Source organism: Pseudopodoces humilis, chromosome 18 (genome assembly GCF_049639895.1).
Source record: "Pseudopodoces humilis isolate 2021_Gansu_Grassland_sample_001 chromosome 18, ASM4963989v1, whole genome shotgun sequence".
Classification (NCBI taxonomy): domain Eukaryota; kingdom Metazoa; phylum Chordata; class Aves; order Passeriformes; family Paridae; genus Pseudopodoces; species Pseudopodoces humilis.
The window spans coordinates 9,364,040-9,506,430 of NC_142217.1; the positions used below are offsets into that span (position 1 = coordinate 9,364,040).

At 41.8% G+C, this 142,391-nt stretch overlaps 3 protein-coding genes across 8 annotated transcripts; 2 read left to right on the forward strand and 1 right to left on the reverse strand.

The window, feature by feature from the left end:
• Positions 1–792: 792 nt before the first annotated feature.
• ABCC1 (ATP binding cassette subfamily C member 1 (ABCC1 blood group)) lies at positions 793–46,607 on the forward strand. 2 transcript variants are annotated; one of them, XM_014252678.2, is made up of 32 exons: positions 793–928; positions 11,502–11,678; positions 12,428–12,553; positions 13,833–13,970; positions 15,084–15,209; positions 15,938–15,999; positions 16,830–16,961; positions 17,987–18,214; positions 18,878–19,055; positions 19,786–19,947; positions 20,588–20,680; positions 21,931–22,134; positions 24,561–24,707; positions 25,073–25,160; positions 25,631–25,700; positions 26,589–26,715; positions 27,810–27,986; positions 28,957–29,124; positions 29,474–29,651; positions 31,915–31,959; positions 33,793–33,877; positions 35,033–35,171; positions 36,076–36,283; positions 37,099–37,409; positions 38,271–38,470; positions 38,975–39,101; positions 39,481–39,582; positions 40,555–40,701; positions 41,622–41,780; positions 42,979–43,145; positions 43,741–43,935; positions 45,063–46,607. In XM_014252678.2, the coding sequence occupies exons 1-32, from the start codon at positions 881–883 to the stop codon at positions 45,169–45,171; spliced, it is 4,623 nt and encodes a 1,540-aa protein (XP_014108153.2). In that variant the 5' UTR covers positions 793–880; the 3' UTR covers positions 45,172–46,607. The 2 variants fall into 2 exon arrangements, with proteins under 2 accessions (XP_014108153.2, XP_014108154.2); XM_014252679.2 differs by lacking the exon at positions 31,915–31,959.
• A 1,942-nt stretch (positions 46,608–48,549) lies between these two features.
• ABCC6 (ATP binding cassette subfamily C member 6) lies at positions 48,550–70,627 on the reverse strand. Of its 5 annotated transcripts, none has more exons than XM_088063913.1 (31): positions 70,500–70,627; positions 69,911–70,087; positions 69,439–69,564; positions 68,693–68,830; positions 68,326–68,451; positions 67,702–67,763; positions 66,806–66,937; positions 66,287–66,499; positions 65,284–65,461; positions 64,695–64,856; positions 63,123–63,215; positions 62,523–62,726; positions 62,020–62,166; positions 61,225–61,312; positions 60,858–60,927; positions 60,082–60,208; positions 59,449–59,625; positions 58,845–59,012; positions 57,642–57,828; positions 57,200–57,263; positions 56,616–56,733; positions 55,757–55,964; positions 54,783–55,093; positions 53,901–54,100; positions 53,668–53,794; positions 53,007–53,108; positions 52,141–52,287; positions 51,518–51,676; positions 51,118–51,284; positions 50,460–50,654; positions 48,551–49,919 (listed from the first exon to the last, which is right to left on the reverse strand). In XM_088063913.1, the coding sequence occupies exons 1-31, from the start codon at positions 70,530–70,532 to the stop codon at positions 49,811–49,813; spliced, it is 4,515 nt and encodes a 1,504-aa protein (XP_087920039.1). In that variant the 5' UTR covers positions 70,533–70,627; the 3' UTR covers positions 48,551–49,810. The 5 variants fall into 5 exon arrangements, with proteins under 5 accessions (XP_087920040.1, XP_087920042.1, XP_087920039.1 ...); XM_014252612.2 differs by having other exon boundaries at positions 48,553–49,919; positions 57,642–57,825; XM_088063914.1 differs by lacking the exon at positions 53,007–53,108 and having other exon boundaries at positions 48,550–49,919.
• A 754-nt stretch (positions 70,628–71,381) lies between these two features.
• On the forward strand, positions 71,382–95,645 carry NOMO2 (NODAL modulator 2). The gene is made up of 31 exons (XM_005523164.3): positions 71,382–71,538; positions 71,798–71,887; positions 73,137–73,182; positions 73,609–73,709; positions 73,832–73,938; positions 74,131–74,203; positions 74,732–74,884; positions 75,560–75,697; positions 76,215–76,304; positions 76,916–77,021; positions 77,424–77,574; positions 78,676–78,853; positions 79,072–79,213; positions 80,072–80,203; positions 80,984–81,120; positions 81,403–81,490; positions 81,933–81,996; positions 82,785–82,880; positions 84,920–85,129; positions 85,401–85,483; positions 86,089–86,248; positions 86,369–86,495; positions 87,125–87,238; positions 87,887–88,014; positions 88,599–88,740; positions 89,557–89,640; positions 90,550–90,660; positions 91,985–92,086; positions 92,299–92,418; positions 92,980–93,072; positions 93,838–95,645. The coding sequence occupies exons 1-31, from the start codon at positions 71,407–71,409 to the stop codon at positions 93,967–93,969; spliced, it is 3,630 nt and encodes a 1,209-aa protein (XP_005523221.1). The 5' UTR covers positions 71,382–71,406; the 3' UTR covers positions 93,970–95,645.
• The last annotated feature ends 46,746 nt before the right edge of the window (positions 95,646–142,391 follow it).

The following is a 142,391-nucleotide window of genomic DNA, read 5'->3' on the forward strand; positions in this document are numbered from 1 at the left end:
CAGGCGAGCTGACTGTGGATTTAACTGGTGCATTTTAAATAGGATGTGAAGAGTGCATCGTGAGACACAACCCAGTGCAACCACAGGGCTGTGCAGTTAGCTCAACTACTACGTATTTTGATGCAAGCCTGATTGTGGATGAAGTTGTTTTGGTTCCGTTTGTGTTAGTGAACTTGAACTAGTTCAGGGCATTGAAACCAGTACAACTGGTTCACGCTGAGAAGTGAGCTATTTGAAGATGAGCTTAGGCTTTTCCTGAGGCCTTCCCCTAGGACCGTGCCTTGGCTCAGTCCCGCGGAGCCCGGCTGCCAGCAGGGCGCTGCGGTACCTGTCCTCGAGGGACACGCGGGGATCCTGTTCCCAGGCGGCAGTGCCACGGAGAGGGAGCTGCTGGCTCTGGTCCAGCCCGGCGGGCAGGTGCGGTGCGGGTGCGAGGCGCAGGATCCCGGAGGCTGCTGGGGCAGCTGACCCGGGCAGGCGGGCGCGCCTGCGGTGCTCCGGGGCAGCGATTCTGCCCGGGGTACGCTGCCGGGGCGCGGGGCATTTCTGCGTTGTACAAAGGCACGCGTCAGGCTCTGGCCGAGGCTCCTGGGCCCGTGGTGCTCCCCGATGCGGAGGCGTTGGTGGCCCCGCGGGACGCGCCCAGCCCGGCGTTGCGGGCGCTGCCCGGTGTCCGCACGCGGCGCTGAGCCCCCCTCCGCCGAGGCGGGGCTGCGCAGCGCGGGCGGCGGCGGCGCCGGGCTCCGATCCCCGTGACACGGAGCCAATCAGAGCTCCGAGCTGGCGCTGCCGGCCCGGCCCCGCTCGCAGCCGCTCGGGCAGGAGAGCTGTGGACGGGGAAACGCTGCCGCGGGAGCCCGGGGTCGCCTCGCCGCGCTTCATGGGGATCGAGAGCTTCTGCAGCGTGGACGCTTCCGCGCCCTTCTGGGTAAGCGGCGGGATGGGGCCTCGGCGGCTGCCGGTGCCGGCAGGGAGGGATGGCGGGGAGCCGGGCGGGGCTGGGGTGGTGGCGGAGCCCGAGGGGGCTGCGTCCGGCAGCGGGGGAGCTGGAGCCTGCGGTGCAGGCGCTGCCCCGGGCAGAGCGCGGGGGCTGCGGTGCGCCCCGGCCGTGCGGGGTGGGAACACCGGCGCGGAGCGGCCGCGGGCCGGCGGAGGGGCCGGGCCGTGCCGGCTGCTCGTGGTCTCCGCCTGGGCGCGATGTCCCCATGGCCGGGTCACGGAGCGGGGGCCGGCGCGCCTCGTGTGCGGGGCTTCCGGCAGGGGGATGCTTGCATGGGGGGAACTGGCGAGGGGATGCCCGCCCGGGAGACTGGGAACGAGCTCCCGAGCGGCCGGAGCAGGTCTCTGCCCACGCGTTCGGCCGCTCGCCCGCGTTACTCGGGGCCGTGCGGGTAACAACAATAACGGTGTCTGACGGCTGCCGAAACACGACAACCGTGCCCGCTCTGGAGGAGGCCACGGAAGCGCTTTCTGCAGCTTTATCGCATGTTTGTACGGCAGTATTTTCGCTCTTCCTTAACGAAGAGCAGTGAGCGCAGGTGCTGTGGGTGAACTGAAAGGCAGCTGTGCACAGGTGAGCGATTTGGGGGTGTCGCGGTGGGGTCTCGCTCAGCTGAGACACGGCGTCCTGGGCACTCGGGACAGAAGGGCCAGAGTGAAAATTCATCTCGGGAGCAAACTGGTCGTATGTAGGAGGAGGTTGTGTGGAGGAAGGGAAGAACTGGAAGTTAGGAAAATAAACGTGGAGTGAGAGCTATTGAAGTGAACATAGGGAAATAAACTACTGTACTGTATGTATCAGACGTTTGCCAGATAGTTTTGAAGTAATGAACTGCCTTACTAGTGAGAAAATAGAATCAGATGTCTCAATAAATACCATTGTACTATTTATTGCAAGAATCATTAGGATATTAGAGTAGATGTTTTTAAAATCATCAAGACTAAGACAATGAGTTTTTTTGCAGCTGATCAAAAGTGACACTGCTAACTTGCTTTTATATTGCTTATACTAATATCTCTTTTCTGCTATTTCTCAGGTTTTTCAGAACTGGCTAAATTATGAGTTGTCATTTTGCATATTTTTTTACTTTTCCCTATAATGAGACTTTTAATTTGAAGGGCTTAAGAGAATACATATTTCAGAAAATGTTTCAACACATATTTCAGAGTTTATGGAAAAACTGACTCCAGAGAGTAGTAGGATTGTGAAAAAGAGCTGCCAGCTCATTCTTTGAGCTGTGGAATTGTAACATAAGGTGGACACAAGAACTACATATAGGATGTTAGAAGCAACTGGTTTATATAGGGTTGCTGACAGCAGATTATTTTATTAGGAAAACTGTTCTCATGTGTATTCCAGCCATTTCTGGTGTTTTTGTAAAAACTATCCCATACATTTTTTCCACTAGTTGCATTGGTTCTCAGTGTTTTGGGATTTGTCATCCTTCTCTAGATCACATGGTCTCTGCCTTTCATTTCTTCCTAACTAAAGATCCTGTGGGTGTGGTTGTTTGATTTCTGGGTTCTTCTGATCCTGTGGAAGAATAATTGTGCATTTGAGTGAGGGTTAGATGTGCCTGGAAAAATCTTCCTTCATGCTGAACTTGTCTTCATAAGTAACGCTCTGTTTCCGCTTTGTTGTTGCATCATTCCCAGCAGGAAGAGTAGAAAGGCCAGTTTGGGTGCTTGTGGGTACTCTGGCTGCTGATTTTTCTGACATTTCCATTATTGCTGCTATTTAAAACTGAAGTTTTCATGAATTTTCAGAAATTATTTATGTATATGTAGTGTTTACTGGGGTTTTAGATATGTCCTGTGGTTGGGCTGCTGTTCTTCCTGGTTTCTGGACTGCACTCTTGTGCTTCTTAGGGCTGAGTGATAGCTGGATACACAGTGGCACGTGTCATTGCATTCTTGTGGTGGCTGCATCCGCTATTTTGGTTGGTACTGAAGCCTTGCCAGTGGAGCAGAGGGATTTCTGGCAATCTTGGCTTCAAGGAGATGATGTGTTTTCTGTCAAAAGTGATCCTGAGTTGTGGGCAACTCAGTTTTAAATTGTGGGGGGGAGACTGTGGCTCAAAGGACCTAATGGACCCTTAAAACTGTATGCTAATCTTCTTAGGCTTTGCTGGCCAGGATTTTTCTTGTTTGCACTCCCAAGGAATGTTGTTGTTGAAAGTTCTTGTCTGAGAATTAAACAGATTGGTTTTATTTAATACTTACTCTGAAAGGTCAGGAACCCAAGGAAGATTGCCATCTTCTTCACTCTGTTATTTTTTTTTTTCTTCCTCACTGTTTAACCTATCTCTGTGCCCCTACTCAGTGTGTTAACTTCACTGCAATCAGATTTTACTGCTTATAGTTATTTTATACAACTTTACTGCATTTTGCTTCCTCTAAACTCCCTTTTTAGACAAGTACTGTTAACCCTTGCTTGCTCTAGCATCACTGAATGTCTTAGAATGAATATTCCATCCATAATGTAAAAAAAGGTACAGCTGTGCAAGATGAAGTTACTATTTACTGATAGCTGTTGATGACAATAAAAGCTTGAAAAACCATAGTGGACTTGTGGTAATGTTTTGCACTACTTGCATTCCAATTTAGTGAATTTAAGGGCCAGTTCAAGCTGTAAAACTTTGTTGTTGACCTGACACACTGAGATAGCTTTGGCTAGAATATTACTGCTACCTTGTTTCAATAGCAGCACAGAAAAACACAGAGGTAAAGCAGGGTGAGGAGCACTGTGGCTCCAGGTAAGCAGGATAAGTGTCTCAGCAGATGTAGAACTCACTGTACACTTTGGCCTCCTGACCTTCCTGTCTGGAGATACTCCACATGTACAGTTAGTGTTCTCAGTGCATGTGCATTTTGAAGTAATCTGCTGGTTTTTCTTTGAATAAAATCTTGGTTTCAGTTTTTTTTCAGAGCTTGTAAGCTCTGCAGTATCGTGTTCAGAGAAGTCTTTTCATGTTTGGAATTGCTAAAGGAAGAGGTTAACAGTTTTTGTGACACTTTGATATTTCAAAGCTCTCAGTAGGGTTTTATGAAAAAGAAGTGGGAAATATGCATCTGAAGCTTAAGGGAATGTCAGATAAATGGTTTATATTTATATAAGTTCCTATCATGTCATTCACAGGCAGACACCGTGTTTTTTAAAGTTAATTTAAATAGAAGCTGTTTATTTCAGTGCAAATTTAGCAGAATTTTTTTCCACAGATTTCTAGTTGGACTTTTCGTTGTTGAGAAGTGATTGAAAGCAAGTAATTGCACTTACTTCTAGGAGAAAAGCAAGTTTTTGGCTTCTCTGTTTTATTTAGAAAACTAGAGTCCTGTAATGATTCAAGCTGCATCTCTGTGTAAATGCTGTCCTGTTTCTTCCCTGTTTGTTCAGAAAGCTTTTGTGGAGCCTCTTCACTGTTAGTAAAGAAGTGGTATCCACACACTGTGCTAGGTTTAGCACTTCTTTGTGTGGAAACAAACTACAGAATTAAAACAGACTGGGTGAGGGAAGGTGAGGGAGAGCCTTGTACACAAAATTTAGGGACCAACCTGGAGGGATTTGGCTTTCTTCGCCATTGTGTAGAGTTCAGTCTGAGGCTTTAGGACATGTTTGTCTGCCAAAATAAATGTATTAGTGTTTGTCCAGAGACGTTATGTTTTGTATTTAGTTGACATCGTTGTAGTGGGAGAGATTCATAATATAGCTTGATAGAATTTTATTAAGAAAAAAGATATATTAATATTCTTTAATGCATTGCAATTATTAACTGACATTTGTGAAGTGATACTGTGTGACATAAACAGCTGCTGTGCTTATGTTATTTATGAGGACACCGGTAGTTTTACCAAAATAGACTTCTGAAGAAAAACCAGTCTTATGTAAGAAGCAATTTTATGTTCTGAAGATGTGTAAGCTTATGCCGTCACACATCAGATAGGCAGTAAATTGCCACGTCTCTAGGAACCCTGCAGCTCTTTGCTGCATTTAAGACGTGTCTTCTGTGCTTTTTCAGTGTGTTTGTGGCAAGGCTAGTGAGGGACTTGGAGGTACTGTGGGAGGGTGCTGGGTGAGCTTGATAAAAGCTGAGTTTAGTCTCTGATAAAGAGTGTGCAGATCACGAAACTGCTTACATTCAGTGACACAGGAAGGTCACACGTGCACAGCATTTGGAACAGAAGAGCAGCAGAGTAAAAAACAAGGACACCTTTACACAAAATGGTGATTTATTGTAATTAACGGCAGTTTGCATGATTCTCATGCCTTGGCGGTTGTGTTTTTTAGTGATGAATGCCAGAGGTGTATTTGTCAGCTTTCTTCTGTTTATGAACAAGGGTCTAAATGTGCATAGAAAAATTAAACTTAGATTGGAAATGAAACTGATATATATCCCTTGATTTGGAATAAATCAATTAAGGGAAATATAGGGAAATTAAGCCGGATAATCTATTGTTTATGGGGATTTTTCTGAACAGATGACCTGTCATTCTACAGCTGGCAACTCAGAATTGCTCAGAAAAGTTAAATGAAGGGAAAGAATGTTGCAAAATGCCAGAATAACTTGTACTGTTTCATGCAATTACAATGCAGTTTACATTGAAACACTGTGCTATACTGGGACCGAGTGAAGGTCAGCCCAGGTTGGCTGGAGTCACTCTGGGTCATATCTCTAAAAAGCCTACTGCCGGGTACTGACCTTTTGCTTACTTTTAATAGAGTCAGAATTCCTTGCATTACTGTTTTCTCACTCTTTGCATCTGTGGTAGCTTCAGATACAGTTTATCCCAACTTAATCTGTTACCTTAGTCCTTTGGTGAGATTATTACCCAGGTGTATATGAATTTCTCAGTGATTTGAACTCCAGCTACAGGCTGTTGCATTGTTGAGCAGCACTGTGTTTGGTGCAAGAAGGAATGAGAGCAGGAATCTTTTTCTTGTATCCTTTTAGGTAACAGTGATTTCAGTGAAAAACTTTGCAGAAGGATAAAAACCACCCTTAAGTTCTGAAACTAGAAGTGGTAAATACTTTGTTGTCAAGTGGCCAAATGTTTTGTCATGGTAGTTGCAGATACAGCAGGGTATGAAAATGCAGCATCTGTAGAGAGAGGATAAACTTTAATTTTGCAAGTGCTAATATAATCTTCTATATGTTTCTCTGACACAAAAAAATTAGCCATAGTTTGGTGGGTTTTAACTTCATAGGTTACAAAGCTCAGCTCTTGTAAATGCCACAACTGCAAGTGCTCCTTTCTCTGGCAATTTGTTAGCACCTGCTTCTTATTTTAGGCTAAAGGGGGGAAAAAAGCAAAATATGCTTTTTTTCTTGGAATTTTACACACAGTTCCAGCTGATGCAGTGCTTTCTATAATAAAGGGTCTCAACTTTTTGAAAACATTGGAAAATATTCATGTGTGGGTTTGGGACAAGGAGGTACAGACACCTGATTTAAATTCAGGACCAGTTATTGGAAGGTAAAGGCTTTTCCTTGTCTGTGTTAACAAGTCAAATCTGCATTATGTAAGTAATTACTGTTGAGAACTTAAACCATTAAAACCATTTATAACTTGCTAAAACCATTTCTAATAGAAAACATTGAGAAATTAAGGGCATTTTCTTTTCACTAGAAACACTGGTGTTTTCCCCTCCTGAATCTTCTTTATATAAATGATAAAAAAAAGGTTAGGATCCTTGTTTATTTTGTGATTATTATTTTTTGTAACTTTTTCACCACTTGCTCTAACAATCATGTCTTTGACAACATTAAGATACTTTAAGAATAAAGCTTGCATTTTAGACTTTGAAATGAAAGAGAGGCATGGTGACTTCCCTTTTCTGAAGTCTCAATCTGCACATGGTATTTTAGGAAGCTGAAAACTTTTGTAGGGATTCTGGAGTACTTTTCTTGTACAAATATCAGTTGCTTGTCCTATCAACTTGTGATGTAGCCTGAACAGTAAGCACAGCAGAGCAAATCTGATGCTGGTGAAGACTGTGCTTGTTTAGACCCCATTTGAAATATGCTCTTAGACAAATGGTGAGCCTCAGCACAGGCTTCAATGATCTGACTTCAAAACGTGAATGGCAGAACAAAGACGGCATATCAGGTATCAGATACTTTTTAAAAGTAAGGTCAGGGTTCCTTCGAAGCAGCCTTAAAGAGAGAGGTCCTGTTCTGCACTTCCTTTACCCCCTCCCTCTTGTGCACTGATGCAGCTCCTCTGAAGATGTAGGCTCTGCCAGATCTGACAAATCTCCTGTCTGGGGAGGGGCAGGAAATTTGCTGTCCTAGATAGATGCCACAAGGCCATTGGCTTTTAGCCTACACTGAGACAGAGGGTGGTTCAGTCAGCTCATGGTTTTATAGGTGCTACACTGTGAAATTTTTAATCCTGTATCTAGAGCTGGCAGATAGTAAGACTTCCTATTTCAGTGGGAAAGTGATGATACTATTATAATGAAAGTTGTTAGCTGCAATTACAGTGTTAGTGCCTGAGAGAGCTAATTACTTTCACTCAACTAAATGTAAACATTGCATTAAACAGAAAGTCTTTTTAGTGTTGGAGATAAGATTGAAAAACTTTATCTTGGTATTACAAGGGAGGTGGTTCTTCTGTGGGTGATACTGAAGTAGTGGGTACACAGTGTCAAACTCCTTTTGAAGGGGTAAGTGTTGACCATGATGTTAAGATTCCAGTGTGGTTTTGTAACTTCATTTTTTACATAGTTGTATAGTAATATTTTAAGTCACTTTTCAGTCACAATTTGGTTCATGCAGGTGGATTTAACACTGTGCCTGGCAGTCTGCATCTCTAGCACACTCCACACAGCAGGCATGAAACCGAGCAATTTGGGTCTCTGTTTCTGCCAGTGAAAATTTTAAAATGTGGGTCAAGTGGGATTATTGATGTGAGAACAAGCAACCCCTGGCTGCTCACTTGACAGTCTTTCCTGGCTGCCAGGAGAGGCAGCCAGCATCAAACGCTGTTATTCCTCAGATTAGCCATGCTGGAGGCATGCAACTGTCCTTGGTCTGTCTTCCCTCTGCAAAGGCAGAATAACTGGCCTTTTGTATTGCAACTTTGTCTTACAGTTCCACTGTCAATGCTTTTATCTTGCCTGTTCCTGAAATTTTAGACAGGAATCAGTATTGTTCTTAATTTTCTGAGGTTTTATGCGCTGTTAAATAAGTGGTTTACCTGTGAATGGATCCACTTGATTCTGGGGAATGCCAAGCATTTTTTGTGTCCTTCTTGTAGACTGAGGGTTTCATTTCAGATATGATAGGAAGGTTTTTTGTGCCAAGAGAGAAAACATGTTACTAGGCACTAAAACTGTGGATGGGTATTTTTGAACCATAGCACTGATGATGGAAATGAAAACTGAGAAATAGGTCAGGTAAAGTTAAAAATACCCATCTGCTATTCTGGGAAACTTTAAAATTGTTAAGGAATTCTGAAAAGAAAAGAAAAACCAACCTGAAACTATTTAACATCTGAGATATGATTCTTCTGGACTATACTAAAAGTAAGCCAACATTGTATCTCTCCCAATATCTACCAAGAAAGGAACAAGGATCAGACTGATTCTTCTCCAGTGGGTTCCTGCAGTCACAGTTTAAAATAAAGGCTGCTTCCAAATTATACAGTCTAATAGCTATAGACTTTACCCCCTTTTTTTCCTCCTCTTCCTTTATGGCATGCTAGCCATATGCTAGTTTGTGTAGGCTTGCAGTAGTTTTATCTCTGTCATTTGATGTGACTTCGCAAAGTAGAAGGGTTAGCAGATAAGTCAGAGTGAAAATTGTTTAACTTTGAGCTGAGAAAAATGGAGTAACTTCATGTTTTAGTAGAACTTGCTAAAACAGTGTTTCTGACACTTGAGTCAGAAAAAAATGTCATTAATTTGCTAATTAACATCTGTTAAATGCAAAGGTCTGCTTCAGTGAGTGTTTCTGCATTTTGTTTGTGATGGAAAAAACCCAAAATTGAAACTGGGTTTATATAAAGCAAAGGAGAAGACGTATTTTCCGCCGGTAGAACTTGTCTAGACTTGTGTAACTGAACCTGTGATTCAAATGTGAATGCATGCTGGTTTCATGACGAGAGTGACACATTTTCCAGCTGCAGTGGAATCTCCTAAAGCTGCGGTGTCCTCCATGCAGGACTTAGGACATGCCTGCCTTTGTAAGGGATTGAGTTCCTCTTGGCTTTATCCACGGAGGGTGATCACAGCTCGCTCTGGACTGCGAGCCTGCTGCTGTGTCCCGCAGGCCGTGCTGCCTGCGTGCTGAGCCTCTCCAGTGGCCCCAGTGCCTTTTGGACTGGTGTCAGCTGGGAGCCTGCAGCAGCTGCTGCTCAGTGTGCAGGGCAGCTGTGACCTGACATGTGAGGACATGGGCTGGGGTCTGCAGCTCTGCTCCTGGCTTGTGTGGGCACAGCCTGAGGGAACTGCACCGGGGCAAACAGCAGGGAAATAACTGCTGGGTCTCTCTTCACGTGTTCCTTGCCTTTTGCCACCTGACGTGGATGTAAAATGGAAGTGGCTTCTGCATCTCGCCTGTGTGTTGCCATTTCTCTTGTACAGAGAAGTGTTTTTAAAGCTCAGCATGCTCCTACTTGACAGCAACACCCTCTGGATAAATCCTGGCAACATATGAAAGAACTGATGTTGCTGTTAAATTCTAGCAGTAGTCTTGCCCAAAATTGCCCATTTGTCCCATCTTTCTGTTCTGAACCCTGAAGTACCATTGCATTACACACTCTTGCCTTTTATGCAGAAACAAACACATCTGGATGACTTGAAAATATGAAAGTCAAATGGCACGTTGCACATTTTTAGAATATCCCTCAGCAGTCATGCATACAGCACTTCTTGCTTTTATTTTGCCATGTGGCAGTGACATGCATTGCATGCTCTGACCTTGCTGGTATTTGCCAGATTAATTTTATAGCAAGCATTTATAAACAGAGAAGAAGTTAACTTTCTAAAGTTTACTCAATAAAAAAGGTATCAGTGCTTTTATTTGTTTCTTGTAAAGTTGATTACATCCTGTTGATTACATCCTGTTGATTTACTTGTATAATCTTGTAACTATCTTAATTTGTGACTTCTAAACTGTCCTGCAGAGTCATGAGACTTTTTCTTGACTGTTGTGCTGGAGTAGAGCAGCTGGGACTTAGAAAGCCAAAAACATTTGTGTGGTGGCTAAATGTAAGGATGACTCAGCTGAAATTTCTGATGAGTTATGCAGCCAGGAAACTCAATAAGCTTGTGTGGCTTGCCCACAGCGTCTCACAGCCGCTGCCTTGCCACGAACAACTTGTGACCCCTATGCAGATACAGTCAAACATAACTGGGCATTCTTATGTTCTACCAGTGTTATTTCCCCTGAATTGGCTGTAGTAAGCTGAGAGATTTTCTAAAAATTAAAATTTAAAAATTACACAAAGTGAGAAGAATTTTTAGAATGCTATGGAATTAGAGGAGAAAAATAACAGCTGAGTGTCCTGTGTATGTCTGTTGTATCAAGTCCTAGATTCTGATAGAAATTGAGGGAAATGGAGAAGGAAAATGTATCTTCCATTCCTTTTTAGATCTATGTTCTCTTTGTAATTGTGTTTGAAGCTGTTTATTCAGTGGAACAAGGGGACAAACAAGGATCAAAGTGTGGTGATTCTAGACAGTGGGATCTGCTTTTGGCTTTGATGTTGGAATAGAGAGAACAGGCACTACAGCTCCTTTTGGTTCTGTTTCCTCATCTATAAAATGTGGATAATGGCACCTGTTTCAGTGACCAGATTAGGCTTTTATAAAGGAGTAGGATTACTGACATTATGTCTCAGTAGTGGCACTGGTGTTTTGTGTAGTGTAAGCTATGCAACTGCCTGAAAAAATGCTTTGCCACTGAAAATTAACACTATGGTCAACAAGCCTTTGGGCATGGGACTGCTGCTTTTGGCTCAGTCACTTTTAAACAGAAGCCTGGGAGCTTTGGCTGTTGAATAATTGCAATCCATCTACAGCTGCATTATTCTGTTGGAGAGTCAAAAATCTACAGCACTTGAGAGAAACTCTTGCATGTGGTAATTTTTCAGCAAGGTCGATGACTTAAAGGTAAAATTTGCTGCAAGAGATTTTCTTGACTCAGAGCAATCGTAAATATGGTCTGAAAACTAATGCTACTACTAAATAGTCATTGTGAATAGTCCTTGTGCCAGTGATTAAAATAGTCACGTATTACTGTGATCATCATTTTTGGTTTGATTGTTTGGTGATTTACCTTGGCTTTGAAAATTGTATTGAAAGAAGTAGGAAAACATTGAATTATGTCAGTTTACATTCTCTTCTTGTTGAGTAGGAAATGAGCTGTGAGGGTGAGCCTTTTACTTGGTTCTGTGCCTTGATGTTGTGGATTTTTTATTCTGAGTCCCTGTTTCTGATTTTCAAATACTGAAATTCAGCGTTGGCTTTTTCTTTAACTTAGCCTGTTTTCTTGCCCCAGGATTGGAATCTGACATGGCACACAGAAGATCCAGATTTCACCCCGTGCTTTCAGAACACAGTCCTGGTCTGGATTCCTTGCATTTACCTGTGGCTCTGCTTCCCAGTGTACTTCCTGTACCTTCGCCGTCATGACAGGGGGTACATCCAAGTGTCAAACCTTAACAAAGCCAAAACGGTATGTGACTCTGAAATCAGAACTTGCCAACCTTGTTTAGAATTTGGAATCTCTTTTTGTCTGTGTTTTAGCACAGTATTGTTTTGAGCATCAGTCTTGACCTGTGTGTACACTTCAGATATAACTTATTTGTTCTGCTTGTGTTTGATTTTGCAGCCTTTCCTGTTTCCATTGCCCTGTTATCAGGCTTTCTGAAATTCACCCTGGCATAGCAACAAACATGCAAATCCTTTTAAAGACCAGTTGGAGAAGACTATTTTAAGGCAACTCAATCTCAAGGCCCTTATTTCTATCATAAAAGTAACTTATTTTCCTGTCAGCTTCTTGAGTTAACACAGTATATATTTCTAGAGTGCTGCAGGTGTTCTATTACACTTCTATTGTGAAATAGGTACTTAATGTTTTTGGCTTTTTTCTTCCTTGTAGTATAAGTGCAAAGTTTTAAGAAGGGCTGTAATAACATTGTGTGTTGGAGAGGTATTTTTCTCTGCAATCTGTTATTCAGGAGACCAGCTTTCTGCTTCATAAAGACTGAATTACATGGTATTAAAAATCAGTAAACTTTTTTTCTTCTAGTAGGAATTCAATAATTAAAGCCAAAATGCTTTTCTTTTGTGCATGTGGTAGAATTGCCCAAATGATATTGTCTGATCATGACTCCTGCTAACAGATAACATCTAGTGTTCATCTATATATTGTGCTGCATTATCTTTATGAAGTGATGTACTAAAGACACTTTTTTATTGCAGGCTTTGGGCTTAATACTGTGGATAGTCTGCTGGGCAGACCTTTTCTACTCTTTCTGGAAAAGAAGTCAAAATATTTCTCTAGCTCCATTTTTTCTCGTTAGCCCTACAGTATTGGGTATAACAATGGTAAGTTCTTCTGCATGGCCAGTGACCATGCAAAGCTGTAAGCAACAGCACCACTTTGGTATTATTCACAGTGCTGTAATCCTTTAAGCCTTTATATACAGCCTTTATATACAGCCTTAGTCTGTAGTAGGGCTCTGAAATATTGACTCTGAAGTACCTCAGTTTTTTTTAATAAAAAAATTAAAAAAACGGGCTCCCACCTATCTATGCTCAGTGTGTGCACATCAGCACATAAGGCAGTTCCAGTTCTTGTCTCACTTTGGTAGGCCTGAGCTAGCATCCATTGAATGGTTTGGCTCAGGCATAGAGTAGAGGAATCAACTCAAGAGAGCTGATTCAACCTAGATAATACAAACCACTGAGCTTGGGGGGAGACTGTTGAAGTATCTCATTACAAACTCTGATATAACATTCTTGTGTGTATTATCTTTGTTACACTTGATGGCACAGTGGAAAGTCTTGAAAGCCACAAGTCACACAGGTGCCCCCAGCTGCCTCCTTTAACCTAGATGTGCTGGGGTTTTCTACTTTCACACCAATATCCCTGCAACTTGCATTTCAAGGAAGATGCCTTGTTCTTCATTTGCTGTCAGTTGCCTTAGGTTTAGCCCAGATTTGGAATGGTAGTGAATAAACATGATGCTCAAGGGGACACCACAACCCCAACAACAACCAAAAACCCCAAACAGCCCTCAAACATACTGACAAATGCAAGAGCTGTTAAGTAGTTTGTGGTTGTTTAATAATGCAACTGTCAAGCTTTTGTCAGGCTGATTGAAAATGCATGTTGTGTTGTAGTAGATAACTGAGATGTACCAGTTTCCTAAAGGACACTAAAAACACACAAAATACAGAAATAAACTAATACTTGGTCAGTGTTATTTGGTGTTGTGGCTTGTGTGGAAAGAATTATATTTATTTTAAAAAGAACTAGTCAGGAAATGCCATAATTCCATGCTGATTTGTGATCTAGAATCAGAAAAGTAAAGAAGTAAAGGTTGGCAGCCTTTGACAGTACTTTTGTGTATGAGATTCTTTATTTCTATGTAACACATGTTCCTTTTTCCTTTTCTGTCCACTCCTTATCTTTACTGATACAGAGAATTTCCTTATTTAAATGTCTTTTTCAATTACACTTAAAATTTCATGGGTTTAGAAGGCCTGGGAGATACTGGATTAGAAATGTTAAATAAGCAGACTTTAGTACAGTCCTTTTACATGTGCATAACATATTATAAAACTTAATTTGTGAATATGATTTAATCTTATTTATCTACAGTTGCTGGCCACATTTTTAATACAACATGAAAGAATAAAAGGAGTCCAGTCTTCAGGTGTAATGACGATTTTCTGGTTCATCTCATTTTTATGTGCCACACTGATTTTTATATCCAAAATAAAACATGCCTTAAATGTGGTAAGTGATTTTTAGCCTCATTCAGTTGAAAATCCCAAATGCTACAGTGATAGAGTAGTTCCTTGGTAGTTATGCCAGCCAAATCAGTTAATTATTCATTTAATGATTCATTCCTTGGGTTGTAACAGCAAAGGAAGCAAGAATGAATGTCTTCTGTTTCGAATGCTCATGAAATTTGTAGTGATTTTAACTGTAGAAACAGTTGCCAAGAAAATGGGGTTGGCTGTTGGAGAAAGCAGATATGTCTGCTCGAGTACAACTCAAATTCTGTGTAATCCTTGATATCAAACTGCTTTGGCAGGGAGTTTACGTCATCTTCCTGTTGACTATGCAGTGCATTTCCTGAAACACTTTGTTCAGTGCTGGTGTGGTCTCACCTGCTTGGACAAAATTGAAGTGTAAAGTGAAATATTTTTATGCCAGTTTGCCCTTTAGTAAGGCCACCTCAAATATCATAGTAATTGTGGAGCTGCCTGAAAATGGCGCTTTAATTTCTTGAAACTTTTAAGCTGTATTGGCAATTCTGAGAACTTTCAGGCAACTTTTGTCTTTGGCTGTGGGGAATGGGATTTTACTGGGGGTGTGTGTCCATCTGTCCCTGTGCTTTGATTTCTGTGGTTTATCTGTTATGCATCAGCCCCAGTCTAAAAAACTGTAAGAATCTCTGAATTTTGCACATAATGGAACAAAGTGTAATGTAAATTCTGCTCCTCTAAATCTTGTCTTCTGTGTGCATCGTAATAAAAAATTTGCTTTCAATACTCCTTGCTACCCAGTGCATAAATGTCTTGCTTCTGTAAGGAATGCACTGACTTCAAATCAGGGCTGTGTTGGCACAAGCCATGCATTAAAGAGAACTTTTTGCATAAGAAATTCATGCTTGTATTTTAATGGTAGTGACTGAATAAAAATGAATGTTGTCTTTCACATCATCTCCCCTCTCATTACCTTCCTTTTACCAAAATAGATATTGACTTAATCTGCATGGGGATGAGTAGTATAGCACTCAGTTTGCAGAATTTACAGTAAGGAGCTGTTTTCTGTTCAATCATAACACGTTATTTAAAATAAATTCCTCAAACTTTCTAATTGGAATATTACCTTCCTTTGCAGGGTGCTGATGAGGATGCATTTCATTATGTCACCTTCTGCATCTACTTTGTCCTGGTGTTAGTAGAGCTCATCCTGTGTTGCTTTCCAGAGCAACCACCTCTGTTTTCTGAAACAGTAAATGATCCTGTGAGTCTGTGCAGAGTGCCAAGTATCATATGTGCAATATTCTGTCTAATGAGCTACAGGGCCATAGTCTCCCAGATGACAAATTGTGCACGGAAATGAGAAATGTGCACAGAAATTCTGTCAGTAAATGAACTTTTCATACCTTTGAAATTCTCCCAGCCTTTCTTTGTGCTCTTTGAACCCAGCCAGATTAGGAGTGTATTGACACTTCAGTTTCCCATACATATTTAATGAATGAGATGCAGGGCTCTGAAGGGGTATCTGGGATGCTTTTATGGAGTTCCACATTTTTTTCATTTGTGTATCTGTGTCGATGGAGTCCCAGCACTTCACTGCTAGAACAGGAGAACTGAATTTTTCCTTCATTATTAACTACCCAATTAAGATATTTGTGCCCTCATATGGTAGCATACCTTGCATTGACATGGGCACTGAACATGGCATCTGGAGACACTGTCTGGCCTCCACTGGCCTCTAAAATTCCTTCAGCTGTTTGTTGTGTTGTTGATATGGAGCATTGCTATTCCTGTGTCCCAGTGGTGGAGCCTGCTGACAGCTGTGCTTGTGTTTTCTGAACAAGCTCTCAGCAGCACGAATGGCAAGTTTTAGTAATGTGAAAAAAATATTGTAAACAAAAGGAATCTCAAAAACCTCTTTTCTGCTTTGCTTGTTTCTTTTGGCCCTGCAATTATTTTGTATGTGGATTGATTTGCTTTTCTCTCCTTTAGAATCCATGTCCAGAGTTCAGTTCTTCTTTCCTATCCAGAATGACATTCTGGTGGATTACTGGGTAAGATCAAACTGTTGCATAAAGCACCAATTCAAGTCAGATAGCACTTTGGGATCCTGCTTTCAGAGTTAAATTAGCAATAATAGTGCAACAGTAATTTTGGTTGTTTTGTAGGTAGCTTACATTTTTAAAAAAACTTGATTAATTTTTTTTTTTACTTCCTCTGTGGGTCTTGGCAATTTTAAATTTTGCCAGTCTGTATTTAATATGTTTGATGAAGGAATATAATAAAAAAACATTATTTGGGAAATATAAGAAAGGAGAAATTGTCTGCTGTATTTAGAAACTAAGACATTGAAAACTATTACCTCTTTTTGTCCAATAGGCTCTTTTTTCCCCATTGACTTAATTTTACTTATGCTGTATGATTTGTGAGTTAAAACACACAAGCATGAAAAATAATATTGGTGTATGGTTGTGGCTGGTATTTGGCCAGAGTTCCAACAGAAACCTAGATGAAAGGAATTGCTTTGTGAAATTAAAGGCTAATAACAATTTTGAAACTTGCTAGGGATGGGAATATTAATTGCCTGGCTGATTTTCAAATGAGATCATTTCATCCTTTCTTTTATTTTCCCTGGAATTTGAATTCAGTGGCATATCCTGGATCCTTAGATGTTTTAGTGTCTAGTTCTCCCAGTAAAGACAGGAGGATGTATGTTTTGGCATCTGGACCTGTGTTGCTGCAGGCCCTAATGCTCTCTTGCATCTTTGTGGAGAGCTGGCTCTGTTCTGGGGCTGGATGCAGCTGTATCTGTATATCTATCTCTACATATACACAAACCTTTCCAGTGCTCTTAAATTTATACTGCTGATTCCTTCTAATACAGGTTGATGATTCAGGGTTATCGGAAACCTTTGGAAGCCAAGGATTTGTGGTCATTAAATAAAGAGGACAAATCAGAGGAAGTAGTGCCAGGTTTGGCTAGAAATTGGGCAAAAGAGTGGTCAAAGACCAAGAGGTGAGTTCAGTTATCCTGGCTTTCAGTTCTGCCAAGATACAGAGGTTTAAAAGCTCAAGTGACTCAGCCTCTACTTAGAGGTGTTTGTCATTTGTTACCAAACCTGCTTTTGTGAGGCCCATGTGGCTGCCTGTGTTTGTCCTTGAGTGCACAGAGAGCCAGAACCAAGTAGGGCATTGTGTTTCTTCTTTATGAAGAGCTGCACCAACTTTCCCTTAGTCTTTCATGATCCAAAACTTATTACTGTGACTTTTGATGTGGTTTTTTTTTTTCCCCTGGGGAGGGAATGTTTGGACACAAACTTCTGTCGTGTAATTTAGGAGCTTGGGCTCCCTCTGTAGTTGGTGAAGCCTCGGGAGGGTAGTTGAGGGTGTAAAAGTGAGCAGCTTATTCCTTTCTTTTGACTATATAGGGAGTTTGAGCATCTGAGCCAGATGACTAAAATTAGACTGCATGCCTGCAGTCTCCATCGTACTTTCATCATCCTTGGCTGCAGCAGATAGGAGCACCTTTTCATTGAAGGAAAACTGTGTGCTTGCTTACACAGGGTGTTTTACATACAGCTTGTCCTCAGAAGTTCAGAGCACGGAGTTTAGCATAAGCCAGATGTAAGAAAAGAATGTGTTCAGTCCATTGGGGCTGTCTTGGCATTAACCTGACTTCACTCTTTTAACTCTGGTGGTACAGTGAAGCCTTGATTTTGATGAAAGTTCAGCATACTGTATTCTAGAATAATAATGTCCTCTGCTCTTTAAGCTTATGAGTTACAGCCCTTTCCTCATTCCCTGGGGCAGACTTACAGGAGAGATTTACAGGAGTGTTACCTACCCAAGCAAAGAAAGCCATTTCTGAACAGCCAGTTCATTTAGTTATGCTGTATGATTAAAAATGCTTGATGGTAAAACTCAGTTGGACTCAAGAATCACAAAAAGCAGCTCATTTACATCTCATTTGTATACTGAACGTTTTTCCAGTTGGCTTTATGCTTGAATAGAGGCTACATTCTCTACGTAATCTTTTTTCAGGCAACCACTAAACATGTTGTATGCACCCAAAAAGCAGCAAAAATCAGGTGACTCAAATGGTGATGTGACAGAAGAGGTTGAAGCTTTGATTATAAAACCATCTCAGAAGAGCCATGAAGCATCTTTATTCAAGGTGTTATACAAAACCTTTGGACCATATTTTTTCATGAGCTTCCTTTTTAAAGCTGCACATGATTTCTTGATGTTTTCAGGCCCGGGAATTTTGGGGTAAGACTTATATACTTTATTATTGTATTAAAAGTATGTGAACAGGATTTAAAACATGCTGGTATTTCACTCCCCAAGCTGCTTTGCCTTCAAGTGATACAATGAGGAAAAGATGTCAGATACGGGAGAGACCACAGAGAAACATTATTTCAGTCCATTGGTTTTCAGATTACAACATCATGCAAAAATGTTTGACTTTTCCTTTTCAGCACTGGGAAGGCAGGGCAGGAACATAATCAGCAATAGCAGGAGAGTTTACTCAGTTCTAACCTGTAATTATTCTCTACCTACACATCACAGTATGTGATGCCACAGAGAGCTGAGGGGCTGGGAGGGGTTGTATTGCTTTGAGCTAAGAAGTAATGGAGCTGCAAGTGGTTGTATTTCAGCTGGAGGGGATATGAGACTCTTCAGTGTAGCTCCAGGAGAATGCAGGTCATGTGAGCTATGTGTTACTTCATGTTTCAAACTGGTACGTTGAGGAGAGAGTGATGTATGCTCATACAAAATGATCTCCAGTTTCGAAGAAGTTTGCTTCAGTGTTTTACCTAAGTTTGGTACTTCAGGTGCTTGCATGACCTGTACAATGTTTGAAATAACCTAAAGCTGCAACCATGACATTTGTTTTCCATCTATCAGGAGAACTCATTTCTCTCTCCACAGATCGCTGCTTAGCTTTGTATATAACAAAGCTGCCCCAAACTGGCAAGGCTACTTTTATACGGTGCTGATGTTTGTTTGTGCCTGTCTTCAGACACTGATTATTCACCAGTATTTTCATATTTGCTTTGTAACTGGAATGAGGCTCAAAACAGCCATTGTTGGTGTAATTTATCGAAAGGTAGGTGTTTCTTTAAATATGTAACAATACTGTGACTACAAATATGTAATATTTGTGACTGTGAGAATGCATCACTTAAGTCTGAATAATAAGCTAGGAGTCTCTGGTATGCTGATTCCTAACTCTTATTTCTATTAAGAGCATGTCTAATTTACAAATAAAAGCCTTTAAACCAGGGCAGTTTTCTAATTTGCTACTTAACGTGCTTCTCACTGTCAAGTAAGAAAGCTTTCCTCATTTAGACTTGGGGTATGCAGTGCTTCAGTTGGTGCAGAAATTACAGATGCATCTACATTTACAGCTTCATTTGGGATTTACCAGCAGTGCCATCTTAGAATAAGCTGGAGTGTTTTAGAAGGCTGTGGACTGATAGCTCTGTGTGAGAAAAATGTGTCACAAGAAATGAAGATTCCACTCCTTAACAGTAAAACAAAAACACATAACAAACCAAGTAAATGATACTCCCAAGCAATAAAACCACCAGCCCTAACCCCAAAGTCTGCTTATTGACTTTAATTCTTTATATTAGCTTAAACCCAGCTGATTGATTCCAAGTGTACAACTTGCATTTTGTAGGACTTACAGGGTAAGCAGAATACAAAGGAGGAAAATGATTGCATGAAATTTTAAAGAAGCAGTTCTGTAAAGGACTTGAATTCTGTGGAGAAAAAGCAGATGACTAAGTGTGTCCTCATGTTGTTTTGTTTTTTGTTTTTTTACCTACATGTAGGCACTCGTTATCTCAAACTCTGCTAGGAAGACTTCTACAGTGGGTGAGATTGTGAATCTGATGTCTGTGGATGCTCAGAGATTCATGGAGTTGACTACTTATATAAACATGATTTGGTCTGCCCCTCTCCAGGTGATACTGGCACTGTACTTCCTGTGGCGGGTGAGCATTGTGTTGTTTCCTGTTTTGGCTTTGGCAAGGTGCTGCTTCCATGATTCTGTGCCTACACACACTGGAGGGTTTGCAGCAGTGAGGGGAATGTGCTGGTTATTAAGAAGTCCTTCAGAGCTGCTTTTGTCACTGCTGTCAGGAAAGAAGGCAGGAGGTTCTGAGTTTGCACATCTGAGTTCATATGGGGAGGATGCAGAGGGGAACTATTATCTTTTGGGGAACTGCAGCACATAGAGTATCTCATTTGTCCCTTGATCTGAATTAAAGTGGTCTTGGCTTTGTGCTCAGAGTAACCATAGGAGATGTTTGCTGTTTCTTGTTCACACAGCACACTGGGCTGACTTCTTCAGAAGAACAGTCAAATCAGCAAAAAGTGGAAACAGTTAAAACGTGTGTGTGTGAATATTTAGAAAGAGATTGATCTACATGTACTTTTATATGGGGGGCATATGTATATATGTTTGCTTCAAGAGTCAAAGTATATAGACATTAACCTAAACCCTTATTTGATCCTTCTCTTCTCCCAAGCTGAAGACCTATTTCAGAATGATTTTCTGTAATGTATGGTGATTTGAGCCAAGATTTAAAAAAAAATTGTTTGAATAAATGCTTACAATTATGTACTTTTCAGAATTTAGGTCCTTCAGTGCTGGCAGGTGTAGCTGTCATGATCCTTCTGGTTCCAATAAATGCTGTGATAGCAATGAAGACAAAAACCTATCAGGTTAGCATCTCTATATAGTGTTTTTAAGAAATATCTATTCTTTGACTTGTTCCTGGAGGTTTTTCCTTTTATTTTTTCCCCATCCCTCTATCTATCCTTTAAAAAGGGGAAGGAAAAGAAAGGTCAGAGGTATTGTATGTTCAGAATAAACAAACTCATGTATTTTTCAACCTTACAGCTTATCTGTACGTAATGGTCTAAAAACCTGCAGTAGTGAAGATCAAGGTAGCACTTTAGGCAGCTTCATGAGATGTCCAGTGACTGAATTATTATGAATTAGTTCAGTTTTTTAACTTGCCTAAGAACTGAAGTGCAAAGGTAAATTACTATCTGCCTAATGAACCTAATGGCCTTGAATGAAAGTACTCATGTTTCCAGGATGTGTGGTTTTTGGGGTTTTTTTGTTTCCTGGTGAGATGAAGAAGTCTTAGTTGTTGGCTGTTTTTGATCCCTTGCCAATTTTGTTTAGTGTGGATCAGTTTGTTACAGACAGTGAGCATAAGTAAGCGTAGACTCAAATTCAAGTCTTCTACTGAGTTAAAACTACTTCCAACAGCCCCACCACGTGTGTTGTACAGACTTCATTACTAGCTGAATTTACTGAATGTCAGAGGAGACTGATATGTCAAAGTGAAACCTTTTAGTTCTAGAAGTTCATTAAAACATTAAAACATACCCCAGCATTGCCACAGCTGTCACTGGTCTGGGGTAGCTGTACCAGTGCCTTCTGCTGCCTGTGCTGACTCAACAGCAGTTCAGCTTTGCACTGCCCTCATCACAATATTTTAGGAAGATGGAAACTTAAGAATGGCTGAATAGAAAGCTTTTTGCCTTAGTACACCATCAGAAAGCCATTGATAGTGCTGAGAATGAAGCAAAATCAAATTTGGTCTAAGGTTAGATGCAAGCTGCACATCTTATATACACTGGCTTATTTTTTAACTGCATATTGTACCTGAGTCCCAGGTCTCCCTCTTGCAAGTTTAATCACACTTAAACCAGTGCCACACTTGCTTAGGTCTTGATTTGGATTTGTAGTTACGTGAAGCATTCTTTTAATTGGTTTAAGACGTCTTGGTAATTCTGCATATTTGTTTATTCAGATAGTATCTCAGATTTCCTGCTTGGGAAGCTAGTAAGCTTTTGATGATAATGAGGTAAATTTGCCATTGCAAAATACAAAGCTCAGAACTTTGAGGTTCTGCCAAGTATTGTGCTCTGTTAATTATTTTTTGCAATGTTGTTTTTAGGTGGCTCAAATGAAGAGCAAAGACAACAGAATTAAGCTGATGAATGAAATTCTCAATGGGATTAAAGTTCTGAAACTTTATGCTTGGGAATTAGCCTTTAGAGAGAAGGTATTAAAGATCAGACAGAAAGAACTCCAAGTCCTAAAAAAATCTGCTTACCTTGCTGCAATGGCAACCTTCACTTGGGTTTGTGCTCCGTTTTTGGTAAGTGAAACAAGTCTAGAAGTCTTCTCTCCTTTTTGGGATTGTGCTTTCCAAGGTAGTACTTGAGGGTTTCTTTTGGTTTTTTGTTTTAATGACTTGAGCCAAAATGCCCTCCAGAATGGTGGGTCCTTGAACACTTAGGGTCCACTTTTCTATGGAAAGGCACTACTGTTTTCTTTGAAACTCAGTAACAGCCAAGTTTGATGTATTCTAGAAGTGTCAAAGTATTGGAAAATAAAAACCTCCTCTGCATCTCCTCCTATTTTCAATAGAGTACTTGAGGAATCTAAGATGAAATGTATGGTCAGACTTAGGAGAATAAAAAAATAAAAAATCCCTTATTTCAAAGTGTTTCTGAGAGCAGCAGATCCTTACATAAGCACTCCTGACTGTATGGGATGTTGTGCTCCAGGAGTGTTTCTGGCTGGGATTCTCCCAGCATCTGTGTAAGAACAATATGGAAGAGGCAAAACCATTGCGTAGCCTGAGATGGCTTCAAATTCTTACTTAAAAAAAATAACAATCCATGATATGCAAAGCATCCCTCCTGTGTTTGTGGTTAGCTTACATTTCAGCTACTACAAGGGAGAGAAGAGTGACATCACATCAAAATTGCTTCAGACCCTGTTAGAACAAGGGGCCATTGCTCTTGTCTGCAGCAGCAATTAAAAGCCATGACTACATTAGGATAAAATATGTACTGTTCCAGTTGAAGGTGTTTAAGTGTACTTTCCAGTCTCAGATTCCTTCCCTGCAAACATTTTTAGTGTTTACATTATGCTCGGGGCATGATGAAAGGCAGAGAAGCAATGCCCTGGGTAGGAAGCATCGGCTGCATTCCTAAGTGAATGCTTTTCTAAAAGAAGTCTGAGATTATCTTAATATAAATACATTATTGAATGAAATTTCTAAATAAAACTCTGCAGGTGGACTCCCTGATGCTGTTCTGTGGAGGCTGAGAAGCCAGATTGGTGTAATGTGCAGCTCTGTTCCAGCACACACAGGGGATGTGTGGCGCTGGCTCTGCAGGGGCTTTGCCACTGGGGCACAACCCAAAGTGCAAGGCTGCTCTTCAGCACTTTGTTTCCTGGCTTTCTGGGTTTTTTTTTTTTGCATGTTTTGAAGAAAAAAATACTGCAAGTGCCTACTTGAAACCACTTTTGACATTGAAAACTTTTATTTCCTCTATTCCTGTTTCCAAGGCCAGGGTTTTTAAAGACATTATTTAGTAACAGTGTTGGGGAACCGCTGACTTTGCAGTACCTCCCCTGCTGCTTTGTGTGCTGATAAGGGTGTATTTCAGACTAGTTGCTGGTAACACAAGAGTGCAGACATGCTGCTTGTGAGGTTGTTCTTTGGACCCTGTCTTGTTTTTGATCTCCATGGGAGGGCTTTCTCCCTGGGATATGGTTGTCCAAACTAAGGGCTGTACAAACAAGCTACTGTGCAAGGCACAGCTGAGTCAGCTGCTGCACCAAGAACAATACATCTTCACAGCAGTCAGATTTTTTAACAGAAATACTGATGTCTTCAATGGCTGCTGTGCTTAGATGAGACTGTTCCTTAGGTGGAGAGCTCATTATTTCAAATCTGTTAGGAGGGGGGATGCCAGAGGATCATCTGCCTTGATTTCTTGTTTGAAGTGGCGGCCTGTTGGAAGAAGCTGCTGGATCTTGTGATATACTGAGGTGTGAGGGTATTATCATGGAAGAAAACACTATGAAGAGAATAGTTGTGAAAGCAAACACCTGCTTTTTCTTAGTTTTAATTTTACTATTATTCAACAATAAATTTCCTACTTATTCCACACATTATAACATGATAACATGATATACACATGATAACAATGGTTCAGTGTCATTTTCTTGTTCAGGATGAACCTGGAACAGTTCACAACAGAAAAGGCTTCGTCTGTGTAATGCAATAACATTTCAAGTTTCCTGTCCGTGATAAAACGGGCTGTATTTGGAAATCTAGGGTTGTGGTAGTTTCTACAAAATATAAAATAGGTTAGTATTGGGGTGCTTCTAACTCTTCTGTCAATATATGTTAGTGATCCAATATCTGATACTTTGAGGAGTGTTTTAAAACTGAAAGAGATAAGAAAAAAAGACCAGGAATAATTTCTCTACTTCCCTTCTCCTGCCATGTGACCACAAATAGCCCGGGACATTGTAGTTTCACCGTTGCTATGCGAGGCAAGTGAGCACTTCCCTCTATAAAAAGAGGAGCCATCAAATTCTTTTTACAACAGCAGATTTTAGTCATATGTTTGTTTTGCAAAAAGTGTTGTCAGGAGCAGAAAGTTATCAGAACATTCCTCTTTCTTTGATTTATAGTCTTCTGATTCCAGTTGTCACCTGTGTACTCGTGACTTGGTGGCTTTAAGACATGACCCTCACTATAGCCTTTACACTTGGTTTCAGGTTGCCCTGTCCACGTTTGCTGTGTATGTCATGACAGACAAGAGGAACGTTTTGGATGCTCAGAAGGCCTTTGTTTCTCTGGCATTATTCAACATCCTCAGGTTTCCACTGAACATGCTTCCTATGGTCATCAGCAGCATTGTAGAAGTAAGACTTCAGTCATTAACAAGTGTTTTTTGTGCAGAAGGAGGCCCTGGGTGGAAAGCTTACATTGCCCTGCTTAGAGAATGACCACTGGGGAAATGTGGCCACCTCTGGAAGGAACCTTGCAGTTCCTGTGTGTTAAGGGCTGTGCTAGTGAAATAGTCCCAGCTGTGGTAGGTTGGTGTTCCTTACATCACCCATATTTCCTGGGGGTTGGGAAGTGAAAGGTTGGCTACTCAAGGAACTATGCAATGGATTTAAAAGGGGTTAGGAGTGCATAATGATATAATGTGTATGTGGCACAAAACAGTGAGCACTTAAATGTAATGAGCAGAGTATAAATAGTTTTTTATCCTTTTTCCATGCAGGCCAGTGTCTCCTTGAAGCGCCTCAGGGTGTTCCTGTCTCACGAAGAGTTAGATCCAGACAGCATAGTCAGGGGTCCCATCAAGGAGGGTGAGTTTCTTTGCCTCTTGCAACTCAATGTCTGCAGGTTTTGGGTGGTTTCTTTTGTTTTTTAAAACAAAGTTGCTGCATTTTTGGTGGGTTTTGCTGATAAATTTGAGCCAGAAAACGGAGAAGGGAGTTAATAAAATTAAAATTATATAAAGGTTCTTCTTCCTTCTCAGTTTCTTTCCTCTCCATAACTGATTTTGCAGTGCTGGAGATATGCAGCTGACTTAGTTGGTATCTCTGTGTGGCTGACATTCATGTACCTCCTGGTTCCTGAGTAAGTGTAACCTTGGAACCTCCGCTTTTTTCAGTAAAAGCAGAACACAAGTTTTTGGCAAGCAGTGGGTTGTTGTTCTTCTGAAAAACTAGCTTTATACCTCTGCCCATGTGTGTTTGGATTGGCTTTGGATTGTGAGCACACAATTTAGCTGCTTGCATTGGTACTTTTATAAATACGAGCTTTCTCTTTGCAGCTGAAGGATGCATTGTTGTGAAGAATGCAACGTTTAGCTGGGCCAAAACTGATCCTCCTTTGCTGAGCAGGTAAAGATTCGTGCCCTTTATTCCACTCTGTAATCTTGCTGCATCATAAATGATCTATATTTGAATTATAAAGTACTTACAGAGAAGAGTTTATTTCCATGAAGGAAGAGAACAAATAACATCATTTCTGTATATTTTTTTTTTTAAATTGTGGTTTTATGAACTAGAGGGATTTACAGTTTATTGCATTTATGGAATGCTTAAAGGGAGGTAGCAAGTGATGTGGGGATCAAGGAGGAGAGAGCTGCAGGGATTTCAGGCTCTGGCTCTGTGCTGCAGATGGGCTGAGCTCCATCTAGAGGATGCAGCCAGGTCAGCCCCTCGCAGCCAGCTCTGCTCTGTTTTACAGCCTGGTTCTCACTGTACTCTGCTGTCCTTGACCCTGGGCTGCAGGAAGCAAACAGTGATGCAGCTACAAGCTGTGTCTTCCCTGTGCCCTGTTCCCTTCTTTAACTTTGGCTGCTTTTTCTTGGACCTTAAATGGCAAATTCTTTGGGACAAATAAACATTTATTTATTTATTTATTTATTTATATTTACATTATTTATTTACATTACATTACACTAATTTATTTATTTATTTTATTTACATTTGTGTTTATAGAATACTTCAGAGAAATCTTGGCAAGATTGGGTCACATTTTTTTTCTTTCTATTTTCTTCCCCTTTTGACTAATTACATATTAAGATTATGTTCTAAGCAGGAGGAGAACTAGGTGCTTTCTGAGTGAGAGGTTTGAGTTTTCAAACAGTTCCAGTTCCAGTGCTGAGTCAGTATTTGCAGTGGGTGTTCACATTGCACCTGGTTTTAGATGGGCAGCTCCATTGACTGTTTTAACTGTTGGGGTGTGCCAGCAAGCAAGGCTGAATTATGTGCACTTTATTTCAGCATTAATTTCACTGTTCCTGAAGGCTCCTTGGTGGCTGTTGTTGGTCAAGTTGGCTGTGGAAAGTCTTCACTGCTGTCTGCATTACTGGGGGAGATGGACAAAAAGGAAGGCTACGTGGCTGTCAAGGTGTGACATGTCTGGAGAGCTGTTCAGCTATTTGTGGGTATTGCCAGAGGGATTCTAGATTTCCAAGTGTGAAGAGGGAAGAGACAGCCTTTCAGATGAATGCACTTCTTAGCTTGCTTTCCTGGAAAACCATGTATATGCCTTAGCCTGCACTCTGTAATTGCCTGTCGAGCCTTGACCCAACAGCATCCAAATCTGTTGGTGTCAGATTTAGCCAAATAAAACAATGGAGCACTGAAAGAGGAGTGTTCTGATGAGTCTTGTTAGCAGCTGGGTATGAGATGGGGAGACCCTGTTACATATTCTCTGTGGAAGAGCAGTGTGGGGTTCTACCTCCTCAGACATCAGAGAATTACAAGGAGAGAAGGGTGCACCCAGACACCTGAACATGGGAAAAGCTGCTGTTGCAGTTTGTTCTTTCTTAGACATCAGAGCTGCACAGAGCTAACAGAGAAAAAATAACCTGGAAAGAAAATTACTTTAAGAGCAAAACAAATCTGTTGCATTTAAAAGTCTGTAGGTCTGGCCACCTTCAAAACTGTTGGGGAAAAACAAACGAGTTGAGATCTGTATCACTAATTATTAGTGTAGAAAGAGAAGGCAGAACTGATACTCAAAGCAAAATACTCTGCATTATCTCAGTCTCCTCCTTTGAAGTGACTTTTATATGAAAACCACTTCCTCTGCTTTCTGCAGAAAGCTCTTGGCAGGGGTGCATTTGTTAAACACTTGCATTCCAGATTAGACTCTTTTGTGCAGAACATAATTTATAATTATATGAAAGAAGTAATGACTTTTGACATGCAGTAATTGTGCAAACATTCTCAAAACAAATGTTTCCTCCAGGTTTATGTTAATCGTATTTTGTTTGAAGTCCTTTATTTTCCATCAATGCAGTTTGTTACATTCACTTGTAGAGAGGATTATAAAAATAACATTTTGGAGGAGGCAGGAGCCCAAGAACTACTTTGTTTGGAAATGACCGTAGGTAATTTGTGAGGTGATTAACACTGCCTGCCTCACAAAGCCCTGCTGTGCCTTGACTCTCTCTGCAGACTCTTAGCCTAAAGTACTGAACTTTATTTTTCTTGCAGGGCTCTGTAGCCTACATTCCTCAGCAAGCCTGGGTCCAGAATGCAACTCTGGAAGATAACATTATCTTTGGAAGGGAGATGAATGAGAACCGGTACAAGCGTGTGATTGAGGCTTGTGCCCTGATGCCTGATGTAGAGATTCTTCCTTCAGGAGACAAAACAGAAATAGGAGAAAAGGTATTTCACTGCCCATTCCACCATAACAGTGCTATTGCTTGTAGTTGAGGCTGTGTGACTCTTGTTTTACGTTATCTTGAAGTTGTATTGAATTTAAAACATTCAGAGCAGAAATCCTCTGGAACAAGAGGCAGATTTGAACAGTGTGTTTTCCTTCTCTTTAAGCCTCAAAGGGGAGGAAACCTGTCCTCAATTACAAATATAAAACCATCTTGTTGACAGTTTTCAATTGTCTCTAAGTTGCCACACTTATAGCATAGAAGAATATATAGAAACAGGAAGAGAAAAATCTGAACACAGCAGTTTCATTAAAAACAAGCAAAGGCCCCTCCAACCCCGCCAAAAAACCTGAATCACAGTCCACAAAAACAACCATCACCCCAAATCTGGCCCTTGGTTACCAGAGGGAGGTGTGGGATTTGGAAGGGCTGTGCAGGAGGCGGTGTCCCTGCAGCAGGAGCTCCAGGGTGTGTGTGTGAGGCTGCTGGGGGCTCTCTGAGCCACTGCTATGGCTGGGTGCAGGGCCTGCAGCTCCCAGCTGGCCACAGAACTGACAGCCCCACATGCACTAAAGCTGCAGCTTTATCTTCCTGGTTGCTCAGCAGGAGCAATTGTACACTGTGAACAGCTTGTCTCTTAGATCAGAGGCAGCACTGCAGAAATACAGCTGAGAAGAAAAGTAGCCTCTGAATGTACAGAGTTAGGTAGGACAGTCAGGGTTAATTGCTTTACAAGACTAGCAAACATAATTTCTTTTTGGCTAGCCCTTCACTGACAGAACAGAAGAGATGTGCTTCCTTGCACGAGGATTGTGACTGCTTATGTTATTGTGGTAGTGAAATTATTTGTGGAGATCTGTTTCATGCAATGTTGAAATTCCTGGAATTTAACCACTTATGACTTTCATAAACTGTAGCAAGACATCTTCTTTCAGCTGTAAATAAAGGATCATGTTTTCTTGTTTCCCCAGGGTGTGAATTTGTCTGGAGGACAGAAACAGCGAGTCAGTCTTGCTCGGGCAGTTTACTGCAATGCAGATGTCTATTTACTTGATGATCCTTTATCAGCTGTTGATGCTCATGTTGGGAAACATATTTTTGAAAAAGTTATTGGACCAAAAGGAATCCTGAAAAATAAAGTATGCTATAGGAATTCTTTTTCTTGGCTGAGTTCAAATGATTCCAAGTTTGTCAAGTTGCATATTTAGACTTCTGTTTCTAGCATCTGAAAAATTAAAAGATACTTCTGCAATTTTTAGAGGACTTTTATAAAGCACTGACATTTTTGTAGTGAAAGGTGCTTTGGTTTCTGTAATTCAAAGTTATTGGATGCAAAAATCAAGACAATGTTCTCTTAAAGTGCTGCATGCCTGTCCCTCATTACTATTCTCTTATACACAGAATTCAAGCAGTAAAGAGCAGTAGTCCAACCATGGTATTCATTAATCTGAGATGACAGAAGCCCTTTCTTTTTCTTTTGCCTTTTAGACTCGGGTTTTGGTTACCCATGCAATCAACTATCTGCCTCAGATGGATACAATTCTGGTAATGACTGATGGAGAAATCTCTGAGATGGGCTCTTACCAAGAGCTGCTGGAGCAAGATGGGGCTTTTGCTGAGTTTCTTCGTACATATGCTAATGCTGAACAAACCATGGAGAACAGTGGTAAGCTCACAAATGAACCCTTGATGTCTCTCATGTTAATAAGGGAGTTCTGTTACAGGAAAAACAGTAGTACTGGTAGGAAAGTTAAAAGAAATTACTATTTTTGTGATTGCCTATATAGGTAGAGGTGCTTATTTCTTGAGAGTGTTGAAGGTTGTGAGGTTAAACATATATTCTTAAAATTAGATAAACCTGTAACAGATCTGTAGTAAAATTTCCTCTCAGTGCAAAATTCAGATGGTAGTGAGACTGCAGAAAGGCCAGCTGGGGTTTATACACCTTTCTTGTCTCTTTTAAGATGTATCTTATTCCGAATTCCTTTGGGGATGGGGAGAAGGAGGAAGCAGCTCAGTGTTCAGCAGTTGTCCTTGACTCCTGCTCTGCTTTACAAAACAGCTATAGAGCTGCACTTGTACAGGAGTACACTTCAGATTTGTTTTTCTTTTGTCTACAGACAGTTGCAGTATTGGATTCCAACAGGGGAACTTAGTCTTTGCCTGTTTTCTTCACTGGTTTGCCTGTGGTGATTTCCTGCACTCCTGCTGAGAAGTGCAAGGGGTGCCTGCACTGGTGGCTGGGGTTAAGTTGGTGACACGAGTTTGGGAGCAGATGCTGAGTGCTGCAGGGAAGGCTTTGGGAACAAGAAGGGGCCTGAGCCTGCTTTTTCCTTTGTCTTCCATTTGGAAAACCCTTGGTTCTTTCCCATTCCCTAGAGGGAACAGAGAGGTGTTTTTTGGTATGCTGCTCATGCTGGCAAAGTGGAAATGGTGCCACATTTACCTGCACTGATGCAGCTGGGAAGTGTTAAAGATGTGTTGAAGAGCTTCCCTTGGCAAGGATCTGCTCCTGGTGCTCCTGTCAGAGTTGCCTTTGGGAGGTCTGTGATGGTCTGCCTTGCTCTCTGAAGCTCTGTGAGCCAGGCTGGCACCAGACTGCCCCTGGAGTCTGAGTGGGCAGGGTTTGTGCCTGCCTGTGCAAGGTGGCATCTTCTCCTGGCTCCCTCTTCCAAGCAGTTGGATTTGGGATGATCTGTTATCCCAAAGCTCAAGCTCAGGCTGCCCTGCTGTGGGCTGGCATTCCTCTTGGAAAGGTCTTGTGGTAGTCCCAGTTGTGGCTCTGCAGACTGGGATGCTGGTTTGGGTGGATGCTCTAAGCAGCAAATACTGCATGGGTGGGTGTCTCACTGTGGAAAGCACTGTGGGAAGAGATTCTGGGGGGAGCAGAATCAGGTTAACTTCTGTGTATTTTCTGTAGGTGCTTCTGTAGCTCCTTCAGGCACAGCTGGATTTGTTGCACTCTTCAGCATATGCTAACTGCTTCCCTAGGCAGTTACAAGTTAACTTCAGTATGAAGATTTGCCTCATTTAATAGCCTTGTTCTTTAAGTCTTTGTCTCCTCCCATTTTCAAATGTGGAAAAGTAGGTTTTGAAATCCGTTTCATTAAATTAAATTACTTTATTTTTCCATTTAATTACTGCATTTTCTTTTGGAAAGTGAGCCAGTGCTTTATCTTCTGCCATGTTTCTCTACAGTTTTCTAGTAAGAGGCTCTTCTTACTTCAGTACCACCCTGGAGATCTGGAGGGGATTGCTGTATCACAGGGTTGGTCTATTTGCAGCAAATTTGTTCATCAGTTCTAGTCAAATGATCTTCTGCCAGTGGTAAAAAGTGAAAAGTAGAGGCACTGTTTGTCTGATTCATAGGAATAATATTCATGTTTATTGAATGTGTAAAAGGTCACAATTGCTGAGAATCACAGGCTCTTGGATGAGCACAGTAGTCTGTGATGGGAATCAGACAGAGCTGGCTGGAGGGTATCTGCACACCCACTTTTAAAGGGAGGCTCCCTTATGTCTGAAGCTCTGTGTTGGCAGCCTGAGAGCCTGAGAGTGGGTTGGTGCTTTCTGGCTGGAATACATCTGCTGCTCCAAGGGTGGGAAAGCTTCTCCTCCTACCCAGCCCCTGAGGTTTGGCTGCAGCTCTGGTCCCTGTTGCCTCCCAGCCTTCCTCTCCCTTTGGGATTCCTGAGGGTTACCTCTGCCTGTGTGCTGTGCTGCTGCCTTTCCCAGCCTCAGCTTCATGGGGTTTCATCTCTGTGTGGGAAAACTGTGCTTGTGGCTTGGGATTAAAAATAGGTCTGTTTCAGCAAATTTGATCCTGCCTTGGGTTTTGTGGTTTAGGTTATCCTACTTGGATGTGAGGTTGTAAAGATTGAAAATGGTAGAGTGTGTTCTGGAAAAAAGTTAATTATATATGCTTTTAGAGTCAGATCCTTCATTAGAAGGACCGATCCAACCTCTGGAAGCAGGTAACTGTTTGCCATGTGGCTGTTTATTAGTGCTTGGCTTAGAGAAATATGAGTAGCTGCAGTTTACTTACAAGAGACTGAGTCACTGTTGGGAGAATTTTATCTGCACAGTAGAAGGTATTTGCATGGTTTGCATGTCCTTAGTTGTGTGAGCTGCAGCAGTTGGTGTGTGGCAGCTTGCAGGTAACTCAGCAGCAGCACTTCTGTATCTCAGAGGCTTCCACGAGGAAACTTTAAATTAAAGACACCCTGGACCTAGAAAGTAGTGAATGTACCAAGAGAAGTGTCATTCAGGATTGAGCCCTGAGGGTCCTTTTGTTCTCAAATGTGTATTCACTACTTACAGTTGTTCCCTTTTATACTTTCTGGGTACTTTTATCAGCACAACCCTCAATAGTGGGCTCATACCCTAAGTGTATATGTCAGATTTACTATGGCAGTCTTGAACATTTTTTTATTCTCAGGGCTAAATGCAGTATAAGCAAGAAATCTTTGTAGCCTACAACATGAAATCAAATTTGAGCTTTTAGGGGAGGATAGTTTATTTGTGGTTTTGTTTTCTTCAGGAACGTTCTAAAGCAGTATGTTGCAGGAAAGCTTGCTGTTTTTCATTATGGGAACCTTTCTAAACAAATGCTGTCAAGTGTTTAAAATAACCAGCAGTCCCATCTTAGTTTGATCTTATTCACATAAATAAGAGCTAAATAATTGAACTTTTTCACATTTTCTGCTTTTTGTCTTTTCAAGACCATGCTGAACAATTTATCTTTGAGTTTTTAAAGTAATGAACCGATACCCAGTTTGCAGACACAGAAGAGAAAGCAGTCCACCCTTAATGTGTTGATGGTCTGGTTTATGCATATATTTTGCATTCATATAAAAACATGAAAATGTTAGATCTACACATGTTTTCCTGAATATCTTTTTGAATGTATTCAGGTCAGTATCTTTGCATAAACTATCCATAGATCCTTCAAAAAAGCAAAACTCTTTGTTGCAAGTTCTGAATTAACTTTCATACATGAAAATAGAGTTCCATGTACTGACAGGTAACCTTTTAGGAGCCAGATGTTTGTTTTCTAGAAGGAAAACTGATGTAACCTGAACCTAGAAGTTTTACTACTCGTGGCACTGTATTACACTAAATTAAATTGCTCAGAAAAGGCTAATATTTCAAGCTTACAGGTTTTCTGGAGTGTTTTAGACACTTTTTTAGTGTGTTCTGTGTCTTGGTACAAGTGGAATGTTGTGGGATAACAATTCATGGAAAGATTTCTTGCTTAAAGTCATCTGATTCCTGCAGTTGCCTAAAAAAACCAGGCTTTTGCCCATTTCTTGTTGCTCAACTTTGCAGGAAGACTCAAAGTTACTAGCACATGCCTGATGTTCTTACAGCTTCACTCCATCATTTACAGAATGTCTTCTCATTGCATTTTAAAATAAAAATAACTTATAACTAACTATGTTGAAGCTGTGGTTTGAAAAGGAGTGGCTGGAGTGTGGGGTTTATTTCCATGGAGTGGATCACATGTGACTTGGTATTGCATGCTTGAACATAAAATATGTCCTCATAATTATATTGCATTACTACTGACCTACATTGGCTCAAAAAATATATGTTCACTGTCTTGGCAAATTAACCCTGTTGGGGATTTTAGGGAACTAAACTGATTTGTTCACAGGGTCAATTTTCTGTTATTATCTGTAGACTTGTGCTCCCCTCTTTGCTTGCACATTAAGACTGCCACTGGCAGTAGTTGGGATTGAAATGCAATGCCTGTGTCTCTTTGCCTAACCATTTTCATGTTTACTTTTACCTTTTCACCCTCTCAGATACAAACAGTCCATCTGCAAAGGAAGGCAAGCCTATAGAAAATGGAGTCCTTGTGAATGAAGCCCCTGGAAAGTTGATGCATAGGTGTGTGTTCTTTATTTTTTTTGATTTTGCCCCCCATCCCTTCAGTCCAGTCACTCATATGTGGATAAACAGTAATTTGATGGTTATGGTATTTGGTAGAGGAAAATATATCATGCTGGATCCAGCAGCCTGAGCAAGGCCAAGCTGGTGCTGCTCTGTGGCTCCAGGTGGAGCAGCAGGAGGTGCTCCAGCAGGCACCTGGGGCACCCACACAAACTCAGCACCACGGGGCATCATCCAGGCCCCTCTCTGGCTGAGCAGGGCCAGCTTTGCTGCTGGGAATATGTTAGGTGTGTCTTCTCAAGGTGGATCTCTGCAGTGGCTAGCTCAGTCCCTCCGTGTGCCTGGGGGCTGCCCCTGGTTCCCAGTTGCTGGCACGTGGAATTTGAACCTCTGGGGCTGCTCCCCACTCCAGGCTGGTACAGACTGCTGCATGTTCATGTCTGCACGCACAGCTCTCATGATATTCTTTCCATGTGAAGAAACTCTTGTGTAGTAGCAAGATACTGTTGTTTGGCTTGCGTAAAATGGAGGGTGTTTTATTGGCTAGTCCAGCTTTTGTGTGTGTTCCCAAGGCTTCTGCACTTGACTGCTGTCAGATGGGATGAAGTGCCAAATGAACCTTTAGTCTGACCTAATGCAGCTGCTATTGTACTTGCAATCACTCTGATTATACCTTTCCAAAACCATCTCCTAGTCTGTGCCTTATTCTTATGGTGCTCTAGAGACACTTTATTTCTGGAAGCTGATGAGTGCCTGGGAGTTAAATGGCCTGTTTTGAGGGGACTGCACGTACCCCTTTTGCTCTCCAGCAGCTGCTGGGCTGATGATGGGGTTTGGAAAAACTGGTCTTGATGGTCACAAAGAATTTTCCTTTCTGGTGTGTGATTGCAACCAAGACTTCTTTATCTGGTGACTCAGTTTCTTGCACCTGAGCATGGGTACCTGGGACCTGAATGCCATCAAGGGGCGTTAGGACACTGCACTGAGGGGACGGGGGGGCTCGAGGAATCTCTGGCCCCTGATGGCAGGTTAGGACATCTCCTAGGAGTGTAAACCTCTGACTTGGAGCTGTGGACTGTCAAAGCATAGTTGTGAGGTAGCAGCACTTCTCCAATGTGAAGCTAAGATTAAAAAATGAATGTCTTCAAACAGGCAGCTCAGTAACTCTTCAACGTACAGCAGAGACACTGGGAAGCCACAGCACCAGAGCAGCACAGCAGAGCTGCAGAAGCCTCTTGCTGAGAAGAATTCCTGGAAACTGACGGAGGCCGACACAGCAAAGACCGGGAGGGTAAGGTCTCCAGTTCCCACTTCCTGTGCCCTCTTTCAATTTTGGAAAAATCTGTTTCAGTAGAAAATAACTTCTGAAGACCGCGTAACTGGTGTGAGAATGGGCTGAACTTGCTGCTTTTTGTGTAATACTTGATGGAAGTGCCCTCTGCTTCCAAACCTGAGCCCCATGTTTGCCTGCGGGAAGAATGTTGACACAAAATTTCTGTGTGAGATGATGGGCCTGACCACATCAAAGTATAGAAGGAGAAATGAAAACCTTGCAGCTATTTCTTGGAGAGAGATTGTGACAAATTAGGTTACCTAATGAAAACTGCCCTTCAGTGTAAGGAGCTGCAATTGACTCAGATAATATAAGCCAAGTTTCCACTGTAGACATAAGTATCGAATCTCAGGATAACCAGGGCTTTTTGAAAAGCCTGAGACTGAAGTTCCTGGGAAAATGGCAGTTCCAGCTCCTAGCAATGTTGCTTGAATCCAAGCTTGGATTGCTTGTTGTTGGTTAAAGATAGCTCATAGGATACAAGCCATGTGGAGCAAAGGTTGGTTTAAAGGCTTTATAATCTTGTGGTACAGAGAGCCAGAAACTGGAACTCCTCTGTGAAGTGTTTGGCTCTGCTACTGATGCTCTGTGTTACTTCAGGCAGCTCCCTCCCTACTCCTCCCTTCCCTTGGATGACAAGGGAGGGATGATGTGTGCCTGCCCTGAGGGAATGTTGGATTTGGCATGTCTCCATAGAATGCTCTGCAGCATGTGTTCCCAAGCAGTGGCTCTCTGGAGTGCAGCTGCTGTGTTGTCATGGCCTCATGGAGGGATACTGACTTTAAATAGGTGTTGGAGAAGGGGGAGTTGCTGGTTTTGAAACTTTGCTGCAAAATGAGTATTTCTTTTCTTCTGTCTTCAGGTAAAGGCATCAGTGTACTGGGAATACATGAAAGCCATTGGACTCTTTATGTCTTTCTTGGCCATTTTCCTCTTTGTGTGTACTCATGTAGCCTCCCTGGCTTCCAACTACTGGCTGAGTCTATGGACAGATGATCCTGTTATCAATGGGACACAGCAGAACACAACTCTCAGACTGGGAGTATATGGAGCTCTGGGAATTTCTCAAGGTTTGCTTGGTCTTGTGTATTTTAAGATTTGCTGATTCAGTGCTTCTACTGTTCTTGGTGCCTGCAGCAGCATTTTGCTAAGGATTTGAGTGTGGGTTTTCATAGAAAAATGAAAAACCTGAATTAAAAAAAACCAACCAGATCAACCCATACAATTATTCAGTTACAAAATGTGTTTTTAATTTAATTTGTAAATGAAATTTCTCAAAGTGAGAAGTGATTTTCTGGCTGATGAGCCAGAATTGTGACAAAATGTCTGAACTCAGAAGTGTCTCCTTGGCCTGTCAGCAGACTGTGCTGGCCTGGTCTGCAGGGGCAGTTTGTCACGGGAGGCTGTGGCTGTGCTGCCTCCCTGCAGCCCCAGCCTGGCTCAGCTGCCCTGGCTGGGGTTTGCTCTGGCTGCTTGTAGCTCCATCCAGGGCACTGTGGGGAGGCTGCTTCAGTGATGCTTTGTTTTGTGTCCTCTTTGTGGTTTAAAGTGTGTTTGCCATGAAACCAAACACCCCAAGTACCCCACTTCAGAACTGCCATGAAAATCCCACATTAAAAAACAAATGCCAAGTGCAAATTCAGTGATTTTTTGCTCAGAAAAAGTGTTCAAATATTACACAATTTTTTGTAAAGGAGAAGCAATGAAAGGAATGTGATGTTTTCACTGCTTTTATTTTTTTTTAACTGCTTGACATATTTGCTGAAGTGAACCCTAGTTCTCAGGATTATTGTACTAGAGACATACTAATGCTAAATGATGAGAAAATGAGGAAAATGTTTTGTGTGAGAGGTGGCAGCAGTTAATAATGAGTCTCCTTTTCTAGGTGTTTCTGTGTTTGGCTACTCAATGGTTGTGTCCATAGGAGGAATCTTTGCATCACGACACCTGCACCATAACCTGCTGCACAATGTCCTCAGGTCTCCAATGAGCTTCTTTGACCGTACTCCCAGTGGGAACCTGGTGAACCGTTTCTCCAAGGAGATAGACACCATTGACTCTGCCATTCCACCCATCATCAAGATGTTCATGGGCTCCACATTTAATGTGATTGGGGCTTGTATCATCATTCTGCTGACCACACCTATAGCTGCTGTCATTATCCCACCCCTGGGACTTTTCTACTTTTTTGTGCAGGTAAAGGGTGTTACCTGGAGGAACCAGGACCAGCAGTCACATCCTGTGTTATTTCATACAGTTCTTACCCTGCAAGGATAAGGAAGGATTTTAATGTGTTGGATTTGAGTCATACTTGACTGACTGTGCTTTGCATGGTTTACTGATAATCTGACGTTAGCACAGCATTTCCTTCCTTTGTCAAGTGTAAAATGACTTCTGTGAAGAAGTTAATCCTTTAATACCTGCTTTCTAAAAATGCCATTAGATTTTGTGGCAAATTTTGCACAGCTTGTTGCTCAGAGTCCAAATACAGAAAACACTGGCTTTTCCAAAAGTTCTGTCCAAACATTAGAGTAGCCTTTAGAGGGGGATGTGTGTGTATTGCTCATGTGCCTGTTTAATCAGAATATTGTCTACAGAGCAAGAGAGTGGATGGCAGCCTTTCATTCCTGTCCTGTGTGGGCAGGATGTGCTTGCTTCACTCTGGCTTTACTCCTAGAAACTGGTGGAGCCAGCACTGATGGAAGAGAAGCAGCTGGGGTTTGATTTTGGCTCTTGAATTTGTAAATCCTTTTGGCTCCTTTAGTAAACCTTCAAGTGGCGATATGTGTGTTTTATACTGTTGAACTAAACTTGCTGATAGAAGAAAGAGCAGAAAATGGCTCTGGTATGAGATGGGCTGACTGGTGGTTGTTTAAAGTCAGCAGTGTGTACATAATGGTCCTTTAGGCCTAGAAATGTTGGAGAAGGTGCGTATTCCCATGTGTGAGCTGGATCTCTGTCACTAACAGCCCAGATGGCAGGGCACTGTTTATGATTCCCCTTGTCTTTCCAGACACAGTCTGGACGTAACCATAATTGTCATACTCTAATTTGCAGAGATTTTATGTGGCCACTTCACGGCAGCTCAAGCGCCTCGAGTCTGTCAGTCGTTCTCCTGTGTATTCCCACTTCAACGAGACTCTCCTGGGAGTCAGCGTCATCCGAGCCTTTGAGGAGCAGAAACGTTTCATCAAGCAGAATGACATGAAGGTGGATGAGAATCAGAAAGCTTATTATCCAAGCATTATTGCAAACAGGTACCAGTGGGGCTGCAGTGTGGAACAGCAGTTACCTGGGGAGGATGTGGATCTGCTGGCTGTGCTCCTTATCAGTCACAGCTTTGGCATGCTTGTCCAGGGCAGGGAATCCTGTGTGGGTAAATCCATTTCAGAGATGATTTGTTCAAACTTCTGTGATGAAATTAAAATTACTTCTGAATCTCTTACCTTTCTGAGAGTTCCTGCCTTGCTTCTGGATTTTATTCTTTTAAAAGTTTTGATTTATTGATCCCTATGTTCAGAATTCAGTTGTAGTTAAGACAGGAATTTATGCACCTTAAAGACTCATTAATTTTGGATGCCTCTAAGTTCACATGCTGATGAAGCAGAACCTCACAGATCTTTCAGTGCCTGCATCACCAGCAGGACACACATGCCATATATTAATCTAACAAAAAAAAAGGATGTGTGACAGACCCTTTGTTGTCCCCCTGATCTCTGTGGTACTAGAAAGTACTAGAAAGATGTTTTTGTGCCTTGCAGGTGGCTGGCTGTCCGTCTGGAGTACGTGGGGAACTGCATTGTCCTGTTTGCAGCACTGTTTGCAGTGATTGCACGCAGCAAACTCAGCCCAGGGCTGGTTGGCCTCTCAGTGTCCTACTCACTGCAGGTAATTTGAATTTAGAAAATTTGAAGTTAGAAAATGCCTTTTCTAAAAAGAGCAAAACCTCTGAGTCAGACTGCACCAGAAAGTCAGAACCTTGATACAGCTCTGGATGGAAACCTAACATAGGGAACATAGAAAATAATTGCAAATAGTATCTGAGAAGATGTGGGAAGTTTCTTCTGTGCTTTCCCTGTGGGAGGGGATGTGGCCAAGGTCCTGTGCATCTTAAAGGCTTTCATCCTGTCCAGCACTGATCAGCCAAGATCTTGCCTGTATTTATGCATTCCATGAAATTGCAATGCTTTGGTTGTTCCATGTTTTTCATTTAGTGCAGGTAACCTGTTTGGTGTAAACTACTCCCTGACTACTTTCCTCCTTGCAGATCACAGCGTACTTGAACTGGCTGGTTCGCATGTCATCCGACCTGGAAAACAACGTTGTTGCTGTTGAAAGAGTCAAAGAATACTCTGAGATGGAGAAGGAGGTACATTGGGTTGTCCTCCACACTTGTGGAAGCCAGTGCCCTGTTCTGAGGTCTCAGCTGGGGGTGGGCCTGTGCTGTGAGCTCAGGGGTGGGACAGGGCTGTGAGTGCCTGCCAGGGAGGGGCTGGCTCTCAGTGGGAAGTTCCTGTTGGTGCTTTTGTGGTGTATCCACTGGTATTTACACTGTGCCATTTAGGAAATGTGCTTTTATGTTCAAGGCTAAGCAGTAGGGCAGCACAAATGTTTTTGTTTCCTAAGTCTTTAAACGATGTTTTTATTTGTTTCTCTTTTTGCACTCAATATGGGGAATAAAAAGGTTTTACTTTTTTTTTTTTTTAATTCAAATCACATAACTCATTTAATCTGCAGTTATTCTCTTTATGGTTATGGAATTCCCTGGGGCTTCCCTTTGCCTTGCCTGTCACTTGAACCTGACCTGGGACACTTTTTGCAACCGAACATTATGAAGATCCTTCCTTGAATTTTTTTAAGTTCTGGTAGCAGACCAGTGTTTGTACATGTAAGAGCCTTTTCATTTGGCAGTGGCAGTGAATGCAGTGGGGTGTGTTCTTTCCTCTTTCACCTCTGTGGGAAGCTGAGGCAGCAGCTTTTTACCAGCTTATTAATGTTTTAGTGCACAGTCTCAGCTAAACTGCTTCTAGTTGCATGTGTGGCTGCCCCGGAGGTTTCCTCGCCCCACCGTGGGTGTACAGACAGGTTGTTTGAATTTGTGCTGCCTGCATGATTCTGCCATTGGTAAGAGGAAGGTTTATCCAGCAAACAGGACTTGAGATAGCCAAGCCCTTGGCTACTCACACCATTTCATCTGTCTTGAGACAGCTCTCTCCCTCTCATCGCAGTTCCTTTTGCAAATTATCCCCTAAGAAGGATTTTTCTTAGTTGTAATCTGAGTCCTCAGAGCCCATGTTGGTTGAAGCAGGGTTGATCAGAGGTGTTTGTGTGGCTCTTTCAGGCTGAGTGGAGGATTGAGCAAACAGCCCCAGCCAGTAGCTGGCCCGAGGAAGGGAAGGTGGAGTTCCGAGGCTATGGTTTACGCTACCGTGACGACTTGGACCTGGTTCTGAAAAACATAAATGTTACCATCAGTGGAGGGGAAAAGGTAAGGACTGAATTCATAGAAGCATGTTGAGTTCACAGGTCTTCATGTAAAAGTAGAAGAGAGGTTTAATAATCTGTACTGTTATGTGTCTGGGGTTCTTAAGAACTAGAAAAAGCTTCTGTGGAATCAGCCCTGCTAGCTGCAGATATTGTGGCCTCTCAGCCTTTGCAAGATCTGCATCATGGATAAAAGACACTTTTGTGGGGCTGCCAAGTATCATTTGGCCTGGTTTCTTTGGGAGGTGAGGTTTATCCTGTCTTGTCTCCTCTTCCCAGGGAATTTTGCTAGTTTGTTTGCCATAAGCAAAGAGGAGTAGGTTACAGAGAGATTACGTTAATTATAATATCAGGAAAATACTGTACAGTAAATGGGGGGAGCCTCATCTAGTGAGGCAGCAGCTGCAAGATGAAACTGCAGGAAAAAATGGGACTTCAGATTCTCTGGACCTGGCCAAGCTGATCTGTGTGTTTCTCCTCCTGCTTCCTTTCCCATGCACTCACACATGTCCCACCCCAGTCCTGTGTGGATTCTCTGATGTCTGTTAATAGTGTGATCTTGCACAGCAATATTAAAAATAGCTGTGATAGATCTACTATCCAGCTTCCTTATTTGTGGTAGCCAACTGAGCATTTGTTCTCTCCCAGGTGCACACTTTCTGCCTACAAATATGGGCAGAATGCTACCTCAAGTGGTTAGAATGGGCAGATGGCAAGAAGTGTATCAGCCAAGCAAAGTAGCAATCTTTTATATTTGAAAAGAATTATCGAGTCTTCAGTCTAACTGGGAAGTAAAACACACAGTGTGAAACTGAATGCTTTTGGTGTGTGGATAACCCCAGAAGTATGACAGTGTGTCGGTTTCACTTGGCAATGCTTTAACTCTTTCCCAGAGTAAGGTGTTCTTGTATTTCTTCCCAACAGATAGGAATAGTTGGAAGAACAGGAGCTGGAAAATCCTCACTTACTTTGGGTTTGTTTCGGATTAATGAAGCAGCCGAAGGGGAAATTATTATTGATGGGATTAATATTGCAAAGATAGGGCTGCATGACTTGCGGTTCAAGATCACCATCATCCCTCAGGTAGGTGCAAAATCCTGCCACTACCACAACTCCTTGGCACTCCTTTTGCACTCCAGTGCTGTTTCCATAAAGCACAGAGGAGAAAATTGTTATTCCTCTTCTGATCTGTGCTATGAAATTCGGTCACTTCAGCTTGCTCTTTCACAGACTTGAAGCCAAGCTTTTTTCCCTAGGCTGGTTTCAATTTGCCTGTGCCAGGTAACAAGTAGGAACTTGGCTGAGCCATGTTGTGGAAGCAAAAACTTGGCCTCTGGATTCAGGAGTTGATCACTTACAACTACAGACAGCTCAGCCTGAGTGGGAAGGGCTGATCCCAGCTGAACACCTGCTTGGAATCCCTTTGTGAACTGGGCACAAAGTGTGCTATCAGGGCTGTTCTTGCACAGAAACCTGTATATAACCATCCTAGTCTAGCCCAGCAGCTGTGGGTTTGATAGTCCTAAACATTTGGAAATACAGCTTTATGAGCATTGGATTTAGTCTCAAGTGTTTTTGTTCTTACTGTGTAGCCTTTATTGCCTGTTCTGATTCAAAGTAAGACTATAAAGTGTGCTGTTTTGAATTACCATTGCAGAACACTGGCAAAAACAAGTGAGCTCACAGTAAAAGGTTTTCTGCACCACCTCTTTTGGAAATCTCGGGGGGGAACTCTGCTTTCTCCTTTTGATTGTTTTGAATCAGTATTTGCAAAGTAGTATTTCTCCCTGTCTGAGAAAGGAGAGAGAAAAAAGAGTAATTTCATTGATACTGCAGCTGAAGAGTTTTAAAATATTTACAGATTATTAATTCCTTAAGAAGTGAAAAGTTAACTGGTAGTCTGTGCTGACAGAAGGTTGGGCAGGGAGGGCCTCTTTTTTAGCCTAGAGGTCCAGTAAAAGGAAAGTTGGCTGGAGTTTGGGTGTTTTGGTTTGTTTGTTTTGTTGGGTTTTTTTCTGAATTCATGAGTTACTGACTAATGGAAAGGTCTGGACTGCAAGAATCTGCAAAGGGAAAAGGTCAGGCCCCAAGAAGAGTAAGGAATAAGAGTGAGGGAGAAAGCATTTTACTGGAAAAAGATGAGCCCTCACTTCGAAATTCAGTATGTTAGCTTGCTTGCAACTGCATCTGTACATGTTGTTTCCTTTTGTAATCTAAGAAATATTTTTGGAGCAGTTGCCATTTTCTGTGTACGTTGTCAATTACCTCTTTCCACGACCAGGATCCAGTATTGTTTTCTGGCTCTCTGCGTATGAATCTTGATCCTTTTGACCAACATTCTGACGAAGACATCTGGAGATCTTTGGAATTGGCTCACCTGAAGAACTTTGTATCATCCCTTCCTGATAAACTGAATCATGAGTGTTCTGAGGGTGGTGAGAACCTCAGGTGGGTCAAAGAAATTGTGTGCTGAACTGAATCATAGTGTGCTTGTGAATGTTCTAATGCCCCAGCCCTGTTTGAGAATCTGGGGAGGCAGCTGGAGAATTCTTAATGTGTGACCAGGCAATCGACCAACTAGGTTTCATTCAACATGTTTTCAGCTCTTGAGTTTGGGATTTCAAATAATTTAAGAAATACTTTGAATGCTGAGAGTTTTGTCAGCTTGGGCAGCCTTGGAAAGCATTTAAGCAGCAGCAGTTATTCTAAGGAAGCTGTTCACTTGCTATTTGCACCTTATCAGGGTTTTATATGTTCAGTTTGTAGACCATTTAAACCATTTTAAATCCAGTTCTCACCACTGCACTCATTCAGTGAATCAGCCTGCTGCAGTTATTCTGAAATCACTTGTATTCTCTTACTACATTGCCAGGGCCTCATTTGAGGGGGTGTAGTTTCAGATGCTGTTAGATATTCTGCCGGGAAATAGTAAGACCCACCTTATCTTTAGAATAAGGAATTGAACAGGTTTCAAAATTAATTCTAATAAATGCTCTAAACTTGTTCTGACTTTTCTCCCCACCTTCCCATCCCATCTGTGCAGTGTGGGACAGCGCCAGCTGGTGTGCCTGGCACGGGCTCTGCTCAGGAAGTCCAAAATCCTGGTTCTAGATGAAGCCACAGCTGCTGTTGATCTTGAAACTGATAAGCTCATACAGTCAACTATAAAGTCTCAATTTGAAGAATGTACTGTATTAACTATAGCACATCGTCTGAACACAATCATGGACTACACGAGGTAAAGTGATGCTGTTTTTATTGTGCTGAATGTGTGCCCTGTGCTCCACTTAAGTGGGAATCTGTGTGAGTTGGATGTTTCCTGGTTCGTTTTATAGGTGCCTCTGCACAGAGTTGGTGGAATTCCTGCTTTGAGTGGTAGGGTGTGTGTGTTCTGGCTGTGCTTGGCCTGGGGAGCTCCCCTTGTCCCTCTGTCACACTGCTGTTGTGCTGTTCCTGGCTGGGCAAACGGGGAAGGGGAGAGAGGCAAGGACAGGAGTCTGTTCCTGGATCTTGCTTTAATTTAAGCACAGACAGCATAGGGAGTCCAAAGGGGCAGATCCTGCCCTCTCAAGTTTATTTGGTGTTTTGCTTTCCATCACTTCTGGTTATAGTTCATACAAGCCTCCCTCATGCTTGGCTGCCTTGCTCAGGTATGGTTGAAGGCCAAGTTGTTGTCTCATATTTCAGTTTTTGCCTCTCTTGTCCCTTTATCACAGAATGGCAAAGTGACCAGTGGTAGGATTTCAGTGTACTTTTGTAGCCCTCTGTTTGTGCTGTCAGTAGTTACAGACGAGAGAGAGGAGCACTGCCAGCAGGGGAACACCCAGCTCAGCCATGGCAGTGGTGACACCAGGCAGCAGCCAGGGGCACGGTGACCATCTCTGCAGTGCCTTGCCCTCTGTGGGGGGAGCTGGAACAGGGTTTTAGCAGTGAGCACTGACTTGGTGGACTTCCTTGTGCCAGTCACATGTTTTTGTTTGGCACAGAAGCTGTGTGACAGCAGTTGGTGTGGAGAAGTGTTAAGGGAAGGTTATCCCAGCTCTTGCAGGGTCTTACAGGCCCTCACACACTTTGACAAGAAGTGCTGCCAGCTCACTTCTGGCTGGCTCAGAGTGCAGGGCTGGTTGCCTCCTCTGCAGGAGATGGGTATCCATGTGCCACATGAACAGTCACCACACAGAACATCTGCACAGAGGTGGGGAAGGACAGTGAGAACCTCAGCCTGTTCACACTCAGCACTGTCTTCACTTGCAAATAATGGTCATGCTGCAGTCTCTGTACACATATATCCATGTTCAATGGCTTTCTGGATCTTCTTGTGACCCTTTTTTCTTCTTTTTTTTTTTCCATCTCCTTGTTTTACAGAGTTTTAGTCCTGGAGAGAGGAGAAGTGGTGGAGTGTGGTACCCCAGACCAACTACTTCAGGAAAAAGGCATTTTCTATACCATGGCCAAAGATTCAGGCTTGGTGTAACACTTGAAGTTGGCTATTAACTGTGGGGAAGTGGGAGGTGATACATCTGGAGAATTGTAAGGTCCCCTGAGCTGGACTGAAGCGCACAGCTGAGTTTCAGAAACAGTGAAGTTAGCCAGAGCATGGCAATGGAAATAACACAAAGATGCAATTTTTTTCTTTTTATTTTAATATCTCCTTAGTATTGATTTTAGCCACCTTTAGGAGAAGCTCATACACTGTGCAAGAAACTTGAGAGAATCCAATTTTTTCCCTGCAATCTGTCATTATATGCTTAAATGTTCGGCAGAGTGATTCATCAGAGAAGTTCAGAAAAGCTTTCTTCTCATCTGCTCTTATGTTCTGAAGTTCTCTCCCCCTTTTTTTTGTTTAAATTGTTTTTGTTTAAAACATTTTTGCAAATGTTAGTTATTTACTTGTTTATGGATTCCTCCTTTCATGAGCCATCTATTGTGGGATGCACTTGGAACATCTTGTGGCATATAGTACTATAGTCCAAAGATTTTTTTCTTCTTGTGAAATAAAATGTGTGCCAGACTTTCTCATTATGGCATTTACTGTACCTGGTTAATGCTTTATGCATTGTCCTAAAGGTTTCATGTGTTTACAGTGTAGAGCAGCAAGTTCACTGTCACGTCAGTAGTGCTGCTGTGAGAAAGCACAGTCAACTTCAAAGCAGTATTTAAACATGTCTAGACTGACAATCACTCCAGAACCAAATTGTGCAGCAGTTGGTGTGTTGGCTGTGTGCAGTCCCTGATGCTACACCCAGCTCACTCAGGAATTGTGACTGGGGTGTGCCCAGTGCTGGTGACAGCTGTGGGGACGAGGCTGAGCACTGAGGATTCGCCCCAGCAGAGGCTGCAGGCTCAGGGTGGCGTTGATTGTAACACCCTAGGCTTTGGCAGTTCTGTGCTTTCATAGCAGCTCTGCCACATCAAGGACCATTAGCCTTATATCAAAGAAACATGCCCTTCATGCTGCTGCTCTTGCCTCTTAAATTTTGTGGGAAAATGTTCTGTTAAAGTTGCTTTATAAAAAAAATTAGTGTTTTTAAAGTTGTGTGTCAAAAGGGTCTAACAATTAAAATGGCAACAGAGTCTGGTTTTGAGATCCGTGTTGAATTTTCATGTTTTTGTGGCAAGAAAAAAGTTACTTTTCTAATGTTCTGATTAGTCTTATTTTAAAGGAAAATGCTGGAAGAAAGCAAACTAAGTCAGATGGATCCAAATACTCAGCACTGAGAATGTGGACCTCTATGATTGATATTACTGACCTTAGTACTAGATAATTGTTGTCCTTAGAGTAAAGCTATTTATTTTTTTTGTAAATTATGACTCTGAAATTGAATAGACTGAAAATTTCTTTGGTATTTTTTGTAATGACAATGCAAATATTTGCAAAGAACTTGCAGTAAAAATTTGTTTGAAAGAAAACGTGTTATTTCTTGCCTTGTGTTTGACAAAGGGTTTGCTTTGTCAGTTCAGCTTTTTGCCTTGCAAATGGAAGTTATTGGTCCTGCTTAGACTAATCATCCTGCTTGGCCAGATGTCTGGGGTTTTTAGGGTGGTGGGTAAGGAGCCACGAGTGTAGGTAACTGTGCTGTGGTAGGGCTGGATTGTTTTGTGGTTTGCTGAGCAGACCAGGTCAATGATGGATCAGCAGAGCAGGAGTCACAGTGGACCTCTGTCACCCGCAGTGGTGTCCATGGCCTGTGTCTGCCACATCTCTGACTAGGTGTGACTTTTCTGTGGAAATGGAATGAGCAGGGGCTGACTGGGGAGTTTGGGGATGAGCTGTGAGTTTTAGTTTTTCAAATCCCCAAGCACTTGTGCAGCACTGTGATGGACAGAAGGCTGGAGAATGCCTGGAGCACATGGTTTAGAGAACAGAGTACAGGGCAGAGCAGGGGGTCTCTGGGTAAGGGCTGTGGCTGGGGATGTACATTAAGGTGGAGATGGAGCTCCCTGCAGAGACTCAGGAGGAGCTGTGATACCACTGAGATACCTTTCCTGCTTGGGAACAATCATCCTCCAGGAACACTTTGTGATCTTTGCTTTCCACCCCATCCTAGGAGAGCCCTGGCAAGGAATGGGGAGAGGAGTTGAATTCAATGTATCTGATTTCAGTGCACATGGATGTATCTTGGCTCACATTATTTACTGCAACATGGAAGATTTCACATCTGGAAAAGCTGATTCTGCCAAAAAAGCAGCTCAGAATTTTTAGGAGACCTGCAAAAACCACCCTAATTCATTTGTGTGAACAGAGCTACTTGTGTAAGTGTTCCCAGTCCCTACCCACACAAAGATCCTTTTGCGGTGTGACAGTGATGTGGCACGGGAACAATTGTGCTTTGGGTCACTGGCACCTTTCACATTTTGGCACTCCTGTGCATCTTGTGACCATCTGGGGCACTGGGAGTGCCATTTGCACAGTACATGTTTGGCATGAACCTGGTGTAAATCAATGCATGACGCCCTCAATTTTCTGGCTTTAGCAGTTTCAGTATTGCCTTAAACTTGGAATCATGGGACAAGGAATTTTTTAAGGTAGCATTTCTCTCCTACATGGTATCTCCAAGTGTTAACTTCTCTATATATTTTGCTTTAACCAACTTCCAGATAACTTCTGTGAAACTTGAGCTCCAGATTAATCAGAGCACTTGGATGTATCCCTGCCAACTCCAGCACATCTGAAACATGGCAGGCTTTTCATATGCAATTTTGGGAATTGCTTTTCTTTTGCCTTTGCAGCACAACTTGATATGTGAAAGCTGATGGTATTTTTGCTTGCTCTTAGTTTGGGTTAGCTGACAGCAAAAATGTGCCCTTTCAAAGGTTACCAGTGCGAAACAATGTTTTTATTATTGTGTCCTGTTGCCTTCCCTCTTCCTTACCAACTTAGGAACAGAAAACGAGATTTGAAGATGTTTGTATTGGAGATTATGGAATACTAAAAGATGTCTGTTACAGAATTACCCAGCAACAGGGGCAAGTCTGTTCCTCTTTGGCCTCAGTTAAAAAGGAAAAACACCTAACTTTTATCTCAGTATTTCTAAATGTTCCTGGTTTTGAGATCAATTGCTAAACCTTTGTGGGCCACTCGTAACTTGTATCTGGTTTTGGAATTGTTTTCTCTGTGCCCTCAAGTATGAGATTTGGAGGAAGCAGAGAGAAAATTCTTTCCTTGGTACCTGAGCACCAGTGTGGCAGCAGACACTGGACTTCAATATCTTAGGCACTTTCCAGCAGAAACGAAACTGTTCTTGACTTGGGTGCAGAAGCCACTGAGCAGCTGTTGGAGAATGAACAGCTGGGTTTTGCCAGTCTGGGTTGTTTCTTGCAGCTGGAACTCTCCCATTCCCTCCCCATTTCCCCTTTCTGTGTAATATTTGCTTTCATTTACTGAAGAGACCCAGTTTGATACTTGATTCTATTTTTATTTGAGCTCTCTAGAAAATGGGCTGCTTTAACAAAAGTCACAGTAAAGAGCAATATCTCACATGTGTATTTGTCTGTCACACTGTCATCTTGTGATTCTGGAGGAGAGACCTGGGGACAGGTCTGCAGACACTGTGGGAAGCCCAGGAAGCTTTTGGTTCTGTTTTGGTTTGTTAAAGCAACATCTGACAGGTGACCATGCCAGAGGATCTGCAGCACCAGGGTGGCACATACAAGAGTCAACTTGAACTCAAGAAGAAAATCAGGAATGAATCATCAGGTCAACAGGTGATACTCCTGCTGCTTTCTGCATGTGCTGCGGGGATCAGAGAGGAGAGCACTTCCAACCATGCAAATTCCTCGTGGCCAAATTCAATTTGGAAATCTTGGTGTCAATGTTGGGCCATGCCCTGCTGTGAGCACCTGGCACTTGGCAGTGGGAATGCTCTAAGCCCTGGGTAGAAGGAGTGATGGATGCTCTGCTGCCAGTCCCATCCACGTTCCTGTCCTGCACTTCTGAGCCCCTGCTGGAGCTGGCTCTGCTCCTGCAGAGAGAGGGAGTGATCTGATCCCTAGCTGTGACAACAGGCAGCCTGTTGATAAGTGGCATCCTGCCTCTTCCCTCCTCCCCCTCTGTTTGTGCACTTTGGATTATGAGCCCCAGATGCTGTCTTGGAGTCCACATCTGTGTAAGAACAGTGCCCAGGTGTGCAGTCCTTAAGACATTGGCAAAATATGAAATTTGTTCTGCCTGGAGCTTAGGATCAACTGCACGCAGCGAAGTTTCCTTGTTAAATTCTTCATTGCTGTCCATAAAATCTTTCTGGCTTTTAAAAATAATTTGTGCAATCTTGAAGTATGATGGATATTTTGGCTCTGTTTACAAATTGGAACTACTGTGGTCTTCCTCTTTTGGCTTGTTTGCTTTTATACCAGAAAATTATTTAAGTCCTGACTGGCTCATTTTCAGCAGTCAAGTGAGGTTTTGGTATCTGGAAACATAATGGAAGAGGAATTGCTGAGTTTCCTATGGAAATAATGTGGATCCCAAGTTACCCTTTTCATCCACTCACTGTAGTTCTGGCTCAAACAAGCTTTGGTTGAGTGTCAGGCATTTTGAAGAGAAACCAAAATAACTCAATTACGAGGTCAATTACTCTTATGGTGGTGGTGCTATGGAATGCTCCATGAGTGAGTCATGCAAGGCCTGATTCTTCCATCAGTCTGTAGAATAGTCCCTTCTGAGCTATTAAGTGTTCTGGAGTATCAAATTCTGCTATCCGGCCATTTTCCAAGACTAAAATCCTGTGAACATTAAAAGAAATGTAAGTTTGGGGATACACCAGCACCTATAATAACTTAGTAATTTCTACTTAGTTTTAAAATAAGTTTCAGTATTTGCTGGTTATTCAGCCAAGCCTTCCAACAGCTTTTCAGCTGGGAAACAGTACTGGGGATAGAAAGTGTTTCTGATGAGTGACTGTTCAAGTGCTGAGTTTGGGAGCAGGGGTTTGTGGCAGCTGAGACTGGGGAGAGATTTGTGAGCAGGAATTGGGTATTTCTGTTTCACAGCTCTCATGTGACACAAGGAGCTGTAGTCATGGTTTTGCTGTCAGTGGTGGGGAGAGGGCTGTCACACAGCACTTACTCCCATCGTGTGGGAGTAAAGGATCTCTAATTAATCTCTTGGTGCCCTGCTGGTTTAAGGGAGATCCCCAAAACTCTTAAGGCAAAGCTTGGAGGTTTAAACACGAAGAGGACAGAAATGAAATTGCTGCTCACCACCACGGTGGTGTGTCAGTCACACCAGCTGCCTGTGTGTCCCCCTGCTCAGAGTGTCTTTACCTGTCACAGTCCAGGATGGTGTTTACCCGGTGAGCGATTGTTAACACAGTGCTGTCTCTGAATTCAGTCCTCAGCATGGATTGAATCTGGACATCAGTTTCTAAATCCACTGCTGCCGTGGCCTCATCCAGAATGAGGATTTTGGCTTTCTGCAGGAGTGCCCTGGCCAGGCAAACCAGCTGTTTCTGACCAGTGCTGCAAGCAGGAGGAGGGATGGTAAATTGGGGCCAGTAGTCACTTTTTTGGGGGTCAGAGCAGATGATTCATTTGAAATCAATAATGAAAAGGTGATTGTTCCCTTTCTCTGAAAGGGTGATTGAGGCTGGTGGCTCTGCAGGTAGGTAACAGCATGAAACAGCCTAAGGAAGGGAGGGGAAGGTGTTGTGATGGCACCCAGAAGAGCTACACTTGAAACAGGATTTTAAGTACTGCACAAATGCAAACCACCACAATGATTAAATCTGGAAGGTCTTTCTTACTGTCTTATGATTTGACTTCATGCTGCTAAACAGGACAGTAATGCAGCAATTTCCAGTCTGAACATCATTAAAGAATTTTTCTTTTTTTAAAGGAATTAGCATCCTTATCCAACCAGCTCTGTTCTCCTAGCCCAGGGGCTGACACTGCCCTGCCACTGTCTTTCTGCAGACAAAGGTACCTTAGGTTTTCCCCTTGGTCAGTGCACTTATATTCCAGCTGCTCTGGCAAATCTGCAACAAAGTTCTTGAGCTGAGTCAGTTCCAAAGCTGTCCAGATGTCTGCATCAGTGTATTGGTTTAATGGGTCGAGATTCATTCTTAGGGAGCCAGAAAACAAAACTGGATCCTGAGCACAGAGACAGTACAAACAACTCCTGAAATTAATTATAAAATGAGCTGCTTGGGTCCTGCCTGCTGGGTGGGAATCTGTGACTAATGCTATATCAAATGGCAGATGAACATGGCATAGAGGTTATTTCCAACTTGGAAACTGCTGAATGTCCCTCCTCTCACAGAACCTTTATAAACCCTTCCCAGGTTCAAGACAGTGCTCAAGGATTTTGGAAATGAGTTTCATACCTGGGGAATGACAGTGATCTTGGTTCTGAGGTCATGGAGACCTAGTTGGGCAATATCCTGTCCATCAATTAGGATGGCTCCTTCTGCAGCTTCCACCAGTCGCAGCAACCCCACTGCAAGGCTGGATTTCCCAGCTCCTGTTCTGCCAGTTATGCCAATCTGTAAAGTGCAATGGAAGGACTTTGGTTTTGATGTTGATTGTTTTCTCACAGTTGGACAAACATTTCATGTAGTTCCTCTTGGCCTTTTGCTGGGAGACAGCTTTGCACGGATCAGATCTGTGCTGTTAGGGCTGTTTGTGATTCACATAGTCTGGCAATACTTTCTTAAATGGAAGCATTTTTAATTCACAATTTTTTTTGTATGAAAAGGAATCACAAAAGCCTTTGATGGGAAGAATAATTACAAGACTTAGCAGTTCAAACAGAGCCTTGATGTGGAACTAGACTGAAAAAGTGGAACTCCTTTGCTGTAATAAGCTGGACAAGGTGTGCAGTGTGGGAGATGGGTTCCTGCTTTCCTGCAGCTGCCAGGTTGCTGCAGCTGGGTGCAGGCAGGGCTGTAGCCCCTGGGTTTGGTCAGTGCCCAGCACTGCTCACACTGCTGAAGGAGTGGGTTTTTACCTTCTCGTGCCCGTTGATGGTCACACTGACACGCCTCAGTGCTAACTCCAAACCTGGCCTGTAGCACAGGCTGTAGTTTCTAAATTCAATCCTTCCTTCAGTGGGCCAAACCTGCCCTTGAAGTTTGCCATTCAGAGTCCAGGGTGCCTGAAGAGATGGAAGCAAAGAGCAGTGTTGAAGGCTGATCTAAATTACCCGATCAAGTGGCAATACTGGAACGGGAGGTTCATAAAGACACCTGTGCCAACTACTCCAGTCTCTTTCCTGTTTCCAAACCAGAAAAAGGCCTCTAATTTTCATACTGCAGATGTTGGCTTTTTACTTTTTCCAAAGATTTTCTTTACTGAAAATGGGGGTGAATGTTTGCTTGCTTGTCAGAGTTCTGAATTGAGTAGTTTAATAAAAAAAAAATTATATTCCCCTATAAACAGGCCTGTGAAAGCCTCTCTCAGGGCAGCATATGGAGATATAATTTTAATCATTACAGAACAAAAATTACTGTACTGGAGACTTTTTGCATCTAAAAGGCTATTTAGGAGCCATAAGTTCTCAGAGAGCTGCATATGAAGCCACATAATAAATACTCCAAATATGGGTAGGAAATATCTCATTCCATCAGTGTTAACAAGTGAAGCTATTTTAATGGCAATCTAATGCATAACTGTCTTAAGGAAGTAATGATCAGAGGTTATAAAACAAGTCTAGTCAGTTGGATAAAACCCAAATGCTGCAGTTCTTTAGAGGAAACATGAATGGCCTTTTAGAAGGGGAAAACTAGAGGTTTTTCAGGTGCAACAGAAAAGTTACTCATTGAGTTTGCAGAGATGTTCAGCCCCTTCTAGTAAGGTCAATAGTGGATTAGCTACCTCCTTAGGAGTCCTCAGGTATTCTCTCACTCTCTCCACAGAAACAATGTTGTTCTCTGTTTCTGTCCAGGAGCGAACCATCCAGTTCAGAACTCCAGTTATCTGCCACATTGGAAAAGAAGCATTAGGGCAGATAATACGAGCCCTGACCTGTGCTCAGGAGTTACCTGGTACTTTGTCTTAGTGTTTATTTCTAAAGATCTCCTCATCAGCTAACTATATCAGAAATTAGATTACATCAGAAAACCTTAAAATGCTGAAGTGGAAGCCAGGTCCTGCCATAGCCCCTGCAGCATGTTTATAGAGAATGAAATGCTACTGACTTGGATGCTAAAAGATGGTATAGCTATTTCTTAGGCTCTTGTGCAATTAGTCTACAAGCAGGTAAGGCAGGTGCTGAAGACCTTGCTTCAGCTGCCCAGGGCTTGCTTTGACTTATATTTTAGTTCAGGTGCAGGAGGAAGAAGATGGCCCATACATGTGTTTATGAAGTTCATTCCCTAAGGGGCCATGTGCTCCAGATGCTCTGGATTTCAGCAATGACAACAGGATTTGGTAGGAAAAGGCATCTAGAAAGGCACAAAAAATAGTTCATAATAGAAATTAAAATGCAGTTGCTTTTGATAAAGGCAAACATGGTATTATTTCCACACTGGGTTACCTGGAGAGCATAGGAAAGGGAGAAGCCAGCAGTTCCTGGACTGAGTTGTGTCCTGCCCAGGGCTGCAAACAGGGCTGCAAACAGCACAATGCCGTTGCCCAGGAACTCCAGGTTTGTAGCAAGCCACCTGCAGGAGGAGGGGAGCACAGAGATGTGGCTGTGTGCCCTCTCCCTTTCTCCCAACACATGATTACTTTACAGAACACTCATGGAGCTTCTGGGCAGATTTGTACCTGTCAGCAACAGCTCCAGGGAAGCAAATTCGCTGGTTCTCATCCACTAGGAAATTGCTCTTTGAAATAAACCTCTGCTGGTCTTTGTGAGCACGGATCACACTGCTGCCCTGGAGAGTTTCTGAGATGTGGGAGTAGAGGGGTGACCTGCTGGCAGCCTCCATGCGCCTCAGCTGGCAGGAGGTGCTGACATAGAAGTGCTGGTACAAGGGGAATGGAAGGGAGAGTCATTAGAAGGCTCGTGCCCCTATGGAGGTACTCCACAGGAAATTTGGGAAGGCCTCAACAAGTGCAATAGTACGTACTATCCTCATGTTACAAAACCTTATATGCATGTAGGAGACGCCCCTAAAAGATGGGGGCGGTGTTCCTACCTCTGTTATGTCCCATCTTTATTAGGAATAACCCTGTGGTGGGGGCAAAGGAGCCAGGGTGCTGTGAACCCACAAAACCTCTACACTCAGTTTCTCCTGCAGCTGAGCCCTTTGCTCGATGGAGAACAGAGATTTACTTGCCCTTCCCTAATGCTCAGTCTTGGCTGGCAAACGTGGAGACATTAAAAAGTACTGTAGGAATTCTGCAGGAAAGGAAAAATGCTTTTGGTCTTCATGTGATTGACACTAATGGAGATGAGGGATATAGCTATAGGTAGGACTTGTTTTAGACATCAGAAAAGCAAGCCTCTTTGTGAGGGCTCTGGGGTGCTTTGGAAGGCTGAGGTGATGTGGGAAAGGGACTGGCATTACTCTTGCTCAGATGCAACTTGAGATGATGAAAGTAATTTCTGCATGCCTTTACTCCTAAGAAGTGGAAGGAGGCTTTCTGCAGGGACATGGCTGTGCTGCTTCAGCCTCTCCTGTGTGTGCATCTGTGAGCTCCTACCTGGAATGCTGCATAAAGAACAGTCAAGGGCACTATGGCCATTACTGCCCATGGTGTAGCCACCACAATCACCAGGTAGATCTCCAGTAAGTTGAACAAGAATCCCAGCACAGACTTCAGCTTGTCAGGGATGACAGAATCAACAGCATCCATGTCTTTGGAGAAGCGGTTCAGCAGGTGTCCAATGGGTGTTTGCTCAAAGAAGAGCATTGGGGATCTCATGACATTGCTCAGCAGCTGCAGGAAGACCTGGTGTGAGGCTAACACACCCCCCAGCAGCACTGCTGCTGTGCAGGCAAACCTGCCAAGGGCTGTAAGAGAAAAAAAAATTATTACTAGGCCTGAACAAACCCAGCTTGGAGTCCTCCTTTTCAATGATTTCCACTTAGTCCTGTAAATGCTGTACCAGTGTGCAGTCAGGAAGGTACAACAGGAATTAAACCTCTATTTAGCAGGAATTAAACCAAGCCTCAGAGCTGCAGGGTAAGCTGTCTTTGCTGTAGGGTAGTTACAGAGTGGTCAAAGATCTTCTAAGCCATCTTGATGGGGAGCATGGATTCAGGAATTTAAACATGCAGGACAAATTATTCATTCATTACAAAATAAGCTTGACTGTGATTACTTTAAATTACTCTTTTTTTTTTTTCTTTTTAAATAGTGACCAAAATAATTGTGGCTATTTTAAAAGATAAAGAAGTGTAAAAGTCCACAAGTTTCTCTTCTCTCTCTTTTATGTGACCTAAGCCAAGATTTCATTCAGCATGGAGAAGAGCCTCCACTTGCACACTTTGATGTGATTAATTTATGCTGGAAGGATGAAAAGAGATATAAAAGAAAAACCTTCAGGGTTGGGGCCAAAAACCCAGGAAGCTGAAAGCCCAAGGGCATGCACTTTATATTCTGAGAAACCATCCTGGATATGGGAAAGAGAGGTGGGAATACAGAGAAGAATTTGTTGAGCAACTTAAACGAACCTTGAACCACTCCCAATGCACCGAAGACTCCAACTCTGAGCTCTGTGTGCTGCTGTGTCCCATTGTGCACAGGGTCATCTGTCCAGAGGCTGAGCCAGTAGCCCCGTGAGAAGGCCATGGCCTGCTGGCACGTGAAGGACAGAACAATGTACACACACAGGGCTGGGCCCATCACCTTCAGGTAGGCTCCATACACCCCAGCACTGACCTGCAGAGAGGCAAGCGGGGGACAAAGGGAGGAGAGGGTGGGAGGATGGAGGTTGTTAGCAAAAAAAACAAACTTCTCTAAAGCATGGAATGATTTATGTCATTTCTGGCATTTCTGGCATTATGATTTATTCTAAAAGGAATGATTTATGGCATTTCTCAGTTATATGTCAGCCATGGCAGCCATGTTGATTCTTCTTTTGCTTTCCTCATGGATGAATAATGAAGGGATACTTAAAGAAATCATTAATGAATGATTATTATCAATTGATGAACATTATGCAATAGGCTCATGTTCCTTCTGGAGTGCTCTCTTTATGTCAGGCAGTGGTTTTCCTGTATTGCTGGTGTGAGAGGGAACTGCCATATTTACACTGGGCGCTTGTGTGGGGGCCTACTGATCAGGAGGTGAGGAGATCCCAGTCTGACTAGTGCTGGGGTTCCCTAAAGAAAAAGCTGCTTCTGACTTCTTGCTCTCATTTCTTGTTTAATATGTCCTTGTTTAATATGTCCTTGTTACAGGGCAGACTTGTACAGCTCAGCTGAGTCCTGTGGCTCTGGTGTAGCTGGGGCAGGGAGCTGACCTGCCTGCCATGAGTGTGTTATCCCCATGGGATGTGTCCTTGCCTCTGCAGGGAGGTGCTGTGCTTACCCTGCTGTGCTGAGTTGTCTCTGCCTTGGTTAATCCTCCACTGGTGGCTGCAGCACTGGTACAGTCCTGACTCACAGGACTGGTCTCCCTTCCCACAGCAGATTTTACTGAATCACCACTTCATGAAGAAAACAAAAATCATTTCAATTTTTAGCCACCCCATCACCCGTAAATCCATACCTATTTTGAGGGCTGCAGTTTTCAGGGCTCTCCAGAGTGACCTCAGCCATTGTCCATGTTTGTCACAATGGGCTCTGTCAAGCCACTGAGGAGCAGAGGCTTAAAGCATTTGCTCTCCCAGGCTGGCTTGGGCTGAGTCTGACCTTGCAGCCCCACTGGGAAGTGATCAGCAACCAAATGTATCAAGGAGCTTGTATTTGAGCTCTGTTCTGCCTCCTTGTGAAATACAGAAGAGATGTCAGTCAACTTCCACATTCAGGAGCAGGGTTTTATCTATTATTGAGTTTTGCTTGTTTGCTCTTGTTATTAATTTACAGATCAATCCCAAACCTGTATCATACTCAGAGCCTCCATGTAGGCTTGCATGGGGCAGAGTCTGAGGCTGCTTTAAGCTTACAGCTTACCTGAGGGGTTTCTCCTGAGATGGACCATTTCCAGTGGTGACAGTGCCTTTGGCGTCTCCCACAGCTGTGGAATAAGTGTATTTTTTTCTAAATGCTTTAGAATCCTGTTTTGTCCTATACAGCCTTTGAAAGACAGGTAATATGGAGGAAAGATTCATTAAAAGAATTGCTTTTAAAGGTAGAAAGATCAAGGTGAGGCTTGAAGAATAGCACATACAGTGGTTAATAGTTTACTGCATCATTATTGTCTACTAATATGGATTCAAGAATCAATTTTGAGGTGATAAGTCAGCTGATTTGACAGGCATATTTTTGCCACACAAAGCAACACCTTACTGTGATTGTATCCCTGCTTTAAATGTCCATAATGGAACAGATGTGATATGAAGGGAACAATTGACTGATAGACCTTGGGAGAATGATTGCAACCCATCTAGGTTACCTGGAAAACTGGCACGTGGCTTCTCTTCTGCAGTAACGTGTGAACGAAGAAATTCTGCAAAGGCCCCATCTCTCTGTAGAAGTTCTTGGTAGGAACCAGTTTCTGAGATCATTCCATCCACCAGAAAAACAATGTTGTCCACTTGAGGCAAAATGTTAATTTTGTGAGTCACTAGCACACGAGTCTGCTTGAATAAAGAGGGAATAGTTACAATTGTTCTGCTGTCAGTATTGGTGTCAGTATTTCAGGATCAAATTTAGGCCTCAAAAATTCATCAGCCTGAATGGAATTAAAGGACATTTCCTTTTATTTACATTTCTGAGCATATCTGCACAGATAATTAGAGGAAAAGGCATAAGAAAAGTAATTTTCCCCTAGATTAATTGGCATATTCTGCATTTCTAACATACAATCAATCCCTTTGAATACACCTTAAGTCTGATACATTCCTCTTAGCCAGTCATTCTGTTTCAATACAGTAATTCTATTCTGATACTTGCAACCAATCCTCATGGAGAGAAAGGTATTTATAATCAGACATGTTTGTTTTAATTGGACTTTCTAAAGCAATAAATTGCCTGATTCCTGTTTTCCTGTGCAACTGAATCAAGTGTTTCTAGGCAATTTGTAGTATGAATCCAATAGAGCTGCCCTAGCATCCCTTCTTATGTAACCATGTTTATTATCCAGATTGCTTGACAGCAAAGAAATACCAAGGAAAAACAAAACACAACTTATGCAAAAAGAATGGAGGAGAAGTGTTTAACGGGTGAACATTTGGGTGATGAGAACTGTAAAGGTGCCACTGAACTACTCAAAAGTAATGGGATTAGACATTGTGGTGCCTGAATTTGGAAGAGATCAGGCAGCTCTTCCTGAACCGTGCTGGAAGTAAATCACAAAGGGAGGAAAGGATGTTGACAGAAGACCAAAGAACTGTGAACTTGCTGTGAAAGTAAGGCTGGCACTAGGCATGTGGTTTGCATGAGGATAAAGACAGCCTTCCTCCTCCTGGGTGAGATTCCCTTCAGGATTTGCAGGTGCTGTGTGGCCTGCAGAGGCTCCCCAGTCCTCTGCTGCCACTGTAAAAAAGCATTTGTGAACCTTTGATAAACTGAGCAACCCACTCCACTGGAAATATTTTGGGGGCTCTGCTAATTAGAGACATTGTGCAGTTGTTTACAGTTCAGGTTGATAGCACACCTTGTCCTTCAGTAAACCACTGGGTCCAAGAACATGTTCAAAAATGTGCTGCCCAACGTGGGCATCAACAGCTGACAGGGGATCGTCAAGCAGGTAAATCGAAGCCTTCTGGTACACAGCCCGAGCAAGGTTCACTCTCTGCTTCTGCCCTCCAGATAGGTTGATTCCCTGGAAAATACATTGACTGTTTATTCCAAAGCTACAGCATATTTTCCAGCTGCTGACTCCCTTTTATACTGTGGCTTTATGACTTCCTTATTTTCAAATCAGTGCATCTCCCTCCAAAGAGGGCTCCTGCAGAGTCTCTTGAAAAATTCTCTCCTGCAAAAGAGCACTGAAGAATGACCTCGATGTGTTGATTTTTGTCTTAAACATCTCTCATGTCTCTGGTTAGGCTAACTGTCAGAAGGTGGGCTTAAATTATATTAGATCATGGCCCAACTTCCCAGAAATTCCTGAGCACCTGCCTCTTGTGAGTTTAGTTTTGTGTTTTCATCACAGCTCCCAAAGCTGTGGTTACTCAGGGGCAGATGTTTTAAGCAGGACACCTGAAGTTGTAGTTCCTCAGGGAAAAGTTGGTCAGCCCATTAACCCAAGGCAATACCTTTTCTCCTATTTCACTCTTCTGCCCTGCAGGGAAGGTCTCCAAATCAGGGTGCAGTGCACAAGCCTCTGTTACTCTATTGAACCACATTTCATCCATCTCTTTCCCAAACAGAATATTGTCTTCCACTGAAGCATTTAGAACCCAAGCTTGCTGGGGGACATAAGCTGCAGTGTCCTATAAAAGCAGAAGAATGTTAGCAAACCTTTCCATAAGCTCAACTTGATGCTGTGAGAATCCATTTCGAAAAAAAACTCTCTCAGTTATGGAAATCTGGAATGATCATCACCACTGACAATTCTCAGAAGGCTTTGCAAAATATGAGTCTGCACTGTTATTACCTTACAGTGCAAGTACAGGATGCAATTTACCAGGATGACACTTCAGCTCACTGTCAGAGGGCAAAATAGAACTGGATCTTTGAAGTACTACTCCAGCTCCTATTCCCAAAGTTCAGGTTTATCTGAGAGGTCTGCAGCACCTTCAGATAATTAAATGTGGACTGATACATACAGCCTGTGTTAAAATTCAGAAGTAAATGGGTTTTCCTCAAGTACCTGGTACTGTTTTTAATACCTTACAGTTCCTGGAAACAGCCAAATTATAGAAGCAGGTGCTGAGGGGAAAATTCACCTTCACAGTGACGCAGCCGTCCGTGGCCTCCAGCTCACCCAGCACCGCTGCCATCAGGGAGGACTTGCCAGCACCCACCTGCCCAACCACAGCCAGCAGAGAGCCCTGGGGCACACTGAGGTCTATGCTGGGGGGAAAAGATCAGCCTCTTACCACATTTTAGATATACTTTCTGAAAAGAAAATTATTGTAATCAATAATTGTAATTATTATCAAAATTCATGCTATTGTTGGGTATGTATCGAGTAAATCCCCTCATTTCATCCCTTCAGACACATCCAACCAGAAAGTCTTCATCCACATCCCCATCTGAGTTTCATACCCACTCTGGAGATAGGCTAGCCCAAAGCAATGGATGTAGAACATTCCTGAACATCAGAACTTACCAAAGCTTTTCTTTTCTAGAATGCCAATTCCTTTTAAAATAAGCATATAGTGATGTCATATATAGTATCTGCATTCTATCTGTTCTATTTTTTGCCTTAAATCACTGTAATTTCATATTTGGACAAGAAAACTGCAAAAAGAAAACAGTCTCCATATAATAAGGCAACATCCAGATACAGACACCTTCATGTATTCATGTTCTCCTCATCATAAAAGAAAAAATATGTTTTATCTGATTCTGTAATTTTCAGAATTCAACACTGAACATGAAGCAAACTCAGAAGCCTCTGGATATTCCACCCTGGTTTCACTTAGGCCCTGAGGAATTAGTTCATCCAGCACCCACCCTGACCTACAGTATTGAGAGATGACTAAGGGTAAGTCTGTACCTTCTAAGACAAGGAGAAGTTTCTTTGCTCCAGCAAAAAGTCCCATTTCTTATGGTGATACTTGCCTGTACTAAAACATGAAAAGAGACAGACCACTTTTAAGTGCAAGGATGGCCACAGAAATGTCCCAATTTATGTGATTTTATGTTTCAGTGTATATTTATGGTACATAAAATCAACCTTTATTATGAAAAGAAGGGGTAAAACACTAGATTAGATTTCATTGTTAGAAATAATGAGGCCAGAGAAGTAAGTAAGGGGACAGTAAGGGGGAAATATTTTTCTCTTGACTATGGTAGACCGAGTATAAGCTGAATAATGGAAATTACTCCTCTTGTAAGACAAAAATGCTAATATAAAAGCTCACCACAGCCAGAAGTGTTTCTGCTTGAGCTCTCAGGATTCAGTTCTTCCAGATTCAGAAAAGCTGCTAAGCGGTTTAAGGAAACTTTGGCCTGAAATGAAGCAGCATACAGAAGAAAATAAGATTTAAAGTAGAAAGGAAGCAAAAACCCAAAGTGAAAACTCAGCCTGAAGACCCACTTAGAATATTGATTAGTGCTGTGCTGCAAATGCTGTAGGCTTAGATGGCCAAAGGCAGCTCTTCCTTATGTTACCTGCCTTTATTTCCACTTAGCTTAGGAAAACCCCCATATAATTTCCTGTGCTTCTGGTTCAGTGAAAACTGGTACTTTTTCATCCAATTCTTCCTGCAATCTTTCCAGTGATTGCTTCTGTACATGAAAATCTGTGACAGTCTTAGCGTGTTAAGAAAGAAATTAATTTTCTAATTTCTTATTGAACAATTAATTGTTTTTCTCTCTGGCCTGGACTAGCAGGGTCCCCCATGTGGAGATCTTGCTCCACCTATTCTGATTTCTGTGATTAAAAACAGACCCTCTGATATCTAATGGTGCTTTTGCTGAGCTAAAAAAGACTTAGGAGTAATTCTTGTTGACTATTTTGTCAATATAAAGGAGCCTTTCTGAAAAGCAGTGCCCTGAAGTACCTTTAGCTGCAAGCCCTTGCACTTCACCATTTCACAGTGGCAATGAAATAGCTGATGTGCAGAGCCCTAAGAAACCTCTACCTTTACCTGTTAATGGGGGTATGCATTAAACCCCTTATGGCCAAAGGAAGAGGAACAGGGCCTGCAGTTAACCTGGACAGCAGCATTGATGGAGAAGGGCAGGAAGGAGTTGGCAGTGTTGAGGATGTTGATCAGTGTTAAGGACACAAAAGCCTTCTCAGCATCCAGAACATGTGTCTTGTCCACCAGGGTGTAGACAGCAAACATGACAAATGTGATCTGAAAGGGAGCAAAGGACAAGCAAACCAGTTGCTTCAGAATGGTTCAAGGGTGACAGGCCCTTCAAGTCTCTGGGACTCATTTGGTTAAATCCAGGTCATCCCCTCTAGGTGCCTGTCCTGCAGGTACCATAGGCAAAGGTCTGGCATGTTGGTGACAGAACCAAGTTTGATCATTGGGTGTTTGCTCTGTTTTAAGGAGGTTTTGGTGCAGCAGCCACAGCAACTCCTGTGATCTCCAGCTCCTCCAGGCAGATATAATCTTTAGCTGTCCATAGAAAAAATCTGTCTAGGCAGGAGTACAAAGAAAAAGGGAAGTAACAGCACGTGTTTTATGCAGGAACGTGATCCACTCACCAGGAATGTTGATGAATGGAAAGAAACTAGGGATGCTGAGAAGAGAATCTGAGATCTTTTTAAGGCCTGAAGCTCTTGCTTTCGGATTCCAAGCACTTTCTCCATGAAGGTTTTCTCCCAGCCATACAGTTTGATTACTTTAATGTCACTGAGAATAGCATTGGTGAGTTTGGCCCTCTCATCCTTATGTTTCATCTGGGTTTCCTGTAACAAATGTTTGAGTTTTATCATTTAATAGGTTGAATGTTTAATGGTGTGATTATTCTGAAGAAAAATACCTTATTCCTGCCTCCAAATCCTGAATAAATTTCCCTGCAGTTGAGCTGTGTATACTGTTTTGCTTATGAATCTTCTAGGCTGGAAAATATTTTATTTTTCATCTTCAGAGCTTTATTTTTACTGGCAGTACATGAAAACAACAGAAAAGTAGGGCAAACAGTAAAAAGGATGAACATGGAAGAGCTTACTCTAAATTTCAAGAAACTTTGCAAGCTTCAAATCCTCCTATGTTACTTCAGACAGTCATGGTACACATGAATAATAAATACAAATAATCACATAATTCAGTAAACCACTTCATTTTTATGAAGTAAAATGTACCTGAAACTGACTTCTCTTCTTGGTGATCACGAAATTCAGAGGCAAAAGAAAAACAAATACAGCAATAGCAGTCAAGGCAGGTGGCCCTAGAAGCTGCCAGGAGAGAAAAGTAAAGAGAAGAAACTTCTGGTGATGACTAGGAAAGACTGTTTTTTGTTCCCTTTCTTACCTTCCCTCTTATTTGAACTTTTTCATAACATCCCTCTGGCTAAGCCTTTACTCTAATCTCGCCTTTGCCTTTCCTGGGAATTGTGCTCCTAAGCACTGTGGATTGTTAACTCTCCAAGCAGGATAACTCCTGTCATCAGGCTGTGCTGAATTTATTCTCTCCCTTGTTAGGAACTAGATCGGTGCTGAAGGCGATCCAGAGGCACGCTGGCAATTTAAGCCATTCCTGGCTCTTCCCGTCGGTCCCTGGATGCGTTCAGAAGGACATCTTGTGGCTGCCCTGAGTAAGTGACCCCAGACAACACCAGGTTTTCCTTAAAAAAACCCTCAACAAAGTATTCGTGCAGCTTGTCTGCATGAGATGAAATGGTGGCATTATCCTGTGCCATTATCTTGGGACAGCTTGGAACCCAGGGCTCACAACAATTATGTATCAGCACTTGTTTCTCATGGGTTAGTTATATCTCCCTATGACAGCAGGAGGGGGGAGTGCTGGTGAACACAGAGTTACAGGTATTGTCTGCACCAATGGCGTGTGAACACCAGCAAAAAAGTGTAATTATGCTCCAACCACATTCAACTTGTCAACATCATTAGAAAAGGGATGATGACTTCTCAACAGTCTGTACCACGGCAACTGATTTTCACAGTCACAGCATCCTGCCAGGCACAAGGCACAATCCATCCTGGGTAGTAAAGGAAGGCCTCAAAGGTCTCTGGAAAGCTCCTGTGAATCACCTGTCTCTATACTGCTCACACTTCCATTTGCCAAAAACAGGGACTAAACAATAGGGCTCTGTCCTGCTGAGAAATTACCATACATTGATTAAAAATGGCTAATTTTAGATTACCATCCATTATTACTAATTCAGATTTTGCTCTCTCCTTGCTAAACTCCTTGATACCTATGAAATTCAAAGTATTCAATACTCTTTCTGAATGCCATGTAACTTTGCTTCAAGCTGTTTGACTGATCTTGTGGTAATCAGGCTTCAGGATGAAGTATGTCAATTTGCTATTTCAGACCATTCCCCATTACGTTCTGGGACTATGCCAAGGAGCTGGAACTGGACTTTCAGCCTACCCTGGGCCACCACCTTTTGGTTGTAAAGAGAGGTGACAGGAAAATCTGAAGCAGAAGTTTATCAGTCAGCTCACAATAACCATACTCACAGTCTCCTAAAAGGGACTGAATGCTGAATACACAGGTAAGATGATGAACTGAAGGATCAAAGATTCTCTATCATTAAAAATATCTTTCAGAAAGAAAAGTGAATATGCACCATGCCACAAAGAAAATACGGCAATTTCATGTAATTCAAACCAGTAAGTAGGATTTTGAAACATCCTTTTTCCTATGATATTTAGAATAGAAAGGGATTGATAAATAGTGTCGTATTTTACCTGCCACAAGAAGACAAAGCAGATGATAATCCGAATAGGAGCCAGCCAGGTCCCATTAAAATAGATAATCAAATCCATTAGCTTTTGCACATCAACAGATACCAGATTAACGATTTCACCTGGGGTTGCTGCTTTCCTTGAGGAATTTGACATAACCAGGATCTAGACAGGGCAGAAAAGAAAGAAAAGACATCATCAAACAACAGCTTTGGTCCAAAAGTCAAACAACATTCTTTTCCTTATAGAGGACAAAGAAAGGGAGAAAAATGTCAAATGCCAGGTATTGAAACCATGCTGCTACCTGGGTCATGTGACTTCACTTTGACATGAAGCATTTACTCCTTTCCCCCAACCATCATCTACAGCATAAGAAAGTTAATGTTGATTTTTTACTCTTTCTTTTTCTTGGCTATCCTTCATAGGGAAGCTCTAAAAAATGTACCTGGCATGTACTGCTCAGAGATGAATATAACAGCTACATCCTAAAACTAGTTTCTAATGCCATCTCCCCTGATATTGCTATGAACAGCATACATCAATACTGCTAAGGTAGAAAAAAGCAAAGCTGAAGAAGGAGCTGCAGCCTCACCTTCCTGTACACGAGCCCTGTCAGTGCAGTTCTCAGCCTCAGCCCCAGAACAAGGCACATGTACATATAGCGCTGCTCAAACAGAGTCTGGAGACAGCCCAGCAGGAACATGCTGAAGGCACAGAAATAGCCAAGCCAGCTCGGGGCTGCCTGATCTTCAATGAACTTCAGGAAAAGGCTGCAAGACAGGAGCAAAATGTTGCTGAGTCCACACAGAACTGATGAAATATCAGATACACAAAAACAAACTGGCAGAAATGGTGATTTTTCTGTATTCTCTCTGGCTGAGGTTTATCAGTAAATAGCAGAAGAACTGGAACATATCCTGATTTTTGAAATCTAGCCACTCATGGTTTTGAAACAACCTCTGATCTCAGCATCCTCTCTGGTTAGACCTCATTTTCAGTGTTGAGGATGACTCCTGATTTTCATGAATTTGTCAGAAATATGCAAAGTGGTAGCTGTAATCTAAGGGAGTCATTGACATTTCCAGAACTTCTCCTAATCTTAATGACTAAGAAAGGATTTTGCCATGAAAATATAATGTAATGCAGGTTGGTTTTGTACCAACAGAACCCACAAAGCATTTTATCAACTAACAAAGCTATTTAAAATGTGTAGGATGCAGAGCTGTGTCCTTTATTAGCCAGGGAACATGGAGCCTTAAGACCACAGCAAGTGGCAAATGATGTGATATATCGAACCATCAAATAACTCCTGTTCCAATGAAGCTGTCAAATGGCTTGGTGCATCCTGTCCTTCCCACTGCTGGAGCACAGCAGTGCAGACAGTGTGCACAGCTTCACACAGTGGCTTTGTGTCTTTTCCACCTGACTTGACAGTGGGTTTAGCACAAATGACACCTGAGTTCCTTTCATGAGCAAAAGCAAATTTCAAAAGGTCATTGTTTGTGTGTCTGTGGGTGCTGACATACAAATCTCTGAGCTCATGCACACAGCAATCTTGTACATGTGACAGAAATACATTATAAATGTGCACATACCTCAGTACCTTTGGGGTGGAGAACAAGAACACATCACAGATAACTAAGCAGACAGTGCTGAGAAGGAAGTAAGTTCCAAACATGCTCCAAAACATTCTCAGTAAGGGCCCACTCTGACTACGCTTTGATTGCAGTAGACCCTCTGTCTCTTCAGCTTCTGCTGTGCCAGTTTCAGTTTTCTGACCCTTTTTAAATATACCAGACTCCATTTTCCTGAAGGAAGAAACAATGAGGAAGTTACCTACAACTGGAGAAAGCTTGGGAATTTTGTAACTTCAAAAAATCACTAAATATTTCACACTGGGTCTCATACCATGTCCAGTATAAAAGCTCATCAAAAATGGACTCAGAAAGTTACTTCTGTGCTTAGAGGAGTGGAAGGATGTTCTCCAGCAGATTTTAACACTTAAAATCAGATTTTGCACAGAGGGATTCACACACCAGTACCTGTGTATTTGCTTAGATCATCTAGAACTGCGCAGCTGAGCCCATGATGTGCTCTCTAGATCAAATACTCACTGCTGGGTTCTGCTCTGACTCTTCTTCCACTCTCTTTCTGCCCAGGCAACAATTTCTTCAGAGGAGTCCTGTTGCCTCACTGGCCACAAGTCATCCACCCCCAAGGCCTGCTGAGAGCCTTTCCAGAGGAGCCTGGAGGACACAGACTGCAGTCAGAGGAGCACAGCAGGATCTGTGGTGTGTGTGACACTTTCAGAACACAGGAGCATCAAGGCAGTGCACCACAGAGAGCACACAGGCACTGACATCACTGCTCAGGACTGTCCTGTCCCACCAGAAACATAAATGTCCAGGAACAGCAGTTTTGCTGTGAATCCCTAGGCTATCTTCTGTCAGCACAATGGGGATTTGCATTAGAAACCCTAATTTCTAGGGCTTCTAGTCCCACTATTGGGTAGTGGAGAAGCAAGTTCAGTTTAACTTTCTCTGGGCTCCAGGAAAGGCAGATGAGACCCAATCACACTGGACATTAAGGAATGCAACTGTTTTACTTCTGAATGCTCAGCAGCACACTGGACCTATGTCCTCCTCACTGTTTTCCCCTTTCCCAGCATTTGTTACAGCAAGGTCTGGCAGGCAGAGAGGGCTGTGGTTGGTGTACAGTGATCTGTTGAGATTGTTGAGATCTATTTCAAGATTGGGAGGGCACTGGAGGGGGAGTTGGGAGGCAGAAGACAATTATCTAGAATCACAAACTTTTAAACTATTTTGAGGAAAGTAAATTTCTTTTTTTTTTAATTTGATCTTGTGAGAATACCTCACAGGAAAAATAATTTAAAGAATCTAACTCAGGGGCTGAGATATTTCCTAGTGGCTACCATCTACACCCTCTCTGATCTCTGATGCCACTGCTTTTTTCTGATATTGTAGCAGAACCACATCTTTTGTTTTCTTACCCAGAGAACCACCAGTATGTGATTTTGGAAAGAAAAGAGCTTCTGGCTTCTGGGCACTGATTCTGATGGGAGAGAAAACATGTGTGATATTTATATATAGAAAAGGGCATGTGTCACATGAATATACCTCCCCAGGAAAAGCAATCAGAGTATGTTCCCTCCCCACACATTGAACCAGAGTAAGTGTATTGTGAAGGCTCAGTGGGATTGGGAAATTTTGGGAATTTAACTTTGCATAATGTCTCAGATGGAAGAACAAAGAATAAAATTTTTCATAGCCAAAGACATTTCTTTTCTTAAGCACAGAGCTTTTTCATTCTCATACCACCAACAGAGTATTGCAGAACAGGAGAGAGCACTAGGGGAAGCAACAGGAATCCTATCCACTGGTTTCAGTGACAATAAACATGAGTATGGATAGGTTTTTAGTTTTGAAAAATTTACATACAGAGACAGAGCACTGTTATCCCATATTCTGCCAGTCACCTTTTAAAACTGCCAGCTTTTTTACAGAATGATGGATCTTACATCACCCAGATACTCATGCGCCTGTATATCCCCATATATTTAAAATCCTGTCTCAGCAATGAAGCAAAGCATTAGGAAAAGCTACCTTATACTTACAGGATTGTTGTCAGCTTTAGAGAAGAAGGGAGGGTGATCAACTAAGCAGAATAACACAAGTTCTCCTAGTACCAGGCCAGCATAAAGATAAGCTGTAACATGGTGGAAATGGTCTTCCAGGAAGCCCTAAGGAACAGAATACAGGTTAAAATGAGGTAAGAACCTTCATGTTTAACCAGCATAGAAAGAGCTTCTCATGTTTTACCTCTGCAAGTAAACACCCACCACAAATATGTCATAAATCAATTTTCTCAGCACATATTTAAAGAGGCTTTTGATTCTCCCCCTTGCAGTCAATGAGACAAAACCAGCCCTGTTGTTTAGAGACTTTGTAGTCTGCACATTAAAGGTATGTGATCTCACTTACTTTTTCCAAGGCATGCTGAATTTTGGAGTTAACCATCACAAGTGCAGCCACAAATGAGAGCAGCCAGTAAATCAATAGGACCCCTGAAGACTGGATGCCCATCATTCTTTCTGCTTGGGTAAGGAACAAGGCAAGGACCTGTGAGGAAGTACAAATTTGTCCAAACAAATACCTGGTAATGGAATGCCAAACATTGTTATCAAATTAATGAATACAACAGAGAAAAATCAGTTAGCTTCTTACCCAAACATTTCAAGATGTTCAGAGTTGCAGTATTGTTCCTAAGAGGCTAACACTGAAAAGCTTTATGTGCAATTTTGCACTCAAGAATGTCTACAGAGAAGGCAAGTAATAAAATTACAGTTAGGCAAACAGGCTGGAAGGATTTAGGCTATGGAGATGCAATGACAGAAGGCACTTATTTATTGAACAGAAATCACATTTCATTCTAAACTGTACTAAATCATATACTGTGGTTATGAGAAATGAAATCTTGTCTCATGGTTGTGAGACTTCTTTCTAAACCCTGCTGAAACCTCAGGTCCTGCCAGGTGTGCTCTGCCCACAGGGTCTGCCCCAACTCCAACCCCCTGATGTGTCACACAGCAGAGGCACAAAGCATTCCCAGCCTTCTACTCCCCATCAGACAATTTTGTGCTCAGAGATAGTGAGAACCATGGGAAATACAGGCTCTGTCCTAGGAGGGCTAAGTTTGGCCATGTGCAGACAAACAAGAGAGGAATTACCATTGTGATTCCCACCACAGCAGGGCTAATGAAGAATGCTGGGGTCTGTGGGATTCCTTGGCTTTTCTCCCACACCATGAAGAAGACATTAGAAAAACACAGTATTACCAGGATGAATCCAAGGGCCTAGGGCAGAGACAAAAAACACACACTGGAATGAACTGAAATGCTGGGACAATCTACCAAACTGAATGATCCAAGTTGCCTGGGCAGTAAGACTGGAGAGGTGGAAAATCAGGTTTGGGACATAGAATGTTATGGGATGTGTCAGGGAATCAATTGGAAGTACGGGGGAGAAGATCTTATGACATATTATCCTAAAGCTTTATTTGATTTGATGGACCTGAGCTGGTTAAATGTCAAAAAACCCCACAGAGATGGATCATTAGGAAATAATCAATAATTTAGGAAAGGTAAGCTCTGCATCAAAGTTGAGATAAATTTAGGACCAAACCCTATGCTTTACCCTTACCATTTTGGCTTTGAAGATACGGGACATCCTGATGTAGCCTTTGTTTCTGTGTCGAAGGTACCAGCAGTAAAAGGGAAAACAGATCCAAAGATAGGCACAAGAAATCCAGGCAATGATGTAGCTCTGGAAGCACCAGGTCAGTCCTGGGATGTTTGCATGCCATGTCTGGCTCCAGTCCTGAAACAGAAACAGTGCAGAAGTAAAGGACATGATGCAGAGCAAGGCTGGGGAAAGGAATCCCGTGACGGAAAGAGGAAGCAGATAATGACTGGCAAACTATTACGGGAGTTTATCAACTTTGGGGATGGAAATCTATGCGAGTCAGAACTGATCGACTCACTAGAGCCCTTTTAAAGGTATTTCTGCAGTGAGTTCGGGCTGCGTCCCCACTCGCAGCTCATCACATTTACTGCAGCTGAACAATCTGTTCGGCGTCCGGGCAAACTCTCGTCCCGGGGAGGCAAAGTCCGCGCCACAGCAGCCCCGGCCGGGAGCAGCAGCGCCCGCATCGCGGAGTGCCGGCCGCGTCCCCTCAGCGCCGCCCCCGGCCCCGCGGGGCTCCGCTCCGTGGCCTCCACCGCTCACTCACCCGGGGCCCACACAGCGCAGTGCCCGCACCCATGGGCGCTCCGCCCGGACCCTCGGCCCGCTGCCCGGCGGCGTTTCCTCGCTGGGCAGAGCTCCGATCCCGCCGGGCGCGCAGCGACTGCGGAGAGCCCCGTGCGGCCCCGAGCGGCCCGGCCCGCTGCGGCCAAAGTCCGGCCGCGGCCGCGGCGGCAGCGCGCTCCCAGGCGGAGCCCCCGGGATTGCTTGTTTTGGGAGCTCTCTAAGCACAGAGTGTATATTAAAAGACATTGTTTATTTCTTCCACAAATTCAGCACGCCAAGTGGGGAACACAAATATTTTTAATACAGTAAAAATTACACGAACTCGCCCACCTAAGACATATTCTCCACCAACCTGATGCATATTTATATGAGTGACATAACTTTACGCAATGCTTGAAACACAAAATTCTTTATTGAACGACTTCTGTTGTAGAAGTTATCTGACCTCAGTTACGTTCACAGAAGGTGAGAAAATACGGGTTGAAGACGACAACCTCTCTAGTCGAAATGACCTGGTACCAGCTACGCCTACAAAGGGTGCCAAGGATCGGGGCAGGGCGGGGACAGAGCCGGGACAGAGCGAGCCGGGATACGGGGCCGGGCCGGCATAGAGCCGGGATAGAGCCAGGATATGGGGCCAGGCCGGGCTAGAGCCGGGATAGAGCCAGGATATGGGGCCAGGCCGGGCTAGAGCCGGGCTAGAGCCGGGATGCCGGGCCGGGCTAGAGCCGGGATAGAGCCCGGACACGGGGCCGGGCCAGGCGTGTCCAGCGGGGCGTCCCCGGGCAGCGTCCGGAGCCCTCCGGGCCGGCAGGGGGCGCTGTGGCGGCCCGGCGCGCGCGGCCCTTCCGGCAGCGCTGGCTGCGGGCGGTGGCGGCGGTGAGGGGATGCGGCCCCGGGCGGCGGCCGCGCTGCTCTGCGCGCTGTGCTGCGCCCTGGCGCGGGGCTCCGAGGACATCGTCGTGGGCTGCGGCGGCTTCGTTAAGTCCGACGTGGAGATCAATTACTCCCTGATCGAGGTGGGCGCCGCCGCCCCGCTCGCCCCCGGCGCCTGCCGGGCGTGCTGAGCGCTGCCGCCCGGGCCGCGGTCGCAGGTGGCGGTGGAACTCTTCTTCACCCTGGCACTCTGCAGCCTGCTTGCCATTAACCGTGTCCTGCTGCCCCCTGGCACGGCTGCTGCTGCTGGGTGACAGCACGGGGTTAGAGAGTGCCTAGTTTCAGCGCTCCTCGCCTTTTTTAAAAAAATATCTTTGTGTCTGTTTTGTTTGCTTTTTTTAGATTAAGTTATATACAAAACATGGTACTCTGAAATACCAGACAGACTGTGCTCCGAACAATGGGTATTTCATGATTCCCCTCTATGACAAGGTAAGACACAAATATTTGCGCTGTCCCCTCTGTGCTGGAGGCAGCAGCTGCCTTCACCTCGATCTGCTGGCACATTAAATCTCAGAGCAACACCCACCCATGAAACATTTGAATCAGGACATCATTCAGTTTCGTTTGGATCAAAGTTTCAACTGTTTCTTTTTGTAATGCAACGACTTCATTTCCCAGTGCTAATTAAGAGAAAGCCAGCTAACTGTAAGCTGCAGTGTTGCATTTGTGCTGTTTGTTGGAATGAATGCAGCGTTGGGAGCCTGAATTCCTGCCAGCAGCTGTGTGCTGTTGCTGTACAAATACTGCACAAAAAGTACAGCTCCCTACAGAGTACAGATAAAGCTTTCATATTTTTTACCTATAGAAATAGGAATAAATGTATATGAGAAGGTGTTTTGATATGACTGAATTGAAAACAACCTGAATCGTTAATTGCAGATACTAAAAATGTTTTAAGGAAATAATAATCCAGGAAGGTCAGAATGTATCAGTAATTTGATGTCTGCTTAGACTGGAAAGGTGTTTACTTTCAAATGAAATTGAATACAAGCCTTTCAGGAGCTAGTTAACTTAGGGTTCAGAAGTAGAAACACAGAATGGTTTGGGTTGTAAGTCACCCTTAAAGGTCATCTAGTCCAGGCACCAAATATTTCCTTACCTTCCTAATCTAAGAATGTAATAAGTTTTCTAATCCTGGTGATTTCATTCTTAGGCCTTTGAGCCTTTCCAGGGATGAACTTCAGAGTATGTGTGGCAAAAGACATGGTGCTCTCTGATACAAAGAGGATCTCTGTATTGATTAATACCCTTTTGGATCAGAGCTTTTAAAAGGATTGGAATTTTATTATGCTGTGTTTGGGCAGAGTGGTTGAGTACAACCCAGTGGAAATATCAAAGGCTGATTTAGAGCCCATCTGTTGGGGCAGGTGGAGGTAGATTTGAGCACTTTCTAGCACTGAGCTGCTTGACTGTGAGCCAGGTTTGTGCTGGAAGCAGGATAAATATGGTAATACCTAATTTTTGTTCTTGGCTGGATATGAGCCCAGCATCCCAGCATGTCTGGGTAGATAGGGCTGCTTCTTTGAACAGAGTATCATAAGCAGGAGGAAAGGAGAATGCTACACTCGAGTCTTGTGTTCCTCTCTGCAGCATGATGCTTGTGTTCTGACATTCTTTTTCATCCTTTAGCTAAATTGAATTTAGATCAATGAATATAATTATTGCTTTTTATTTTTAGGGGGATTTCATTCTTAAAATTGAGCCTCCCCTAGGGTGGAGTTTTGGTAAGTGCTTCTATGTCTTCTTACAATAGGACACTGTATCTGCAGTGTGGAACTTATCTCTAACTTGCAGATGGCAGGGAAAATGGAGCACTTTTCCAAACCTATAAACCATACTGCATGGTTTAATAAGTGAAATGTTCTTACTGTAGCAGGGGAAAGTAAAGCTGGGTGGTAGACACTGACAAAGTGACCCTTGAACTGATTTGAAGGAATATGGGGTTTTGACAAAAATGGCTACAGCGGGAGCAGGGAAAGAGGATTTTCAGCATCAGGATTTGGGTGTGCTTTAACTTTGCTGAAGAAAGACTTCCAGAGCAACACTTGCCATGCTTGAATTAATACATTTCTGTGACAATTGTGTAAAGCTAAAGCAGAGTTTCTTTATGGTTGCTCTCTCACTAACATGCTGTTTCATCGTTCTTCCAGAACCAACCAGTGTAGACATCCATGTGGATGGCATTAATGACATTTGCACAAAGGGAGGTGATATCAACTTTGTGTTCACAGGATTTTCTGTGAACGGAAAGGTTAGACTCCTTTATCTTTATTTATTCCGCCTTATGCTAATTCAACCTTCATAAAAACATTGAAATTCAGCTCTACAAGTTATTTTAATTCATTTATACATCTTTTCTTTTTATTTTGACAGGTTCTCAGCAAAGGTCAGACATTAGGTCCTGCTGGAGTTCAGGTTGTACTGAGAAATGCTGGCAGTGACATAAACATACAAGCAACTATTACACAACCTGGAGGAAAGTGAGTGTGGGTGGTGCATACTTAATTCATCTGTTCATTTGCACAAGATCGTTTCAATTCTGCCAAATTGACTGGGACTGTACGAGTTCTGAAATATTTTTTCTAACACATTAATAGAATCTGAATTGTTTTTCTGAGAACATAAGTTTGTGGCTCTTTCTGAAGAGACATAATCCCTTTATTTCCTTGCAGGTTTGCTTTCTTTAAAGTGCTTCCTGGCGAATATGAAATCTTTGCATCACATCCTACCTGGATGTTGAAAGAGGTTAGAACCTACAGAAGTTCTGGTTTGCCTGTTTAGAGAGGATGGATCTGTGAGATCTTGTCTGGACCAGTTAGTGTGAGGAAGGGGCTTTGTGGGTGGACAGGGTTACTGGAGTTTTTCTACATCTAATTCAGGTAGTGAGGAAACTGCCTTGTGCCAGCTCAGTTTGGATATAGTGAAGCCAGCCAGGGAAGGACTGTCAAATAAGCTTTTGCTTTCTGTCTTCTGATCCTGTACATTTTGCAAGAATATTGTAGCTCAAATCCTTCCCTCCTAGACTGCTTGTTTTTTGAGGAGCTCTGATATCCTGACCATTTCCTGAATCAGGAAAGCAGGAAAAATACTGTTCTAGAAAGTATCTTTGCTTTAGGTTCTTAGTGTCTTGAGTAGCTTGGGGGTCCCTCTTTGATTTCTGCTGCTCTGGCTTCTGTTCCTGTTGTTGAATGTGCAGTCTCTGATTATTCTTTAGGTGCTGTAAATGAGACTTGATGGCTGCTTTTGGTGAAGATGTTTGTTTCTGTATTTCAGTCAAAGACAGTAGTGCGGGTGACAAGTTCCAATGCTTATGCTGCCAGCCCCCTGATTGTTGCAGGCTACAACGTCTCTGGGTCAGTGAGGAGTGATGGAGAACCCATGAAAGGAGTCATGTTTCTCCTTTTCTCTTCTTCAGTCTCTAAAGAGGTAATGGTTGATCAGTACCTTTTCAGTACGAGTATGGCTATAAATAAGAACCAAATAGCTTCTAGATTCATATTGACAGATACTCATCTGTCCTTCACTGGCTTGAACTATCCCTTAAACTGTATTTTTGCATTTGGTTCTTTTGTGTGATTTTTTTTTTTCCCCAACAAGGCCCTTGTAATCCAACGTGACCTGCATGGAATTATTTCATAATTCATTGTACAGTAGCTGTAATTTGTCTTCAGCATGACATCTTAATTACTCTTTGCCCTTTTGATGGGAAGACAAAGTTCACACGCTTCTATTTCCACCTTACAAGTGCGTTAAGAAATGAGTGTGAAACGTGGTCATGTAGAGCTGAGCTCTGTTCTGCAGTGTTAACCCTGTCCACAGAGCTGAAATCAGTTAAGACACATGGTGGAGTTTTGGGGATGTCAAATTTCCTAGTGTTCTGTCCTTGTTACCATAAAGTTGATTATTTGCTGATCTTTCCTCTTTTACCTATACACGAATTTTAAGCCATGTCATCAAACTTTGCCTCTAAAATGGCATATATACTTCCCATCACTCCTTCACAGTTGAGTATTTTGAACCCTCCTGTATCCTCCCCCCTCCCCCAAATAATTTCTGTGTTCTTATTTGAGACAAAAAGTTGTATTGCATTTATTACTACAGGATGTTGTGGGCTGCAGTATTTCTCCTGTGGAGGGGTTCCAATCAAGAGATGAGTCTTTATCCTATTTGTGCAATGTTGTATCAAAAGAAGATGGGTCTTTTAGCTTTCTTTCTCTACCAAGTGGGAAGTACACTGTGGTAAGTGACTAGAAATTCACTGCTTGTCTATTCAGTGAGTTGTTAACTTTCATTTTCTAAACCAGAGTGTGGTATTACCACCTCCTCTCCTTTAAGCGGACTCCTTTTTTTCCCATTCTCTTTTTTACATCTGGATGGTGTGGGAGCATGTTCTCTGTGCACTGTCTGAAGTGATGGTCCTGCATTCTCAGTCTGTGTGCTCTACAAATGGGATTCAGGCTTCTCTCAGTCCTTTAATCCTTCTAGTCTAGTCTGTAAGCTCTTGCACATCCAAGTATGCTGTATTCTGACTAGGGGGTTACTTTTCCATCTTTTCTGATAATTTCATGGTTTCCATCAGTCTTGAAATATTGCCCATATTTGTCTCTCCATGCCCCTGAGTAATTTTTTCAGTGAGGTTTGCAGCTTATTTGACCCTTGGAAGAGGTGTCTGATGGTGATAAAAACATGGGAAATGGTAGAGGAAAACCATTCTGTCATCACAGCTTAGGAGTCAAAGCTATGTGTGCTCTTTCAGATACCATTCTACAGGGGAGAGAGAATCACCTTTGATGTTGCTCCATCTAGACTGGACTTCCATGTAGAGCATGACAGTTTACAGATTGAGGTAAGGCCTGCAGAGGGAATAATCCTTTTATGCCACTCATTCCTTTAAAAGTCTAACTGATTTTAGCAGAAAGCAGCTGTATTTTGGAAAAACTTCTTTATAAGAAGTTGAAGACACTTGTTTATGTGCAGCAGGTAGAAGACAGTTTCTAGTACCGTGCTGTGTTTTTATACTTTGGTCCCTTTTACTAGGAAGCAACAAAATAGGGCAAAGCTGTCTGCTATATTCACTTTCATGTCCATGTTGCAAACAGGCAGTAATCTTCCAGGTTGCTTATATTTCTTTGTTGAGATTGTCACATCTCTGGAGAAGGGCCTGTAGGTTTTCTGGTTTGCAGAGTGCCTTGTGTAATGGCATTATGATCTGTGACTGCAGCCCTCTGAGCTGTACCAGTGCAGACAAATTGAGAATGTGTGTTTTGTACTTAGGGGAACAATATCCCTGGAGATCAGTTTGTACTTTCACTGTGATTATCCTGGTACATTTTTTTCCTAGAGCTGTAAATAAGTTTCCATTATATGTGATGGAGAGAAAACAGTTGGTGTCGATTGCTGTAGCTGTGTGTTTGTGTTTCCCGAGTAAAGACTGATGTTAATTTTTTCCCATTTCAGCCTGTTTTCCATGTGATGGGTTTCTCTGTCACAGGCAGGGTGTTGAATGGTCCTGAAGGAGAAGGAGTTGCTGACGCCACTGTGACTCTGAACAATCAGATTAAAGGTATGCAGTGCTCTTGATCGTTGTTGATACAGGGAAACCTTTATTAAACTTGAGTACAGGACTAGTGTATGATATGGAATTAAGCCTTCAGGATAATACACTGCTTTTGTTGCAATTTATTTGAAATATTACAGTGGATTTCATCCAGTTGATAAATTTTGCATTTTCTGGTTTAGATGAGAGCATTAAATGTTCATTTGTTTGGCAGTTGAAAATTTTTAAATTGTTTTCAACCATATGCTAGATTGTACTTTGCAATACAGAAATGAAGGTTCATCTAGTAAAAAAGCATAAAACTGTTGTATAATATGAATTAAAAATAGCTTTAAGCAGTGCATGCCCTCTGGATCTGTTGGTACCTAAGGTTAGCATATGGTTTTTAACTCTTGTTGTTTGTTACAGTGAAGACAAAAGCTGATGGCTCCTTCCGCCTTGAGAACATAACAACAGGTACATACACAATTCATGCCAGGAAAGAACACCTGTTTTTTGATACTATTACTGTGAAGATTGCACCAAATACACCTCAGCTGGCAAACATCATTGCAACAGGGTAAGGACTGGTGTCAGGATGAAAATGCAATTTGATGTGTGGATGAGGCTGTGAAAATTGGTGATCCTTTCCTGTGTCATGCCCAGACTTGTGTGGTGTTGTCAGGAGCTAAATGTTGCTGAAGAAATTCAAGGTAAATAGGGAAGCACGAGTGCATGTTTTGTGTGCAGTGTTTTGCTCAACAGTAGTTAAGGTTTAGAGCATCCTCTTAGTAAGCTCTCCCTTGCAAATGATGACACTGAGGCAAGGGTAGATTAAGAATTTTAGAATGGTATGTGAACCAAGAAAGCAACAGAGATGCTTTCTGCCACTTCAGTCTTGCACAGAAGGAGGATATCTGGAGTCACACAGCTGCCTGGTGCAGTGTTGTACCAAACCTCTGCATTTTACTGCTCACTCTCAAGGTCATTGTTGCCTTACCTGAATTGTCTTTTTCTTGTTTGCTGCCTTGACTGTGAGTCTAAGGCTGTGCAGTGGTAGGAGATACAGCATGAGCTGAGGAAGATGAAAGGGCCTGTTCTGTGTCCAGGACTTCAGAGGAGGAAATAGTGGCAGTGTTCTGCAGAAATGAAAACCTGGAATTTACTGAGTCAAATAGCAGTCAGCTCCTACAGACATAGCCAGCCAGTTAGAAAAAAGCTTGTGTGCTGCTAAATGATGTGGTACCTTTTATTCGGTAACTAAATATGTTGTGCTGTTGAAGGCAAAAAACAAAACGTACCAGCTTCTAATTTGTCATCTTGTCTTGTGCTTTCACAAGTGTAGGTGTACCAAGGTTGTGTTCCAGTGGATTACCTATTATATTTGAGGGTTTTGACACAAAACACTTGAAACTATTTAAAACCTGAGGGGAGAAAGTCCTACATTTGTTGCCTGCTTAGCACAAAAAAAAAGGAAAAAGGCTTGAAGTGATTGGGTTGGTGGCAAGGAAGAGTGAAGCAAGTTGCTTGAAAATCTCTCTTTCAAGAGAAATCCTTTCCAATTCAGGTGTTACTACCTCAACATAGTGGGGTTTACTTTTTAAGGAAGTTCTGAGGTAGTTTTTTTATGATCTTTGTCAAATCAAGATATTTGTTCTGATGATTGGCTTTTATTTAACAGGTTCAGCGTGTGTGGCCGCATCTCAGTTACTCGCTTCCCTGACACAGTCAAACAGATCAGTAAATACAAGGTAACCATGATACCTGAAGACAGGGACAAAGCATCACTGGTTACAACAGAAACTGACCCTCATGGAGCATTTTGTTTCAAGGCAAAATCGGGTACATACAATGTTCAGGTAAGAATGAACTTTCATTTCTTCATTGTAGGACTGTCATGTTCTAGAAGATTTTGAAATTTTGGAAAGCATGTTTGAGAGGCTGGTTTTGCTTTGCCTGGGATTTACAGTAGATTTCCATTTTCTAAGTTCTGATAAGTGCATTGAAGGCAGCAGAGTGGGTGTTTTTGAACTGGTATCTGAAAGGCGGTGATGCCTTGTTGTCATATACTCTACAGGTAATTATTCCAGAGGCTGAGACCAGAGCAGGGTTGGCTTTGAAACCCAAAATGTTCCCTGTTACTGTTACTGACAGACCAGTGATGGATGTGACCTTCTCCCAGTTTTTGGCATCTGTCTCAGGGAAGATCTCTTGTTTAGGTAAGTCCATTGTGAGAGTGAAATGGCAATGGAATGGAGAACTTCAGCACTGCATGTGTTAGTGTTGTTGACATCAAGACACTTGCTGTGGTTAGTCCCATCAGCAGGTAAGTAAATGTAGCTTGCAGTATATGGAAAAAGCAGCTCTTGGGAGACGTTGTGGCCTAGTACCTTAACTTTAGCAAAGTTTGGAGTAAAGTTTGGAGTAAAGTTTGTGTACCTACTTTTAATACTTGCTAGGGATAAGCAAGTCTTCCTTCCTTAGAAGATGGGTAGGTTCTGGAAGTAAATGGTCCTGTCTGCTACTTGGGATACTGTACATCAATCAGAGAAGTACTGGAGCTGGAAAAGAAGTTTACAAAAACAAAGGAGAAAAGCAGTGCATGTAAGAACTGTAGGATGCTCAAGCCTTTGGCAGAAGCTTTCAACCTCTGTTCTCTCATAAGCTTTTTGTCTTTATATTAGTCTAAGGTTCCTCTCTCCTGCTATTTTCCTTGATTACCCGCTGATTTCAGCAGATGATGATTGGAGCCTGATTTTTATAATTTTTACCCTTCCTTTTTCCTCTCTGAATCCTTTCTGCACTTTTTGTTCTGTCTTGCAGGTGTTTACTGGGCTATTAAGTCTCTGCAGAGTGAGGTGAACCCAGGGATTTAATGTTTCAGGTTTTTTCTTGCCATTAGATAAAAGAATATGATTAACAATCTCAAAATCCTGCAGAATGCAAAATAACACTGATAAACATGTGCCTAAGAAACAAGATATAATTGGAAACATCCTGTGCTGGGAGGGAGGAAGCATTTGAGTGTTTGTAGGCCTGAGGTGGGGTGCAGCCTGACGTGCTGTGTGTCCCCACAGACGCGTGTGGGGACCTGCTGGTGACGCTGCAGTCCGTGAGCCGCCCGGGGGAGAAGCGCAGCCTGCAGCTGGCCGGGAGCAGGGACTCGGTGCCCTTCACCTTCGAGGGTGTGCTCCCGGGCAAGTACAAAGGTAGGAGCAGGGGAACTGCTCGGGGGGCACCCTTGTAGCCCAATTTGTGACCCAATCTGAGCATTTCTCTTATCGTGGATACCTTTTTGTAGAATGCCCAGCACAACTGTGAAACTTGAGAAAATCTGTAGAAAAACCTTACAACAATGCATCAAGTTTTCTTAGTGTTGGGTGTTTTACCCTGTGTCAGCCCAAAGGCTAATGCTCCCCTCAGTTTTAGGGTTTGCATGGCTGGTGTGGGGGAAGTGGGCTTTATCATGAGCCTAAGGACAGGGACACACTGCTTCCAGTTCTGTTTCCAGTTCTGCTTCCAGTTCTGCTTCCAGAGCGCTGCACCTAAGAACAATATATATTTTGGCCAGCCTGCCTCAGCTTGTGAAAATAAATTGTTTTCCAGAGAAAGGTGTAGAAGGAGCAATATAGATTGCACTCTTTATACAGGCGTGGGAACATCTTTCCATCAGCTTAAATTTGGCTTAGGTTGTGATGTCATCTAGGCTGCTTTGCCTGTCACAGTGGTAATGCCCATTGAGGATCCTTCCAGGGTGGCTGGGCTTCATTATTCCTTTTTATAGTACAGCTTTCCTGGTAGATATGTTGGGTTCCTGGTGATACTGCAGTGCTGAGTGCCATGTCTGTTATTACAGGCATTGTCATGTATTTATATTTGAAGATCATTGTCGGGGAAGCTAGAGAGACACAAACTTCTTATATCACAAAACCTGCCCTTACCTACTCTGCTTTACATTACTAAAATGCTTTGTGTGGTGTATATTCTAGTAAGCATTGTACATGAAGACTGGTGCTGGAAGAATAAGTCTTTGGAATTGGAAGTCTTGGAGGAAGATGTGTCAGGAGTAGAATTCAGGCAGACTGGATATATGCTGAGGTGTTCTCTTTCTCATGCAATCACACTGGTACGTAGAAAACAAATATTCTTGTATGTTTTTAATGACCTTATGTAGGTGGATAAGATTATGCTTGGAATCAAGGCTTTCTTTCTCCTGTCTCTGGAGGGTCACAGAGCACAGGAACATTGATGTTTAGAGTGCTTTGAGATTTGTCTTTTAAGTTTGGTAAAACGGCCTTCTGATGTTAGGTGTTACAAAAAAGATGGCATTGATGTATTTTTAGGTGAATATTGTTTTCATTTTATTGTTTGCTAGTTGCTCATAGTGAATTGTGCTGTGGCTTCACAGGAATTTTATCAGGATGGAAATGGACCAGAGAATGTTGGTGTTTATAATCTGTCCAAAGGAGTTAATAGATTCTGTCTTTCAAAGCCAGGTAACAGCTTTAAAATAATAGTTTAAAAAATGAAAAATAACCAGTTAGCTAATACTGCTGGGAACTAAAAAAACCCAAAAACTTTGTTGTGGTTTCTGGAAGACACTGTTTTAATTACATCTGTATATAAATGATCTGTTCTAAGTTTTTAGAATTCTCCATTTCTTCTGCTATTTAGTCTTTCACCAGATCTAGATTTCAGAAATAAAATATTACTATTTTTTTAGTTGGTGATTTCATCTTTGATGAAGGAAGATAATCTTAAAATAATCTCATTCATATGGGTTCTGTTTGTCGCACACATTAGAAGGTATCTGTGTGAAAGGCAGCAGATATATAGTCAAATTTTGTAATTGTTTCTGTACCTCTGTTCTCATGTGGTCTTGAGAATTCAGCCAATTTGAATTTTTCAGTGGGTCATTCTTTGCCTTGCTGTTTGTAGGTGTGTATGAAGTGACCCCGCGCTCCTGCCACCAGTTTGAACACGAGTATTACACCTACGACACGTAAGAGTGTGACTGTTCCTCACCTTACACCTACCAGTGTGATTTGCCATAAAGCTCCCTTCTCCTGCTTGCTTTCAGCAGGACAGGATGTGTAGAGGGAAGCTCTAGCAAGGTGTATCACATGTGTTCTCTTGCACTTTGCATCTTAAAAGTAATAAAAATAAACTAATGGTAGGGTTTAAAGTGGCTTTAGTTACTTCAGATGCGTATTTTTGTTGGCTTTCTGTCTAATTTCTGTTTAGTGTTGGGTCTGCTTTGTAACAGAGAAGAGTAATTTCATTGAAAATAACTTCTGAGAGCTGAAAGGCAAAAGATGGGATAGTAAGATTACTAAGAGGCACTTACCACTGTTGGTGTCACTGGTGCCATGATCTTCTGGCCATTTTGATTCTGCTCACCCCATTTTTTGCAAGCTGAATAAATGTACACCCTTACCACAAGTAAGCAGTGCTGAATCTTCCTTGGCCAGGCAAGTTTAATTAGTTATTTATAGATTGTGGTCTGGTGATGTGTTTAATGACACTTTGACATATGAAATCAATCAAATCAGCTTTAGCTTGAGAAAAAGCAGAAGGCACAAAGGAAGGAATTGCTTTGGGGCTTGAGTTGGAAAATGCTCCCTTTCCAACAGATGAACATCCCAGCACTACAGCTTTGCTGTGTAATTTCTGTATCGTCTTTTAGAAAGCATTTCAATCTCAGGGGTGAGAGCACAGACTCTGCTAAATAAGATTTGCTTATTTGGGAAGGGGACCTTGAATTCATGTCTTTGTTCCTTTGATTTGCAGGTCCTCTCCGAGTATCCTGACGCTCACTGCAGTTCGCCACCACGTCTTTGGCACGATTGTAACTGATAAACTGATGGATGTAACTGTTACCATTAAGTAAGGACAAAGAAATCGTGGAGCTATAAAAAGTGGAAGAAGACATTTCTCATAAGGCTTTACCCCAGTTTTAGTGCTGTAGTGGCTGCTTTCTAACAGGATGGCATCCTAGCCTAGGCTGCAAGAGGTTTTTAATGCTAAGATATGCTTTGAGTTTTCTCATCATTTCAACATTGCTCCTCCCTACTTTTGTGTCTTGGTAAAGAAGAATGATATTGTGAGATTTTATATATGTTAATGAGCCAGTGTTTCAGAATTCAGAGGCTATTATTCTAGCTTAGGTCTGAGCTCTTTAAGGCACTTGCATCTATTTTTTCCCTTTTTTCTTTCCTTGGAATGAGAATTTTCTGCTCTAGAGCATTGTAACTGGTGTGAGGATGGTTATAAAAGGAAAAACATGCAGAGTGATTGCACACTAATGCACCAATTTATGTTTAGCTGAACAGACAGCTCACTAGGGAGCACTGATTTGTGGAAAACTTTAATTGTATGAAGTGCCAAATCTGCCTGAAAGTGTCTGATAATGATGAGTGTTTTATTGATACTCTGCTGGTGTCTACTTGTTCTAGACTCTGGCTTCTCAAACTTTTTTGTGTGCATTAAACATCTTTTCAGAGAACATAATCTGCAGAGCATTGCCTTGTGTCCGCCAAGATTAATGACCCTAACACTGCAACTGCTGGGCAACTCAGCAGCTGGAAAGGAGACACTGAGACAGCAGAGAGCCATTAAGATTTTAAAAACAGTTTAGTGAGGAGGAGAATATTTTACCAACCTTCTCAGCTTGTTGTGTTTTTGGAGACTATTGGCTAGTGCTTTGAAGGCAGCTTAGTTGCCACAGATATCTCTGATCAATCCTGCTTCAAGCTTTTCAGCTGAAGTCAAATTTGTGAAGTGCTGTCAACATAAAGGGAACAGCTCTGGCTTTAAAAGCAAGCCAATTGTTTTTACAAGTCTGTGTACCAGATCCACGGCTGTGACCCATTAACTTTCAGTTAACAAAAAACCCCAATCATCCTCAACCAAAAGCAAAGCTGATTCTCACCACTTCTTGATAATGGCTTGGTATATTTTAAAAATAAGACTGTAGTAATTTATTATGAGTATCTTGAGCTTGTGTGTGCCTGTACAAATTTTTAATAGGTTTTCACACAAAAAAAAATTTACATGTTTCTGTATTGTCTCTGGATTGCAGAGAAAGAATATAAAGTCTTGATGTAACATAGTGTGATAGAGCAATAGTAACTATGTCTCTTAAAAAGACAAACTAGAATATAGGTGAGGGCTGAAGCAGGAGGCAGAGCTATCCTGATAATCTAAACTGGCTGTAGGAAAAGTGATTGTGATCATTTTGGTTCAGTCCTCACTGAGAATTCAGGCTGTTGGAGAAGAGACAGATGATAAGATACAAAGGATGATTGAAGTCTAGAAGACAATCCTAGAAAAGAAAGGATGCAAGATCAGGGAGAGTGAAACAAAATGCATTGTTCTGAGCTGATTCTAAGAACTTGTTTGAATTTAGATAGCAACCTGTTCAGTGGGCAGCGACAAGATAGCTGGGTAGTTCAAGTACATAGGGCAGATAGGTGAGACCTCAGAGGTTTTCCTGGGAATTGCTGGCTCTGAGAAGTATTTATGTGTGATAGAAGTTATTTTCTCCTTGTATTCTCTGCTCCTGAGAGGTAGGTTCTGAGACAAAAGTTCCTAGTTCTGAAAAAAAGCAGGTTTATTAAACTTTTTATTTATTTTTTTACAACTAGTCCTTTCTGTATTAAGCTTGTTCTCAGGTATGACATTCCAGCCTTTCTCTTTTAGTTCAGGTCTTTGTTAAAGGTACTCTTGCAAACTGATGGTTTTAGCCTAAAAATTTACCACTCCTGTGCTCATAACCAGAATAAACAGGGCAGTTAAAGAGGGATAGGTTTAAAAATGTTGTGGGACTTGTCTGCTGTGGTGTAAAGGCAGTAATTAATAGATACAACAAGCTCTTACCTCTCCACATGGAAGGAGGTAATTCTGTTTTTTCTCCATATTTTCAGGTCATCCATTGACAGTGAACCTGCCTTAGTTTTAGGGCCCCTGAAGTCTGTTCAGGAGCTCCGTCGGGAGCAGCAGCTGGCAGAAATTGAGAGCCGCCGGCAGGAGAGGGAAAAGAAGGGTCAGGAGGAGGAAGGAACAAAGCCACCAGTGCAAGAAATGGTGGAGGAGCTCCAAGGACCATTCTTATATGAATTTTCCTACTGGGCAAGGTAATACCAAGTTCCAATGGACAAGGTGTGTTCTTTGCACCATTGTGTGGTGTGTCTGCCAAAGAGAACAGTGATACAATTCCAGGTAGGACAGAGCTGCTGGCTGGTGACTCTGAGCTACAAGGAAACTTAGTACCACATAGTAAGAATTTTTCTTAGGTTGTTGTTGATAATTTTTTCTTGGAGTATTTAGATGCATTTTTGCACTCTTCTCTACATGAGAGCTGCTAATTCAGTTTTCTTCTAATTATATCTTATTTGTGTTTTACAGGTCGGGAGAGAAAATTACTGTAACGCCATCATCAAAAGAGCTGCTCTTCTACCCACCTTATGTGGAAGCAGTTGTTAGTGGAGGTAAATATAAATAATTTATTTTTGAAGGGATTAGATGTTTATGGTTGAAATGTATCTGTGTAGATAAACATATGAATAACTTGAAAAGTAATGATAGGGAAGTTTCATTTGCAGCTATTTCCTTGGGCCAGTTTAATTCTGGAATTTAGAAGTTACTCGATAGAAGATGCAAGTACAGTTCTTATTCTTTCAAGTGCTGAAAAGCCACCTGGCACAAGAGGAAGGCCAGGTTTCTGGGTATTACACCAGATTCTCAGAATTGTTTATAGTACTGTCACCTAGAAAAAGAGTTGTGCAAAAACAAGGTTTCTATTTTGAATTTGTTACCAAATTCAAGCTTCTGTTAAAGGTTTTTTTTTTCCCAGTAGATTACAGTAATAAAAATATTCACAAAAAAAAAGATAAACTTTGAAATTGTCAGGGTTATCATCAGTTGTAGATGCTGCTTGTTAGGTCAGTGTCCATCTTGTCCTTAAGGTTCTTAAGTGAACATTTTGTTTGAAATCACTAAGAAATGGAAGTAGTTAAACTTCTATTGTAAGCCAGAATGTCAAGTGTTTTTTTGACCTTTTTCTTTGTCTGAAATCCCCTTTACAATGACCAAGAGAGTTGTCCTGGGAAGCTGATAGAGATTCATGGAAAAGCAGGCTTATTTCTGGAAGGGCGAATTCATCCTGAATTGGAAGGGGTTGAGATTGTCATTAGTGAGAAGGGAGCAACTTCTGCACTTATCACAGTTTTCACGGATGACAAAGGCACTTACAGGTAATGAACAGATTTGTTTTGAACCTTTGGGTTCTTTAGTTAAAACACAGTGGTTACTTGACAATGTGTATGTGATATCCAACGTTTTTTCTGAAATAAGTTCTGTTCTTTTATTTGAAGTGTTGGGCCACTTCACAGTGACTTGGAATACACAATCACTGCTCAGAAGGAAGGTTTTGTTTTGACTGCAGTAGAAGGAACAGTTGGAGACTTCAAAGCTTTTGCTCTTGCTGGGGTGACATTTGAGGTAATGTTCTGAGCATTTTGGGTTCTAAATGAATAATGTGGGCAGTTGGAGCTGGACAGGCAAAAAGTTAATTCACGTCTTCCAAAGACAAATGGTGTGTCCAGTTATTTGGGTAATAATTTTTGTCATGAGGAGACAAATCTCAGTGGACGACCTCTGTTGTAGACTGTGATTTGCCATGCAGAAGATACTTTCCAAGGTTTAATAGAGTGAAAGTTAGAGCCTGCAGTTCAAAAGACTGGCTTTATTTGCTTTTGTAGAGTTGGACCACTCCGTTTTAAGGAGTTCTATCCCTCAAGGTGCAGGTGTCGTCTGGTCCAACTAGTGCCTGGTTCCAGTCTTCGGGGTGCTTCATTCTGGCCTTCCTGGGTGTTCTGTGGAGTGGTAGAGAATGGCTGCTGTGGTAGCACATGGTGTGCCATGGGCTGTGACTGCCCAGGGCTTGGGAGCAGAGGGTTCTGCAGCTTCTGTACTGTTCCCAGGAGGGGCAGTACAGATATGGTTAGTTCTGCTCACAGCTGAGTGCTCAGAGCCAGCCCATCTGTGCACTCTGCAAGGGGCTTTTCAACTGAACCCTTCTCCATAAAGAACCTCACTTACACTTAAAATTACTGTTTTTTCAAAAACAGATCAGATCAGAGGATGACCAGGCTCTTGCAGGAGTTCTCTTGTCTCTCAGTGGAGGGGTGTTTCGGTCCAACCTCCTCACACAGGATAATGGCATGCTGACATTTTCCAATCTGGTAAGTTGAAATGATTCTTCTGAGTGTGGCTGTGTGTGGGGCTGTGTTACTTTGCCCTCCCCAATGGGGGTCTCTTGAGTGGCAGGTGTCCTTTGAAACCCTGACACATGATGAGAGATTCAGATCCCTGAGAATAAACAGTGCTTAAAATCTTAGCAAGTGAAAGATGTGAAATCTAATGTGGCAAGAGGTTTCTCCCCAACAGGTCATAGATGATGTTGATTGATCTCAGTTACTAATTTGCAGTCTGTAAACATGAAACAAGCCAATTTGTTGATGATCATTGGAGAGTCTTTAGGGGGAAGCAAATCTAATTACATTATTGATCTATACGTGCATAGACATGCTTGAATAGTTTCTTTGCAGACATCCTTCTTTTGTGGTCTTTCCTGTCCTTGAGGTCTTGTGGTAAAGTTTTAGGGCTGTGGTTTCCTTTCTCTCTTAACACTTTGTCAGCAGGTGGAATTCCATCAGTTTATTGTCCAATGTGCTCCCTGTTTTTCACTGCTCATATTTTGTGACAGGTTTAACCTCTGGTTGCTACGGAGGACTTGAGCTCTTCAGAGAGCTCTTGCAAAGTATATTTTTTCAGAGGTGGTGAGTTCCTACATCACTATGAGTAAACAGCTTGTTTTGGCCTCTTTGCAGAGCCCAGGGCAATATTACTTTAAACCCATGATGAAAGAATTTCGATTTGAACCATCATCACAAATGATTGAAGTGCAGGAAGGACAAAATCTCAAAATCCAGATAACTGGTTACAGAACGGCTTACAGGTCAGTAGAGCTGGAATTCATCGAAAATGCTATGGGCTGTATGAGGATGTGCTGTAGCAAATATGTTTCCTCCCAGCACACCTCTGTTCTTGCAGGTTTGGAGGAGACTTCCAAGTCTCAATTTAAAGTAAATGTGCTGTGTATAGTACTTTTTTTTGCCTTTTTTAATGGATGTGGACATCTAGCTAAGCCCAGGTGGCAGAGTGATAGGAAGAAACACGGCTATGAAAGCACTGTGGTTTGTGTGGTGTCCAGTGGGAGAGGAGAGGACTACTCTAGGTATGGTAGACCAATTCAGATATCTGACTTGAAGATCCTTCCTTTCCTTGCCCTTACGGGTAAGAAAGAACTGTTGTTCATGGAGTTTAGGGAGCTTGGATTCCTAAAGGTGTGCTCTGAACTGCAGTGAATTCTAATGATTTAAACTGTTCTACACACACATTATAAATACCCCTTTTATTCTCCATGCTGTGGTAAATACATTAAGTACTTTTTCCATCAGTTACAACAATAAAATGTATTTATAACACGCATTAAACCAGCATCTGCACACCTGGAGCAACTGGTTCTTTTTATACCTTTAGCTGTTACGGCACAGTTTCCTCTTTAAATGGAGAGCCTGAGCAGGGAGTGTCAGTGGAAGCTGTGGGACAGAAGGATTGCAGCATCTATGGAGAAGACACAATAACTGATGAAGAGGGCAAATTCAGGCTCCGTGGCCTTCGGGTAAGGAGTAGGAGGCTCTCTGTCATTGACTTGTCTGTCATTGTGATGATGGAGCAGTGAAATGGGTTCTGTTCAGTAGCCACTGGTTTCTGTCTTCCCATCATGTTTGCTAACTCAGCCTCCCTTGAGTCTCTCTGTGTGAAGAAACATGGTCATGTAGTGAACACTGAGCCTGGTAAAAGGGGAAAAGAAGAGCTTGTTGTTGTAAGTCTGTGAACTTGCTGGCAGCATACTGTGCTGGCCTCCACAAACACTGGGCAGTTGGTGTGACAAGACACAATCCCCTGGTCAGTGCTTGGGTGACCAGCAGGGAAGCTTCATAGGCAAAAGAATTTGGGGAACTGCTTAGTTTCTCTTGTGAAGATACCAACAGCCTATTTTTAGCAGGATATTGGGTGTGTGTGTGATGTTGATTTGCACAGCATGTATGTGAAATAAGCTGTTCTTCAGGGAATGGGGAAGTTGAATGTATGGCACCGTTATGTAAGGAGTCAGCAATTTCCTGCAGTAAAGGTTTGATCAGGTTTTAATCCTGTTTTCTTTCATCAGAGCAGATGATTTCTTTTAATACTGTGATGTAACAAACTAATGAAAGTTCTATATAGCCTTTTCTCATTTTCTGGCAGTAAACACTTCTAATAGTGTTACTGAGTTAAATTTTCTATTTAAGATAAGGAAAAACTTTAACTGCATAGAGTTAAATCTGTTTGGATGGCATATCTGAAATGGAAAGTTAGAAAATTTTCTTTACTGCTCTCTAAAATTAAAGTATGTATTATTCAGTGTTGGGATTTATCATCTGAATGTTGCTTTCAGCCTGGCTGTGTGTATCATGTCCAACTCAAAGCTGAAGGCAATGATCACATTGAAAGAGCTTTACCACAGCATCGGGCAATTGAGGTAATTTTTTCTCCTGTTTTGTAGCATCACTTAAATATGAAATGGGTCTGTCTAGGCATTCTGTCTGTTCTGTCAGCAGCAATGTAGTGAAGGCAATCTGTTAAGACAAGTGCCTTTCAGCAAGTTTGCTCCCTAAAAACAGGCCCCATACTGTGTGTCAGCACCACAGCTCAAAACTGAAGTGAGATAAAACCCAAACAGTAAACAAGTGAAAAGGATTCTTATTCTTTCACAGTCATGAAAACTATGCACCCAGAAACAAGAGAAGAAATGTATGGAATACCTTTCAACACTTCTTTATGATGTGGAGCAAAGCAGTGGTAGATTGAGGGTGTCATAAATTATCATATTGTCCTACAGTTGTATTCAGTTGTGGACAAAGAGGTATTGTTATGTTTTATTGGGTCCAAATCATGCAGTCTTGGTGTAGGTGAAATTGTAATTTGGACTAGTACTTTTATCTTTATAAAATGTAGTAATAACTTTGCATTGTAAACTGGTGGAATCTTGTTAAATATTCCACATTAATCAACTGTATAAAGATCTCTGTGCATCTCTCAGCTCAGGTGCAAAATACTGAGACTAATGTTCTGAGATCAGGCAGTTCTGTGGATGTACCTCAGCCTTTTCCAGAATAGTTTGTGCTTTTGAGACTCCCATTTTTACTTTAGCTTAATGTCATGAGTCTCATGCTGATAATGCCCAAGTCTGCAATTGCAAGCTGTGCTCTCTGGAGAACAGGGGCTTGCAATGGGAAAGCTTTCAAACTTCTATGTGGTTAGCATGGAAGAAAATCCACTTTTATTTAAAATGATCATCAATGTTTGCTGTTTGTGTTAACAGTTTTGTTATTGTCCTTTGTTAACTGTTCCTTTGTTGGCAAAAACCTGAGTCTGTTTTCCATTGCAGGTTGGGAACAGTGACATTGATGATGTTAATATTATAGCGTTCCGGCAAATTAATCAATTTGATTTAAGTGGAAATGTAATTACAGCTTCTGAATATCTCTCCACATTATGTGTAAGTTCAAGCCTTTCATCTTTGTCAAGTGTATTTGTTACTGTTTTCACAATGATTTTTTTTTTTGCAGGGTTACTGGAAATGGTTCGGTAGCCAGAGCACACATTTAATTCAAATTAGCACTAATAGTTTAATGAATGTGAATTTGAATTCCAGATAGAATGAAGATTGCAGTGTTCCTGATGCTTTTTTTCATGGGAATGTGTTTAATTCTTCTCTGGCTGGCCTGTACATTTTGGGATTTATATCCCTGATTAGGGATGCTCTGTCTGTAGAGAGATCAAGACGGCAAGGGTGAAATGAGTCCTTTGTATCAGAGAACTGCATTAATTCCTGGAACACCTGAAATTTTTGACCTGTATGTCAAAACCTGAATATACCATGTGAATGCAGTGATACCACAGGACATGTGAATTTAAAAGTGCATAATAATAGACAATATAAGACAAATAGGAAAGCTGAAATTTTCAAAATTCAAAACAGTGTACTGTGGTCTGAAAAAGCTTGCTAAACATTTCTGATGCATTTGGCTTAGGGAGCAAATGCTGGAAGTGTCTGCAAGAGGTGTTAGTGGGGTAGGAACTACAGCATCATTTCTTAGGTTTAAAAGCTCCTTGAAATGCTACCTACAAATCTAAATGCAGTGCTTGGATTTCTTTCACACTAGTTTGTTATGCATCTCACCTGCCAAGATCTCCTTGCTAAGCTGTTGCGTTTTTTGGGAGACATCCAAAGGATCCAACACTCAGAGCAGGTGTGAAGGGAATAAGTGTCACCTTACTGAAGAGCCCCTGAGTTTGTGTCCCATCTTTCTGGGGAAATTTAAACCCTTGCAGTTCAGCCTAAGCAAATAGGAATTGATGTCAAAATTTGATTATATGGAAGTTATCCAAACCTGTGCCTGCTTCATATTAGGTGGGGTCTTGTGTTGCATGTACTGCACGTGAGCTGTTGATGGGTGCATGTCATCACCCTGGCTGCCAGTGCAGACATTCTTGTCTCTGAAAGATGGGCTAAGTGAGACACAAGTGAGAGCAGTTTTGTGATCCACAGCACGGACTGCTTTTCATACACTGGGTATGTGAAAGTGTCAAAGAGCAGCTGTTCCTAAATTATTTCAAGTTCTATAAAAAGACTCTTTCTGTGACTTTTCACATTCCAGATTAGAACATTTCCAGGTGTTCTTACTTGACAACTTTCTGTTTATATAAACACATGATGAATTTTGAAGTGCTTTTATCCCTGAAGATGTGGAATGTCTGAAATATCTGTTGTGGTGCAGGCTTGGAAATACCTGGTTTGTGCTTTCTTCCTTAACTTACAGGTGAAGCTCTACAAGAGTGAAAATCTTGACAACCCAATTCATACAGTCAACTTAGGCCTATCCCTGTTTTTTCATTTCCCACCACTACTCCGAGATGGAGAGGTAAGAATATTGCTGGAAAGTTAGCTTAGATCACTTTCTTTAAGGATCTAAGGACACTAAAGTGTAATTTGTGGTGTGCTTGCAGAGCTGTATTCATACTGGACTAAGCAGTGCCTTGGAAGATTTGAAACCTATTTAACCTTTGCCTTTAAATGTGATTTTGTCTCTGAGTGCTCCTGATGCTGTAGCCTGAGTGTATTTTGTACCCACAGAATTACGTGGTGCTCCTGGATTCTACATTGTCTAAATCACAGTATGACTACACCCTGCCTCAAGTTTCTTTCACTGCCATTGGATATCATAAACACATTACACTGGTCTTCAGTCCCACTGTAAGTACTAAATATTTCCTTGTTCCAATGTTCACCTTGGGAGCAGTATTTGGTGTTATATCCTGCATGTATTTTGTGCTCTTGGCCAAGCTTTCTATTAGTGTAACTATAAAGAGGTTTATGAGTGACAATTAATTTAGATTTGCTGTGTGTTCAGTTGCCAGTGGAACAGGAGGGAGACGTGAAACAGCAGTAGGAAATGAAGGGTGCAGATGTGCCTGAAAGGTTCTGTGCTGGCATGGCTGCTGTAGTGGGGTCACAGAGGTTGGGCAGCATGGGACAGGTAAATCAAAGCACACCAGGCTGACTGTCAGGGAGACTGACCATCAATGAATTGACTTTATAAAGCAGCCCACCTCAGGAAGTGATACATGAGTGACTGATCCAGAGGGTGGCTTTGAAATGGAAAGTGAAGTAAATCCTAGAACAGCACTTTGAAAGAAGTCAGATGAGAAGAGCTGGATGTGCCTCATGATCCTATTGCTGATGTTTCTTAGAGCTGAGGGATTTCACAGCCAACTGTTAAAAAAAAGTAAAATCCATGATCTGCACTGTTTCCAGAGAAAGCTGCCTGAGCAAGATATTGCCCAAGGGTCTTACATCGCGTTACCGCTGACGCTGCTCCTGCTGTTGGCAGGTTACAACCACGATAAGGTGGGTCAGGGGTGGTTCTGCTCTTACCCAAATATTATTGTCCTATCAATGGATATGTTGCACTGCACTAAGTGGGGGTTTGTTGGGTTGTTATCTGGAGAGAGGTGCAGTCACAGTCCTCTAATGTGATGTATTTTAAGGACACAATGTAGCCATGTTTTTGGACAGTTACCTTCCTTTAAAAAAGCTTAGTGTGAAGGTGAGTTCCTGTGCTGTGGCTGAATTTTGGCTTCTCATTTGATCGCTCTGAGAAAAAACCAATGCAGCATCATTAAAATTCAGATAATTCAGTGATAATAGGAATGAAAATAATTCTTTTATTGGCTTCAGGCACAATCAGACTGGAAAAAGTCTTGCAAGTCTTCAGGTCTGGTCTCTTTAGCTTTATACCCTCCCTAATTCACATACTCTCAAGAGGAATACAAATACCTGCTATACAACCCCCTTTGTCTTTGTTGTCAAACTGTGCTCTTCTAGTCTTTTCTGGTATGACTGGATTTGATTTCTGTTTTACCAAGAAGAGAAATTAAATTTGTCTGTGCAGTTTGATTTTCTCTCAAACAATCACTTTAGGTTTTAATTATCAGAAATTCCCAGAAGTTTGGTTTGATTCCTCCCCAAAATTTGCTGCCATATTCTGATATCTTTGAGATGTGCCGTTGATGCAATAGATTCTGTTAGGGACTACATGTCTAAAGAACCATGCCATTCAAACCTTGCCTACTATTGTAACCACAACTTGTTTCCCTTTTTTGTTTTTCCCAGCTTATTCCCTTACTGCTGCAGCTGACAACTCGACTGCAAGGAGTCCGTGCTCTTGGACAGACAGGCTCTGACCAAGGGGGCTCAGAGGATGCAAAGAGACAAACCAAAAAACAGAAGACGAGGCGGACGTGAACTGAAAGGAAGGACTGGATGAAGTGGTGCTCTGTCAAACTGGAGCCTGAGGAGGCAAAGCCACTAAAACACATTTTTGTTGAATTTGCAGACTTGACATTTTATGTTTTTGCTACATGAGCACCATTTGTCACATTAGCTCTGTTTTGGTTGTAAATTTTCTATGGAGTCTATAGATTTCCTTGTTGTAAAGTGATTAAATGAATGCCTCTGCTGTCACTGTGAGTGCATCTCTCATACTTGAAGACAATTAATGCTTTTTTCTTTCTTTTCATTGGAACAGCTCATGCTGTCCTTATTAATGATTTATAAAAGCAATGGTAATAGATAATACTTGATTTCAATTTCAGTCTCTAGATTCTGGAATGATTTTTCCTTACCTTTTGAAATACCCACTTTATAGAAGCAGCACACAGGGATTCTACTAAATCAGTGTTGCTTGAAACAGAATTTTAGGGGACCTAGCTGGGCTGGTGAATTATGTCATGGTCACTTCCAGTTCAGCAGTTTGGTTGAAGAGTTTGTCTGATTTCAGTTCTTGTCCAGTGATTATGTTATCTTTGATTAAGTTTTTGCTCAATGAAGACAAATTCTTGATGTCAGGTAAGGTCAGTTGTTAAGATCAGGTAAGTTCTGATGTTCCTACTGCAGTGTTTCAGTTTTAGTTTCCTGTCCAGCGTGATCTCTTTAGACCTCCAGTATTCCTGAGGTGGCTCCAGCTGGCTGCACTACTTTTTCCAAAGCTGTACTGTGTTCTTGGTGTTACCATTCACCCATGATGGTTACATCTCCTGCTAAGGCCATGCTCAGCCTTTTACCCAATTAATGATGGATTTTTTTTTTTTTTAACCTTTTTTACCTTTTGGGTTTTTTAATTATAAGGAATGTGAGTTTTTTGAAATCTCCAATGCCTACAGTCCCAATAATGTAGTCTATAATGAATAACTGTTTCTTACAGGCTCTCTTTTGATTCCTGCTTGAAGTAGGTAGTTGGTCATACACAGTTTAAATGTTAATGGGGCTTTTTATTGACAAATACTATGAAGGTTAACAGAGCATTTGAAGATGCACATAAATGTCTACAAATATTGCAAAGACATTGGTACTGCCAGTAAGTGGCAATGTTTCTCTTTTACAGTACTTGAAATAAAAGTCCCCTTACATTTAAATGTTTAAGCTTGCAAACCCTACCATTCTTAGAAATTTGGATGCTGAAGGTTTTACGCTGTTTTTGTTGCACATTGCAAGAGTTTGGGCCTAAATAGTTATAACTTCATTTGGTAATGATTCTAATCTCTCTGAGGGAAATCTTGTCAGGACCATAACAAGAATGTAGAATGTTGAAAAAGCATTATGTATAGAGCTTGAGATGAAGCTCTAATAAATTACCATGGTCTGCTTAATGACTTTGAATTTCATATTGCTGTGATGAAATACATGGGGAAAAGACAAGGTGTTCTAAGACTTATAGTAAATTGTATGCTTTCAGTACATTTTTATTTTAAGCTGGTGAATGTTAATAAAGTTATTTCTACTTTGGGGAATGTATGAGGAAGAAATGCACATCTCCATGTGTCTCAAAGGAGTTCCACATATTCTGATCTCTGAACTGTGAGACTGACTGATGATTGAACTTGAACATTGGAAATGCTGTTAATAAAAAGAAAAAAAGGAAAGTGACAATTCTTGCTCATTTAATGTTTGCTTCTAAATCTAGAATTTGCTCCGTGTCTCTTCGCAAAATTCTTTTTTTTGCCTTCTGCATCACACTTGTGACTGATTTTGAGTCCCATGTTTTGAGGTTTATTCTGCTGAAGTGTTAATTCCTAACAGTAACTATAGCTTGAAGTTCCTCAGTTGGCAGGGAAGTTGTACTCTGAGAAAGCAGGGAAAACTAAAACATGAGATAATTTTCCAAAGCAGAACTAAATGCCAAGGAATCAGTATCTTCAGTTATTTATAGAAACCAATAACCAGATACACAGGCCCAAGCAGAAGAATGAGTGTGGTCTCTGCGATGCCCGAGCCAGGAGCATGAAACAGGACGGACAGACAGGTCTGTGTCCATGGGCACTGCCAGAAGCTTTGTACAGACACTGAGGGCTGCAGGGACTGCACCTGGCACCTCTGCACTGCTCCCAGCCCTGGGGAGATGGCTCTGCCCTGCAGCTGAGCAGAGCCCTGGGCACAGACCGGCTCTCCCTGGGACATTCAGTGCAGAAATGGGGCATTCGGGTCAGCGCTGCCTTCTGGTCTCTTGTGTTCTCTGCTGGGTGGTGTGCTCAGGGCTCACTCTGCATACCTAAGGCTTGAGTTTGTGCTCTTAAGACTTCAGTACTGGTTGGACTGGCCCTGTCCAAATTATTGAAAATGTCAGTTAAAGCTGCTTGTTGCATCTTTCATTAATTTATGTTAATGCAAAGAATAAATGCAGGATGGGACTAACATAATATGTTGACTTACTGGAAATCTTTCAAGAGTCAATGTTTATTATTCTTTTTTGCAGGCACAGCAGTAAAAATGATTAATTAAGTTGCTTGGGGAGCTAGACATGGGCAAATGGGTGAAATCTGTGGAAAATGAGAGAAAGGCCCTCTGGATAAAGATAGGATTGCATGTTACTTATTTTTTCTGTCAAAAGTAACAATGAATATTACATATATTTGGGTGATTCATCAGTGGTGCACAAAACTATTGTTTAAGATTGAAATGGATCATTAATATTGAGTTTTACAATTTCTGTATAGATGGTTCAGCTTAATTTCTAAATTTCTTTATTAGATGTCTGTCACACTCCAAGTGTTTTTGATTAGCATGAGCACTAGTGTTAAAAATACAGCAATTTAATAAAAAAATGGGTGCTTTAAAAGCAAGAAAAGAAATACTTAGAACAGAGAGCTCAGTGCTTCCTTTCCCACTGAGGGCAGAATTTCAGGAGAAAATTCCTCAAATCTCTGTTGATGCTTTATGTGCTGATAAAGTGACCGAGGCTCCTCACCTCCTACCAGGTTACTTTTTACTCAGCTGAATATGAACCTTGCCAGCTTCTCTAACTCACCAAGGAGAGAAAGAGATGAAATTTAAGCAAACAGGCAGTCCTCTGACATGGCACTTCAGTATTTTCCTTTGTATCAGAAATTGTCCGTACTGGGAAAATAGGCAAATCTGTGGGCCTTCTGAGACAGCAGTTTGATTCCTGCTGCTGTTCATCTTCATGTGAATTTTGTTCCTCAGACACTGGAAGTGCAGTTGTAGAATTAGCAATTCTAATAAATAATGAGTACCCCTGTGCTGAGGAAACAGGGACTAAGCAGTGAGGCTTTTGAAGGTGAGATGGCTTTAGAAATCTTGCCAGAAATCTGAGTAACTGACTTGTCCAGGAAAGCTGAGGCTGAATGTGGAATTGAACCCTGAGATGACTGGTGTCTGATTTTCCTGCTATTCAGTATTCCTTGCTTGGTACAGCATCTGTATTTCTATTTTTGTCCACTCAGAAAGTAATTTAAATTTGGCTTCTTGCAAAGGTAAATGCAGTAAAATGAGGGATGTAGAAAAGGCCTGAAAGGCAGCAAATTTCCTGAGCTGAGCACAACAGCATTGGCCCACATCACACCCAGTGGTGGGTTCACTTTATGTGTGGTAAGTCATGTTTTCCTTGCACATAGATTAGTGGCTTTAGAAAATCTCAAACTCCATTAAATCTATTTCTGGTGCATTATTGACTTATGCCAGAATTCTTACTTTTTCTTTTTTTTTCTTTTTTTTTTTTTCCTTTGAAAAGAACATCAATGAGTTTAATCTCTGTCATTCAGTCATTTATTTAAACCTGGAATGGGCCCATATGCCCTTGTACAAATGAAGAACAGCTCAAGGCTGATTAGTATTCTCTGAGCCTTCATGGATTATTATTAGCAACTTTTCCCCCTTGAATGTTTACAGAGCTTTTGTGAGCTTTTTACATCAGTTAGCTTGTCCTTTCAATTTTCTATTATACCTTTTGTAATTGCTTTCTGTCTATATTTGATATGTTGGTGCTTTACTCCAGTAACTTCCATTATCACTTTTAGCTTTGCTGTTGCTGGGATCAACCTGATTGCATTATTTACTCTGTTTGCTTTAAATATCACTTCTTCCTTGTTCTCCCCCTCCTCTCCCACCATCTTTCTGGGAATATTTGAGTTTAGCAGCATAATGCTGTCTGAAGTCTTATTTGTTAGCTTCATAGCCCAAGACCACAATTGCTTGAAGCCAAATGATAAGTTATCATAAAGCACTAGACACCCACAGACCATTATTGAATTTATCATAGCTACGAGCTCAATACACACTGAAAGATAAACTTGTTTTTTACTGCCTGTGGAAGTCGGCAGGTTGATTCCTCCTTTAATTCTCATTTTTGTCAATACCAGAATAATTAAATCCCCATCACTAAGACCAGTTTATTCACAGCTCTCTCACCACAGTGAGTCCTTTTCTTGAGCATAGTGTTGTGGTAAAACACAAGGAATTCTCACTCCAAGCCTTCCTGCTTGTTCATGTGCTCCATTGCCTACCAGAGGTTCTGCTCCCTGCAAAAGGAGGGGGTGGGATGCTGCCAGGCCCTCCTCTCCCCTTTTCTCTGTGTGATGTGTGACAGATGTGGATGGTTCCTCTGCAGAGAAACCCCAGAGCTCATTGGGTGTTTCAGGGCTGTGTTGGTTCCTCTCCACACACAGACCTGACAAAGTTGAACCAGCACCTGCCCAATCCAAACCAGCCCTTTCTGTCCCTGGAGGAGTGAAGCCCCTTATCTGCAGAGAGAAAAAATTACTGTGTTATAATGAACGTGGAAACTGGATACAAATTTTCTTGTGCATTTAAGACCAGAAATGGAGTTTCCCTTCTGTTCCACATGCCAGCTGTATGTGCTGTTATCCTTGGGGATGCTTGGTGGGATTGCAGAACAAGTACCAACATCTCTGTCTGGCATTAAGGAAGGCAAGGCCCACTTTAACTACTGAGTACCAGCTCTGTTTTACTCTAAATAAAAAAACTCTAGGCAAAACCAGAAGGGATTCATCCTGCACTTCATTAAACATGAATATTCAGTAAATTTAACTACTTAATCTACTACTTAAGAATTCTGAAAAATCAGCTTTGTTTATTGTTTTAGGGAATGGAACATTTCTGGTTAAAAATTAATTACTAGGACATAGGACATTTGTGAAGTGTTACAATAACAATATATAACATTATAGGATGAAAATCTCTGCTTCTGTTCCTTGTAACCTGACACCAGCTCTTCTTGCTGTTTCTTAAATATATGGAATAAATTACTTTTTCACAAATGAGCTGTTGCTTTTTCTGCATCCAATACAATGGGTACTCAAACACCCATTACCAGGCTGCAAAGCAGCATCTCTCCAGAAGACAAACTATGCTTCACAAAATGTTGCTTGTAGGCCCAGGCTAAGATTTGGACTTGTGTACAAATGTATTTTCAGTCTTTAGGTATGTTTCTGGCACACTTTAGAGATGCAGACTGATCCTGTACTGCAAAAGGTACAAAATACTGAAAAAACTCAGCTTTTCAATAAAGAATAGATGGCCCACACAATTAGAAGGCTCCTTTGCTACAGTCTTCAATAATTCAAATAAAGGCAGAAAAGAAATTGTATTAATACAATAAAAGATGGGGGCACAGCCGTATTTGGCTATTCAGCTTTTATTCCTTGTTTTTCTGTGCAAGGTTTCCTTTCTCCATCAAAATAATTAGCAAAAATCTCCATCCATAAAGCCCTACCTTGAGCTTACTGCTAGGTCAATGAGCCTATGTTCTTTCTGGTACTGAATGCTATCTGAGATTATTGCATTCATTAGTTTTTATATAGGAAATAATACCTCTGCCAGGATCTATAGCAACATATAGATTTCTGTTCCAAATCAAACTTCATCTGGACCATGGATGGGAGGGAAGCACAGAGCTGGTACAGTGTTAAATCAAGAATTCAATTCCACAGAAATAAATAATGGCAGTGTTTGTTATATTATACAATTAAATATTACAATCCTGCAGAACCTTTCTGATCTTCCTTGGTTCGTGTACTTTTTAAAAAATAGGTTAAGCCACTGTCTCTTAGGTGTCCAAACTCTGGCTTTAGTTCTCGTGGATATAACCCAAACCTGCTTTTAGATCATTCTTTACCTAACAAAAATAAGTAAAATCTAATTCCTTGTGTCTTATTAATCTTATTTGCTATAATATTTTCTTCAGTCATTAGAAATAAATGTCAGTGTCTGGCTGACATCTGGAATGTGGTTTCACACACACTTCTGGCCTGAAAAATCCCTCACATCCACTTGCTCCACAGCTTTAAGGTATGAAACGATCTCAGCTTCCAAACCTGCATCACCACTTTTCAGAATAAGGTTTTGACAAGAGCAAGGAAATTTTTAATCTGCTTTTCAAGGACATACTAGAAATTTGTGATTTTTTTAAGTGCTAAATGGCATGGGCACCATCCCACATTGTGATTTTTATTTACCAGCTGAATGTGGAGGTTTACTGAAAGGTAAACCTTTCCAAGCTGAGGATCAAATGCCCCATCCTAGATACCTGGTTTATTTATTGTAATGAAATTTCCCTGCTCAGAGTCCAAAGGCCTCACCTTCTAAAGGGATCAGGCACAGCAGAGGTGATGGAGAGCTGAAGTGTGCTGGCTCACGGAATGTTGCAGTGCCCAGCCCCGGGCAGCTGCTCCCTGCCGGAGGATCCTCTCCCCCAGCACCACTCAGGCTCCTGCTGGACAAAGGCTCTGGATGTACCATCAAGGAGCCAGCGTGGTGCTCCTGGCATCTCGGGAAAGGGACTGACAGAAATAATTTATAGCACTGCAATCCTGAGTGTTGCATCTTCTCCCAAAGCCAGGAGCACGAGCTTTATTGACTGAAGATAGATTGGAGAGATTTGGTCTTTAAGACACTATGACAGCACAGCTCCTGAGCACCTGACAACTTTCTCAGTTTCCTCTCTCTCCTCTCACGACCCCTTTTTAGGTGTATTGTATCAGTTTTCTTCTCTATACCACAAGAGATGAAGAGCAACAGATGTACTTCTCCATTTTCTTCTGGGTCTTGCAAACCTTGCCTGGGGATATTTGTTAGTTCCTAGTTCCTTCTAATTTCCTTCTGCTTGAAAGAGTAAGACATAATAGACCATCTGCATATTTGTACTTCTCAGATGAGGATTATTTCATTTGCAAGGAGCTTAACAGAATTCCGAAAAATCAGCTTTGTTTATCATTTTAGGGAATGGGACAACATTTCTGCTTAAAAATTAATTACCAGAACATAACACAGCTGTGAGACCTTGTTGGGATTGAGAAAAATCCCACATTCTCAGGAGACCTTGTGGTCCTTTTGTCATTTGTAAAACTGACTTTAAAGTGATAGCATTAGTGATCAAAGACTGAGAGAAAGAAGTCTCAGAATAACCAATGGATTCTCTGGCATATGTTAATATATTCTGTTTGGAAAGGTTACTTCCATTTATATTCCAGATGAAAATACTTGGTGACTTTATTGCATGTAGTCACATTTTTTCCTACAGAAGCTGAGTACTCTGGTTAGAACTGGGAATCAAAAAAATGGTGATGAATTAAATTAGTACAGAAGTGCTGATTTCAATAAAAATACACTTTAAAATATTTACTGATGGAGTAATTTTTTCTTATATATAATTTTTCTTTTGATTATATCTCCTATGGTAAATTTCATACTGTAATGTTAAAAAAAGGAACAATAACTGTCAAATTAATAAAAAAATTCTATTAAATGCTGATCTAAATGATTTTTTAACATGAAATCTAAAATAAACAAGAAAGACAAGGATCTGTTGAAATGAGTCCAGAGGAAGCCACTGGGCTGATGCCAGGGTTGGAGCACCTCTCTTTTGAGGACAGGCTGAGAGAGCTGGGAGGGTTCAGCCTGGAGAAGGCTCTGGGCTGACCTTGTAGCACCTTCCAGTGCCTAAAGGGGCCACAAGAATCCTGGAGAGGGACTTTTGGCAAGGGCATGTGGTGACAGGCCAGTTTAAAGTCATTAGGGAATGACTTTAAACTGACACAGGGTAGATTTAGATTAAATATTAGGAAAAAAATTCTTTCCTGTGACATTGGTGACATTGGCACAAGCTGCTCTGAGAAGCTGTGGCTGCCCCATCCTTGGAATTTTCCAGACCTCTAAAGTGGTTTGAAGCTTAGATTTTTTTTTTTTTTTTCCTTTTCTAGGTTAGGACATAAATGAGACCTTTCTCAGTTTTTCCCTGAAATCTTTTCCACTCCTTTACATTCAGTCTCACCTTTGTCACTTGAAGCACTCATTTGGAGAGTAGGACATCATTCAGATTCCAGTCACTCCTCCCTGCTAGATTGGGTGAAGGGGACCTCAACTTCTCAAGAAGATGTTTTAAACATAAAAGATAGGAGATCTGGGCTGTGAATCAGCTGCTGCTGCATTTAACTCAACACAGAAAAGCCTGAATAAATAAACTGGGGATGGCAACTTCCCAGCAGCCTGTAAACAAGCTAGCAGCACTGGAGGGAAGTAGTTTTGGGGAGCTCAGGCACAGTGCAGTCAGGTGTCTCTGAGCATGTCCTCAGCTGACAACAACAACTTCTGCAGGTAACAATAATCCCAGACAGTATTTGCAGCTGGGGGTAGGACCAGCAAAACCCAAATCTCTGAACAGCCCAAGCAGCTGGGGCCACAAAGATGTCTTAACCAGGGAAAGAAATGAGTGACCAGATAGATTTATTGCAGCTCAGAACATGTTAAGTACCTGACAGGCTGACAATATCTCCATCCCTGCAGAAAGAGGTGCTGAGAAGTCCTCCTGCTAAGGCAGGAGACCATGCTTAAACCCCCAGAAACATAAAGCTATAAACAAAAAGCCCCTTACAGCCAAGATGCTAAATCTTGTGAGATGAGATGTTTGCCATTTGTGTCTCCTGAAGAAAGGCTTTGCCCTGGAAGGCTGCAATGAAAACTGAGTTTGCTGAGTAGGAGGCAGTGAGGAGACAAACCTAGAAACCTTTTTCCTGCACAACACGTTGTCCCATGAGGAGCTTGGTCATTTTTGGGGATAGCACAGTGCCTCAGTGCTCCTGTGGGACTTCCAGTTGCTGTGATGGTGTTCACTGGTATTGGGTTCTGCCTTCTGTGGACGGTGAATTACAGACCTGCAGGCTTGCATGCCTTGTCCTGTCCCAGGAGTCTGCTGGGTCTGTCTGGAGATTTGTTGGAAAGCAAGGAAGAGCAAACTCCTGGGCTTTGAAAGCCTAGGAAAGCTTGCCCACTGCAAATGTGTTCTGAGGGCTGCTCTGCTCTGAGCTCACTGCTCAGCCTGGGCTCTTCAGGTGCTGTTTTGCACGGTGCTGCAGTTGCTGTAAATGAGTGCTGCTCTGACTGCTGCTTCTTCTGACTGGGGACCTAATTACTGCTAAACTCAAAATGCACTTGCAAGGTAAGTGTTTGAGCTTGTAGACTGCTTTGGAGTTTGAAAAATCACTTTTCTCCCCTGGTATTTTTTGTTTTAATATTCTTGTTCCTCTCCAAGTCTTTCTGTTCCTGGGAGGACTGAGGAATAGATTGTTTCCATTATCATTATTTCCGAATGGGGGGGGGGCAGGAGTGGATAATGATCCTATTTCACACTTCCATGAGTTGCCATGTGGTGATGACATATGCCCTCCAGCAGGAAGTACTAACAAGTGGCTCTCAATTTGCATTGAGCCCTACTGCCATTCCCAAAACTCTGTATGTTTTCAGCGGTACGTATAACCTGGTACTCCCTAGACCTTTGTAAATATTGCTATTTAAAATTGCTATGCAGTAACTTGAAGCTTTTTAGCGACATCTCTCAGATATTCTACCTCCTCCCTCTTCTTTTGGTCTCAAAGCAGAAGAGGTGTTTTAATAAGCACCCCAATAAAACATGCCCCAAAACTGAAAACAAAACCAGGTCCACCTGGTAGTTTAGAGGATTCTTTAGTAGGATATAATTATGGATGGATCCCAGGCAGGACATGAGAATTAAATATAACTTTTAAATGAAAGTTAATATTTCATCTTGACCTGTTGTGATCTAAAAGGAAGCTCATCTCCTGTGTGTCATGTGTGATCTAGAGCAACTTTTGTCTCTGTTGTTGCTTTGGATAATCCTTGGAGTGCCCATGTTCCCCCTCAGGACTGCAGTCTGAGAAGCTGTGAGCCAAGCAGGATATTTGGGGTTGGATGCTCTCAAGGAAGGACAGCAAAGCCTTGCTGATACAATGGGCACTGAAGTATTAAAACACATCTGGTCCTTCCTGAAGCAGGAGGAGGAGCTGTGGGATACTGGAGTGTGGCTGTGCTAGAGCACACTTTGGAGCTGTGCAGAATTCTGAGGACTCAGTGTTGATGTGTGCAGAGCAGGAAGATGAAGAGCAGTACACCAGTGAAATGAGCTACAGTGAAGAGCCAAAGAATGGATTCATTTGGAGGCAAAACAAAAGCTGCACCACTGAATTCCTGTTTACCGTATCCATTGCAGCAGCAGTGTCATATCTCTGCAGATAGCACTGAGAGTGTGATGTACAAACAAGTGACTTCCTGGTATGTCACACATAAAACAGACACTCTGTGTGTGTCCTGGGCATGGGCCAAGGATTTTTATCTTTCCTTTGTAGTAAGGAGAAAAGATACCATAAATAAATCAAACCTGAGAGGAGTAATTCCTACTCCTCAGGTGGCTCATCAGATCTGAATACGATAAACATTAAATGACAGCAATTTCAGTATAAAGTCAATTATCTATGCCTAGCAAATTAAAATTAGACACATCCTTTAGTCTGGAAATTCATCCTACTGGAGATACAATTCTCTTTCTGTTGAAGAGTGGAGTCCCTCAAGTATAACATCAGTGTGCATCAGCTCAGGAGGAGCACTGACTTGGCAGGCATGGGAGGCCACGGGCTCTCCCCTCCCTGCTTCTGCTGGAGAACTTTTAAAGGCGTGAGATACCAAGATCTCATTGCTCTGAATGTTGACTGAAAGCTCTGAACCTTTAGAGGATGATAAATGTGACTTTTAACTTTTTTCAGAGCTGTTAGGTTTTTTCCTGCTCATGCACTTTTCAACAGAGGCAAATAGTGCAACAAGAAATAATGCAGAGTTACTGGAATGCATCCTTTAAATAATGGAAACAAACAGGAAAAGAGTTCAGAACAGCCAGCTGGTGGTGTTTTCCTCCTCTTCTAGGAGCAGAGGAAGGAGCTGGCTGGAAAAAAGGGAAGCAGGTTCATTAAGAGTTGAGGTTAGGGACACAGATTTTTTAAAAGATCTGTTTTTATTTCTGCTCTCCCATATAACCTGAATTGGCACCTTCACTTCTGTCTGCTGTTTTCCTTTCCTATGCTTCATCCTCTCTGAGTTTTGTCTCACTATGTTGGATAATGTTCCTTTTGCTCTATTTATTTCTTTTAACTGCTCTGAGGCACTTGAATATTGCAGTCTTACATCAAAAACATAAAAATGTCTTCAGTTTATTGAAAGGAAATCATTAATTGTATGGAAAATTGATGAGAAATCTGGAAATCTGGATGTCCAGTCTACTCCTCCACTCATCATGGTCTTCAAACTCAGCTGGAAATAATGCTTGAACCATTTTGAGGATGGGGTGGAGCTTCCATCTGCTGTGTGGATCAGGTTTTTCTAAGGCATATTCTCCTCTGGCTCAGAGTGTGAGAACTCCTTCAGAGGTCTCTGCTTTTGACTTTTTGGCTCGAGGTCACTTATTTTCAGCTGGCTGGTGAGGCCTATGCTGGTGTGGTGGAGGATATGATCTCATAAACCACTGCTGCTGGTGTGGGTGTGCTTTCCATGGCAGTGCCTCTGCAAGGCTGAGCAGCCTCTCTGAAAACTGGGGAAAAAATATCTGTCCTGCAGGAGTGGAGTTAATGTGCAAAATTACTGTATTAGTTCACTGATGGATTTGCTTCTGCAGAATGAATAACTGGAAACCGACATCCAATTTGTTTAATGGGGATATGGGAAGAAGATGAATCTTGAAGTGGGATCCTAATGACTGTAATAATTAATGGTTTAATCTAAAGCACTTGGAGGGTGCTTTGTGAATGTCCCAGTGTCACACACCAGGTGTGGGCAGCAGCACAGAGCCAGTGCTGGAGGGGGTGGCAGCCACAGATCAGAATGACAGCCTGGTTTGGCTTCACGTGGGGTTTGCAGGGAGAGGTGAGAGCTCTTACTCCAACAGGTGAAGCTGCAAGAAGCAGCAAGCTCCACGCAGGGTGTGCAGCTTTTCCCTCTCAGGAGAGCACAGAATATTCTGGGTTGGAGGGGACCCACAGGGACCACAGAGCCCAACTCTTAGTCCTCCACAGGACATCCCTAGGCATGTTCTCCTCAGGTTTATACCTTCCCCGTGGTGTGGGGGCTGCTGCTTCCCACAAGATGCCTGGGATATGTCTCCTGTTGTCCTTGGGGAGACGTGGCTGCCAACCCTCTGTACAGTCTACACACCTGTTAAGGCATTTGGTGACCCTTCAGGCTTTGCAAATAGGGCTATTGTGTGATATTTTCCTTAACCTATGCCTAAAACTATGCTTTTATTGCTGAGAATATTTAAATTGGTTGGGGAATTCCTGTTTTATCCTGACATTTATTCTGCAGCATCCAGTGAGTCCTGCCAGACTGCAAACACTTACCTCATGTACTTCTTTGCCTGCTGAGTATTGGTGTTCATGAGTAATCCACATCCTTGCAAGTGCTTCTATTGCATGGATTTTTGCCTAAGATAGGTTGTCCTGCTTGCTACAAGTTTGTGGTGTTTTTCCTTCCATTCCTTTCCTTGTGAGCTGTACCAGTGCAAACTTGTCCCAGCCAGGTTTTCTGTGCTTGCTCACCAAACCTATTCATTATTGAGCAAAACCCTGTAATAAAATGTTTGATATCCCTTCCTGCTGCAGGGAGGAAGTTCCTTCAGTGAGCTGAATCTGGGAAAGTTGTACCTGAAAGGTTTCCTTTGCTGTTAGTTCAAAGGGAGCTTGAACAAGGTCACGTTTCCTTTGTGGTGGAGCTATCCTAGCAGAAAGTGCTACTTAAAATCAAAGGACTTTATCTATGTAAATCTATTTTACTATTGCACATTAAGGAAGCAGTTAACCTTAAGTCGTCCTCCTACTTGGAGAGAGCTGCTGATAAGCTTTTTTGACCTGTGGGCTTTTAGAAGTTTTAAGCACATATTAACAAAATGTGTTCTCAAGAGGAGCACAAGTAACCTGCCAGTCACTGCTGGCTGACAGGGACCTGTCACTCAGTGTCCCTTCCTCTTGGGGAGGGGCAGAGCAGACATGAACCAAGCCTTTCTCCTCCCTGAAGGAATCCTGCCAGTTGGCAGGGGCTGTTCCAGCAATGGAAGGCTTTGGCAGGCAGCAGGGTGAGCTGTGGTTATTGAAAAATAGGCTGAAGTAGCAGCAGCTGGCAGATTGAAAAATCTCTGACAGTGTGATAATAGCCTGACTAGTACTGTCATCATTTGAGCTCAGCAGGACCAGAAAAAATCCTGATGATCTAGGGAGGATATGGAAAAGCTGCGAGGCTTCTTATACTTTATCAAGGAGTGGCTGTTTTCTTACAGCATGAAGGATTGTTTTAGCATTTGCAGATATAAAGCTGGAGCATCTTGACTGGCCTCTTAGGCCAACCTGACCTAAGTTTTACAGTTACATTTTTAGTGGGAAAATAAAAATGAGTTGGAGCATCCATCAAGTTTCTTTCAGAAATCTTACTGCTACAGCAAGCACCTTATCCTTTGAAAGGAAAGGAGTGGGTGCCGCTCCTCTCCTGTTTATTGTGTGACTTCAGCAGTTTCAGCTTGGTGAAGTGAGGTGATCTGCAGTGCAACTGGGAAAAGAACAGTGGAAACACTAAATATCAGTGGATTATTTCCATGTCCAGAAGCAGTAGTGCTCCCCTGTGACAGGGAGATCTGGAGCTCTGAAGATACAGGGTCAGCAGGGACAACTTTTGCCACCTGACAGGTCAGAGTCCTGTGGCCACCACAAGCCCAGGGTGCCCAATTGCTGCTTAAATGAGCTCCTGGAGTGCACAGCAGTGAAGGAGCCGGTGTTCTAGTCTGGGCTGGAGGCCTTTTCTCCTGTCTCTGAGAGTGTTTGGCTGGCATTTTAGAGAGCAGCATTTTTGACTGTCCAAATGAATTATTCCACACAGCCAGACTGAAGCTAAATAGGCCCCAGTTGTCCCTTCTGGAAAGGATTTACACTGAGATGAGGACTGCTGTGGTGGTCATTGAGAGATGAGGATGCCAGACAAACTCATTTCAGCGTTTAGTCCAGAAAGATGGCACAAATTTGTGTTTGATCTTCAAAAATGAGTGAAGCCTATCGTCTTCTGCTGAGTGGAAAAGGTGCACCAGAGAGACTGATATTCATACACACAGCACTGATCTGTGTCTGGGGCTAATCCCAAGACAGGATATTGTCCTAAAAAAACCCCAAACATGTTTATGGCAGAGCTCCTGTATCTTGAGAAGCTTGACAATCTGCACAAAGCATGGATTGAAATCAAAAGCTCTGACGTGAAAGACACTCTGGGAATCATGGGCATCTCTTTAATTCTGGAACAAAGCTTGGTATTTCAGTCCAATGCTTTGCTCAGACAACCATTATTTCTCATTAGCAGGTACCTAAAATTGCTCTGGAAGCTGTCTTGTACAAATGTAATAAAGTATGTTCTGAGTATTTATACAGTGCCAAGTATTAATTAACATGAAAGATACCAGCAATTGACTGAACCCTCTGCAAGTAATTTTATTAATGTTTAATCCTTATTAATGACATATAATAATTATTTGGGTACATGTTTTCCTAGCACATTTAGCACTCTCAGGCTCCATCATTTCCTTCACAACAGAGATAAGCTAAACCTCAGGAATGAAGCTGAGCTCGTTTTCCAGCCTCCAGCTCAGCCTGCAAGCTCTCCAGTTGAAGCAGCTGTAAAGGGATGGCAGCACAGAAACCTTCCCCAGGGAGCTTCTGAGTGCAGGTGTGGATTTGGAGCTGGCGAGGGAGGCCAGTGTTTTTCTAATAAAACCAAATCCTGTTTGAAGGTATGTGCCTGACTCCTTGGAGCCCTTGAAAATCCCATCTGGGAAATGTGCCTTGGAGTGTTTTTAGCCAGATTTGATGTTCCAGTAACATACTTGATTAAAATTTGCATGGAGGAATGAAAGGATTCTTAGCACCTGATGAAAACTGTGATTGTCTCCAGGACTGCAGTCCTGGAACAGGTTTGAGATGCCGTGGCATACAAACCAGCCTTTGAATTGTGCTTTCAAATGGAACAATTCCTTTTCTGGCTCCCCTTTTCCCCCCAGTCCTTAGATGGAGAGATGGAAGGCTTCACTGAGTGCGTTATCAGCAGCCTGGTGGACGATAATAATGTGATGACCTTCCAGTGATAACAGCTGCAAAGAAAAAACAAAGGGGTGAAGAAGATAATTTACACTTGCAAGGACAAAATGTACAAATCATATCAGAGATAAAGAAATGCTCAGGTTTATGATGATGCTGTTTGTTGTATGTGATGTTATCACAAGATGCTGTAGCTACTTTATCTTGCATCTAATATACAGACTGGATGTGAAAATTTAAAAAAAAGTCCAAATCAGAAGATCTTGTGGGAATTAATTTTGCTGTGAGCTTTCTTCTTCTCTTGAATGAGAACAGTAAGGGTAAATGAGAGCAGTGAGGACTCTGTAACCTATTGGTAGTTGGTGCTGTCCTGGTGGTTTTTTGGTCCTTCTTGGTTCTTGACACAGGGGCAGCGAATTTCAAGCAGTTATTAGCAATAAATGCCTTTGTGCAGCTCTACAAACACCTGTGTATTGTTGCAGCAAGTGTTAAGAGTCACAGACTGATAGAATAATATTTTGGTTCTAGAATAATGCCTTGTTAATCTAAGGAGTGAATAGGAGTGGAGAAAAGAAATGAGCAACGGGTTTGGTTCCTGAAGCAATGTTTCATTAACTGGGGAAAAACCTAACTCTGCATAGCTGCAAAGTTTGCAGTGCAAGTAAAATAATTACTTTGCTTTCTACCAAATATATTTTGATTTTCAATAATTACAGGAAACACAGAAATGTTTCTTCTAGGAATTGTTTTTTCCCCCCACTACTGTATTAGTTGAAAATATTTACTAATGGCTAAATATAATGAATTTTACTCTTGACTGTCTTAATTTTCTTTAAATGGAGATTGCTGAAGGCACTTCTAATTCATCCCAATTACTGTATCACACGGTTCCTGTAAAATTCTTATTTAGACATGATGCTTTTTTGAGTGCAGAGTAAGAAGCTTGCTTTGCTAAAAAGGCATGATTTCCCCAGTCACCTTTTTAGTGACAAATGTTTATTACCACAAATACTGTCAAGCACGCAGCAGAAGAGAGGAGCTGATTTCTGTAGTGCAGGGGGCTCCTGGCAAAACATTGATGGGAGGTGTTCTTATCAATGAAGAATATCAAGGGTGTCAAGCAGTGCATAATAAACTAAATGAAATTAGCCTAACAACCTAAAATACTTAGAAGAAAAAATCTCTCTAGCCACAAGAGGCTCGTTTTACTTAATTCAGAAATATTAAGCAGTTTGTATAACTGTACTTGGAACACATTACAAAGAACACATGGAAATGAGAATAACACCCTTGCTAATCCACTGAATTACAGAGTTAGAAGTGTACATCAATGCCTAATATCTGCTTTTTTTGTTGTTTTATTAAAAACTGCAGCCTTTTGCTGTCTTCAGCTGGAAATTATATTGACCACAAAATGGAGTAAGGCACCTAAGTCTGTCAATAGAAGCAGAAGACATGATATAATGAGATATAATGAGATATAATGATAAGGAGTCTAACACAGCCTTTCCTTCCTGTGCAACCATAAATCTGTGGGATGGTGTGAAAGGGAGCTAAACAAAACGTGTTCAGTGTCTCTGGACATGGGATTATGTGAAAAGAGAGCTTTGCTGATGGCTTGTAATTCTGCTTAGTTACCCTTTGAGTTGCTTGCTGTGATGGGGAGGATGTTTCACCTGGGTAGTTTTCTGGAGCTAGTAGGCTAATTTTGCAAAAATACCCAAAAAACAACCCCGTTGGTAAGTATGTGGTGATGACAGAGTTGTTTCTGTGCACAAGTTTGATACAGAAAGGATGTTCTTCCTATTAAATAAATGGACCAGGTTGGCTCAGTCTTCAGATCTACCAATTTTTTCTTTGTTCTACAAGCTAGCAAAATAGCTTGAGACTTGTAAAATAAGCATGAATATCGTCTTTTCTCATCTTTACTGCATTTAGATGTCAAACTCTTCTCTTAGCATATAAGTAGTCCCTATGGATTGCATTGTAGTTTTTATGGGGGACTTTAAAAGGCATGGATTAACTATTCACTGTTCCCAGTTTAATCTGTAATGAGAATTAAAAGAAGTCATTAGTAACTCTTCAGTGTGTAAAGCCAGGGAGAGATAAGATCTTCCTAATTAATTGATCATTGTGGTGTCAGTCTGGACACATGGGATTATCACATAAAAAGGGGCATGATTTCTTTTTAGGGTACTCATTGGTAGAGTTGAGAGTAAAAAGCCCTCCTGGCTCCTGAAAAGGCACATGGTGTTTACTGGACAATGTAGGCAGGGTCTGCCTTGACCATTCTGGACACCCAGCCACCATTGTGGGGGGAAGATTTAGTTGTTCTATAGCCTGAAATTCCTGATTGCACTGGATTTGTGTGAAACTGGAGAGAAGGAAAAGAACAATTTGGATATTTCAGGGGGAAATCATTGCACTTTTTAAAAATGTCTTTTTATTATTTATTTATTTTATTTTATATTATTTTTTGGTCTACCCATTTAGTTTTTCCTCTGTTTGGCAGCACAGAGCACTGTGGCAGTCTGGGACAGACCTGAACTGAAACCTGGCTACTCCCCCACATCCTGGGCTCTGTCCCAGCAGTCCCAGCCCTCCCCCTTTGGGAAGGGGGATTCAGCATTGAGCCTGCGTGCTGAAGAGCAGGGTTGGAGCTCTGAGAACAGCTGTGTTCCAGAAATTCCCATGCAAGTTTCCCCTAATAACAGAGGAGGCACAAAGCCCAGGCTGCCTTGGAGTCAGCAGCAATACTTTCAGCAGAAGTGGGCTCAGGTGTTCTCTGGCACCAGTGCCACGGGGAGATGTGTTGCTGCTGTACTGGGCAGGTCAGATGCAAGGCAAAAACATCCCCACCCAAAAATCTGAGCATTTCACTGAGGAAGAGTCATCCCAAACCACTGTATGAACATGGACTACTCAGTTTTAACTGGAAACATACCAAATAATTAGATTTATTCCTAAATAGCAGGCACTTATTGACTGCCAGCAATGCACTGATCCTTCATAAATCATAAACCAATCAATTTAAAATACTTTTGTGTTAATCTGTCTCAAACAGGAGTTACCCTGGCAGAAGTTTATACAATGGCTTGAAATGGGAGCTGTGAATGCAGAAGAGGATGACTGTTAAGAAAAGTAATTAATGTTATTGCAAATAGAATTTATTCTGTGAGGTGGGAGTGCTGATTAAACACATGAGCTCCACTTAGGCTTTGTTGTGTGATAGATTTATTTATTTATTTAAAATAACACTGTATGGAAATTGTGATGGGAAAGAGAGAATCACTGGAGTAGAGATTTTTTGGAGTGTTTTATTTATAGTATCTGAGGAAGGATGCAGGGTGGGTTCTATGTGAAATAGCTGCTCTGCCATACACTTGCAAAGTTATGGAAGAGAAAACCTCCAAACTGATGTTGAAATTGAATAATATCTGTTTGATGTTAGTAATTTCCAAAATGTCACATTTAGAATAACAGATTAGATTTGACATCTGAACTTTATTATTAAATTTTCCCCCCCACCCCATTTGACAATAGAACTTTCTTTATCCTAAATAAAGACATTTTAAAGAAAAATGTATTTCTAAGCCTTAGGTCTCTTCAGGAGCCCTGAAAAGCATGGATATACTTTGTCCTCAGTATGTATGCACAGATGCATTAAACTGTGAGATGCTTGTGCTCCTGCATGAACTGCAGCTGTGTGACAGCAACAGACACCTGTGAATGTGCAGTGGGGTTGAGTCTACCTTTATTTTAAGAAGGGTAAAGAACCCCCTGCTGTTAGAAGCTCATTTTTTTTTGTTCTGCCAGTGAAACAAAATAATGAATTTCCTTGTACAGCTTTGCTGTGGAGCAGTGTGCCATTTTGTGAGCACTTGCATTCTTGAATGGAATGCATTTTAATTCTATTTTATTTTAACATTCTTCTGTCTTCTGGGGTTTTTCCTCACTGCTTTTTATGTACAATAGTTGAATTATATGGGCAAGATAAGGATGCTGCTCATTGAAAAGTGTGACAGGCTGGCATTAACCTGTCCAGAGCTGTGGTTGATGAAGCAGATACTGTTTAGATGAATTGTATATTTAGTCTCTAAAAGCTTTTCAACACTAAACCAAAGCCCTTCACTTTTTCTAATGACAAGATCAAAATCCTTGTGCTTTTTCAGTAAAACATGGTCAACAGGAAAGCATAAGGAAAGTATTATAAAGGATTTCTGCTTTTTGGAGGGATGGAACAAGCTGCTCATGTTCCTTGAGCTCTGCTTTCAGGGCTGTTCCTGCTCCCTTGCTGGGCAGGACCCGGTGTCTCTGGTCTCCAGCACTGCCCTGGTGGCTGAGGACAGACTGCATGAAGGAGTTCATTCTCTCTGGCCACCCAAGGAACCTGCTCTGCTTCCTTGGGCCAGGGCTCTGAAGCCAGTGTGTTCCTCCTGAGGATCTCAGGCCATTAGGTTTGTGATAAACCCATTCTCTTAATTGATTGCATTCACCAAATCAAAGGTCCTTTTTCTGCTCTTAGATCCCATCAATGGATGGGACTCCTGGAAAGCCCTGCTGGGTGGCTGAAGCTTTGTCCAGGATGGAGTTTTCAGCAAGGAAATGGAATGGGATTGTAGACAACAGCCCAAGTGTGTGAAACTCCCACTGGGAGATGCAGGGCGAGGAGAGGATGGTGGGGAGGGAATCACAGGAGACAAATTCAGTGTCTCTTACTCAGGGGCTGAGAGTGACTAAGTGAAACAGAGATGGCAAATCTAAAGTGGAGCTGCCATAACTTCTTTGCTGTCCATCACCAGGGGGGGAATCTCTTTGTTGCAGATGGTGAGGGAGGAGAGAAATAGACTGGGCTCTTCTTTTGAATCAGAATTCCAGGAAGCCACTTGTTGCTTGGAGAATTAATTTGGCCTGGTGAATGTCATATTAGCACATTCAGAGCAAAAAATGCCCTTTCTGAAAATTTCTATTGATTTTTAATACAAATGAAATATTGCAGAGTATGAACACAAATGTTATTCCTCTTCAGCAGAGCTATTACAAAATTCTGTGTAATTCTAGTAAGACAACTGCTGCAAGGGGACTGGTGGAGTCTTTTAAATGTGGAAGGGCCTGATGGCAAATCTCATATGAGAGTTTCAGACTGAAGATATTTCTGTTTGAGCAATCTAAGCCTGGGTGAATCATACTGAATGCACACCAAATAATTCTTCTTCTTTTCCAGGGTTTTTATGACTGAGCCACAGGTGACATTCAGTGTGTGTAATTCAAGCATTGGTTTTGTGGCATTTCTGTCCTTAATGTTGGTTAAGAGCCCTGCCCTGCATAATTTCATGGAGCCCTTCTGGGATTAGGTTACCATAGGTGGTGTTCTGTGAGAGGATCAGGGTTTATAACCTGTACCACTACAAGATGCACACTGGGCATAGACCCTGACTATGCACACACCATGCTGCTTGGGCTTCTGTCCTCTTCCTGATGCCTTTTTTGTGCAGTCCCTGAGGATATGAGGTCTGATTAAAGTTATTGGTGTTGCTGTATCAGCAGCTGAAAGTGCCTGGCTGAAACTTGTCCCTCTTGCAGGGAAATGGAATCCAGCAGAATCTGGCTGTTCTCCTTACCTTTCCTCTTATAGAAACTTGGCTTCTCTAATCCCCTGCCTTTCAGCCTCTCTGTGTCTGGCTCTGGCACTGACTCCAGAGATGTGGCAGAGGCTCAGAGGTCTGAGAGAGAGGAAGAGAACTGGGAGGGAATATGTAACACTCATCTGAATGAAAAGGGAGGCAGCTGAAGAATTCCAGAAAGATCTGGGTTGGAAGGTGATGCTCAGAGAACATCTTGTTCCAAAGCCCTGTCGTGGGCAGGGACACCTAAGGCTTTGTGAAGGTTTGACTTAAATGGAAATACTGTGTATCTAGGCTGCAGCCACTGACACAGACTCTACAGTGTCAAACTTTGGTGACTGTACATGATTGGATTAATCTTTGCCTACAATAAATTTATGAAAAGATATGAAATGTCTGCATCTATCTTGCTGCCACCTCATGGCTCTCTGGAGATTGACATAAATACCCAGAAAAGATGGCAAGATCAGATGGAGCATATTGCTGTAATCTGCTGGGATGGTTTCCAAGGAAAACTTGATTGTTTTACATAATCCTGTCAAAATGCCTCCTAAAGTAAAGTAGGAATGTAGTTAAAGCGATTTTTCTGATGTCAGTCTCTCCCTATTTAAGCTATCCTTGCCTTTTTGTATAGCTCTTGAGCCAACATCTACCCCATCTGTTTTTTGACTCTGAGATGTTGTTTACACTTACACAACTGCATTTTAATTTTGATGTCAGATCTTACTGGCAAGTGCTTATGTGTATGGAATAACTCTAGCCCTTCAAGAGGGGAACTGTAAGATATCAGAGATACTGCCAGGATAAATGCACCTGCAGTGAAGTTTCCCAGCCTCCAGACTGTGATAAACAATGCCTCCTTCTAAGTTTTTGATGCTAGGAGAAATCTTGGGGTTATATTAAATTGTACCTTTTTAAAAATATTTTTTTATTACACTTCAAAGGCTGTGAGTGTCTCTTGCCAGGAGATGTTTAGAATAAATAATGCTTAGCCCTCTAGCACTGCCTCATGACTGTCCTGGATGGAGATTAAAGCATTTGAAATCTGAATACTCCCCTTGTGCCACCCCCTGCTGCCCCTCCCCGAGTGTGAAATGCCAGGCTTGCTCTGGATGCAGCCTGGATGGAGACAGGCAGCCAGGAGGTGTCAGGATTCCTGGGGCACCTTGCAGCTGCCTCAGAGGAGCAGGATGTGCAACACAGCCAGGAGACAGCTCTGCTGTCTGTGCAGTGTCCCCTCGGAGGGGATTCAGCCATCAAATGTCACAATCCAATGGCACTTAAATGCATCAAGCAATTACCTTATTTTCCCATTTATTTATCATTTTTGTTTCTATTTTTTTTTTTAATGGAAAACCAGTTTTATATTTTTTTCTCTAAATGAAAAAAACATGTGAGATCTTTGTGTGATGCTTGGGTTACCCAATAAATGTACTCTACCCACAGCAGTTAATATGCTTTGCTTCTCTACCTGCAGCCAAGTAGGACAGAGGAGGTTGTACAGGGAGCTCCTTGAGAGCAGCATAAACTGTTCAATAAATTTAATTTGTCTGCAGAATTTGTGATTTATGGTTGTGTTGTTAGGAAAGATCAAGAAGTATGATTCTGTGTTTGAGTGACTTTGACAGAAATGGTTGCATATTGTAAGGGAGATACAAACTGTACTTGCAGGAAAATATGGGTGTGCAAATACTGGGGAATTCATGTTGGGGAACACTCTTGGATGACCAAGAAAACTCCCTATACTGTTTAAATTTCAATTTTGAAGTTGTATTTTTTAGCTTTTGGTTGTAGCACTGTAAACCAAACAAGGTGGCAGTTGATTTGGAGGACAACATTGTGAATTATGTTTCTGCTGGCAAAATGCAATTTCCTTGCAAGAGTGAGACGCTTAAAAATGAATGAAGGCTGCTAAAAGTACTAGCTTTGCAGTCCCCCTTTGTTCATAAATAATCAAAAATAGTATTTTGATTTGTATTGGCAAGACATCAATTCAACAGAGCAATGTTTTGGAATCTGAGTGTTTAGAGGCAGGTGGTATAGATCATATCCAAACAGCTTTGTGGCTTTTTTTTTCCTTTTTAAGATTAAATTTCGGTCACTTTAAATATACAGTTTTAAATCTCTGGCTTAAATATAGGAAGCAAGGGGAAAATGTTGTTGTGTTTGCTTTTAAAATTCCTGACATGATATCCAGCAATGATATTCTGTAATTTGTCCCAATATAGGCTTTGTTAAGAATCCTCTACAGCAAAGTTGGTCAAGAGCTAATCTGGAAGGTTTCTATGCTGTTCTTTTATAGCAGGGACAAAGCATTAGAAATGTAGTCTGGTCTAGCTGTTCTTAGCCAGTAATACCTTTAAGATAGGGTATATTGTTATTGTTCCCATTATTATGGCCATGAAGGTAAATAAGCCTCACCCTTTTTTAAAAAGAAGCCAAACAATAACCAGATAACACCTCTCACCCAAAGACCCCACTGAAATCATGGTAAAGCTTAAAGAAGGTATGAGCAGAAAAGCCCCTAATTTGTATGGATGAGATTAACTGGTAATTAAAAAGCTAACAAATTTGAGTTAAGGGTGGATTAATTAGCTAAAACACCAGGAAATCTAATTTGCTCAGCCATTTATTTTAAATTATTTATTTTTATTCCAAGAAGATTTTATGGTGGCTTCTATGAAGCTCATAGGAGCCCAGTCTGATTTAACTATATTCCTATGAAATGTACCAATACTCTTACATTTTAGCTGTTATAATTTATTTTATTTATAAATAAAAGTACAATTAAGATCTGAAGAGAGTCACATCAAGGCTATTTCATTGGCAGTTTTGGTGCATTAAACCTGAAACTGCAGAAGGACGCAGAGTTTCAGGTCTCATCCCTGAAATACAGCTGGTTACCTAAAGCAGTGTATTTTCATAGTTCCCTCCCACTTGCAAAAAGTGCACTTCTCTGTTCATGACATTTGAGCTGTCCTTTTACCACTGGGTACTTAATTCTTTACAAAACATGGACAGGATGCAAATGCAGCTGCCCTGTCTGGTTAAATACGCTTTGAAAGTTAATTATTGTCTTAAGCACCTTTCTTAACAGACACTTCTAGAAAATCCAAATATCCAAAATTAAAATTGCATGGACTGAAACAGGGTACCAGTGAAGACTCTGCTGATAACCAGGTTTGTGTGGGATTAGCTGAAGCTGTGCAATAGCCAGGAGCTTTGTAACGTGGCTGCACAGGCAGAGTGTTATTGAGTGTCCCTGTATGACTGGGAATGATTTTAATGCCCTGTGTAAACAGTCAGACCCGGCATTGATTCAGCTCCATCTTATTTTATGGAAGTACATGAAGAGTGAGAACTTGCAGGCTTGCTGCATGGCTGCAGGGGTTTTGCAGGCTGCTGCAGGAGAAGGGGTTGGTCACTTCTCCCCATCTATCACCCAGCAGGACTTGGGGATATATGTATATACATGTGTGTGTATCTATCTATCTATCTATCTATCTATCTATCTATCTATCTATCTATCTATCTATCTATATCTATATCTATATCTATATCTATATCTATATCTATATCTATATCTATCTATATATCTCCTGGATGTGCCCAAGGCCAGAGCCCACACCACAGCCTGGGAGCCCCCACTGTTATTTCATCTCTTCACTCTGCACTGAAACTTAAAAACAGGGACTCGAGCAGATCTATGTGTGATTAGGACTGGGTTTTTTGTTTGTTTGTTGTTTGTTTGGGTTTTTTTGTTTTTTTTTCCGTGGAGAAGAAATTTGCTGATTTTTTTGAGGTGGCAGATCCCTTAAACTTGGGTTGCATCTTTTTCAGACATAACCCAGTGTGCCATAAGTGGCAGAAAACTTTTCAGGAATGTTGGTTGTTAAACTTTTGAAATGGGTATTTCCAATTAAGCTGTTCTTAAACTTCTGATCCTCAAAAATCCTTCAGAGGTTGATCTGAAAAGGGAATTTACATTTGTATTCCTTTAAAAAGCTTTAAGATTCTACTTTTTACTTGAGTAAAATGAATGTCTAATATATATATATATATATATATATATATATATATATAGGTTGTTAACAACCCAATATTTACATTATTCATGCAGATCTGCATCTCCAGATAATTATAAGGAACATCCTGAGGAACATCAGAGGTTTTTATGCTGGTGTAGGGAAGTGACTCATGCAGCAAGAAAAGCTCCTCATGTTTTAGCCTGTGGAGAATGATACCCTAGAAAGGGCTTGCATGAGCAAAGAACAAACTGTTGTAAGTGAACTTTATTGAAAAAGGAAATTTCTGTTCTTCCAGAAAAATCTGCTTCTGTAGGTCTGCTCTTAGATTTTGTTATTGAAACTACAGATAAAATCTTATGTACAGCAGTTAGATTCAAGCTGATAAATGTAAATCAAAGGTTAAAAAAAACCTGTTAAAAATATTTAAGGGAGGATGTGGAAGGGAAAATAGAAGCAAAAGGGGAGAGTCCTTGAGTGGTGGGTGGTACAAGCAATGTTTTTTGTTTTAGGAAAGGAACAGTTGTAAGCAGAACTTTTGAAATGTGTGTAACTTTTAATAAGGATACATAAAACCTAAAAGCTCTTGGGAAATATCAGTTCTATAAGTAGAAGGATTTAATTAAAGTCCATCTACATTGCTTTGTTGGAAAAACCCCTAGGCAAGCCAAGAGCTTTCTCCTGAGATTGTAAGTTTGGATAAAATTGCATTAATTTAACTTCCCTAAACTGTTTAAAGGTACTTGATTTAGAAATCCACAGAGTTTTGATCCTGAAGCACACGGATAAGAATGGGCAAACTGAGGAATCTCAAAGCCAGATGCCAATAGGACATCACCTGCTTGGTCCAGAGTTGTGTTGGTTCTTCCAGGACCTGACCAGTGACATTTATTCAGTGATGACAAAGTAACTTAAAAGCTTAACATTGTTTGGGTGTGACAGGTGAGCTGTGCTAAATAAAGCCTGATTTTTGTCACATGCAGGGCAGTCTAGGACATGGGCTGTGGGAGATGTTGGATGAAATGTATAACCTGGGGGAAAAAAAATCCAGTAGGGACTCATGGAAGGGGAATATCCTGGACAGTCAGGAGAAGTGTCAGGAGCAATAGGAATGTGTGGCACTCTGAGCAATGATGAGCAGAAATTTGGGGCACAAGAGGCAAACATCTGTTGCAGACTGTCCTGGAGACTTTTAAAATGGAAGTTGCAAAATTTTAGGGTTTGGAAAAAAAATCCTAAAATGCTTCAGAGGTTTCAGAATGTGTCTTCAAGTGCAAAACATATGAATTCAATCCACTTAGTGTATAAAAAGAAGACTGAAAAGTTGATTAAAAGAACATGAATTCTGCTAATGGTAACAAAGATCAGTTGACAGCTCTTTTTTTAATGGAATGGGAACTAACCCACACCAGATTCAGCTGTGCAAGTGATGGCCACGTGCTCTCCAGGTCAGCAGTACTTGTTGAGTGAATAAAATTGTCTTTACCAATCTCATAATATTCTGGTCTTTACCTGAAGTAGTAAATAGCAATCAGGTGTTGGTCTAATAGAAATATTTACCCAAGGTTAGCCAAGTCTGTTGATGCAGAATATCTACAGTACCTGCTAGTCTGCTCTCTTTGTCCAGTTTGGACTGGAATTTTCCTTTTTCAGCAGCTTAGATCCTCTGCAGCATTCAGAGATTAATTTTCATGCCCTCTCAGCCTCTGACCAGGTGTTACCTTGCTCCTCTTGATTGAAATCCTGCCTGGGTTGACCTCAGTGCATCTCCCACCCTCTGTGGAGTTACCTGCTGTTTCTACATTTGAAGCTGTGTAACTTTGCTGGTCAATATTTCTATTCCTGTCTGCAGACTTTTAATTACACCTTTGATTCCTCAGCCTTCCCAGCTGGGTGCCTGGTCTCTGTGGCTCAGATCTGCACTCTTTTGCCCTTTTGCTCCTCCAGCTCATCAGTTTGCTCCAGTTCAGTGGCCTCTGTGGGTGGCTTTGCTGAGCATCTACAGCAGAGGCCTTTGTTGTGATATCCAGGCATCTCCGTCTTGCCAGCCATGGAGTGTTTGGGTTAGAAGGTATTTTATAATAATGTTTTGGGTTTTTTTTTTTCTCCTAATAACCCTCTGATCTACCTGCTAGCATTTCTGTCCTGCTGCTCCTGGTCTGTGAATGCTGTGTGAGTCAATTCTTTTGTGCACATCTGTATCACAAAGCCTCTTGTCCACACCAAACCTTTCAGGAGCTGCTGGTACCTACAAAAACACAAATCCCAGCTACACCTTTGTGCCACAGAGGCCACTGAGATTCCTTTTGCCCTTTACCAACAGAGTGCATGTTTTAATCCATCCTCTTCTGTAAACATTTTAGGCACTAAGCTTATTGCTGTATCCAGAACTCCTGATTCTTCAGACTGATTTGACTGCAGCCTCGTCCTGCCTGGCTGTGGGTGTGAATGTGCTGTGTGCATCCTCAGGTGCATGACCTGAGTCAGTCTCCTGAAGCCTCAGTTCAGAAACTGATGTGTTTTACACTGTAGTAATGGATTGCTCCAATTCCCTTGTGTGCATGTATTAAAGCAGCCCTGAGCAGGGAGAAGTGGGCAGAGCTGGAAACTGCAGCACCAAACTTCTTCCCCACTGGGACTGGTTTGCTACTAGAATTAATAAGCTCCTTTGCTCATTCTGATTTCAGTTTACTCCAGTAATGCCATAGATTGGATGGAAAGTCAACTGATAATTAGCAAGTTTACTGACCACTGCAGCACGTTAAGTATTGGTAATTAATTGCAATACTGCTGCTGCCATGTGCATTTGGGGCAAAACCCAAGTGTTGCCCATGTCACCAGGTAGATTGGATGACTTTGGTTTTAGTTTGGGGCTTTTTTTTTTTTTATCAGGTCTGTGGTGCTTTGGCAGCACTTTCAACACTGACAGGTAGGCTGAATCCTGAGTTATGAAGAAACTTTGGCTTAATGTTTTCAGAAAACATACTTGAGCCCCAGGGATTTTTTTTTGTTATGAAATTTAGATGACTTTCTGATAGCTTGTAATTGTTTCAAATACATTTTTTTAGTTTCAGAGAAGACTGTAACTGACTTGGAACTCCTACCAAACTCTGGCAGAACCTTGCTGGGAGGGAAAGCTCATTTCTATTTACAATGTGCAAAGCTGTGTGTTGTCTTACCTGAATTTAAAGAGAGAACTTTGGTCTTACTCCCCTGTCTAAGAATGCTTCTCTGTCTTTACTGGTTCACTAAAAAATACTGTCAATGCTGGAAAATAGGCTAAACTAAATGAAGAGCTGCCAGTACTCAGGCTTAGCTTATTATGGTGATTCTTTGTTTACTAATTGCCAATATTTCTACAAAGCACTTGTAATGGGTATTTCTGTGGCCAGATTGAGAGACAGGATATGCTCAGGAGCCTATCTGCTGAAATTATATAATAATAGCATTTATCAGCTTTTCTACAGGTTGGCAAAGCAACCAGAACACAGCTACTGCAATGACACCAAGCTAAGATGCCCTGCAGAGATGCTGAAATGATCATTTTAGAGCAGCTTTCACTGCAGCCTTTTCCTTAGAGGTGACTGAAGGACAAAAGTGGAGACTGGCAGGAGGAGTGAGCAGCCTGAGCACCAAGCCATAAAGTGTCCTGAGAGATATTTGGAGGACTAAGATTTGAGGCTGACACTGCAGGTTTCCTTTCCTACAGCTACTGCTCTGCACCTATCACACAGCAGATAAAGAGCTGCTGGGGGCACAGGCTCTGTCCTGGTTCTGTGCAGGCCTTGATGTAAACCAAGCTGGCTTTACTGTCATAAAGAGCTTCACCACTAAAGTTTCTGCATAATTAATAGCCCCCAAAAGTAAGAATCAGATTTTTCTTCTACCTACAGTTTTAAGTGTGTGCACTAGAAGAAATGCAGAAGTTTACTCTGAATTGAAGACACTTATTTCTGAATGTCTATCCACAAGAAGATTTTATCTGTGCATTTGTGTCCCATGTTTAATGTTAGGTTTTTATAGAAATAGGTGTTATAAATATTTTCAAGTAATCTCATTTTATTGCTAGAGTAGGTAGGGTAAAACCTGCAAAGGGTACATGGGAGAACATGGGCAAAAGCATTTGCCAGGCTGCTGGGCTCATTTTCTGTTAGTTTGCTTCCTTCCATTTGATATGAAAGTGGTGTAAAGTGCAAAAGAATCAGATCCATTTAGGGAAACCAAACACATTCTTCATGTTGGCCTCTGGGACAAAGGAATCGTTTTCTTTGAGCAGAGAGAAAACTCAAAAGTTCTGTCAAGTCCTACACTAAGGATTTCGAGCATTCTTGTTCAGCTATCCCACTTTTGCCTGGGAGCTGATTTTGGCTTCATGTGCTTGTAATTGAAATTTGATGTTGTTCATATTATAATATCGTTGGTATGCAAAATGGCACACACTGACTGTTTGATTTGTAAATGGCTGCTTTAAAATGGATGATCTTGAATATTAATGAAGCAGGCTTTCAAACAAATTGCCATTTTCTTCTCCTTCTCCTGTCCCTTTTTTTATGTAGGTACAAAGGGTTTGACAGTATGGAAATTATGAAAATAAGCAAATTCATTTCATCAAGTGCACCATTAATTATTCATTAACTATTTGAAAAGCAACATCTCAGCTCTGTGTGTGTTTATATATAGTGCCATTCACCATCTACTCCATATAATATTCTCTGTCTTGGTTTCAGTAGGTGTTCATTATTAATTTTTATCATAACTTAGTCAAAAGACTGTGGTTCCCTTCATCAGATGCTTTTGAACTGATGAGACCATTGCTGCTCCTGTTCTAACTACACGGGCATCTCAAGTGATGTTATGTGCAGTGCAAGCCTTTTATCAAAGCAGGATACAACACATCTTCACAGCTACATTAAAGTTGCCTTCATACTTAAACTGAACATTCAGTTCATCCTGTGCACCCTGTTCTGTAGAGCAGATTTGTTTCATTCCACATTGATTCATATTTTCAGAAATCTGCATTCCAGCCCTGAAGATTAGAAACTGAATTGCAATGAACTTCTTCAAAAAGTCTGAATTCTGTCATGTAATGAAGTAAAAGAAAAATATGAAGTAGACCTTGTTTAAAAGCAAATTATGAAATAGTCATGAAGGTTATAATTTCATTACTAATAACAAGGCATAAAAACGAAAAAATCAGCACAGCAAATGGCTTTTAACTCCTGGATGGATTTCAGTAGACTGTCCTAGGCAGACCCAGTGTTGCTTTGACTGTAAATCCAGGTGTGAGATCTAAGGCTAGGATGTCATTCTGAGAACCTTTGTGAGCTGGTTGGCTTTTCTTGGGGCACTGAAAGTGTTATGTACTTACAAGTGCATGTAAGACTTATGGAAGTGGATTTTCTGACTCTTGCTGGACTTTCAACATTATTATTTTGCCCTCATCTCACAGAATATAAGCTTCTGACCTGAGGATTCTGAGTGTCATGCAATTAGATGCAATTGAAAATCAATAATGTCTGAATAAGTGATGTTGAAAAATTATTATCAAACATCCAGTCAGATGATGAAACCATACACTGTGCTAAGCAGGAGGAGGGGAGGCCATTATCAGCAAAAGTTGTGCAGCTTTCAAAGAGAACAGATGCCCAAAGACAAAGTTGATAATAAAACCAGAAGCATCCCAATCTATGTAATTTATTCACTTTACTAAGCTCTTGATCCAATTTGCCATATGCTACGGGATATAAATTTCGAGTATATGTTCTGTTTTCTCTTATGCACTTATCATTACACAAAAATATGAAAAACTTCACCAGGAGAATGTTAAGGATCTTGTGAGAGCAAGGACGTTCCAGAGGTTCCTCCTTTGATTATAACATGGGTCACTGAGCCTGAGTTTGGCAGCTTGGGTTGGTGGGGTGTTGTAATCGTTAATTGTTAATAAATTGTGATGGTAACAACTCTGTTGACCCTGAGAGCAGCAAAGGGAAAAGGAGGCTGGGATCTGAACTGACAATTTGCCTTTCCTGGTGAAAGCTCTATGGGGAAGTCAGAGAAACAGGGTGAAATATTGGCTCCCACTGTTTTCCCTGGGCTTACCAGCATGTGAAGGTGGGCAGTGGCTCTGGCTCTGTGTGGTTGTGGTGGGAGCTGGCAGAGCTGATGTACCCACTGAGCTATAGAGGGAAGTTTGTGGCCATAAATAAACATTCTTGACTAGGAAGTCTGGAATCACAGAAGCAGTAGGAGTTTTGGGTGGTATCCTGTTCTGTCAGCTGAGTTAGCCTGCACTTGCTAGACCTCTGCAAATCTGCTCTATCCAGATGGGCCCTGCTTCACTGCCAGGGATGTTTCTCATCTGCAAATAAATATTTCTAGATTGTAATTCTCCAAATGCTAACTGGGGACAGCAGAATTGCTTTGTGTTTCATGTTCTGAAGAGACCTGCCTGTCACGGGTTTTTTGGAATATGGGAAAATCATGTAGGAATGGCAGGGAGCTAGAAGCTAATAGTGAAACTTGTTTATTTTCAATGAATAACAGAACACTCACTTAAAGTCAGACAATCTAGAGATGTGTTCAGAATGCATAATTCAGCAAACACTAAGGAATGAGACTTGAAATATGAAGAAACAAAGCCTGGAGTTAAGTTAAATATCCAATTAAGCTATCTGCTCGGCTGCAAAACATCATCCTGACAGACAATTTGTTCTGGGCAAGTCAAACATTTCAGCTATGAATTTATACAGGGCAATTAAAGAAACTAATCTATATTTGATGTGAAGAAGTGGTAAATTGGAAAGCTTTGGAATTAATATGGAAGTTTAGACTGTGTGGACTTCCCTGCAGTCTTGCCACAGTGTGGGGAAGGAAGTACTGATTTTCTAGATGGCCCTGTAGTACCATTCTAGCAGGACAGTGCTACTGATTTCTGATTAATACTGGAGGTGCTGAGTGCCAACTCAATTTTAATAGCCAGACACAAAAGAAGCATGCACAAGGTTACAGATAATATGTGGCATAGACTTGCAAATTGTAGGATTGCTTCTGGCTCTCAGATGTGCTGCTCAGTTGGTGGCTGGACCCTGGCTGGTACTGCTGAAATCACCAGCAGCATCTTCCCCCTGCAGCAGGGCCAGCAGTGTGGAGCAGTTTGGATTTTGCCAACCCAAGGCTGATTATCTATGGCTGGCCCAGGGCTGCTTCTGCCCAAATGAGAAGAGCAAAGAGAACGATTGTGCTGAGGGGGCATCCCAGAGCTATCTGTGAACCTCCAGCTGCTTCTAAAGGAAGCAGGAACAAGAAACAATTGGAGGAATGAGAAATGACAGTATCTGTTTTTGTAGGACTAATTTCAAAAATTTGGAACTTATCAAATGTTCAGCCTGAATGCATATGTTACTCATGTTGCATTTGCATGCTAAGTGTTACAGAATGCTCCTAACTTTCTCTTGAAAAAAATGTCTGTTATTAATTTTTATGAGATTACTGTTTATATGAGGACTCTATAGAGCTGAGAGCCTATTGGTTCTTTCAAGTATTGTCTTTTTCTGCTTCATTTGCCTCCTCTTTCACTTAAGAAACTGCTCTTGATTCCTCAACTTCTAGAGAATACAGATTTTGCATATATGGGAAATTCAGGGCATGGCCTCCCTGTCTAAGCTGTAAAATACATGGTACAGCATTATTCCTAGTACATAAATAACTGGGCTTCCTCTCTCTTCCCCCCTGCCCCTACTTTTGCTCCATGGGCTTTACTTTCACCAACCTGTTCCATTCCTTATCCCTGCAATGCCAGAAACACTGAGAACGTTGAGAAGGCTGTGATATTTCTACAGATAATATTATCTTATTGTTCACTTGTGTTTCTGGAAGCAAACCTTTCACCCTGACTCCCTCTCCTCAAATATATCCTGATCCTAAAAATGGATTTTAGCCTTTTGAGGTGTGGAGAACTGCATTTGTGCTGATAACTTGTCGATATGGCAAGTTTAGGTTTAATACAAGCTGGAATTGCTGTGCTCTATGAAGGTCTTGAAAAGCAGAATTTATAATGGAAGTGGCAACTGACCAATAGGTAGAGAGGTTATTGAGGTATTGCTATAATAAATTATTCTGACTTTATGAAACGGTGACATAAAGAAAGCCCATTTGGTTTTAGAGCATAATTATCCCACTATTCTACTCTCTAAATTTTGTTTTACTGCTTTCTCCTAAAATAAATTTTATTACAACCATAAGCATATCAAGCCATAAAGCAGTCTGTCCCACGGGCAAGTGTTTGCAGTTAGGGTGTGAGCTCTGTGTGTGTTAGACAAGCCTTATATTTTGTGACATGTGCAGGGACCATAAACTGCACCAGTGCCTGAAAACCTTAATGTACCACCATAATCACAGTTCAAAAGTCTGTACAGGTTTCCCCATTAAACCATTGCTGAACAAGCATATTCAGTACATGGAGCACGGCTGGAAGACCTATTTCCTTAGAGTTTGGATAAGGAAACAAATAACTGTGGTTTGTTTTTTTCTTTTTAGTTCATTGAATTAATGAACTAAATGGTTCTGTGAAGTTGCATCCACAGTTCCTTGAAATAGCATGTTTAATGTTTTCTTTTGGACTGGCAGTGAACTGAAGACCTGAAGTCCTTTGGAACTACTCGTGGCATTCAAGTTGCTGGTGCTTATCCTTCCTGCAGTACTGCACGGGTTGGGGTCGGTGAGCTGCTGTTTCCACTGTCTCCTGCTCAGGTGGGGCTGTTCCCCTTGGGTTTGGTGGGGTCACACTGCTAAATCAAAGCAGATGCCAAACATCCAGACAGGCAGGTGGTCAGGGGGTGAGCCTGGTGCTGTAAAGATGCAGATCTACGTTTTGTTGTAACTCGAAAATGGCATGTTGGCTGAGGAAATATTTCCAGTTCCTGTGCACCTTGCAGCAGAAATATTACCCATTTTTGAGAAAATTTATAGGTAGTGTAAAACACAGCTAAAAAAACATTTTAGCTGTGTTTTTCTTTAATAGTTATGGTTTAAGAGCTGAAGGTGCCAGCAAGGGTTGAATCCCTATGGTGACTGTAGATGTGCCATTAGCAAACACTGCTTGTCACTTCTTTCTGTTTATTAATTTCTGACTCATTGGAACAATCTCTCTGTGGGTAAGGATCATTTCAAAACAATAAAGATGGGCAATAATTTGCTTGGAAGACTTAGCCTAGTTATGTTCATCCAAGCAGGGAATGCCAGATAAAGAATAATAAGGCTCTGCTGTAACAAGATGCTGAAGTTCATGATTAGCTTGGCCACACAAGAGCTCTCAGGTGCACTCCCAGCCCAGCTCTGCCCTGGACAGCCTCTGCTTGCCATCAGGCCCCGAGCCCTGCACTCTTCATGTGCCCTTGTGCTCAGGATGATTTTAATTATTGCTTTCCCCACTAGGCTCTGCCTTGGGAAAATATTAGTATTAAATGTTATTTTGCAGCAGGCACCTTCTCAGTCTGCCCAATTTTCTTTCTAAGGGGATAAGAGTGGTGTTAATCTCTGGCTCCTCCAGGGCACCAGTCCCCAAATACTCCTCCCTTAGATCTCATTTTCCATGGTATACTGGCTACATCTACACGTGGATGCTCCATCATTAGCACCCCTCCCATGTGCTGCATGCCCTGAATTGTGGCTGTCGACTTTTTCTGCCTCTGCAATGGCTCCTCTGTATCAGGCTGAGTGAAATACCTCATACCTATGTGTGACCAGTGTGTGACCATTCATATTGATTAGACAAAATGATGAAGCAGGTAGAAAAAAGGAAAGAGACATCAATGATGCCAGCTGTCTCCTGGGTGTGATGAAACACACTTCAGAGCTCTTCCCCTCCCCCTGATCTCCAAAGGTATCAATTAAGGGACAAATCATAGGCAACTCCTGAACTGCACCATCTACAGAAATAATTTATACTTGTGAAAAATATTTATTCACTGTTCTGGTGATTATGAATTCATGTTGTGATGGATTCTATGCACCTGAGAAGGAGTTGAAGTACACTGATATTTAAGTGTATATTTAAAGCCACTATTAATAACAAGCATTAAAATCTTTGTAACACAAAAAAAAAAAAAAAAAAAAAAAAGGAGAGGACTGAGGTGTTATGGAATATCTATCACCTAAAGAAGATAAACCCTCTTCCTTCTGTATTTACATACCAATAGATTCCACCTAAAGCTTGTTTGCTTGAGTTAATTCCTGTGAGGTGGGAGAGAACTAACAGGCTGCATGTGGACCACCTCACAAGGCAAATACATTATTCATGGGGGGGTATTGACTTGTGTACTACATTGCATGTGCTCTGCCTTAAATCTGGAAAGGCATCATTTATCAGCTTGACATTTTCTAAACCTTACCAAGCACTCTAATCACTGGTTGCCTGCTCTCATTGGGCTTTAGCTGGGCATTTGACCTTGCCAGTATTCCTGCCTTTCTTTATCAGGAAGATTGTGTTTGAAAGGGGTAATCTGTAAAGGTAGCCTTTAATGATTAATGTCATGGAAAAAAAAAATAAGGGAAGGTTCTAGGGAATACGTTCAACATTTTTCAATTAGAGAACTGGTAACATTTTAATTAAATATCAGAAAGTTGGTCGATTAGGTGTTATCCCTTTCAAAGATGTTAGGTTTCCCCTCCCTGCACTCCCTGCTTTCACAGGTTAATCTAGGGAAATTGGTCTTTCCTGGGAATTAAAGTGAATGCACCGCTGGCAACATTTTCACAAATTCAGTAGTGGTGAAAACAGTGAATTCCCAGCTTGGATCTGCCTTGTGCAGTTCAGGCAGGTGATGCAGCCTGCTCACCTGAGGACAGCTTTGGGAAACTGGAATGTGGGGGAGAGAGGCCAGAGACAGAGGGACATCATCCTGCTGAAAACCCACTCCCTTCGAGTTATGTTGGCTCCCTCCTGCAGTAATCCTGGCTACTGGAAATGAGTGTGAGCTGGAATGCTTCCAGGAAAGATCCTTCACGTCCTGCATTGTGCCCTGTCTGGAAGGCAGCATTTTGTGTGAAGACCTCAAAATTTATCAGATGGAATTTGGGGAAGGAACCTTCCAGATTCTTATCCCCCCATCTTAAACAGCTTCATCCACTGTTTAAGGTGTGTTGTAATCTCTTAATTATTGTAAGAATTAATATGAGAATGAAATGACTTTGATTTTTAATTTTTTTAATACATGCATTTGAACATATGAAGAAAGTTTCCTGCTAGGGCTGTCCTTTTCTCCCTTATGTTTCATGGTTTATCTTGAAACAGAAACATGTCTGATACACAATTGTAACCAAAGCACTACTTGCTTTTTTTCCCTCCATTTGGTTACTTAAGGGGAAAAGTATGCCAAGATGATCTATTGTGGGCAGTTAAGTAAATCCAGCACCAATTTGTATTCTGCACTTTTATCAGTAGAACATTTCTCATGGCCTTATCAGGGCAATTTAAAAATATGCAGACTATTGTCAGGTTCCATGGAGAAGAACAAAAGGATGGCTGAATAATTCAAAGCGAAGCTCTAGCGGTGGGTCTGTCTCCAGCTCTGCCATTTTTCACCATGCTGTGTATAAATGACTGTCTGCTCAGCTCTAGTCTTAGATGTTGACCTTCCTGTACTGACAAAGAGATTCCTTACTCCTCTGACAGTAACCTTTTCAATGTGATCGCTTCTGTGCCATACAGTATTAATGGAGCCACAATGAATAATAAATGCTTTTCAACACAGCCTGCTTGTTTCAATTAGATCATTGGATTTCCCAGGAGTGGCTCCCATTTATTGTCAGGTGTGATGTAGATACTCCTGCTGGCGAGTACAGCCTGCTGTTGAAGAAGAAAAAGTAAATGGCTTTGCTTGAACATCCAAGCATACTGTGCGACAGATAATAAAGATTTTTATGGATTGATGCTTGCCATACAGATGTGCCTTTGTATGGTGGAGTATGTGAAACAGAGCAGGGATTTTGGACCAAATATATGTGGAATCTCCAGCTGAACAGTGCTAACCTTTGTGCAAGGTAGCTTGGACCTGAACCTCTAGCATGTATTGAAGATGAATAAACACAGAGTTGTATTTTTTTACTTTTTAGCACTGCAATGATCATTTCAGTAGATAGGAGTAATCTGATATTTGAAGTGGTCAGGAACTAAAAAGCATTCATAACACTTTTCCAGCTATAAAAAAAAGATTTTCTCAAAGTCTTTATATAAACCCCAAAAAGCTTCCACCCTTTTTTGACATATTTGAAAGAAGGAGGAAATGAGAAACGTTTTGAGGTTAAAATAAAAAAAAATTCAACTAGCATGTAGACTCCAGATAATTTAGAGGACTGGAGATGCATTAATGGTGCTAAAGCTGTGAGGGAGGGTTATTGTTTCATTGCAGGGCTGGGTTGCCTTGGAGGAGCACATCCCACCAGGCATTTCCTCCAGGGCTTTGCAGAGATTTTGTGCTTCTGGGCAGCTCACTGATCCCAGCACTCCTGCCTGCTGGTGGGGATTCAGCAGGGCTGCAGGTGCACAGAACCAAGCAACTCAGATTTAGCTGAAATGGTGGGGGAGGGACTGTCAAACGTTATCCAGCACCTCAGACTCCAAACTGATGCGGCTCCACACCAAAATAAGTGATGCCTGGGAGTATGGGTGCCTTTGCTGTCTGCAGAAGAGCATCCCTTGTGATGTTTCCATCAATAAACATTGGGCAGAAGGGTGAAAACCTGTGCATCTCTTACCTAGCTTTAATTATGTTTTGACTTGGATTGAATTATTTATGCATTGCTATTAAACTATGATAAGGGAAAATTTTCTGTCTAGTTTAAGTAGCTGAATGAGCTATGGCCATTTATGACTTTTTTTTTTAGCTGATTATAAAATCTGACAAACCTCTTAAGTGGGAATTTAAAATGAAGTCCCTGTGCTGATAGTTAAAGTTGTGTATTGTTAAAATCTCCTGCAGGATTCCTGTAGGCATTTCTCATAGGGTAATAAGCAGCCCTGATTCTCCTCCTGTGCAGCAGAACAAAAGCCCTGCTTTTATAGCTTCGTGCAGGGTTTTACCCTTGATAATAACATGAATTTGTTTCCATTGACGAATTATGTTAGAAGAAAAATCCTGTTTTCTGGTATATCTTGCCTAAATACCTTGGCTGGCTGACTGCCCTGCAGGCTGCCTTGTAGGGCAAGAGAGTCTGCAAATAAACTAATCACAGTATTTTAGTGAATCTAAAATGATTTATTTTCTTTTTTTTTTCCCCCCCTCTCAAAAGTTTCTTGCAAAGGCAGTGTATTGTGGCTCTGTGTGGGGTTTGTTCAGCCTTTTCATGCTTCAGCCAGGGAATTGAATATTTTTTCTATACAGGAGGAAGAGCCATGGTGCTGAAGCAGAGGGCAATGACACAGGCTGGTGGCTGAGCTCCTCTCTTTATCTCCACCCTTCCTGAAGCTTGATTCAGCTGAGCAGCAGATGTCCCAGCTGAGGCAGTGTTACCTGTGTGGCACACAGACTGGTGTGTGTGTCTGTACTGCTGGCACCAGCACGCCCTGGTCCTGTCCTGACACTGCTGTTAAAGGCAGAGAATTTCGCTGAGTTTTGTCAGTGCTCCTGGCAGTTGTTGCTGAGGAACCTCGGGGCGTCCCTCACCGTACAGCTCGTCCGGAACACTGCCAGTGCTGGAAGAGGACGGGGCAGGCAGAGCTTCTCTCTGCACTCCATCTCCTCAGGGGCCTCAGCCGAAACTCTGAAACGCCTCCCTCCTCTTGGAAGCGCCAGGGCAAGCCTTCAGGGGAGTGGGGACAGTGGTGGAGGTGGTGTGGAGGGGCTGACACCCAGGCAGGGTCTGAGCAGAGCCCCCGGCCTTCCCCTCCTCACAGGGCTGGGCAGCCTCTGCCTCAGGGGAAGGCATGGCCTGGTTCAGAGCCCTGAGAGCCTCTGCTGCCATTTCCCCCAAGGCTGGCAGCTAAACAATGTGTTTCAAGAATGTGCTGTACACTCCTGGAACTTCTGTGAGCCTTACTGAGTGCACTCACTGCATGAGTGCACTGAACTGTGCCTTGCACTTTTTTACAGCATCTGTCCTCTTCCCCATCAGATCCTGAATGCTGCTTCTGCATGATAACTTAATTGCCTCATGCCATCTTCAGTGTCTGGCTCTCGAGCTTGGAGACATGAGTGAGTGTTTTAAGTGAATATGAATATGTTTTAAGATGAGTATGTTTGAATATGCTTTAACTGAACATGCTACATTTGTGAGTGTAGCTGTGAAAGCACAGATATTCCCCTGCAGGGAAAGGCTGCTGGATCCTGCTCCCTTAGCTGTTGTCCACTGATTGATCCAGTTAGAGATTATTATTTTTCAATGGTTGCAGGACATGATCAGATCACACCACCACATCTTTGCTAACACCTTGTCATTGTGTTGTTGTATGTACCTGTAACCTGTGATGACATCAAATATTCTCACACCCTGCAGGTATGATTCTGCCAAGGCACAACAAATCCAACAGCCATGGAAACATCCTGACCACAGCCAAGACATCCCTGGGCTGCTCTTTAGGAAGGATCAAAGCATGAGTGAGTTCAATCATCCTCAATCTGTGACCTGGGTATGTTTTAGTGGAACAGCTCCTGGCCAAACACAAAACTAACTCTGAAGGATCCAAGGATCCACAGGGATAACAGACTTGGAATGTGATTTCCCTTTCAGTGATACCAGAGCTGAAGTGACTGACACTAACTTATTGCTCTCCAGAAAGGTGTCTTAATTAAATTTACACTGAAAATTTTACAAAAGAAAAAAAAAAATAGGAGCAGAGAATGGTTTCAATTTTGTTTTATCTTTGTCATCACTCTTCTTCTTTCCATGTGTTTACTTATGACTATTCTTTTCTTTCTGGAATTTTTCCCAAATTCACTTTAGCCTATGAAATTTGTCAACATTTACTCAAAGGGGTGATGCAGCTTTACTGGGAGGAAGGGAAGCGCCAGGGTTGTTTGCAAGGTTGTTTTTGAACCAACCAGCCTTCTGTTTCTGTAATGAAAAAAAACAACAACCAAACAAAAATAAAATCCAAAATGGAGTGGCTTTAATTATGTTGCACATAGTAATTTGGCAGGGAAATAATTTTGAGGAAAAATCTACTCCCAGAGTGCCAGTGAGCCAAAAAAACAGGTAATGAAGAAAGAAGATTAAAAATGAACATTGTTGGGAACATTCTTCAGCTCCTGCATGACAAAAACCAAAGTGATGAAATATAGATATACAAGCAGGTGAAGGCAGTTCATAGCATCTTTAGGTATACATCAGGCACTCTTTCTGTCATAAATTTTACAGCACCTTTTGCCACTCTGGATATTTAACTTGCAGATGAATTACTTCTGTTTGCATCAAATGCATCATATGTGGATAATATTTATGCAAATCACAAGCTGGTTTATTTTATGGTTAAATATTTGAAATAATGTCTTGGTATGGGTTTGATTTTCTGCCTTTGACTTGACACCATTCTTCTGGGGGAGAGGGTATTGGATGCATTTTGATAAACAATGCTGAAATGACAGATTTAGGCTTTAAATGAAATTGTGTTCCATAAACTGTGAAACAAAGAGTCATAACTTACCCTTAGCTACATACATTTCAGGGAAAATTATCTTTCATGCTTTGATCTACACTGTATCATTTTACTGAGTGGCCTCATGTGCTGTATCAATCAAATCCACTGAAGATGGGTGAGAATCTCATTTAAAGTCAGAGAATACAAATCATAGATTCATCTGCCTGGTGGAAAGGAAAATGTTCCATGAATCCCAGCTTCTCCAATTACAACTGAATTATTTTTGTAAAACTCCAGCAAAGAAAACCCTGCAGTCCTGGTTCTCTTGTATTTATCTGTTTGTTTTGACTGCTTATGAGAGCCCTGGTCCAGGGCTGCCTGAGAGCCCTCAGCTCTCGTCCTGAACACCTCCCACCCCAGCCTGTCCTTCTCCTGGACACCTGAGCCTGGGAAAAGCAGGATGGCAACGCTTCAGTTTCCAGTGGGCTGGGTGTTTTGAGCAGCCTTTGCCCCAGGATGGTTGTCATGCCAGGCAGCCACACCACCTCCCTCTGTGCCCGGGGTGTCTTGGAGAGCTCACACCTGGAGGCTGTGTCAGATCCAGTAATTATTATGTGTCAGATCCAGTAATTATTATCACTCACACCCTAAGCAGGGGCTGGATCCACTGATGAAACAGGGGAGGGGAGGAGGCACATGAAGGAGGGATGCTGCCCCTCACCAAACCCACTTGTTTGCTGGGGAATCCTTCCAGGTGCTGCTGGCAGGGAGCTCACCCCAAGCTCTGCAGCTGAAGGACTGTCCTCAAGGACTGGGCAGTGGATTCCCCCAGTAAATAATTTCAAGCTGCCAGTTCCCAAATTGTGATGCATTTGCTACAGTCTCTGCAGAGGGGAAGAAAACAGGAACAAAATTTGAACAGTTTTTAGAGCTGGAGTGAGAGATGTGTTGCAGATGGGGAATCTTCATGCAGGGCAATGATTCTCTCTAAATACAGGTCTGTTTTCCAGTAATCACTTATTGTCTCTTGCTTGATATTTGTAGCTCAGGGTGTTGCCAGGGTAGTAAGGCTTCTGATGTGATAAATGTCATGCTGGAACTTCAGCCCCAGGCAAAATGAGATCATAGACTTGAGAGGAAAATAGTATTTTTAAAAGCCAAATGTGGTGTGAATAAGAAGTTGGAGGGGAGTTAACTCCTGGGGATGAACTTTGGGAAGCAGGAGCCCTTGCAGAGCTTGTGTCCAAGCAACCTTTTCCCCTTCTATTTCTTCATCTGAAAAACAGATTTTAAATGGTAGTTGAGAAAAGAGAACTTCTTTGGAAGAGCTGTGCTAGTTGCATTAGAAAGAAGAAATAAAACTATACCTCATTTCTCTTCCCCCAGGCACTGGTTTTCCTTATCATTATCAGCCCCAGCAGGGCTCCAGGGTGCTGGGCAAGGAAAGGCAGTGATTGTGCTCTGACAAATGCTTGTGTGTGGTTGTAAACTGATAATGATGAAAATACAGATCATGTCTGCTTTCTAACAGGGTTTAGGCATCCATCTTCCTGCCACCTACTTTTGTCAACAAGACAACCTGCAAAAGTTATTTAGCCCACTAAGCCTCTGTGTTCATCTGCTCTGCCTACAATTACCTGCTGAGATGATCTCACAGGAGGTTTTACAGGTGTGGAGGTCTGGATTCTGAAACATTTAACCTGTGTCTCATGGAGTCCCTTCCAGCATTCTCCACCCTCCACTTCATCTTGTCTCCAATTTCCTGGCCATTCCTGATGTTGGAAGAGGGAAGGTTTAGAAAAAGAAGTAGAGAAATGTGATTTTGAAGCTGCATGTACTTTTCACCTTTCTGTGTTCTTATTTTAAAATTTTTATCAAATTTACTGCAGTTTTGTGTAGAAAGTGATGCCTGACTGTGATATACCAAATTGGTCACACAGTATTGGAGCCTGGGATTTTGTAGGCAAGAGACTGGGCTGTAGCAAAGCTGCTCTACTTTTTCTTCCTGCTCCAAGTACCATTGCACTCTTGCACAAGCTTGCTCGTGCCAAGCTCACAAGGACAGGAATGATGTCCCTCTCTAAGGTGTCTTTCCCCAGTCTGTTCTTAGTGAGTCTTCAGTCCCTCATTTCCTTCCTCTAGACACCTGCAGGAGGTAAGTGGGACAGTCTGGTTCAGGCTGCTTTGATTCTGCCTACAGGTCCCAGACAGTCTGAAATGCAGACACACATTTTTCATTCTTGAACTTTCCCTTAAGAAGTGCAATTTTTATTTCTCTCAGATTTGTAGTAGCTTTTCCTGCCCATGTCTCTGTCTTGATATCTTGCTGGGCTCCTGTTCTGTCTCCTGTGGAGCTTGGGAGCTGCTAAAGCAAAGACAAGCCAACAAAATGATCTTGTGGGTTCCCTTCTCTGAGAGCTGTGCTGCCCATTCTCTGCTCACTGCCTGCTGTTAGCTTTAGGTAAAAGTATTTCTGATTAACATCCCTGCAGGTGAATCAGTCCCTAAAACTGCTGTGAAGCAGCTATTTTGAAGTGTAGTTTGTGTTGCTTAGGATACTCTCACTGCTTGGCTTCACTCTGCTCTTTTCATTTGCCTGGCAGGGGAAGGTCTGTGGTTTCAAGAAGACTGACTGAGTGACAAGTGCCCTGCAGGATAAACTGGGCACTGGAATAGTGTGGTACCCCACTGACCTTGCCCCCAATCTGTGGAGAAGCTGATTTAAGGAAAACATACAAGGCTGCTCTTTGACATTTTAAATTAATTAATTAGCTATTTTTTTTAGGAGAAGGTTTGGAGAGTTTTTCACATTCTCCCTCTATCTCCTGTCCTTGGTTTTGGACTTTCAGGAACAAGGTTGTTCCTACCCCTTCTGCTCTATCGTGTTTCCAAATGTAATCTTCTTTTCTTCCTTAGGGTGCAAGAGCAGTAAAGGAGGGCTGTGTGTTGCTAATTAGCAATGGCTCTGAAATTGGCATTAAGCATGTTTGTTAGCAATCTGAAACCTCCAAGAATGTGTCCTTTTCCCCGTGTGCCAGCATGGGAACATCAGCAGGGACACTGACAGCTTTTAGCCTTGTCTTTTTATCCTGGAAGCTCCTGAGGCAGGTGTAAGCTCCTTGCTGAGGACTGTGCAATGCTCAGAGCAAGGAGACCCTGCGCTCTGAGACCTCCAGGTATTTTGTAGCATTTGTAACAAATCCCACAATTTTCACTCTTTCTGGAGGAGGTCAGTTATCATGTCCTCAGTTACCACAGAAAAGCTGTAGCAGCCACAGTGGGGCATATCCCACTGGAACCTGCTGTGGGTACACGTGGATGCAGAAATCCTTTCCTCCTGGTTCTGGCTGCTTGTGCAGGTACCCCAATATGTGCACACAGCCTATAGCAGCTGTCTGCATTTTGGCATGAGAACACGGATTTTCAGAGCTGAGACAGAAATCCCATTTAAAATATACTAGGAGGGGAACATCTGTGAAAAATCACAAGAACAACTTAAACATCTGCCCCTCTAGAGGGAAATTGCCCATTTTCTCATTTTATTTCAGATAAATCTGAGAGTGCTGCACTGTTTACATATGCAAATACAGATTTGAAATGGAAGAAGTGACTGATTAATTTAGCTCAAACTGTTAACACATGCATTGTTTTTAATGTTAATTGAACATTTTGTTCACAGGGTTACTGATTTTTGCCACAGCTTAGCCTGTACCTTTAGGTGGTTTTGTATCTAATCTAAACCTCTGTCCTGTTCTGCTTCTGATGTTAAAGAAGTTATTCTTAATTCGGGTGAAGGGCACATTCTCTCTGTTTATTGTGAGACTGTGAGACAAGGGAGAAGAAAGGGAAGAAAAGAGGAATTCTCAGTCTTGGCACCTGATTGCTGGGCTCTCTTCAGTGGTTACTAATTTAAACACTGTGACTGTTGAAATAACTCTTTGTCATCAGTGCTGACACCTTCTAGCTCTCACTTGTGCTTAGCTGGGAAAACCTGGACAGCTCTCCCATCATCTGGTGATTTCCAGCCTTGGCTGAATACACAAAGTCATAGTAATTCTACAACATTTTAAAAACCATTATCCTCAAGTTTTAAGGGGAATCAATACTGAAGTTTTCAACTTCAGAGTTTTTCCATTAGTTGTAAGTGAACTTGTAACTGGTGCTTGATAATTTTGTCTGTTCAGCTGGATAATGACTATTTTGCACAAATAAAAAGAGGGCTCAAATTTTCATTTAACCTTTCTTTTTTTCATTTGTTAGCACTCTATAACTAAAATTCTTTCCTACATATCCCAAGGTGATTTGAAAGTGGGTCACCACAGAGAAAGTGTGTGATTAACTGATGGAAATACTGTGCTGCTGTAGTTCTCTCCTGCGTTTTTAGCAGCAATACATTTACAGGGTTTGGTTGTTTGCTCAGTCTGGGAGGTGACAGAGATTGCTGTGAACAGATGACAGGGTGTTACACTTGGTTTTGTATGTGAAGTACAACGTATTGTTAAAATTATGTCTTTAACCTATGTCTGTCTCTGCTTGTAACCACAGATTTCAATTATCTTACAAACACTGCTCTTTGTTCAGCTTATTCTGCCAGATGTAGAGATGTGCAAAAATACTCCTCTTTCAGGAGGGACAGCCAGAACTGTCTTTTTCTTGCAAACAAAACAATTCTTTCCGCTTCCCAGTATCAGGCTTTCTTAATTAGAGAAGAGACATTGCTGAAGGTCAAAGCCTGTGACACTCAATTTCACTCAGGCTGGGTGTTGCCCAAAGGATTCACCAGCTTCAGCTGTCACAAAAATGCTTTGGCAGTGGAGGCAGAGCTGTCACTTTGCGTGCTAGAGAGAAAAAAGGTGTATCACATTTCCCTGAGACACCGTGTGATTACTGCCTGTGCTTTGAAATCCTCACTTCTAAGTGGTGAACTTTTGGACTTTAGAAGTTGTGGGGATATTTGTTGTTCTAAAGCAGAGTAGTTTTTAACTTACTGTTTTGTCTTTTCTGTAGCAAGACCAGCCATTAGTGGTGATCAAATATATACATGCATTTCTGTGATACTGTATTTGGAGTGTTTTCATGGAAATGAAACCTCTCCCACTAGACTTGGGTTTGAGGGAAAAGATATGTTTGCACCATAATAGGATGTAGAAGCAGAGAGCAGAAGTATAAGGCATGTGCAGACCTTGGAAATGGGAAGCTGTAATATGTTAGAACTTCTCTGAAAGTTTTGGGAGAAGCTTTGTCTTCACTCCAAGTGTGCATGGAACAGAAGGAGGGAGCTGCAGCCAGGGTGTGCACAGAATGGATGAGAGCTTGAGCTGTGCTGATTCACACCAGCTGAACCAAAGGCAGCTCTGTCTCCAGCTGGCATAAATGTGTGTTGGTCCATTTTTGTCTCATTAGGGTAAACCTGTTATGCTCTTGAACACCTCCATAGTATCCCATTGATAATTTCAATATTATAATTAGGAATGTTTGTTGTAATTGCATAATGTAATCTTATACATTTATTAGGTCTTTATTCTATCTGGCTAAGCCTGTGCCATCCACCCAGAAAAAAAATACAAGAAGTGCACCTCTTAAAAAATTTTTAGGGATTATTATGGTTGGGGATTAGCCCCAGAAGACAAACACTGTGCAGCCACTTGCTCCTCTTGTCCTTCCTGCCACCTCTCTAGGGAGGAGGAGTGGGTGTGGAAGAAGTAAAACTCATGGGTGGAGATAAGAGCAGTTTAATAATTGAAATGAAATAAAAGAAGATTTAATAATTGTGGCAGGAGTGCTCCCTTTGGTGGTGTGTGCCCCTGGGCCCAGCTTTGCAAGCTGACAGGATAAGGAAGAGGGGCATTGTTGCCCTGGGGGGTCAGACCAGCTCATCTTGTCCCAGAAAACTTTCATTGCCAAGGTGAGAAGCAGTCCAGGGCTGTTTGCTGGTGAGGAAGTAGGGTGACACAAGTCTGTTTCTGCAGAAAGCAGTGCCCTTGATGCTGTGTGTGTGTCCTCAGGCCTCAGCTGCCTGAGGAGAATCCCCAACGGGAGCCCTGAGCTTCATTCGTGCCTTGGGTGAAGAGTCCAGCAGCTCTTCCATCCCATGAGCATGCCCTGACTTCCCTGCTGAAGTGTGTAAAATACAGAGGCAACATTCAGCATATTGCAGAACCTCTATTGTTAACACAGCAGCAACTTTGGCTCAAGAAATATTTTCCATCAGACTATATATCCTCTTGAAAGTGAAGCTTGAATTAGGTGGAAAGCTTGCTTTCTGTTAATTGATTGCCTGTGCTGAGCAAATCACTTCCATGTTTTTAAACTTCTTTTTTGCCCCTCCTCAACTTTGTAACTGAAAATATTTCCAGACATCCTTGCTTGGTAGGGTTTTCTCTCTGGAGAGAAGTTTTTACTGCAAGATTCTCTTGCAAATACATTTTTCCTATGATCTCTAAATCATTTGGCATATTTCTATCCTACTGTCAAAATGCAAAAGCTTAATATAGATCCATCAATCTTACTTGTCTACAGTCATATATATATCTATATCTATATATCTATGTAAGTCAACTCATTTCTAGCAGCACAGCTTTCATCTTGAAAATTGCTCCTGTATCTCTACATCTACCATTGAATTTCTTTTGAAAATGTGGCAACTATTTAACCTTCTTACTGCACCTAAAAAAGCACTTAAAGCTTGTCAGGGTAAGATGTGGACTTTATATGAAATGTATCTACATAGAGAATAAAGCAAATATTTGGAGAAATAATTGGAGAAAAGGCAAAACTTTGCATCTTCCTTATGTAAATGTGGAACAAGTTCGTAAGGGGTCTGTCGCTGGCAAAACTTGTAATTGAAGTTTTTTAAGCACTGTCAGAGTACCTCTACTTCTGGCTTTACTGAAGAAATGTAAATATCAGCTTCATATCCACTCTTCCATTATATTTATGAAACTGTGGGCTAATACACAAAATTCCTATTTGTAGCTTTATTGGTTATTTTTCAAGATGTCTTTTAATCCTGCCAGTAGGTAGTCATAAAAGGTGTACTTTCCCTATGCCAGTGAGAATTCCTGCAGCTTTGGTTTTAATATAATGTATAAACTAGAACAATATCAACAATATTGCTAGATTTAGTATCCTGGCACACGTTTGAAGTAAACATCCTAGGTATGAAAGGCATAAACCTTGTGTACATATATTTGTATTTTAAATGTCCTTGGAAGATAACCTTTGAGGAAAAAGTTGTTTGTGCAGTGATTGAGAAGCAGCCTGACTTCATCACAATGACTCTTGATAAAATTACTTTTTGCACAACACAGTGAACAAAAACCTAATTTAATTTGTTTTATGATGCATAGAGATGAGCTGGAATTTGTTTATTTCCTTTCCTGGTTCTTGACCACAGATGTATTTGGAGCAGTTAATCTTCCTTAGTTTTGCTGGACTTGTCCCTTGAACATGGAAAAGCTTTTTAATGTCTTTTTTCCCCTGGTTTTTACTTCAGAAATGTGTGTGTATTGTCATTTTATGCAGAAGTCTCTTCTCCTATTTGGTTTTCATTTTTTGGTGGAAGCTGGTGCTGCTGGAAAAAAAAAAAAAGAAATAGAATTACAATGTGTCAGAAGCTTCCTCCCTATATTGCATTGTATGCCCAGAAAAAGAGAACATTTATGTATGGTTATTGGTGTCCTAAATCATCCATTTGCATTTTCTTAGAAAGATGTGAAGTTTAGCATTTTTT

Excerpts from the sequence above, each read along its gene's own strand:
- ABCC1 (XM_014252678.2), top strand. The coding sequence starts at position 881 with ATGGGGATCGAGAGCTTCTGCAGCGTGGACGCTTCCGCGCCCTTCTGG. Across the intron at positions 19,948-20,587 it reads CACTGTACTTCCTGTGGCGG|AATTTAGGTCCTTCAGTGCT; the intron begins GTGAGCATTGTG and ends TGTACTTTTCAG. Across the intron at positions 25,161-25,630 it reads CAGGGGTCCCATCAAGGAGG|CTGAAGGATGCATTGTTGTG; the intron begins GTGAGTTTCTTT and ends TTCTCTTTGCAG.
- ABCC6 (XM_088063913.1), bottom strand. The coding sequence starts at position 70,532 with ATGGGTGCGGGCACTGCGCTGTGTGGGCCCCGG. Across the intron at positions 68,831-69,438 it reads CTGTGGTGGGAATCACAATG|GTCCTTGCCTTGTTCCTTAC; the intron begins GTAATTCCTCTC and ends ACTTCCTCACAG. Across the intron at positions 50,655-51,117 it reads GACCAAGGGGAAAACCTAAG|CACTGGTCAGAAACAGCTGG; the intron begins GTACCTTTGTCT and ends TCCTGCTTGCAG.
- NOMO2 (XM_005523164.3), top strand. The coding sequence starts at position 71,407 with ATGCGGCCCCGGGCGGCGGCCGCGCTGCTCTGCGCGCTGTGCTGCGCC. Across the intron at positions 77,575-78,675 it reads GCAAACATCATTGCAACAGG|GTTCAGCGTGTGTGGCCGCA; the intron begins GTAAGGACTGGT and ends TTTATTTAACAG. Across the intron at positions 80,204-80,983 it reads GCTCCCGGGCAAGTACAAAG|TAAGCATTGTACATGAAGAC; the intron begins GTAGGAGCAGGG and ends TGTATATTCTAG.